Source organism: Saccoglossus kowalevskii, chromosome 14, assembly GCF_978046115.1.
Source record: "Saccoglossus kowalevskii chromosome 14, keSacKowa6.1, whole genome shotgun sequence".
Taxonomy (NCBI): Eukaryota; Metazoa; Hemichordata; class Enteropneusta; family Harrimaniidae; genus Saccoglossus; species Saccoglossus kowalevskii.
This window is the reverse complement of record NC_140654.1, coordinates 28,553,276-28,697,454: the sequence shown is the minus strand read 5'-3', so window position 1 is coordinate 28,697,454 and position 144,179 is coordinate 28,553,276. Positions and strand designations below refer to the sequence as shown.

Here is a 144,179-nt window from a genome sequence, read left to right as displayed (position 1 = left end):
CGTCGCTGACTCGTGAGCTGCACACTACAACCTCGTTTGTGATGTTGCTTGCTGGTCGTGGATAGACTGAGTCTTGGTTACCGGTTAAATTTTGCTAATTTGGCGTTGGTAATCTTTATTTGGAACTGAGTAACGCCGCAACATCGCCAGCAGAAACATCATGGTATATCGATGTTGATGGTTGCGGCTCCATATTAATCGGAGATTTTACTGCGGGTCCAGGCAGCGAGTGGATCTTCCGAGAGCCCTTCAAGATTTATAAAACTCAGTTTCCAGGTGGTCAACAAACATTAAGTTCTCCCAATCCTAATATTCTATGTGATGTACATCTAACATGCCAAAAATGCTGGTGAACGATTTGAACCTGACAAAAATACTTACCAAATAGATACCAGGAAGGGGAGGGGGGTAAAAGAAAAGTTATATAACATTTTATTATTCAATAATTTATTAAAATACATAAGTTTGTACAACTCCCTGTGATACAACACCTTAGACATAGCTCATTGTACTCGGCTTGAGTGTGGGCAAAAAGTTACTATTTGAATTTTTGATATCTTTTTTCATTAATGAGAAAGTTGACCCCGAAGTTAGAGTAACTGTTCAGCAGGAATGGCTTTTTAACTCTTCTGTGATTTTTTTTTGGCTTGGCTAATTTTGTTCATACTTGACAGGCAGGTCGTACCATCACTCATTGGAAAAACAATCCTGACCCACCGCTACCATGGCAACAGCCAAAATCTGTTTTTTGAATACTTTCGCCAAATTTATTGCCTCCTACCAGTCTTGTAATAGCAGTGCCCAAATGATCATGCCTTTTATTTTGGCTACGTTGCACACTGGTAAGAAATCACCGGCGCCGACATTGTTACCACTGTCATGAATTTGTTTTTGCGTATCTGTTAACCGACTTAATAAGCTGATTACTAGCGAATTGCTGTGTTATGTCTGTCATCGTTTAGGCCTATTTGAAGTTTTGGACGGAACTTGGCTCAGTGATTTGGAACTAATTACCAGATAACCGCCGCTATTCAGACAACTCATTCTGACAGTTTATATTCATAGTTATTAATGTAGTGAACGATTAATCAAAAGATATGACGTATTCAGTACTTAGTGTGATTGGCTTTATGATTGAAGGTTACGCCCTAGAGTCTTTTTACTGCTTTGTAATTGGTTAGAGTTTTGAAAATGAATAAAGAGAGTTTGAGTTGGTCTTGGCAAGTACTCCTCGAAAGACGCAGTCCTGGAGAGTCCAGTGAGTCCTGGAGAGACTTGGGGCGAGCCTTGACGCAGTCTAAAAGAGTCTTGGTTCAGCCTTGCGATAGTCTTGGGGAATTTTTTCCCCAGGGCGCTGTGTCTGATAGAGTGCTCGATTGACCGACTAAGACGAGAGCTGAAACGTATTTCGTTGTGTGCGTCTTATTTGACTGTAAAGCTTAAGTGACTTTCCCGATCCCGTACCTCAAGGGGACGAGATATAGAGACGAGACGAGATTCCCCCCTGACAAGTGTGGAGAACCCGAGAGTAGAAGAATTTCCCCCTGATACGTTTTGGAGATCCCGGGCAGGTGTTTAACACACATTGACATCCTGAGAAGAAAAGTGAAATGGCGAAGGTGTGTCTTTCTTGCGAACCGAAATAACTGGCTCGATGGCAGAGACGAAACCGCGCTTGACGACTAACACCGTTAACAGTATGGTACCGATGAACGACGCTGAAGAGATGAAAACTTCTGAACCCCTTACGAAGGATGAGTACCGGATAGGACTGTATAATTAACAATTGAGCGACATTAAAGACAGGAAGAAGAGAAAGAACGACCCGGACTAACGCGATGAAAGAGAAGAGACGCTTATAGACTTTGACTTTAGCTATCTGTGTATTGCTTAGAGAACCGCTCGTTGCTTGGACACTGTAACTGACACTGTATAACTCAAGACGTTGAACTCTTTTCCACAATCCTAATCCTATTGCTCAGTAATGTAATGTCTTGCTGCTTTTCCTATCGTTTTCTTACCGTTTTTTTTTGTGATGTCGAATTGTATGTTATGTAAGCGCCCAGATCTTTGTTTTGAACTGATATTTGGTGACGTGCGAGGTCCTTTATAACGATTTAAGCGCGCCTCAGTGGATAAGTATTTGCAACACAGTGTTTTGAGTTTTGTAAAGTTTTATGGTGTTTTAATGAGTTTATGAGTACGGAATATGATGGGAGGAATGATGCCCCCACGTGTTTTTCAAGAGTTTTGAGGTTTGTCGATGTACAGAGATATCGACGTTTTAAGAGTTGTTTTTGTTTATGTGTTGTTTTCCGGAATACTTCTGACGCTTTTTTAGTTGAGAGCACTTTGTAACATTTTTTTTTATGTCTTTTTGAGATGAGAGTTTGGTGCGCTTATATACGGATTGTTTGATAACGCAAGCTTTTGTTCATGATTGACAGGATTATATGTAACTCAGTAGTGTATATCGTTTTACTTTTCTGTCTTTTTGCCAGAGGAGTAACGTGTTATGAAAGCGACATTGTCTTTGCATTCTGTTTCCACGCCGTATGACTTGTGTTTAGATTAACGACTGGTGAGTTCAGTTGAAGTTAATAAGCAGATGACAGGAGTTTGATTAATAGCTTTTTATTCATTGTTTATTAGTTACCGCTTTGCAGTGCTTTAACCGAGAGACGCATCCCTGGTAATCACGTGATCATGCTGTCGACTGCAGCGATTGGCTGATCGCTTGGTTTCGCCGCCACGCCTTAGTTTTTTTTGACCTTTTGATATAGATTGTAACCTTAGTAATGGAGAAAGGGCAGCGAAGGGTTATCTCAGCGAACCGTTTTGAGAAAAGTGAGTCGATTGGTAGCCTTTCCCTTGTTTTTTGATTTATAACCATGATATTTGAGACTTTATAACCATTGTATTTAGACTTTTTAATCATTGTACTTAATTAGTGTGTTTTACTCTTTTTTGATTTATACCTTTTATTAGTATTGTATTTAACCCTATGACGATGAGTAGAGGACGGTATCTTTGATTTATGAACGTGCAATGCCGGGAGGCATATCTCAGTTTGGGTGAAGGGATGTGTCATGAATTTGTTTTTGCGTATCTGTTAACCGACTTAATTAGCTGATTATTAGCGAATTGCTGTGTTATGTCTGTCATCGTTTAGGCCTATTTGAAGTTTTGGACGGAACTTGGCTCAGTGATTTGGAACTAATTACCAGATAACCGCCGCTATTCAGACAACTCATTCTGACAGTTTATATTCATAGTTATTAATGTAGTGAACGATTAATCAAAAGATATGACGTATTCAGTACTTAGTGTGATTGGCTTTATGATTGAAGGTTACGCCCTAGAGTCTTTTTACTGCTTTGTAATTGGTTAGAGTTTTGAAAATGAATAAAGAGAGTTTGAGTTGGTCTTGGCAAGTACTCCTCGAAAGACGCAGTCCTGGAGAGTCCAGTGAGTCCTGGAGAGACTTGGGGCGAGCCTTGACGCAGTCTAAAAGAGTCTTGGTTCAGCCTTGCGATAGTCTTGGGGAATTTTTTCCCCAGGGCGCTGTGTCTGATAGAGTGCTCGATTGACCGACTAAGACGAGAGCTGAAACGTATTTCGTTGTGTGCGTCTTATTTGACTGTAAAGCTCAAGTGACTTTCCCGATCACGTACCTCAAGGGGACGAGATATAGAGACGAGACGAGATTCCCCCCTGACAAGTGTGGAGAACCCGAGAGTAAAAGATTTCCCCCCTCACACCACTGTCAACGTAATCCCAACGCAGCTTTGAACTTTGAATAAAATGTAAATGCTGCCTCCAATCTAGAAAATACTATCGCAAAACGGTTAGAAATAATACATTTAACAGCTGAATACGTCCTAACAATAAAATAAAGTGACTTCTAATGACTGCCATGTTATTTTGCGAACCTCGTATAAGGTGCCCGGTTTTAGTTATAAACAGACGTTAGCTTCACGTTCATGTCCTTCCATGATAACAGCCGAAAACATATTGCTTGTTTTTTACCGGTTTTCATTGGCAACCGAAGTATTTTTATTTTGTAAACAAATTTTTGTCTGCTATTTTTATTCAGTTCAAATCGTTCAGCAACATTTTTGGCATATTAGGTGTACATTACATGGAATACTACGATTGAGAGAACTTGATGTATGTTGACTGATTTTTATCATAGTACGAAGTACCAGGAAGTTACTCAGTTCCAAATAAAGATTACCAACGTCAAATGAGCAACATTTGACTGGTAATCAAGATTCATGTAATCCATGGCTAACAAGCAACATCACAAGCGAAGTTGTAGCATGCAGTACTAGTAAGTCATCTCGTCAGTGGAGTACCACAGTAACACGGCATGTTTGCCATCAGCATTGTATTCAAACGAATCACGTGGTGTGCCGTTCTCGTTCAAACCCGGGATTCGATCAATAGGGGAGTCCCAGTAAAAAAAAACACATTGCAAATCATGCAAGTTCAACATTTTCAAACCAATATACTAAAACAGAAATGCTCAGAGATGCAAATGAAGGATAGATATTACTTTTCACTATACACATCTCTGTTGATACTATCCCTCACATATTCTACTCCCAATTACTCCTGCGTAAAATGGACTAGCCTCTTTTCATGTTGACATTCAGAGTAAAATCATGTGACAGGCTGTTAAAATTGGTTGTTGCATACTCTTTCGCCGGTCTGGAAAATGTGTTTAATTAGCTCACATTCAAGCAACAATGCAGATTTCCCAGTGGGAGTGAGACTATTCGACTCTGCCACTAAAAAATAGGGGTGTTTTCAGCAAAAAACGAATAACCCTGGAATACACACAATATACTGAATTTCGGAACAAATCGTGCATTACTTACAGCAGCAGAATACCACAGAAATATCAGACGAAACATGAAAACACTATATATTGTATTTCAGCCTGAACCCTCTATATTGCAATTCAAGGAATTAACCCCATATGTGCATCCATTTCCCACCTTGGTATCACCCACCCCTGAAAACAAACTATTAATACCACGCTGAAGCGTTTGGTAATAACCTCGCTCTCAGGAGCTGAGGAATAACCCTTGTGGTCATATGTCATACAATCTGTTCATTTGTGTTCCAGCAGTCCATTCCACTCAATACCATCCATAATATAAATTAATTGTAAGTTAACTCTTTTACAGTGTTTCCCCGTTCATATCAACATAAGAAGTCTTTAGACTTTCATCTATTATGGACTTCTTCATATTTTTAGTCCCCGTTCGGACGTAGTCCGAAAATGGGGACTTATGTTTTGCCCTGTGTGCGTCCGTGCGTCCGTGCATCTGTGCGTCCGTGATCACCTGTATCTCGAACATGCATGGACCGATTAAGTTCAAACTTCACTCATACATCACACATTATATGGGACATATGCACATGCATTTTTTTCATGATCCGATTAACGATAGTCGAATAGCGGCCATTTTAAGGCCGAAAATGCATCAAAATCGCCCATTTTCACCATTCCGGACCCGGATCTCAGTTATGCATGGACGGATTTTGTTCAAATTTGGTACATACATTAAACATAATAGAACCTTGATGCACGTCATTTTGGGGGGGGGGGGGGGTCGGGCTTGAAATGGCCGACTGGCGGCCATTTTGTTTTAAAGAATTCAGTTCTGGATCCGTATCTGAGACATGTCTGGATTGATCGAGTTCAAACTTCACACACATAAGGTACATCATGTCACAAATATGTATGTGCATTTGTTTCATGATCTCATTAACGATAGCCAAATGGCGACCGCTTTAAGGCCGAAAATGCATTGAAATCGCACATTTTCACCATTCCGGACCCGGATCTCAGTTATGCATGGGCGGATTTTGTTCAAATTTGGTACATACATTAAACATAATAGGACCTTGATGCACGTCATTTTTTTTCCGGATCAAGTTCAAAATGGCCGACTGGCGGCCATTTTGTTTTAAAGAATTCAGTTCTGGATCCGTATCTGAGACATGCCTGGATTGATCGAGTTCAAACTTCACACACATAAGGTACATCATGTCACAAATATGTATGTGCATTTGTTTCATGATCTCATTAACGATAGCCAAATGGCGACCGCTTTAAGGCCGAAAATGCATTGAAATCGCACATTTTCACCATTCCGGACCCGGATCTCAGTTATGCATGGACGGATTTTGTTCAAATTTGGTACATACATTAAACATAATAGGACCTTGATGCACGTCATTTTTTTTCCGGATCAAGTTCAAAATGGCCGACTGGCGGCCATTTTGTTTTAAAGAATTCAGTTCTGGATCCGTATCTGAGACATGCCTGGATTGATCGAGTTCAAACTTCACACACATAAGGTACATCATGTCACAAATATGTATGTGCATTTGTTTCATGATCTCATTAACGATAGCCAAATGGCGGCCGCTTTAAGGCCGAAAATGCATTGAAATCGCACATTTTCACCATTCCGGACCCGGATCTCAGTTATGCATGGACGGATTTTGTTCAAATTTGGTACATACATTAAACATAATAGGACCTTGATGCACGTCATTTTTTTTTCCGGATCAAGTTCGAAATGGCCGACTAGCGGCCATTTTGTTTTAAAGAATTCAGTTTTGGATCCGTATCTGAGACATGTCTGGATTGATCAAGTTCAAACTTCACACACACATGGTACATCATGTCACAAATAGATATGTGCATTTGTTTCATGATCCGCTTAACAATAGCTGAATGATGGCCATTTTAAGGCCAAAAATGCATCAAAATCACGTATTTTCACAATTCCAGAACCGGATCTCAGTCATGCATGGATGGATTTTGTTCAGATTTAGTGCATATATTAAACATAATATAAGCTTGATGCATACCAATTTTTCTTCGGATCAAGTTCAAAATGGCCAACTGGCGGCCATTTTGTTTTAAAGAATTTAGTTTTCGATCCATATCTCGGACATGTCTGGACAGATGAAGTTCAAACTTCACGTACACATCATACATTATATCATACATATGCCTGTGCATTTGGGCCAGTCCTTTTAAGGTCAAAAATTTACAAAAATTGCACATTTTCTCACCATACCGGAACTGAATCTTAGTCATGCATGGGCAAATTTAGTTTAAATTTTTTTTGGATTGTGTTGAAAATGGCTGACTGGTGGCTATTTTGTTTTACTGAATGCAGTTTAACATCCATATTGTTGCTGCTTTGAATGTATATGTCACTCAAATATGAACGGAACGGGGACGTGTCATTGACAATGACTTGTTAGTAAATGGCTTAACAAAACACACAAGCATCCAATATATACATAAGAAACTTAAACGTAGATTGTATTTTGGTGAAGTCAAGTGAATAGAGCAGACACTATTTACCAACATGTGATTAAAGATGCTATAAGAACAAAAACATACATTGTTTACAATTTTTGTTTGATACTGTATATACCAATTTCATTGCCTTGTGTCAATGAGGCTATACTTGCAATAAATCATTGGGAATTAAATATGTGCATAATTAATGAGGTCGTCAGACCAGCTTGTTCAGACCATCTATATGCAAAATACCCAATGAATAGTAAATGTATTTCTGTAATAGGTCTCTTGGAATTTATGCGGCCACAAGACCAGCAAATAGTTTATCTAAATCTCTTCACCCATGTGCACAATATCCAATTAGTAGTACATTTATATCTATAATAGTTCTCTGGGAAGTTGATATGCACATAATAAAGTCATATGACCAACTAAAAATTACCCAAAATACTTTGTCTATGTGCACGGAATGTACAGTTAGTGAGTAAATGCACAGTAAATATTATTAAAATAATATTAAAAAAATTACTTACGAAATTAAAATCAGTTGTTTAAACAAGATGTATGTAGGCTAATATATCTCTGCACTTTGAGATGCACAACATGAAAACAATCATGACCCACTGTATTGAAGTTTAAAATACAAACAGAAACAAGCAGCCTCTCGGCTGAGATAGCTCCGCTGTTAGCAATGCACATTTCAATTAAAGAACAGAAGATATCATTAGAAAATGAACAATATGCATAGTATCAATGCAATGGGACTTGCTGTTTTCAACAAGGATTCAAAAATATCATTTTTCACCATAAATGATTGTGGTTTTTAACAAGAAGTCAAATTATCACTTTTTACCAAAAATGATAAAAATATTCACCAAAATTAGAGAATTTAAGATACTAGTATCATGAAATGAACAAATCTGAGAGAGATCCACATGTAGTACCTATATATGTAATATCAAAGCAATTGGACTTAACAAGAAGTCGAAAATGTCACTTTTTACCAAAAATGATAAAAATATTCACCAAAATTAGAGAATTTAAGATACTAGTATCATGAAATGAACAAATCTGAAAGAGATCCACATGTAGTACCTATATATGTAATATCAAAGCAATTGGACTTAACAAGAAGTCGAAAATATCACTTTTTACCAAAAATGACAAAAATATTTACCAAAATTAGAGAATTGAAGATATGATCATGAAATGAACAAATCTGAGAGAGGCCTACCCACGGTACATATACACCAAGTATCAAAGCATTCAGGCTTGTAGTTTTCAAGAAGAAGTCGAAAAAGTAAAACATTGACAGGGACGACGACGACGGACAATCACTCATATGATAAGCTCTGCTCGACAAAGTCGACAGCGGAGCTAAAAAATCAATAATATTAGTAATTGTTTTATAAATTTCTTAAACTCGCAGGTACTATTTACCAATAATATAGTAATGTCGAATTTATGCAAATTAGGTAATTAGTACCCACAAAATTCAAACCCTAAACTAATTATCTATGTGGCTTATTCCAGAGTACCTATGCTTACACACCTAACTTGTTCCATTCATGTAACATTCTTGAGACATTCATAGTTACACTAAAATCTGATGAGGGGTTCTTGATATCGTTGGAATAGATGAACATTGGTATAAATAATTAATATGCAAATTTTTGTACTCAAAACTACCGTAGTCAAGTCTGTACATTGTCCCAGACCATCTATGTAACATACACATGTAAAAACACCTACAGCATGCACATTAAAGATATTACATACAGGGCGTATGTATCCTCTAAGGCATTGTGATTGGTCAAGTTGTTTTAGATATTTTATATAAAAAAACATTCAAGCATTGAAATAAAAATGAATTCATTGATATGTAAGAAGATTAAAATTTATTGTTTGAATAAAAATTAAGACAAAAATTAATGTGCAAACATAGACAGGCAGATATTTATTATACTTATATTAAAAATATTGAGAATGAAATGAATTGATAATACCCAGTAACTGTATTTGCTAGTGTTATGAGATGCACAAGACATGCACCATGCTGTGAGACTGTGTCACATACATATTATAAAAATAAGCCTCTCGACTGAGATAGCTTCGCTTTTAACAATGCACATTTCAATTAAAGAATCAGAGAAATTTAAACAATCGGCCTTGCCGAGAAGTGGAAAATATCACTTTTCCCCAAAAATTACAAAAAATTAGAGAATTAAAGATATTATCTTGAAATAAACAAAACTGAGAGAGATCTGCCAAAGGTACATATACACTCAGTATCAAAGAAATCAGGCTTGTAGATTTCACAACAAAATCGAAAAAGTAAAAAGTTGACACGAATGCCGGCGGACAATCAAGTCGACAGCAGAGCTAAAAATTTAATGAATTTTCCATTTGTCATCCAACATTTTATACGATTGACTGAAATAAATTGAAAAGAAATTGCATCTTCTATTGTTAGTTTGACGTCTCCTATTAAGGTTGACTTGACCTAACTTGTTCCATTCATGTAACATTCTTGAGACACTCATAGTGACTTAACTGGCAATGTTGCACACTAACTCCAAATGCTAAAATGATTTGGTAAAAATAATTTTATCCAATACCTTCCCACTTCACCTGTAGACAAAATGATGTAGACAAAATGAAAATTGCTTCAATCAGTCGCAAAACTATCCATTTGGAAAAAATCCTTGCCACATCTTCCAATGTGTGAGGTATGCAATATTTATATACTGAATTTATATTTGAATTTTTTATCATAATGTATCAATTGTTTGGTTCCAATTTCTCCTTGAAATTCAGGATTACATCATTTTTATAATGTTGATGATCAAAGATTATTGTACTGATTCCATGGCAACACAAATGGCAACAAATCCATTGTTATTACACCTTAGTCTTCTTTCATGATCATTATCACTACATTGAAAGGTGGGGTAGAGTATTGAGTCATCGTTTATCTCAGCACTTCTTTCATTTCTTTATCTTTGAGAGCAGCATCCAAAGCAAGCTTGGCCTCCTCAAAATGTGGATTTAGTTTTAGTGCTTGATTCATGTCTTTTATAGCTTCGTCAAAACGACCTAGAAATGTAAAATAAACCGTTGTACCCATCAATATTTGTACTACTGTAGAATACTTTATTTTCGCTTGGAATTAATTTTCGCTATTTTCGCTGAAGGAATGATTCAGTGAAAATAAACTCCAGCGGATATACCTTTTTTCCTGTACTTTACATTCAACTTGTCAAAAATCAGTGAAAATAAATTCTATACAAAGCACCAAAAATGTTATTTCAGCAAAAATAATGTACTTTACAGTAAATAGAATGTGACATATGATTGGTTGAATGTAGCCATGTGATCAAATGAATTATGCAGATTATCTCCCTGTAAGGCATTCACAAGGAGTTTTCAGTAAAGGTATCTCACAATTCAAATGCTGCTTGAATGGAAAACAAGTTTTAAACTAAATAAGTGTAAACTTACTGAGTCTGTAATGCACTTGTCCTCTGTTGTAGTAGGCTACTGCAAACTGTGGATTGTGTTTTAATGCATTGCTATAGTCATCTACCGCCATTACAAACTCTACTCTAAGATAGCGTAGCTGTCCTCTATTGTTATAAGCCAGTGCTAAGTCACATGATCTGTGGATAGAGATATAGAATACCTTCGTAATTTATTTGATAAATAAAGTGTTAAATTGTTGTATAGTTGATTATGTTCACCCCTATAAGTGAATATGTCAATATGTTTCTATTCAAACTATTTTGTGTTATTGTGGCTGATTTAATAATAATTACATGATTATTGACTCATTGGTTCTATGTGTAAATAAATGCCATATGGTGCATGGTGTAAAAACAACACAATTTATCATTCCCCCCCCCCCCCCCCGTTACTAATTCCATTCTGTCTGCTTTTGGTTGTTCTTTAAACTCTTAGCCATTGTAATTTGATTGTTATTCGTAATTTTCTTGTGTAACCTTTAAACTCCTCCAGCAGGCTGTTACAAGTTAATAAATATATGTTATGTTATAATAAATGCATACACAGCTCTAACGCATAATTGCAGGCACTGCAGATATACACACATAACAATGTTTAGCGCATCAGAAAGTTGTTTTTTAAGTGTACTGTTGCTGGCAGGTTTTTTTCAGCGACTAATATCCAGGTAGGTCTGTACCTTCTATTTTACTTTTTAAAAATATAGTTTCCATTGCATTGCTACGTCCAATACACTGCTTTCAAATTAACAAAGAAAGCACTGCTGTTTTTATGAGCACCCAAGACACAATCATCTTGAATTTCAAATAATCTGATTGATTGAAGTTTTACTGTTTGACTCACGTATTCACTTCACATCTGCATAAAGTAAACATAAAGAGAATGTCTTGTACACCAATAAGCAATCAATTCGCAAATTGCTTACATTGAATTTTGATCACTGTGGTCTCTGCTATTTTTTTATGTGTATAATTCAACTTTAGATGGTAAATATGCACTTGGGGAAATAGAAACATTAAAAGTTTTCTCAGCTTAATTTGGCCATGCTGTATTTTTCTTGTTTTCAATTTTGGACAATGTGATAAGTGCTCATATTAAACCTTTAATTCTTTCAAATAATGTTCTCCTATAGCTGCATATCTTGTTTTTGCAATTTATCCAGATAAATTTGTTTAGCAAATCTGAGTTTTAGTAAACTGACTCCATAAAACACACACATTTACTTACTACTTTTGATACAAAATTTAACCAATGCTTTCTGTTTATGTGTATTATCCCATCTTTTCAACGTCAAAGTAGCTAGTGAAATGTATCACATCACGGTTTTTTAGTAACAAGTGATCACACGTATTAAGGCTCAACCGACGTCCGGGGTGCAACCCGGAAGTTCGACCGAGGATAGAGTTACTTTTGGACCCCAACCCTAACTCTAACTTTACAATTTACAGATACAATTTAACTTTCCCCGACCGGTAAGATATCAACTTACATTTCATTGCGTTCAGCGTCGGTGATCGAAGACTCGGACAATTTTAGCTTCAGTGCCGTGTCGATCATTGTTGTGTACATGTCTTCCGCTTTGCTGGCCACTGAACTTCTGCTTGCTTTGTCAGCCTCCTCAAGTAACGTCTTAAGTGTTCGCACACTAGACATCGCCAAAGCTTACGAAATATATCAATAAACAGCTATAATTGCGGTTAGAAACTAAACAAAACAATAACTTCCGGTGTCCCAGGCAGTCAAAGGGAGCAAGGGTCACGCTCAATGTAGCCGTTGGTGGCGTTATTCTAGCTATGCTACTCGTGCCTGAAGTCACACAGGAGCAATTCGACGGGCAAAGTTCTGAATACGAGGAAAGAGGAAAGCTGGTGATGCGGTTGAAGCCTGAAATGTCTCATCAGAAAATAACCGACTTACTTCATATCGAAAGAAGGTTTTAAACATGTGCATGAGTCGAATTTCTACTATCAAAATTGTTTATAAGGAAGAAATTTTTCTACAAAAATAGTCTAAGTCCACAAGCTAAAACAACGGTACCCCCTAACAACCCCTAATCTGTATCAGACAAATGTCAACAAAAACGAAAATGGATTTTAAAAATGAAAATGGATTTTAAAAATTAAAAAAAAGGATTTAAAAAAAATGAATTTTAAAAACATAAATGGATTTTAAAAACAAACATTTGTTTTAAAAATGAAAACAGGTTTTAAAAACGAAAATGGATTTTAAAAATGAAAACAGGTTTTAAAAACGAAAATGGATTTTAAAAATGAAAATGGATTTAAGAACGAAAAAAGATTTTAAAAACAATTCAGAAACGAAAGTGTTTTTTAAAAATTGATTTCAGAACCGAAAATGGTTATTAAAAATGATTATAAAATAAAAATGAATTGTAAAAATGTAAATGAATTGTAAAAATGGTTTCATAAAATTTCATGTTGTGAGCCACCTCGGTTGAAGTACTCGTACCTTGTCATTAGGGTACGGTATTTGCAATGCCGCTGTGTTGTGTTTTATCTCTTGAAGAACGTGACGGAATCGATAGTCTACGTGGGTTTTGTCGTTGTTGCACTTGTATATTTCTCAAATCCACTTTGGTTACTCACTCGGGAAAGAATTTCGTAACCCCAACCCTGACACTCAAGCCCCCAATGTAATTAAATATGCCCCTCCAAATACCTATAATTGACCCTAAGAGAGGGATGTACAATTGAAATAGGGGAGGGACACTAACTTAACGCGAAGATTACATTATTATCTTGTTCAGTGCACTCGTACCTTGTCATCAACGCAAACACTGTGAGACAAGGTATGGTATTCACAATACAGCTGTGTTGAGTTTTGTCTCGTGAAGAACGTTGTATCTTAAAGGGCGGTGGTCGTCGCGACATTTGTGTTGATAAACATTGATTTTCCCACAATCCAAAGCGCTCTTTTAAAAAAGCGCGGCTTGCACTAATTACCGACGGTGACTCCTTCGATACCTTCCAATCCGCTTCTAATCACCAAAAATACCTTATTAAAGCTTGGTAACGTCTCACTTTGTACTCGTTGATCTGCGCAACAGCCAAAGTCGCCATCTTTGTTTATATGGGACCCACGACAATCCCTCTATCACAGAGGGACTGTGGACCCATATATCTCGCTTATGCGCGGCGCGACACTACCGCCCCTAACACGGGCGCTTGCAACAGGATTTATGGTTATACTAGTATATAACCCTACCCAAGCCATAATAAATCCTGTTGCAAGCGCCAGTGGCTCCTAAGGTCGTGATGGAATCGACAGTCAGCGTCAAATAAAAACATCATGCCTAACAGAAAACAAAATATGTCAACAATGACGTTGGGTCCTAGCAACGACGAGCTCATTAGATCTCTGTTGATATTTGACTGATATCCAACCATGCCAGTGTTTTGTTGTCGATACTGATGCGTGATCATATAACAATAACCATGGAAGGTACCTTCCATTCAATAACAAACAACGAAAATTGTAAATAGGAGCACTGACGAAAAGTTATGAAAACGGGAAATGTGGGCACGGGAGTTTGAATGTATTAGCGTAGAAAAGAGATTTTAGAAAGCGAACAGCTAATTTACGGGATTGGCCGATAATTATATTACTAGAAATCAGAAGAGTTGCCTTGGAAACCGTAATATTCACACTACGTTCGGTCCGTAGAAACAAATCACAATGAGTGTTGTCATACTTTTGGCCTGCATGGCGTGACACGATAACAGGTGTATTTCCGGTCACTGACCACAATAACGAAACAAGTACACAACACATGATTGGCAACGTCACTTCAGACGATTGCTAAACAGCGGGAAGGCAGTACTAGCATTTGTAATATTGTTGATTATTATTTTACATACCATGTACGCTTTCATGATTACCAGCACTTTAGAAAAACTACCAGCAAATAAATTAAATTACATTTGAAATAAAATAAAATATTTTAATAAAATAAATGATTAAATACATTTAAAAAATAAATAAAATATAAAAATAACAATAAAGCCCTAACTATTATCCTATTTTAATAAGATAGAGCTGGGGGTTATACTACAATCTAATTAAAATCCGATGTTCGTATACCGGGCTTCACGAAGGCGTGAATTGTTTAATATAAAATATTGATAAATGTTTATAAATTTAAAATGGCAATTGAAAACAAACAATCACAAAATAAACGAATAACGCCCATATAGAACTCCATTCTAACCAGTAAACCTATATTCTCTCTTTTTAAACTGGTTCGCTTTCGTAATTTAACATTCTGTGTCAAACGATAATGGCACTAGCTGTAATTTGAAGCATCTTAAACACATTTGATGGGATCTATTTTTTGCGTTCATGGCAGTAAATTGGCCAATAAGTGAAGAAACCCCGCAAAGACTCACGGGTAATGGAAGTTACCATGAGGTGTGAGGATCTTACAGATTAATAATAAGTATTTATAAATGTTCATAAAAATAATCACGCCTTCATGAAACCTGGTGTATAGATTCAGATATTTATTTTTTATTTTTATATTTTATTCATTGTTTTTACCGCTAGCGATAATGAGTATACTGCATAATGTGTATAGTTCAATATAGAATAGAATAGAATAGAATAGAATAGAATAGAATAGAATAGAATAGAATAGAATAGAATAGAATAGAATAGAGAATTATTGACACCGTAAAGAAAATATTGCATTACTTGTCGGTAAAAAAAGTATAATATAAATAACAAAATTAGACTATACTACTAGTATTTTGATTGTGAAATTAGTCTTTTCACACATACTTTGATAATAAGTTTTGACATTGTTAGTCAGTGTTTTTTTTTTTTTACATTGAAACAAATATTTACTTAGAGCATAAATAATTGTCCTATAAACATTGCCGATAGTGGCATGATGTGTTTGTCAATGCTGTCCAAAGTTTAATAACATCTGATCTAAATCTGTTATTTTATATCAGTATATAAACACATCTGCGCACGTACGTCACATTTCATACTGCGTGTACCGTTGACTACACAACACCTGTACCATCGGATATTTTCCTTACGTGAACCGAACAGCCTAACGAATTGTAACATGTCGTCGAATACAGAGAACGTAACGACATTGAAAATCTACAAAGAAGATTTCGACATGAAATTTCTGCATTGTGCGGTATGTAGAGCGCCGTATGTTGAACCGGTAACACTGCCGTGTTTACACACAGTCTGCAGACGTCCATGTTTGGAGGAGGTTATCAAGACGCACTGTAAGCGACAACGCCGATTTAAATGTCCTGTTTGTCGCCGAGACACTGACATACCGCGAAAGGGACTTGACGGTTTCCCGAAAAACTTTTACATTCTCAGTTTGAGAGAGTATATGGATAAACAAGAAGATTTCAAACAAAAAGTGCGAACAAACGAAGTTTCCAAGAAGACGAAGAATGTCGAACCGTCAGTCCTTTCAACATGGGGCGCCCATCTTGCTGCTTGCATGATGCACGAGTCGTTTCATCCCATGCCTCAACAAACTCACATTGTACGCTACTAGGCAATACGGAGCATGAGATGACTGTAAGTTTCCGCATCAGAACTTGCCATGTGACTTCATAGTTCAAACAATGTGAAACGTTCACAATGTATTCACAAACTTGTACATAGTATTCGTGTGCGTTATTGGTTTCGTTTTCACGATAACGGGTGATTTGAAAATATTTTACTAATTATTTGTTTCCGGTTGCCATACACCAACAAAATAGCGACGTCACAGAGACAAGTATCATTCAGACTTTGGATCTATACTCTGACATTTAAATAGACTATTAATTGTGCAAGTGTAAACATGTTCCTACAACCTTTGTGTTGTTATTAAAACTGCTGTCTGTGAAAACAAAATCACGAAATATTCGACCATGAGAGGGCGTACCGCTTTTCGATTGAAGTTTCAATGTACACTACACAAAGTAGCAATATAGACACACGCGAAATATTATCCAGCAGCTATATCATTACACCAGTGTTTGCATATGTGACTTTGTTTAAACCAGGAATAATCTACTGGCGAATAGTAGGATAATAACGGATTATTTGACAATCTTAAAATGTTATTCACCACGTTAACTTCGCATATTACTGATTGCATATATGCATTTAGAGTTAGTTCGTTTATATTATGTTTACGATAGTATATACTTCAAATACTATTAACTATGTATTGCTTTTCTTGTGAGTTGTTACATTATTATTATAAGTTAAAGCGGACGGGTCGTCACCTGCGCACGCGTGGGAATAGAGTTCCAAGCGACAATAACAACACACACTGAAACGACAAAGGCTCATGGGTAGACGCTTGTTTGTAAATAATGACACGTTATGGCCATCACGCATGCGCAGGTGACGACTCTCCCGCTTTAAAATATAACTATCAGCAAACTATAACCATGTATCTGAGATTTCTGAATGATAGTCTATGCATCAGTGACTTATCCATCTTCTGAAATCGCAATAAATTTGAGCATGTCTTCTGAGAAATGGTTGTAAACATATCATCACATTTGATGACAAATTAGCCGCCAATCGGCCATATTTTATCGATTCACGTAACAAAATGGCCACCCGTCCGCTACGTTTTTCACACATTTGTACTTGTAACATTCTTGTCACCTAGGTCACTCGGGATCGCGTGGTTCTCCGCATTGTCAATACTAAGAGCTCGCTCACTCCAATAAATAAATAGAATACCACAGTTACGCTCTTAATGTTGTCTGATGACTGAGACCAAATCACACGCCCGACCAACGCAAACTCTAATCCTTTATTTAACTATCAGCGAATGCATACAACCATGGAACTATAAACTATAGTTCCATGATACAACGTTATACTCTGACATAAACTGCGCCCTCTAAAGTTGCACTAACCAAAACATGGTAATGACTCATACAGAAACAAATAATATAATAAATTATAATCAAGCAGGTTTTAGGAAAGGATATCGTACCACTGATCAAATCTTTGTTTTAGAAACAATTGTTAATAAATATCTTAAACAAAATGGGAAACTATATACTTGCTTTGTTGACTTCCAAAAAGCATTTGATAGTGTTTGGAGGAACGGCTTATGTTATAAATTACTAACCAATGGTATTGATGGGAAAATATACAATTTAGTTAAGAACTTGTATGACAATACAAAAACATGCATTCGTTTCGAAAATAAAATTACACCTATATTTTAGACAAGTAAAGATGTAAGGCAGGGGTGTGTGATCAGTCCAATATTTTTTAATCTGTATATAAATGATTTAAATAGTACATTAGAAGATAATACTTCAGTAGACCAGGTTACATTAAATAATAATAAGATTAGTTCATTATTCTATGCAGATGATTTGGTATTAATTTCAAAAACAAATACAGGACTGCAAAACGCATTAAACAAGTTAAATGACTACTGCTATAAATGGAATCTCCATGTTAATCTCATAAAAACAAGTAATAATTTTCAGAAAAGGATCAATGAAGAGCAGAGATGCATTTTATTACCAAGGTCACAACATACCTGTTACCTATCCTCCAGATGCCTAATGGCACATAGGACAGAATGGAGACGTTCGGTGGAGGCCCTATCAGCTGCTGCAACTCTGGCTTCCGCCCATGACTTCCATCCAGCCTTGTTTCTTTCCTTCTCTACAGTGCGTCGCCACGTTGTTTTGGGTCTACCCCGTTTCCTTTTTCCTTCTGGTGCCCATGTCAATGCTGTGTTACAGATGCTTGTGGGTTCCTCCCTTAAGGTGTGCCCAATAAATTTCCATCTCCTCTTCATTACTGTAGTGCTCAATTTCTCCATCCCAGTCCTGGTTAGCAGTTCTTCATTCCTAACATTGTCTTGCCATTTTATCTTCATTATCCTCCTTAAACACTTTGTTTGAAAAGTATTGAGTTTTCTTTCGTCGCCTTTTGTCATCTTCTAGGTTTCAGATCCATATAACAGCACTGACAACACCAACGATTTGTACAACTTGAGTTTTGTTGCTCTCTTGATTTTGTTACTGTTCCATATTGTATTAAGCTGCCTCCTTCCTTTCTCCCCTTTGAAATTCTGTTTTCCATGTCTCCCATTCCTCCTCCTGATTTTGTTAAGGTTGCACCCAGGTACACAAATTCGTTGACATCTTCAACAACTTCGCCATCGATGTAAATTCTGTCAACATTTCTTGCATTAATTCTCATTAATTTTTTCTTCTGGGAATTCACTTTTAGACCAACTCGTTGAGCTTCTGTAAAAAACCTGTCAGTTTTTTGTTGGATATGTTGTTTTGTGGATGCTATCAGCGCCAAATCATCTGCGAAATCCAAGTCATCCAACGTTGATGTAAACTTCCATCTAATTCCTGTTTCGTCATTTTGTACAGTCCTTCTCATTATCCAATCAATCACTATGAGAAACAAAAAACCTGACATATTGCAGCCTTGTTTTACTCCTGTTTTGATGTCAAACCATTCCGATGTTTCCCCTTGATGTATCACTGCACATTTGAAGTCATCATAAAAAGCTTTCACAAGACTGGTTAGCTTTTCTGGTTTTCCATGCATTCTCATTATTCTCCAAAGGCTGTCTTGCCATTCGTTGACCTGTTCAATAATATTACGTAAAATGAATATTTGTTCTGTTGTGCCTCTTCCCTTCCGAAATCCAGCCTGCTCATTTCTGAGACTTTTATCAACATAAGTTGTGTTAATACTTACACCTACACTGGTATCTCTATTCAATCTAATGGTGAATTTAATGATACCAGAAAATACCTATCAGATAAAGCTACTAGAGCTATGTATGTGTTATTGAAATCATTACCCAAAGAAGCTAACTGTAGAACATATCTACACTTATTTCAAGCATGTATAAAACCAATACTGTTCTATGGTTGTGACGTTTGGGGTGGTGACATTTTGGAAAACTCAAAATGGGACAAAACAAGTATTGAACAAATACATATAAAATTTTGCAAAAAGTTATTGGAGGTAAATAAGCTCTCTTCAAATGCAGCAAGTAGAGCTGAACTTGGTGAATTCCCACTGTTGATTGATATTAAGGGAAATCTTATAAAATACTGGTCTCGTATCACAGAGCTTCCAGAACACAATCTCACAAAACAAGCATTTCATGAACAGAAGAAGTTAAACTTGCCATGGATGAATTCTGTTCAAAAATTGATAAACCAGTCAGACTTACCACCTAGGAATATTAACCTTATTACCAACAACATCAAAGAACAAATTATGGATTGGTGGAAAGTAACCATAAGCAACCAAAATGGCAAACTCAGGACATATGCAAAACTAAAACAAACATACACCCTATAAACAGTATTTAGACACTCTTAATTTAAAACAAAGACATTGCATATCCAGATTTAGAATTAGCAACAATTCATTAGCAATAGAGAAAGGCAGACATACGCAACCAAAACACCTCTAGAAAACAGATTATGTATACATTGTTCAGAGAACAAAATAGAAAATGAGGTACATTTTTTCATAGAATGTCCAAAATATTACAATAACAGGCAAAAACTATTAAGGTAGAAACCTACTCATAAATTAAAAAAACCCAGAATTTATTCATTTTACAATAAATTGTACTCCAAGGCAATATAAGTGTCACACGCAACGTAATATTACCGTAATTGGTATAGTACAGGTGTGATGGTTCAAATACCAAAATGGCAACAGTAACAGAAGACTTCCCTGGCGGCGATGATAAAATACGGACACGGAGCCAACAGATGAGGTTTCAACTGGTACTGGTATTATTATACTCTGCAAACATCTAGTACAATAACGCGATAAAACTCCACTACTCCAATGACTAGATACTTAAACTCCAATACAATTCAACGAGATCTCCGATCTGATCTCAGTGCTGAACAACTATACTGATACCCACACTGTCTACAAATATACCATTACATCAGCATACATAATGAGTCTGGAACTTACTACAAATTTCTAGAATGTTCCATTACCTTCTATTGCCTCCTACAGTGTTCTATTACCTATTCAACCAGTTTCTAAAAATTCCACCCAGACACAGTACGGTTCTAGAACATTCTCAGTCACACGGAAGTGGTAAACAAGTCGTATGCGACAATAAGGATATTGACCTAAAAAAAGTTGGGGGTCACCAGCCTTTTTTTTCGAGAAATTGATGGTTGCATTTTAGTGGAAAGTCGCCATTTTGACGCTATTATAACACTTTTACCACATGCTTCTATGGCAGAGATATTATGCAATATCCCAAAATCTAGCCTGGTGACATGGGCTGAAAAAATCATATATTTTTAATGATGAAGTACTTTTTGTTGTTCTCAATTATTTGAGAAATCTGGGTTTAAAAAGTGTCAAAAAATGCAATTTTTCTTTAACATTGTGTTCTATGGAATTGTTCTAAAAATAACAGTTTTTAAGAAATATTAGGACACGTTTCTCAAAAAGCATAACTGTAACACACAAAATAATGGTATTTCCTTGTACCATGAGACATTAGCTTCATGATTATACATAATAAACTAATGAACATTGTCATGCAATTTATGACCAATTTTGTCATAAATTATGACTAGGCTTAAGAGATGTAATAATTCCAAACACAGCCCACAACATTAATCAGAAATTTAAATACCTGATGAGTTGCAATGATGTTGAAATTATAAGACAAGTGGGTGAATATGTATATGCTATATTTGACATTAGAACAGAACATCCAATTAAAAGATAATTCTTACTATTATCATTTCTTTTTCTTTTTCTTTTGTGCATTTTTCATTTTTTTATGCATTTCATTGTTATTGCTTTTAACTGATGAAAATTTATTTCAAGGATGCAATAAAAATTGATATTATTATTATTACAGATGTTAACATTTAACCAATTATATAAACATCCGTTGACATTATTAATAGCATATGATGTCATAGCCGGAACAAACTGACATGGTGAACGAGCGTGTTCATTTGAATATATCAACGGCGACTACGTGAGGTCACTTTCTGAATTCCATATGGCAAGATTACAGATATTAATGTCGGCCAGTTGCTCAAATAGCTATACGTCAATGCATTAGCATGGGGTCAATTACCAGCTTTAAATGGCAGTGGTCGTCGCACCGCGCATATGCGACGTTTGTGTTGATAAACATTGATTTTCCCATAATCTAATGCGCTCTTCCAATGGAAATCACGAGTGCGGGTTTTGATCTGGGCGCAACGTGCACTAATTACCGTCGTTGACTCCTTCGATACCTTCCAATCACCATAGTTGAAGCTTAGTGGTGTCTCAGTTTGTACTCGTTGATCTGCGCAACAGTCAAAGTCGCCATCTTTGTTAATATGAGTTCCATACCTCGCACATGCGTGTCACGACGACCACCGCCCTTTAAACTTCCATTTGGATACAATAAAAATGACAGTGCATATGCCAAACAATATTATCAATTCACGTAATGAATCAAAATAATCATCACATTTGTTACCAACCAACATAATACAGTACAATTAGTGTGTATATGAACCCCGTAAAGAATGATACTATATCACGTATACTTAGTGTGTATATGAACCCCGTAAAGAATGATAATGTATCACGTATAATTAGTGTGTATATGCACCCCGTAAAGAATGATAATATATCACGAATAATTAGTGTGTTTATGAACCCCGTAAAGAATGATACTATATCACGTATAATTAGTGTGTATATGAACCCCGTAAAGATTGATAATGTATCACGTATAATTAGTGTGTATATGAACCCCGTAAAGAATGATACTATATCACGTATAATTAGTGTGTATATGAACCCCGTAAAGAATGATAATATATCACGTATAATTAGTGTGTCTATGAACCCCATAAAGAACGATACTATATCACGTATAATTAGTGTGTATATGAACCCCGTAAAGAATGATACTATATCACGTATAATTAGTGTGTATATGAACCCCGTAAAGAATGATAATATATCACGTATAATTAGTGTGTCTATGAACCCCATAAAGAACGATACTATATCACGTATAATTAGTGTGTATATAAACCCAGTAAAGAATGATAATATATCACGTATAATTAGTGTGTATATGAACCCCGTAAAGAATGATAATATATCACGAATAATTAGTGTATATATGAACCCCGTAAAGAATAATATATCACGTATAATTAGTGTGTATATGAACCCCATAAAGAATGATATATCACGTATAATTAGTGTGTATATGAACGCCGTAAAGAAGCAGAATATATCACGTATAATTAGTTTGTATATGAACCCCTTAAAGATTGATAATATATCACGTACAATTAGTGTGTATATGAACCCAATAAAGAATGATAATATATCACGTATAATTAGTGTGTGCATATGCACCCTGTAAAGAATGATAATATATCACGTACAATTAGTGTGTATATGAACCCAATAAAGATTGATAATATATCACGTACAATTAGTGTGTATATGAACCCCGTAAAGAATGATAATATATCACGTATAATTAGTGTGTATATGAACCCCGTAAAGAATGATAATATATCACGTATAATTAGTGTGTATATGAACCCCGTAAAGAATGATAATATATCACGTATAATTAGTGTGTATATGCACCTCGTAAGGATTAATATATCACGTATAATTAGTGTGTATATGAACCCATTAAAGATTGATAATATATCACGTATAATTAGTGTGTATATGAACCCCTTAAAGATTGATAATATATCACGTATAATTTGTGTGTATATGCACCCCGTAAAGAATAATATATCACGTATAATTAGTGTGTATATGCACCCCGTAAAGATTGATAATATATCACGTATAATTTGTGTGTATATGCACTCCGTAAAGAATAATATATCACGTAGAATTAGTGTGTATATGAACCCCGTAAAGAATAATATATCACGTATAATTAGTGTGTATATGCACCCCGTAAAGATTGATACTATATCACGTATAATAAGTGTGTATATGAACCCCGTAAGGAATAATATATCACGTATAATTAGTGTGTATATGAACCCCGTAAAGAATGATAATATATCACGTATAATTAGTGTGTATATGAACCCCGTAAGGAATAATATATCACGTATAATTAGTGTGTATATGAACCCCTTAAAGATTGATAATATATCACGTATAATTAGTGTGTACATGAACGCCGTAAAGCAGAATATATTACGTATAATTAGGGTGTACATGAACGCCGTAAAGAAGCAGATATATATCACGTATAATTAGTGTGTATATGAACCCCGTAAAGAATGATACTATATCACGTATAATTAGTTTGTATATGAACCCCGGAAAGAATGATAATATATCACGTATAATTAGTGTGTATATGAACCCCGGAAAGAATGATAATATATCACGTATAATTAGTGTGTATATTAACCCCGTAAAGATGATAATATATCACGTATAATTAGTGTGTATATGAACCCCGTAAAGAATGATACTATATCACGTATAATTAGTTTGTATATGAACCCCGGAAAGAATGATAATATATCACGTATAATTAGTGTGTATATGAACCCCGGAAAGAATAATATAACACGTATAATTAGTGTATATATGAACCCAGTAAGGAATGATAATACAACACGTATAATTAGTGTGTATATGAACCCCGCAAAGAATGATAATATATCACGTATAATTAGTGTGTATATAAACCCAGTAAGGAATGATAATATAACACTTATAATTAGTGTGTATATGAACCCAGTAAAGATGATAATATATCACGTACAATTAGTGTGTATATGAACCCAGTAAGGAATGATAATATAACACGTATAATTAGTGTGTATATGAACCCCGTAAAGAATGATAATATATCACGTATAATTAGTGTGTATATAAACCCCGTAAAGATGATAATATATCGTGTACAATTAGTGTGTATATGAACCCCGTAAAGAATGATAATATATCACGTACAATTAGTGTGTATATGAACCCTGTAAAGAATAATGTATCACGTATAATTAGTGTGTATATGCACCCCGCAAGGAATGATAATATATCACGTATAATTAGTGTGTATATGAACCCCGTAAAGAATAATATATCACGTATAATTAGTGTGTATATGAACCCCGTAAAGAATGATAATATATCACGTATAATTAGTGTGTATATGAACTCCGTAAAGAATGATACTATATCACGTATAATTAGTGTGTATATGAACCCCGTAAAGAATGATAATATATCACGTATAATTAGTGTGTATATGAACCCCGTAAAGAATGATAATATATCACGTATAATTCGTGTGTATATGAACCCCGTAAGGAATGATAATATATCACGTATAATTAGTGTGTATATGAACCCCGTAAAGAATGATAATATATCACGTATAATTAGTGTGTATATGAACCCCGTAAAGAATGATAATATATCACGTATAATTCGTGTGTATATGAACCCCGTAAGGAATGATAATATATCACGTATAATTAGTGTGTATATGAACCCCGTAAAGAATGATACTATATCACGTATAATTCGTGTGTATATGAACCCCGTAAGGAATGATAATATATCACGTATAATTAGTGTGTATATGAACCCAGGAAAGAATGATAATATATCACGTATAATTCGTGTGTATATGAACCCCGTAAAGAATGATAATATATCACGTATAATTAGTGTGTATATGAACCCAGTAAGGAATGATAATATATCACGTATAATTAGTGTGTATATGAACCCCGTAAGGAATGATAATATATCACGTATAATTAGTGTGTATATGAACCCAGTAAGGAATGATAATATATCACGTATAATTAGTGTGTATATGAACCCGTAAAGAATGATAATATAACACGTATAATTAGTGTGTATATGAACCCAGTAAGGAATGATAATATATCACGTATAATTAGTGTGTATATGCACCCCGTAAAGAATGATAATATATCACGTATAATTAGTGTGTATATGAACCCCGTAAAGAATGATAATATATCACGTATAATTAGTGTGTATATGAACCCCGTAAAGATTGATAATATATCACGTATAATTAGTGTGTATATGAACCCTGTAAAGATTGATAATATATCACGTATAATTAGTGTGTATATGAACCCCGTAAAGAATAATATATCACGTATAATTAGTGTGTATATGAACCCCATAAGGAATGATAATATATCACGTATAATTAGTGTGTATATGAACCCCGTAAAGAATGATAATATATCACGTATAATTAGTGTGTATATGAACCCCATAAGGAATGATATTATATCACGTATAATTAGTGTTTATATGAACCATCATATTAAAGTGGAGGGGTTGCCGCGAGCGTGTCTTTGAAACTTGAGTTCCAAGTGGCGTATACAACAGATTGTTTATTTACATCAAAACACGTGTTCAGTGTAGTAGTAATATGGCCAAAAATAAAAACCGCCGTTATTCGGCCGTCTTTGATCTGATTATGAAACACACTGCTATGTACGATGTATGTGCCAAATACGAATGAAAATGGTACATAAATATAGTAGTAAAGCCAAAAAGTCAGATGGCTGTCAATCGGCCATCCTTGACCAGATTTTGAAACAAATTGTCATGGACATGCATCCTAACATGTATAAAGTACATGCATGTGCCAAATTTGAATGAAAACTGACAGAGCACGTCCAAGATACCGCATTAAAAAAAAAGATGCCTGCCAGTCTACCATCTTTGATACAATTGCGAAATAAGTCGTCACGGACATGTATCCTAACATGTATAATCTATGTACCAAGTTTGAATGACAACTGACAAAGCATGTCCAAACTACAACATTTTCAAAAAACAAGATGGCTGCCAGTCGGCCATTTTGAATCGAATCGCTAAACCACTGCATGTGCATATGTCCCACATAAAGTACTAGGTACATGCAAAGAATGAACGAAAACGGTCCAAGGGATTCTGAGATATGACTCTGGACGGACGCACAGACGGAGACCGAATTATAAGTCCCCGTTTTCAGACAAATAATTAGTGTGTATATGAACAGGTTGTACAGGTGTCTGTCAAAAATTAATGATTCACAGAGACAAATATGAACTGCCTTATTATATTCATTGTGCGACTGCTGTATTATTTGATAAGTAAAAAAAAAAATGCCTTCTATGAATAACCATCATGTTGCAAGCTCTGCTTTGTATACAAATCAATTTAAATAGTTGGTGTCAAGTGAAGAGAGACGTCAACAGTTATGATACCTCCTGAAAATCTACATCTTCGAACACTGTAATCTTTGTTTTTGAAGTGCATTTTTAAATTAGTATTATAAAAACTGAAACAAATTCCTGTGAATTGTCATTTGTCGAATGAACTGTTTGTCAAATACAGAATACATATTTTTGAGTACAATTTTCTTATTGTGCACACAATAACAATTATTAACAACGACGATGACGACCAGAAAATTTTCTCCTTAAAATATTGGACAAGATGATTTCATCCAAGATAGTGTACAGACTACAGGCACTATTTCAAGGGACAAGATAAACACACAATACATTTTCAAAATGCTGTATTTAATTTGTAATTAGTAATCACACTATATTGTACATAGTCTAATAATATTTAGTAAATGTATGCAATATTTCTACATTATTATGTAAATGAAATAGTAAGTGGCAGTAAGAAGTTATGTACATGTTTAGTTGATTCCATTCAGTCTGCATAATTTGGGGTCTACAGAATTTCAGTGGCTGCCAATAGCTATAACCATTTTATTTTTGTGGCAATTCATTTTTATAATTCCATAATTTGAGGAAGGAAAAAAAGTTTTGAAAGTTACCGACTCCAGTGGAAATCATCGAGACTCCCTAGAAACCAGACTCCCTAGATGTACAGTAGTCACCATGACTCCCGAGATGTAGTCAGTGTGACTCCCTAGGATCACAGTGATAAGCACTGTCACGAATTTTGTTTATAAAATGTGAATTTCATTTTACCAAAATTACATATTCAATAACTATAGTAAAATGTTTTTCAAGATCACTACATCAATCTATCATTTTCTGTTTCATCAATGATGCATAAGTGGTATCAACAGCATGTCAGATCGGCTTAGAAGGCACACTGGCAACACTTTCCTGTCATTCACTTTCTTTCCCAATGAATTGTACAGATTTGTGACATACAATACAAACGTTAACATCTACCTTTTGTGAAAGCAATTTTTTTATACGATAATCCACACCTGGCTTTTTTAAAAATATAAATAGCAGTGTACATTAAAACATGTCAAGTCATACAATGAGTACAAATACATGACATTAAACTTTCATTTTAAAGTGGCATTATAGATAAATTTCAATATTTTGAGATTTAAATTGGATGTTTGTTTCGTTTAACATTGTATGTTGCCCATAACTCAAAGTTTGTTAATTTGTTAAAATAATAATATGGAAAATTTTTTTTTGCCCGCAACTCAAGTTCCATTATAGATAACGTAGAATTACAGATGTTGATGGACAGCTCACTATAAGTCCCTGTTTTCATGCTACTCAAAATGGGATCTAACAAAGCTGCAATAAAGATGTGTATAAGTCTTTATCACAAAACATGATACTGTAAAGGGGGTAATTATTCACTGGGTTTTAATTTAGCTTATTTCGCTGACTGGAAAAATGCGCTAAATTAAAACACAGTGAATATGTAATATTTAGCATAGAACACATTATCCAAATAACGAAACCGTGAATTTAAAACCCACTGAATATGCCTGAAATGGTAAATCAGTGAAATTTAAACCCAGTGAAAATTAGTCATTTTACAGTAATCAACATAATAAACTATATTAAAACAAACATAAATATAGACAGTAATACAAGTCAACTTTTTCACCACCAGACTTTCTCAACTGAATTTTTTGGTACATTTCCCTCATATTCTTCAATATTTCTGGACATGAACCCTAATTTTGTAGCCAACAGAGTTTGAGTCGTTTTTTACTCGAAAAATTTGGTTATTTTTGTCCCAATCTTCTACAGTAAAGTGCCAACTATAAACTGGACTATTTTGTGAATTTGTGATGAAAAGAGGAAACTGGTGGTGAGAAGGTTTACTCTACTGATCTTTATCTTCTTACATAACTTGTTTATATTTGTCAAAGCCTACCTCAGATTGTCCACTTTACATTTCTAACCATGTTTTTTCAGCCACAGGTGAAATAAATCTGATGAGTACCGACAATAAAATGGTTACAAATCTGTAGAAATGGTTGCAAAGTAAAACATCCCACCATCATCAAATCAAAGGTAAAACGAGATGTCATGACAGGTTATCAGCTAGCAAATACACAAATTTCCTTGCACAGTGAGGGAACCAATCAAAATTCATCAGTATTTATGTAATGGCAGAGATAAAGTAAATTGAATTTCAATTGAATAGAGCCCAAGAGCAAAGCAATTTGAGGTTAAAAGACTGAGAAAAATATTTCCTTAAAGAAATCTTTCTCTCCTATTTTTTCCATCTTAAGAGGTTTACTGGATATTTAAATCATACTTTTGAAACACAGGTTTTTTCACAGTATTTAGCAGTAATTTGGAAAAGAACTAATATAATAATAATGGCCAACAATGCCCATCATTTAGTCCATGATTCTGCCTAACTCAGCTGACATATCTGCCTAACTCAGCTGACATATCTGCCTAACTCAGCTAACATATCTGCCTAACACATCTGCCTAACTCAGCTAACACATCTGCCTAACTCAGCTAACATATCTGCCTAACTCAGCTACATATCTGCCTAACACATCTGCCTAACTCAGCTAACACATCTGCCTAACTCAGCTAACACATCTGCCTAACTCAGCTAACACATCTGCCTAACTCAGCTAACACATCTGCCTAACTCAGCTAACACATCTGCCTAACTCAGCTAACACATCTGCCTAACTCAGCTAACATATCTGCCTAACTCAGCTAACATATCTGCCTAACACATCTGCCTAACTCAGCTAACATATCTGCCTAACTCAGCTAACACATCTGCCTAACTCAGCTAACATATCTGCCTAACTCAGCTACATATCTGCCTAACACATCTGCCTAACTCAGCTAACATCTGCCTAACTCAGCTAACACATCTGCCTAACTCAGCTAACACATCTGCCTAACTCAGCTAACATATCTGCCTAACTCAGCTAACATATCTGACGAACACATCTGCCTAACTCAGCTACCATATCTGCCTAACTCAGCTAACATATCTGCCTAACACCAAGTCTCTCAATTCCCATGGAAAAAGTATTCATTCTAATACTTCCGTGTCCTAACTGGTTATTATGCATGATTCAATGTGAGCAAATAAACCACAAAGTAATTCTGTTATTATATTCTCGGAAGAACACGTCTTCTACAAAAAGAAAGATCTTAAGTGCTTGCGTTTGCAGTAGAAACGATGAAAGTAGAAGCTACTTCCTTAGCTTGTGGCTTCTTCTGTGAGTCCTGTGGAGATTTACTAACTTGTTCGCTTGTACCACTGTTATCTGAAACCACAGAATGCTCTGAGTTAACCTTCTTAGCGGGAGGTCCAGATTCGCTCGTGTTCGCCTTTCTCTTTCTGACTGGAATGAGGGATTTCACCAAATTCTTGGCATAGCTAAACTTTAATTGTTCAGAAGTAGAAGTAGAAGCAGAGCTGCGCAAGTCATTCTGGAAACTCTCATGAACAGCAACCTTTTCTGAGTCAGCGAACATACCAATGCCATGCCATTGCTTGAGAAATTCTGGAACATGGAACACAAGGATGTGGAACTCCAAAGTAACGCTCTGTTTAAACTTTAATGGATACCAAGATCCGAGACGCCAACATGCACGCGATAAACTATCTATCTCTGAATCACTCAGAAAGCGTGTCAAACCAAGTATCTTGTGAATAGCGGCAAACTCTTCAAACAGCTTCATGAATGTAGATTTCAGATCATGATGAAGATATAGAACACTCACTAGTTTTTCATAACTAGACATAATCTTCTTCAAGCCATCCCATGTTAGTTCTTTAGACAGGAAAGTAGACATGGGTATCTTTAATTCTTCAGTGACTATGTTTGAAAGCTTCTGCTCCAGAGTACCAACCACTGCATGCTTAGATGCAACCATTGTTCTATTAACCTCTGCCACCTGCAGCTTTTCTTTCAAACTATCTACCTTGGTATTTTCTTCTGATTTCTTTTGAAGCACTAAGGTGAGAAGGTGGGGTAGATCAAGTACAGTCTTCTCACAAACTGGGCATGTGTAAGGTCTGTTATTCAAATTCTTGTAATCCTGTATTACACTAACACACGACTTGTGAAACCACTTACAACATGACTGGCACTCCAACTTTGTAGTTTTTATTTGTCCTTCTTCTGTACATTTCAGGAAATCACATCTGTTAACAGCTTCTCCTTCTACTGCTTTGTTGTTTTGTTTAGTAATCAAAGAAACAACATCATTACTAATAGACTGGTCATGAACAGCAGCCAGCAACTTTGATGTGCAGCTTTGGACCTCCGTTTCAAATTCAACGAGCTCATAGCACTTCTTGCAATCTTTGAATCGTGAAATATGGTCCAACTTCTTGCACTTCTGGAACAAAAGGTTAAAGAACAACAAACCTAAGCGAGTAAGAATGCGTCTTGGACACGGGACGAGCTGATCTCGTGGAATGTCAATAATTGGATCATCAACCATTCCATTCGCCTCAGATCTTGATTCTAAGTCGAACGAGCGTTGCTTATATGCACAATGAGAATAACGCTTCAGCTTATTTTTGTCTAACAGGAATGGAGTATGTGGATGACCTTTCATGTCTCTCAGTCCCTTCTGTGGTACCAGACACCAGAGACAAGGATGTGACGAGCTTCGCCCTTCATGACCAACTAGGTTGCACATGGAATCATACTCGCAGACAGAGAACATCTTAACCGGTACGTTCTTTGGGAAACCAAGCCCTTGTTTACCGATACAAATGCCAGATGCAGCTAACTTCTCAGTTTGCACTCTTAGGTTAGGACTAAACAAGGTTTTCAAATTGAGATAGGTATCAGCAGCATTAAAGACTCCTACCAGCTTTGGCAGCAACTTGTTGCTTTTCTTAACATTAACAATCTGCAGTATAACTTTGGTTGACTTTCCATCAGAGGCAACACCCAACTTGACCCATATATTCTCACTGAAGTGGCCTCCCATTAGCAACCGTTTCTTACTAGCATGATATTTCACCATCTTAGTCACCTCTTGTTTGACATTCTTCATTTTCAAGTATGTGACTTTGGATAATTTCACTCCAACCTTCTCAGTACATAGCATTTCAGCTCCTACCTCAATGGCTTTTGGAGAAATGTCCACATCACCTGTGAAAACAAACAAACAAGGAATTGTTAACACAATATAGACCATGGCGTTGGGTGCTAAGTAAAATGCTGTAGGACAAATCTAAAATATCTGCAACAGTTATAACTAAGTATTTCAAGATGTCTGTAAGAGAGAGGTCATTGCAAATCAAGTCGCTGTCAATAAATGTCTTGACATTTTGATAACATATACAGGCAGCCTCTCGGATGAGTTAGCTCAGCTAATAGAAATGCACAATTCAATTAGAGAATTGAAGACGTCATCACGAAATGAACAAATCTGAGAGGTTAACCTGAAGTAACTATATGTATAGTATCAAAACAATCGGACTTGGTTATTTTTTAACAAGAAGTCAAAATTACCAGAATCTGTCGTAAATTGGCCCATCCAAAAAATCGCCCAGGGCAATGTCACAGCTAGTGGGCCCTTATTTGGTGTTCCAAATTTTAAAAAATGATCATCAAATATTTGTTGGGTACTTCAATTTTCATTGAAAAATCCACCCACAGTACAGTTCTCGCGAAAGCTTTGGCTTCACTTCAGGGTCAACTTCGCTTCAGCATCGCATTATTATGGCATTGATATGGCTTCAGCATCGCATCAATGCCGCGACATTAAAAAGTTAGGCGGTTATTGCTTCGCTTCATTGTGGCATCGCCTCATCAAACAAAGAAGTACAGTACTCATTTTGCCCAAACTCTCGCCTGCTTCCACTTTTCAATCGCTGGCTTTTGCGACCGCTTGTTGAATTTGACAGGACAATTTTCGATTTATTTTTGATCGTGCAAAAATTCAGACTACTAAAAATTTACTGGTTTTCATATATCATGGTTACTAGTTTAGTAACCGTGCATAGATGTTGAACAACCGTCGAAAGTTCAAAAACTTTGTGTTTTAACTATCTATAATTATATGCATGCAATTTGACCCTTTGACCTAGATTTGGCTGGGATTGAATATTTTATTTTAGACAATATTCTGACGTGACACACTGCTACAAAATGTATTTCAACAGTATGTCTGGGTTTCTTTTCCTGATTGTGTTGAGTTTACGATTTGTATAATTATTGTTGTTTCCCCCCCCCCCCCCCAAGGAGAAGACAAGCAGAAGGACCATGAAGCTAAATAGAAGTCCCAGGCATGGACTGAGTGAAAGAAATATTTCTAAGGCTAAAATAAAACCTAATATTACACCTCTTTGTGTATTTGTCAATTTTGCATATATTTGGTATGACTGTATGTTCGTAAATATCTAGAAAAATCTTTTCTTTCGTTAATAATTTCATTTGTTTGAAAATGTCTATCGACCGTGTCCCAATAATTTGTTTGGAATATCGATCCCCGTTGGTTTCTCCAAACGGTCCCGACGTCCGTCATTCAACACAATCAGCATTTATTTATCGTAATTCATGGGGATCATGTCTCGTAATTTGCGGGCTGTAAAACCAAATAATTAAACAAGTTCTATTTATTATATATATTTTTTTTACCTAGCGAAACTATAACCATCTTTTTACCTCCATGCTATAACAGAGCGTAGAGTTGTCGCGGTGAAAGTCATCTTGAAATTGATGGAACTTCAACTATCCAATTCCCACCTTGAAATAAAAAAAATTCGAAGAGCATTGGGGGATATATTATTAACCAGTCTTAGTCTTACCAATCGCTAACTTTATTTTATTAGAATCCATAAAAGTTTCTCGACATTTGTTGGCAACTTCCGCGCTAAAAAGGGTTGAAAATGTGGGTGTGGTTCTCTCGCAAAGTCCTGTCGATAATACGGACAAATATGGTTATGTGACCTAGGTCGTGCTCCGATCAGGTGACTCTCAGCCAATCAATAATGTTGCATATTTGACACAAATTGAAGGGTTGTCAAATCATCCAATCTCCGGCGTTTATTCACATAGTTTTTTGTGCTGTGACAGGCTTCACAATTATTCACTGAAAAACATCGGTATATTTTGACAAACAGCTGGGATTTGACCTCAGTTCAAAAAAAAAAAAAAAAAAACTGGGCTGAGATACAAGGTAAACCAGACTGGGGTTGATGATTTTCAGTATCGAAGAACTTCCGTGTGAATCATAATTTTCAAATTGTTCGACTGATCACCAAATATTTACAGCTACAACTAAATGGACACGTTTTTTTCTGAAGCCCAATAAATTATTTCTGCATGTCAAGCTCTATTTGATTTTTTACAGGGCATGTGGCTCGTTTTTATTCGAAAATATTTTTTGTGAGAATGCTTTTAAAGTATGTATAGATCGAGCTCAGGTCACCGATCGTGACTTAATTTTGAAAATTAGATGTCAAATTTTACCAGACAGACGCCACCACAATCATCCAATCATAGTTGGAAATGTACACACTTGTTTTGGAACTTTGTATCAAGGTGAATGGCAACAACACAGACGCACCAGGCGGCGTACGTGTGTTTGGCATGTATTAGTAGTACAGGCATGGGATCGGACTTGACTAAAACCAAATGAAAAATACCACCAAAATGAGAAATCTGAATCTGTTCTCTTACCAGCAAATAGAATGAAATGAAAATAAGATAATTTTATAACAAGTTTCATTTCGTATACAGCAAATTGTGTTGTATCCGAACGACGATTGCATCATGTGAATTAAATTTATCACGATATTCCTTGCAGTCAATATGATACTCGTCACCTTGCCGATTGTACTTCACAAAGTTTTTGGTGCCCAATACTCGCAACACTAAAATAACAAGTCATTGAAAATGACACAGTTCCCATTCAAACTGTACAAATAAATCCTCGTGTACCAAACTTGGTCTTGACAATATTCAAGAAATATATTTACATGGTGAAATACCAAAACAGTGTACATTCTGAGTATGACAAATAAGAATAAACAAAAGAAAATGGTTTACAGTGCACTGATCAAGTATGAGTACTTTCAAAACATTTTTCAATGCAGTGTCTAATGTCTGAAATGCAGTGACAAGGTCAAAGTCAACTTCAGAAAGGCACCTAGAATGATTTGGTCCGAATGAAATGCAGCTATTTAAATCAGCAAGCAACCTGTAAATACATACTGGAATGACTTGTTAAGTTTTAAATACAATATGTCCCATATCTAGTATGTTATCAATAGTCATACTGCTAGCAGTACTGACATATTAGCAGTATCCATAATCATTGAATATACCAAGGTTACAAGACTCCAGAGGAGATACCTGAATATTTAAGTGAACCTTAATGAGCATAACCTGCAATCACTAATTTATCTTGACCCGTTATTTCAGTTTGAAGTAGGACGGACCAGCACTGCCTTCTACATCATCACTTAGCAACAAAATCATTCTCTTACTAAACAATAAATTTGCATAAATTCACACAGAAAAAAAGTTGTTAGTGTTTTTATTACAAACTTCATTTGGTGTACAATAAAATTCGAAGTTTAAATACATAGTTCTATATTTATATTTTTTATAATAAAATAAACGTGTCATAAATGAAGATTTTTAATTGAAGTTAGCAAATCTTCTGTAATAGATTTGTGTATATTGCAGAACTATGTGGTATTGTTGCATGATATAAGCCATCAAAATTGTCTTTCAAATCCAGATCCTGTGAAAAAAATAAAAATTTTTTTTTACAAACAATATACAGTTCACATAAATCCACCAAAACCTTGCAACAATAATTCAGTTCTCTCAAATGCACATTTAAACAAATGGATTCAAACAAGTGACCTTGGACGTAGATGGCGCTGTGATAAGAAGGCCTACTGTATATTGAAAGATGGCGGCCCGCCGTGTTTGGTCGCAAATTATGAAAGATCGTCACGATATTAACGTAGCTAGTTCACGTCATTTAAAAATTGCAGCTAGATAAACATCGAGTTACACAAAATTATTATTTTTGTAAACAATAACTGGTAAAAAAAAGATACAAACGAGAGCGCCAGTGATCAAATACAATTGCACTAATACATAGACGGTGCCGACCACGGGCATCAAACAAATTACCTTCGTAGATTCGCAACGATACAATTCCCGAAATTTCATATATCGTTGCTTACAAATATATCATCTTATATTTTAGTCCTGCATACACGGACTGTATCCGGGGTGGGGGGGGTGGTGGTGGGGGGTTAGACCATAACACGAACCGACGATCGCCCGACTCAGTCATTTTGGAGGTGGATAGCAAAAATTAACTTTTAGCGTCTTCACAATAAAAAGACTGAGATCAATCGACATAAACTTCTATTTTACCGTTTAAATGACTATTCCATGTTGTCACGAGGCAATATTTCGTTTACAAATGATATTCTACACTACTGATGACGTAAAATTCTGGCTAATCTCTCAAAATGGCGGACGTACCTCCTCAGACAGGGCATTTTGAATGAAGTTATTCAGTTTTCTCTCGTAATGGCACTCAAAATCGTAATCACTTGATACTGTTCTGTGTTGGATCAATGATTTTTTTATTGTAATAATCAAACCAGAACGATTAGCTTGAATACGTTCAAAAACAGTCATTTTCCAATGCATGGTCGCTATTGTGACGATCGAATACAAAACAACCGTGACTGCATGCGTAGGGCAGTGCGAAGATGCATTGTCCAATAGTTAGCCCTGATCAACATAGCATTATACGTAGGGCTACTTATATTTCAGTTAAACGCAAGAAAATATTTTTTTAGCGAACACAAATTGAAATAGATAACTGGCTTGAAGGAGCTTGAATGATAAACGAGCAGGCAAACATATCATTGCAGGAAGCATTAATTAAATAACGTAAAAACCCACACTCAGTAGAAAAAAACAAATTACTCCACTGTACTTACCAAATAATTTAGTGATCTTCAGACTATTCAGTCTTAATTATCGCGAAGTGACAACAGGCATCCATAAACATGGACCTGAATACGAGGTGTGTTACAATTTGCCTCACTTAAGCGATCTTCTCCCAAGATGCAACACTGGAACACATTGCCTGAACGATAATACAATGTAGGGGCAGGGTCCAGGTACGTAGTAAAAATATTGATAATCTTTATTGCAATCATTTTCAAATCAAGATATCAAACAAAAAACAAATAAAGGTAACATTCTGACAAATCAACATAATAATAAAACTATTTTGACATTAGTTTAACAACATAAAAACAACTTTGTATTAGATGCATGTAATCTTAATCAGAATCTGCACATTTTTGGGGTCTAAAATAGCTGCCAAACGGTCAAAAATGATCTAATCACAAAACAAATTCATGTGCATATGCATACCTTCATGACATGTATGTCTGAAATATGACCGCACACTCACTCACGCACACGCGCACGCACACAACCAAAAACACTACTTCCCGTTTTGGACTACCGTCCGAACGGGGACTAATTAAACAATGTCATTTTAGAGAGTTCCACATGTAGTACTTATATATGTAATATCAAAGAAATCGAACTTACGGTTTTTAACAAGAAGTCGAAAATACCACTTTTTACCAAAAATATTAATCAAAATTAGAGAATTGAAGATATCATGAAATGAACAAATCTGATCTTGAAATCAACACAGCTGGACAGTGATAATAAAGACAAGGCAATGTCATGATGATAATAATGTACACTTACAATAGAAGAAAGGAGATAGTTTCTTCATTGTTGGAAGTATATCAATCTTGTATAGTTTTAGAAACTTCTTAATAGATTTCATGGTCTTGGCTGACATACCAGTAGTCATCTTCTTTTCAGTCATTGCTTTACGTGTTATTTCTGTGAAATGATTAGACAGGGCATTCAAAAATGTGCAAACAGTTATGAACACTAAATATATTTAATTTTTATTTTATCATGACATCAACAGTTATATCCATGATTTCCTTTTGATTTAGTTGCAGTAATATTTTGTGGTATTCGATTCACACCACAAGATAACTTGACTATTGTTCCCCACCCTATTGTTCTTTGATCCAGGGTTAAAACAAATAATGGCACATAGAGATAACATAATTTTCCTGCTTTACAGTGTTTGTCCAGTGTATGAAACAGGCCTTAGATTATTGCCAGACATCAGGACAGTAACTTTCAAAATTTGCCTGTCCTGGTAACAAGTTAACAGTCCTGTTTTATTATTCACGATCGAATGTCCTACAGACTGTTATAGCAGACACAGATTTGGAAGTTAGGATTTTATCCCACTTGAGTAAAAAGTTACTTATTAGGTATGGGTTGACAGGCAGTTATTATGGTTCATCAGTACTCGGTAGGTGATCACTGTAAATTTTCGGTATTTTCACCAAAAAAACAATGTTAAAAAAGAATTTATAGCAACAAAGTGATTCCATTCCCAAATGTGGATATTCTAGTTATGTACACATCCATTCAAATCTACAGAAAATCGTGTCCTGAAGTATATCAGTGTTCTCCCCAGAAATTTTTCATCGAGTCGCGGCTAATTTGCATGACAATTAGCATATAATTAGCATAAATTAACATATTGTTTGTCATATGGGGGAATAAAACAAAACCAGTTTTTTTCCTTTTTTTCTATTTATTTTTATGTACAATCTGTATACAATTATTGCACTGCATGTTTAGTATTGCAAATGTCCTGCAGAAATACTGAGTTTTCTGTTTCTTTGCTTGGCCCAGCAATCAGTAAATTAAACATGGGGTTGATTATTCTCATTGCTTGTCTTCCGTTTCTGTTGTTTTCCGGTTAAGTACAACAACTGTTACGAGTCACGATACTTACGCTACTATGTTCGAGCAATAATAGTTTTTTCTGGCTGAAATTATCCATCTTTATGTATTTTTTTTAATCATCGATGTTGTCTGTTCAACACAATTGTGAACAATTCGAGACAACGGAGGTCTGAATTACGAATTGTCGCCATTGTTATACCACGTAAAATTGAGGCTTTTCTTCCAAGAAATAACACAAGTGTCACTCCAATTTCCACACGTTTCTTGATTAGAATTCCCGATTTCTTGATAAATATATTTTTTTCAATTATGCTTCACTTAATTCATCCGAATCTGAGCACGATATGCGATCCGAGTGGGAAGTTCACGCTCGCTGGATCTTACGTGGGTGACGCCATCTTGGATTCACAATCACGAGGTCAAAATTGTTTACATCATAAATATATATTTTTTCACATTTTGATCTCAAAAAACAAATACAATATCAAAAATACTGACAAAAATCAAAACTTAGAATAATAGTACGACTACATTTCTAAAAATAATAATGAAAATACGTTTCGTACACACCGGAAACATGTGGCTTTTGACGCCAAGTGTGACTATATCATTTGCATATGAATATACGTCTGCCAAAGAGCGTTTGACACCGGGGCTTACGGCTTTGTCTTTATAGAACTGCTTTGTTTTTTTAAAACGATATCCAACCAATGAGAAACAACAGGGGATTATCCCGGGAAATTGGCGTTAATACAATGCATTTGTAGATTTAACTAGTTAGCCAGGAAACTTTACAGTCTGTGAGAGACTGAAGAAATCAGATCACGGGATAAATAATAGCATCGCGGGGGAAACACATAGCGTCGCGGGCAAATCCGATCACGTCGGGGCCCGCGACGCTGTTTTGGCCTGGGGAGAACACTGTATATGCAGGAGGTGATGCGACGTATCCGGCTGTACTTTCACTCACTTCGCTTGTGAAAGTATATGGCCGCAGGATACACCACATCACTCGAGAAAATAATTTCCATATGCAACGAAAGCCATGGGGAGGGTGTGAAGTTCTGTCATAAAAATGTACAATAATATAAGGGACAACATCAAAAGTTCAATGTAGGATAAAAAACTTAATTCCTTTAGTTCCCCCCCTGAAACTTAATTGATAAATATTGATCATGGCGTCAGACTACATTCATCATTAAATACAAATTGATAATCGGACAGTAGTATGGCATAGTAGTCCATGCCCTGAAATTGACCTCATTTGACGCACACTCAAAGCAAACCATTTTCTCATCTTGGATGTTTTTTTGTCCATGATTGATATAAAAAAAAACGAACTACAAATAACGGTACTCCAAAATTGTTTTGACTTTATTAAAAAATAAAATCGTTTTTGTAGGATGGAAACTTTTTGAGGTCAAAACCCCCCCACCCCCAAACTAAAGCAAATAAGTTTTTTATCAGACATCGATATTTTGACGCCGTCCCCAAGGTTATCGCAAGTGTTTGAATATGTTGTTCGGCAGTACAGAATACAGCGACCTTTGCAATGTGACATCAATATAATCACTGAATCGTACCATCTTTGCCATTTTCTTGCAATATGTATCCAGTATTGCGCAGCCAAAGAAAATTTGTTATACTAAACAAAAGTCATAGCATCATAATGTGAAAACATCACATGGGATCCAACAAACATGAACGTACTTTTTTTTCCCATTCTCAATAATGTGCTATACACAGAATATGAGGGTCAATTTTAAAGAAGGAGATCTCAATGCCAAATTTCTTTCTGAAAGATCAGCATTTCAACATAGAACTATAAAAATAAAGAATTTCAAGTTCAAAATCGAATTGTTTGACTTTTGAGGCAGATTCACACATTATGGGAGACAGAAAATATCTATTCGTAACTATTAACACATACTTTTTGGTAAAGCCAGTGGTGTTCCTGCTATAGCTATTCTAGCCACTGCTTCTTGTTTCAACAGGAACATTCTCAGTGAATCAATTAACTGTTTCAGACTTGGATGCCTGGGTGACGAGATTAAATTCCACATCTGAAAATACAAAATAAAGAAGCCATGCATAGCATATATAGTTTTGTTTATAGAAATATAGCTGGAATATAACCATGTCAGGAATATGATTATGATGATTGTTTAACCCTTTTCCGGTCAAGTCGGTGAAAAACCGCCGTCAATATGGGTATGCTAGAATTTACCACTCCAGCTAGCTAACTGGTTAAGTCGTTGAAAAACGGCCTGCTATTTAGGTTGCTCGACGGTCAAGCGTTTATAATACGTTGTACGGAACCTGATATTTTACACTTGCGAAATTATGGAGGGAGAGAATTTGTTTTCGATTCCGTCAAGTCAAATAAATTAACCAAGTAATAAAGAATGTAATTCTATACTCTTGTCTGCTCATTTCACTATTTTACCGTCACAACGCGACGTTTGCGACGACGTAAAAAAAAACGCCTTGACCACATTGCAAACTGCAGCATTACAATCGTTTTTGAACGACACGATTCACGATTATAATGGTAGTAACGTATTTTGACCAGCTTGGCAAATAGAAAAGCAGGGGTCTGAACATATCGACCAAGCGAGTACGCAACAAAACGTCGATGTCACCAAAGAAATGGTACAAGAAAATGTATGCGATACAGAACAATCAACACTTGCAAGTTTCCCCGAAAAACAAACTATAAAAAAACGTGTTGTGTATGCACATGCATCGCCAATGGACACGCGTGATGATGAACTTGTATTGGACGAAAAAACAGGTGAACTACGACACAAAATACCTAATGACTTCATAGCTGCAAATGACGACGATACAGATTCAGAAATCGATGAAGATCGTGCTGAGAATGACGATTTTTCAGAGCAACGTTACCCACCTGTACTCGATAGCGACATTGAAATTGAATCAGACACAGAAATTGGTGCTACATTCGATTATGTTACCTCCAGCACTGGTGAATGGAGAATGGCCACGGAGGAAGACAGCGATATATTTACCATTCCAGTTTTTGAACACGAACCTGGACCAACTTTCGAACTGCCTTCTTATGCTCGTGAGGTGGAATATTTTCCATCGAGACTAATAAATACGCCAAATATCATCAAAAATGCATTGCAAAAAAATTAAATGCCCGCTGGTGTAATAGAAATTTCAGTGAAATGCAAGCATTCTTTGGTGTGATGATATGTATGGGTGTTGATCACAAATCAGCAATTGACGATTATTGGTCGAGTGACCCCTTTCTGCAGAATATGGGAATTGCGTCAGTAATGACTCGGGCCAGATTTCAAATGCTAATGCGTTATTTTCATTTAGCTGATCCAGTAAATGACCCACGGCGGGATCCTGACATTGAACGTTGTCGTCAACGATCAGAGGCCGACCCGTTGTATAAAATCAACCCGTGGCTGAAACCCGTACTCGAAAATTGTCGGCGATACTACCAGATGGGACAGGAAATTTCGATTGATGAGGGTATGATTAGATTCAAGGGACGGTCCAAGTTTAAGCAGAGATTGCCCCACAAACCCGACCGTGATGGCTTCAAAATATGGCAGGTGTGTGACTCGACAACGTCTTACATTGCAAACTTTGAACCATATTTGGGGGTGAAATATAAAACTACAATTGAGGGGAGAAAGAAAGAAACTGGGACAATCAAGAAGACAACACACCGGTTGCTACAGCCCTTCACAGAAAAAAACCATATTCTTTTCTGTGATTCGCTTTTTACGTCAGTTAACACAGCCCTTGAATTACAAGACAAGAAAGTGTAGATGGTCGGTAGTTTTAGCAGACGAAATCAGAAAACCATGCCGCTGCAATTAATTCCTGAGGGGAAAAGCAAGAAGCTGAAATTGAAAATTGGTGAAATGAAAGCAGCAACTAGGCCAGACGACACTATCAATATTACTGCATACCAGGATGACAGCGCGCAAATATTTATTTTAAATACAGTCTATCCCCCACTGGCTACTTCGGCAGAAGCAGTAGATGACGAGAGACACGTGCCTGTATCGTTACAATGTTACAGACATCACATGGGTGGCGTGGATCGTTCTAACCAAAGGCGAAAATACTATCACACGGGCAGAAAAAACAATCGTTGGTGGATCTACATGGCCTGTTACCTCATAGATGTTGCATTGGTCAATGCTTATGAATGTTTCAAGGCATTGAATCGCACAACTAAAGTAACGCACAAATTCTTCAATATCCGCACAGGTAAACAACTGATTGGTGGACACTCGAGTAGAATTCAAAAATCCATAAGAGAAGTTGGCTCTCTTCCAAGTAACACGTCATTTATTCGTAGTGAAAACATGGATTCGCACGAAATATGCAGACTATCCGGGCGTCAAAAATCGTGTAAGCAGTGCAGCAAGGACGGGAGAAAAACAGCGAGTGGCCGATTATCAGAAACATCGAAAGGATGCCCAATTTGTAAAGTTCATCTTCACGCGGGCGAATGTTTCGCTGCTTTTCATCACAACATGGCACTGAGGGGAAAACGCACCGTGGGAACACAAACACGAAGTACGGAAGAGTAGCCCTCGACATCAGGCAGACGCATGGGAGCAGCCCGCCGGGGTGGACGACTAAGAAAGGCGTACAACAAATAAATTTGGGACTTATTACAGCGTCACGAACTGTACAATAGTTTGAGTTGGTGAAAATACATTATCGTTAATTTAGTTTCATGCTCACTCAGTATTTATACGTTTTAATGTCAGGATAGTTCATCGGGTCTAGTCGGTGGAAATACGTTTCTGCGTGAGTATATATACACGCCAAGTCCCTGCAGTTACGTTCTCGCTAGTTCGTTTTATTTCAAGTCGTTAAATATACGTTGAAATATTTAGTTGGTTAATCGGGTCATGTCGGTGAATATACGTTGCCGTTTGAAGGTAATCCCGATCAAGTCATTGCAGTTACGTTCTCGTTCGTTTTAGTCTCAGTTTGAGTCGTTAAATATACGTTCTAAGTGTGGACTTACTCGTACGGTCAAGTCGGTTAATATACGTTAGAGCTTGAATATAACATCAGTTAAGTCACGGAAAGTACGTTGTAATGTTACACATGTAGTTCAAGTCGTTGAATATACGTTGCAATTTGAAATGTACGCTGACGGGTCGAATACGTCAAACACGTTTTCCCCCGTACATGTCCCAAATATCCCCATACTCACGCATTTTTTTTCTTCTTACTTCGAACTTGCATTCATGTAGTGACCTTGTACTTGCTTGTAATGTGTTTTCAATTAAGCAATATTTATTTCAATGTTTAACACGTGTTTATTGAGACTGCACAAAGGGCAAAACACTTACTTAACAACAGTAAAAAATGTGTATTGAAATAAAACGGTGATTTTTTTTATACGAGAAATTGTTGTCCATGGTGGTAATGAAGTGTGTATGCGAACAGATTGCAAAAAATGTGAAAACTATGGTCGATACAGTCTGTTAACTATGGCCTATTTTTGCAAAAATGTCTGGCAGGATAGAATGCACAGATGCTGGCTACTAGAGTGCATTGAATCATGACCGTTTTTCACCGACTTAACCTGATAGCGTGTTGTAGCCACGCCCACCTATCCTGAAACGGTCGACTGTTTCCGGATTTCCGACTCTCGCCGAAAGTGCGCCACCAAATGACAAAAATGTGAGAGGAAGTCATACCCTCGAGCCATAATAACACTGGTCATTCAGTATAGTTTTAAACGATATACATTTTTCGGTCGGCGTTTTTTCTTTTTTTTTTTTGTCTATTTTTTCTTTTTTGAGAGAGAGCTTTTAGTTGTTGTGTTGTGTTGTGGGCAGTTGCAGTGAAACGTATAGTCATAGTGTATGTATTCACAACGTTTCTAATCGATCCGAAGGTGCGACATCAGTGGACGAAAGCCACTTAACGTAAACCTGGCGCAACACTTTTGAAAGAAGTAGATTCCGGACCAGCCCATGATCACTGAGGCGGATTTTAGAATAGAGACCCGACGCGTTCACCTATTTCAATAAAAAGTCAATTTATTTCCACGCGGCTGTCATTTATTTAGTAACTGTGATTTGTCGTTTTTTTAATTATTTTATAGTGATCACTATAGTCTAATGTTTAGAATGTCAGAATATGTTCTCTTTTATTTTAATTTTGAAAGTTTTACTCAGACGATCGATGAAATAAAACAGTGTAGTGACGTGCCTAGTAACATGCTAAATAACGAGATAATTCCGACGTCAAATTCTATTTTGTTCAGCGACAGTATACAAACGTGCGCCGGTGTCGGTGACGATCACGGTGACCAGCTACACCAGAACGGACATATTTCGCATCTAACTCAACCCCATGCAACAAAAATTGATACTATGTGTTCATTATGGTCCATTCTTCCTCGACGAACAAGTACATAAGTGACAATTTAGTCAAAGACGAGAAAACTGCAGAATTTGCCTTATTTACACGTATCGGCAATGCAAGCTGCCATGCGACTTCCCCTTCCGACGTCACAAGGGGAATTTATGTATGCAAATGAGAAGCTAATGAGGAGCCTCGTTTTAAAATACACAAAAATAAAGTTGCCGTAGACTGAGTTTAAAACACATTTTTTCACTTAAAAAAAATAATTCATGCTTAGAAACATAAAAATTAATAATATTTATGTATCAAATGATAATTTTAGGCTTGAAAATAGCAGCCATTTCACAGACACTTTAACATTAAAATGATTGACATTTGTATCTGATCGTCAAACAAGTAGTTGTCCATAATGGGAGATATTGTTTTGGAACAGCATTAATTAAAACAAAATAAGCCATTTTGAATAATGTATATATCTATAACGTGATGTATAACGAATATATAAAATTATTTGCATCAAGGTCCCATAATGTCTAATGTATATACCAAGTTTGAACAAAATCCATCTGTAAATAGCCGAGAAATGGTTGATTTTTAGGATTTTTTAGCACAAAAATGGCCACCATTTGGCCATCTTGAATCAGATCGTAAAACAAAATGATGTTCCTCAAGGACCTATAATGTCTAACATATATACCAATTTTGAACAAAATCCATCTGTAAATAGCCGAGAAATGCTTGATTCTGATGATTTTTAGCACAAAAATGGCCGCCATTCGGCCATCTTGAATCAGATCGTGAAACAAATTGACGTGCATATGTATAATATCATGTATGATGTATGTGTGAAGTTTGATTGTGATTGGTCCAGGCATTTCCAAGATACATGTCCGGACGCACGCACACACAGAGGTCAAAACACAAGTCCCCGTTTTCGGTCTGCGTCTGAACGGGGACTAAATATGACGTGCATCAGCAACCCGTTATGTCTAATGTATTTACCAAGTTTGAACGAAATCCATCCATAAATGCCAGAAATGCTTGATATTTGATGATTTTTTAGAACTAAAATGACCACCATTCGGCCATTTTGAATAGGATCGTCAAACCAATATATCTATGACATGATGTATAATGAATATTTAAAATTTGAACATAATCAGTGAAAGCAAGTCGGAGATATGGGTCTAGAAGCCCATTCTTTAAAACAAAATGGCCGCCAGACAGCCATTTTGAATCCGATATGAAAAATAAATGATGTGCATCAGGAACCTGTTGTGTCTAATATATGTACCAAGTTTGAACGAAATCCATCTATAAATGCCTGATATTTGATGATTTTTTAGCACAAAAATGGTCATTTTTGGCCATTTTGAATAGGATCATCAAACCAATATATCTATGACATGATGTATAATGAATATTTAAAATTTGAACATAATCAGTGAAAGCAAGTCAGAGATATGGCACGAGAACCACATTCATTAAAACAAAATGGCCACCAATTGGCCATTTTGAATCTTATCTGACTTTTAATGCCAACCAGGAAAGAGAACTTTTTTTTTACCGATGTTGAATACATTTTGGAAGAATGCAAATACAACTGTTTATGTAATGGTAAATTTGTAGGCCAATTGTATATGTATAATAATGTCACATACCCTTTCCATAGCATTCATTCTTTCATCATCTATTTTAAGAGGTGCGTCATAGGCAAAGGTAGGATACTTCACCCAATTAGTTCGAGGCTTCTCCAGACGAGAGACTCCAAATTGTTTGAGCTGCAGAGTACCACTCAGTACCGAACCCCCGACGATCTCCATTAACTTTCCAGAAAATTCATTGTCCGCTCGCTTCAAGTTGTTAACTCTGATATACTCATCTTTCTGCTGAAGCTGAAGAGAAAATAACAGAAAGTGTGTATCATTCCCCTTGGTGCATTAGTCTGCGTACTGAACCTTTACACCCCCAGTTAGTGCATTCATTGGTTATACCCTCTTAGTGAGTGCATTGGTTATACTCTCTCAGTGAGTGCATTGGTTATACCTTCTTAGTGAATACATGTCAAAGACAATTCTCTAAAAACTCACCTGTAGCGAAAGCCATGAGACATGTTTCTCTGCAGCTGTGAGGGTCTGGGAAACCATTTTCTCATAGCCTTCATTAATATTGATAGCCTTGTCTTTCTTTAAGAATTGTAACTTATCTAGATGTGCTCGCAGCGTATCACGGGCTCCTGCCGACAGCCGACATTTTTCTTTCATCTGTTGTTGCAACTCCTTCACTTGTTTGTACAGACTGGCAGCATGTCGGTTTTTTGTTTCCTCTAATGACGTTAGGGCTTCTTTCTTCTCCTTTTTGAAATCTCTAACTAAATCAGAATTTGTGACTTTCAATTCAGAGATTTCACACTGTAAATCTGTGATCTCTGCTCTCATCTCGCGCATCATTGCCTGTTGACTGCTAGATGTCTCAGTCATCTGCTCTATCTTCTGCTCCAATTTCCCCACATTTTGTTCAATTTTTTCAATCTCTGGAGAGATATTATTGTAAATTACTGCTAACTCTTTGGAGTTGGTGTTGCTTCCTTTGATCTTCGAGATAGATGCACCCAACTCATCAAATTTCTTTTTCAATATTTCTAAATCGATTACCTCCACTATGTTCTCATCTTCCTCTCTGGCATCCACCGATGATCCATCATCGCTTTTTGTTTCATCTCTTGAAACTTTTGTATTTTTCTTCAAATCAACTAAACTAATTTCTCGTCTAAGTCGATCTGTTAACTGCTTCAGATTTGCATTCTCCTCTTCCAAGTCTTTTATTTTATCTTTGAATACATTGCACTCTTTGCAGACGACGATGGAGACATTCACCTTGTATGGCGGAGTATCTTGTACAACCACCACCTGAAATAGCAAAACGTCAATGATTTAATTTCAGAAAAAAAAGTTGTATTTTGATCAGAAAGAACCTTATTCAACAAGCCAAGCATGGCACAGTTTGGTATTACCACCAGTCCATCTTAATGTTCATTATAAGTCAAATACAGATATACATGTTTATGGGCTCCATGCATCCTGCCTGCCTGCCTGGAATCCAGCCATACAGGGTGCCGTTCCCAATGCTCTTAATAATGGTCTGGTGAATTACTATATAAATACATGTATATGTAGATGGCACAATTTTGTGTGTCATCACTGATTGGTTATCTCCACAACTTCAGTATACTACCATGGGAACTTGCATGCCCAGAGTGACCCATACGTAAAGCCTGCCCATTCATACAATGTAGATAATAGACGGATTCTCAGTACACCTGTAACTCAGTGTACAAGATCAGAATAAAAAGTATGACCGAGCTCACCCTGTCCACCCTGTTGGGAAATGATTCTCATATGTTTACAATTTTATGATTTCATCTATTCAACAAATTTGATGAAGTCTCTAAACAACACAATCTATGATAATATTGTAAAAACATTTTGTACTTAATCTTAAAAACAACAAGCACATAGAAATGTGTTATAAAGTGAGTAAACATATAGAAAATATGAGCAGAGTGAAAAGCTGTATCTCATGATATTTTTCACTATGGAGAAACACACATTATTCATGTGATATGAATGATATCACGTTTATAGCAAAAAAACAAATGTCAACTTCATATTAAACAGAAATTATTAGAAAAAAGGTTCCTATTCATAATTGTCATGACTCATAAAATACTCAACACACATACTATATTTGTGTTTAATCTCAAACTAAATGTATCAACACTTAAGGATTATTTAGCTCCTTGTACTTCACAATTTTTTACATTGCTATTTACATTGCTACATTGCTATTAGCTTCAAGAATTGTGCATCTGCAAAAAGCATACAAGTATGCAGTACTTGAGTAACCTGATAGATGGATTGAGTCAGCCATCTTGAATAGACTTTACAAATCAAAGTTACATGCATCAACTTACATTGTACAGTAATGGTTACTCCTGCAAAGTTAAAAAAATCATCTGGTTCTGGACAAATCGAAATACCTGATTTTAGTGTTTTTTAACAACGGAATGTCTAAACTAGAATTGTCAAAAACAAAATGGCTGCCAGACGGCTATTTTGAGTTGAATTTACAAATCAAAGTGGCATGCATCAACAACCCATAAGTTTAAAGTAAATCATTTGAAGTAATACACATGAAAGAGATCTGGTTTTCGACATGTCAAAATACTTGATTTTTTTTTGTATTTTTACAACCAAATGACTGCCAGTCAGCAATCTTTGATTAAATCACAAAATCACTGCAAATGCATATTTATCAGATAAGGTATTAAGTATGTGTGAGGTTTGAGGTTTGAAAAGAATTGCTGCAGGGTTGTTTGAGTTACGACTCTGGACGCACAGACACACACAAACAGATTGGTGAAGAATTGGTTAGTGCTTCGTCAAGTGCTAGAAACTTAGGTGTCTTGTTTGATTCGCAGCTATCTATGGAAACACACATTTCTACTATTTGTAGATCTGGATATTCCCATCTAAGAAATATTAATCGTATTCGTAAATCATTATCCCAATCTGATACTGAAAAGTTGGTACATGCATTCATATCTTCTCGCTTAGACAGCTGTAATTCATTATTGTCTGGTCTCCCTGTAACTAAGATAAAACCTCTTATTCGTGTACAAAATGCAGCAGCCCGCCTTGTCACTCGTGCTCGAAAATATGACCACATTACAGACATTTTTATTAAACTTCATTGGTTACCAGTTGTACAAAGAATCAATTTCAAATTACTTTTACTAGTGTATAAATCTTTGTATGGTTTTGCCCCAAATTATCTATGTGAATTAATCGAATTTTATGTACCTAGTCGTAGTTTAAGATCTGAATCAAAGTTTCTTATTAAAACTCGTCAGGTGTGTAGTAAAAAGTCCAAGGTGTTATACAAAGACCGTGCTTTTGAAAATTTAGGTCCTAAACTTTTTAATGAATTACCTCTGTCTGTTCGTTCTAGTCCTTCAGTAGACATTTTTAAATCCAGACTGAAAACGCACTTATTTAAATGTGCTTTTAATATTTGACTGATTGTTTATTGTATCAGCGCCTTTGATCTTCATATGTTGGAATTGTTGCGCTTAATTAAATAAAGTTATTATTATTATTAAACTACAAGTCCCTGTTTCAGACTTAATTGGAACAAGGTCTAAAAACTAATTACCGTTAAAATCCTATTATAAACCGCAGTTTATATTACAATGTATCAAATAAAAAATTGGGATCAACAGCTCAAGTTTGGGTGCGGTTTCTATTACGTACATATTGCAATCACTAAATGGGCGTGGTCATTTTTCCCCACATCACTTGCACAAAACAAACAATACACCGTACAATCTTTTGAATATAAGCGTAACGTAAATTAGATGTCAGGGAAGAGTGATAAGAGTCACGTCACAAAAAAACTGTTCACATACAAAAAATACTCAGTATATTTAATGTATGTAATATGCATTTATTTTTTTTAATTTTCTTCGTAACGGAAAGTATATTCAGACAGGAGTTTCAAATAAAAACAAACATTAATGCATTGCTTAGTAGAAAATGATCATGGTACGGCACTAAAAAAGTATGGTACTGTGTGTACGGTAACGCAATCCGGCCATGCTTCGGCTCACAAGTGAATAACTTACTTGTTTTCGAAGTGTTGAAATTGTTGATTATTACTCAGTAGTGATTATAATAACGCACGAAAAATAAATTCGTTGAACTGTTATCAAATGCAAGTAAAATTCAACTTAGTTTCACCGTTAGCGAATTATTTCGGTCACATGTAAACGGTAGATGCGATACAACATCCGCCATGTAGTTTGAATGCACACGAGACGTTACTTGACCGGATAGGTCAAGTCGCTAATTAACCAATCAAAATGCTGGATGGTGCCCACGTGTTCAAATTACTTTAGTCATTTAAATATGTTAATGATAGGTCACCGACTTCATGGTGAACGAAACACGGAAGCGATTTACCGATAATGTAGTGCGATCTTTTGGCTTTGATTTCCATGGGAAAACGACATGACTTCTTTTTTAAATCAAGAAATTAGTTGTTTTCTAAAGATAAACTGAGCATTGAAAAAGAATTTAACAGTTTTTCGGTGATAACAGCTCATTGTCGAAAACTTGCGACATACGACACACAAGGTAGGAAAGTGTTGACACCATGACATCAAAACTTATATTTCAAATTATATTTCGATCCGCTTCACACAACTCAAGCATGATATCGGTAGAAACTATTGACCGACTTACATTACCTTTATTCGAACTAAAACGGGTTAAATCCTGTGAAAATCGAAACACCAGAGCAATATGAATCAACCCGTCTACGCGGATATTTTGAAGCAGAGGCCCGAGTATGCGCAGTTCCAAACATGCGCAGTTCCAAACACATGCATATTATATGAGTACAGTATAGTACAGTAGGGGAATGTACCTGCGACTGACTGACTATGCCGATCCCACTTTAGGTCATTTTTTATTAGCCAAGAAACGTTCCGAGCACCTGTGGTATTCATCAGGAATATTGACAAAAGTTGTCGCAAGAACAAAAGCAGTTTCACTGCGTGTTTGACATCCTAACACGACTGAACAATAAATAGGTGTGAATATTTTTAGGCACGTTGTTGAAACAAATGAATAGGATTAGGAACAATGTACCAGCTCGTTGAAACAAAGTCGGTCACGGTCTTGTTGAATTGGGGGTGCGGTTAGTAATAGGTACTTTTCATGTTTTCAATTTTTGTTGAGAACTCTTTAACACTGAAGCCGAAATCGGGGGTGCGGTTACTATTAGGTATGCGGTTTATAATAGTATTTTAATGGTAGGTAATGAGGAGTCATTAGTTCAATCAATGCAAATGTAATTAACTCTAATAGCCCTCTTTCGAGATAAACGGCCGCTGGCGGCTTCACCCTATCACGTGACCACAAATTTTCCCACGGTGGGGCCAGTGTATGTATTTATGTTACCTCATTAATCTATCCAACGTACAGTACTCATTTCGCCCGACCCTTTTTTCGCTCACTTTTGCGACTGCTTGGTGAATTCGACCGGACAATTTCCACTTTATTTTCGACCACACAAACCCGGAAATATCACCGACCGCTCGCTCACTCGCATTTAAAATTCGGACTAACAAAAAAATTCTGAGGTTCACATTGTCTTATAATTGTCTTTCTGGTTTTCATAGATGTTGAACAGCCGACAAAAGTTCAAATACTTTTTGTTTTATCTATCTATAATTATATGCACGCAATCTGACCCTTTGACCTCGATTTTGCTGGGATTGAATATTTTATTTTAAACAATTTTCTGACGTATTTCAACACAAGTACGTCATGGTTGTCTAGGTTTTCTTTCCTGATTGTTGAGTCTTCACAATGTGTTTAGGATTTGTATAATTATTGTTGTTTTCCCCACAAGGCGAAGACAAGCTGAAGGACCATGAAGCTAAATGGCAGTTCCATGCACGGACTGAGTGAAAGAAAATATTTATAAGCCTAAAATAAAACCTAATATTACACGTCTTTGTGTATTTGTTAATTTTAAATACATTGTATGTTTGTCTAGAAAAATCTCGTCTTTCGTTAATAATTTTGATTGTTTGGAATGACTGTCGATTGTGTCCCGATAATTTGTTTGGAATATCGATCCCTGTTGGTTTCTCCATACTGAGTTTAGGACGGACGTCGGTCCTGTAATTTGTGGGCTGACAAGTATTATTATTATTATTATTATTATTATTATATATTTTATTTTACATCGCGCAACTACAACAGAGCTAGAAGTTGATGCAATGTTGGTGGTCGTTATACAAAGGTTAAAGTGTGAATAGGTCTACAATAAGGTGGTCGGTGGTCGCGAAGGGACTGTACTAAGATGGTCGTTATGAGAAGGTGGCCGCTCTGCACAGGTGGTCGTTAACACAGGTTTGACTGTATAACTAAATTTGACACGTTTTTTCTGAAAACCAATAAATAATCCATACATGTCAAGTTCTGTTTGATTTTTCAGGGCTTGTGGCTGTTTTTATTCGAAAATATTTTTGTGGAAATAGTTTTACGATACATATAGATCGAGCTCATTAACTGATCGCGACTTAATTTGGAAAATTGGATGTCAAATTTTACCAGTGCTTGTGGAGCAACGAGGTTTTGGTATTATTAATTTTTTTTATTTAATCATTAATATTCTCCTCGTTTCTCCGCTCTGTCAAAAGGAGTTAGCTATGCTTTTTTCACATAACTGTCTCATTAGAATAAAATAAAATGAAATATTACATTTAGAACAAGCACCCAAATCACGTAACGAGAGGTCCCAGTTCAGTTGCTTTCGCGAACGATACAAATACAACTAAAATTTGAAGTGTCGTTCAGAATGTAATAATAGTTAATACTGATTGTGTTTTCACACTTTACTATCAAAACCACCATTTCGACCACTCATGTGTCAGCAATCAGTGTTTGGGCGTGCGGTCAGTGTTTTCAATGAGCGAGCGAAAAAAAAAATTAAAATGCGGTTTCTGGTCAGACAAGACTGCGTGGTTGGAAATTAAGCGATAAGCGGCCAATTAAAACGTGGTAAAAGCGGAAGGTTCGGCGAAATGTTTTTTTCTGTTTTTGGCGATTTTCTGTTCAATATTTACTGTCACAGACTGGGGTGACCTTTTGAACTTACGAAGTGGTGCCAGTGCATGTTGCGTTGTCTTGTTCTGTTTTCCGATTAAAATGATACCTTTAGCGTTGGATAGATTGACAAGGTCGTAACGTAAATACATACACAGGATAGGCTGACTTCAATATAGCCCCACCATGGGAAAGTTTTTGGTCATGTGACAGGATGGCGCCGCCAGCGGCCGTTTATCTCGAAAGTGGGCTATTATACCAGTCGTATAGAGTTTTTTAGTATTTGGTAAAATCAGGGTTATTAATGTAAAAACAAATATACTTTCACTTATGTGTCTAATTTTCAGTCAGTTTACCTTTTGATGAAGACCTATATACATTGCTAAACTTGAGATCTGCAGCTTGGTTCCAACACATTTATATTTATATAATATTTACTGTCACTGCCATATTGTTACGATCACCAAAACATGGACATTGCCAGCTGAGTTCCAGGTCAGGTTGTTTTGTGCGTCTCGAGATCCTTACATGATTAGAATGGGTCAGTTCAAACCACTTTAACAAGGGTGTGTTGTTCGACTCAATGCGCTCCTTTATGATCGTTAAGACACACTCCAGACACACAAATGACTATGTCCCAATAAATCAAACTGTTTCAGTACATAGATTTTGTTTGGATAACTTCGCCATTTATTATATACAAATTTATACGATTGAATGAAATCAATCATGATCTCCTATTTACCGTATTTATCAGGGTATAAGCCCAGGGTCTTGAACATGGAAAATTGACAAAAAGAAGGGGTGGAGTTTGCCAGGAGATCCCCGGCAAAAAAACACGAAAATTAACGAAAATTGACAACACGCAGTTCGAACTGCGGCAGGGAATAGAACGGCAAATGAAAACATGCAATGGAAATAAATGAACAATATGCAACACTAGAAGTAGAACAAAAATAATGTATTTCTTATAATGTGACAAATAAACCAGAAATAATAAAAATCGACAGTGAGGAATCATTTGAATTAGGATTTTCCCGCCGACAAACACGCCCAATATGCATGAACTTAAAATGAATTAAAATGTCAGGGGTTAAACTACGTAAAATGATTTCCGGTCTCGATAAATTACGAATCAACCGTCATACAAGATCAATAATAATTTACAAATTTAAACAGTAAAATTTATAAAAATTCATAGCTGTTTGAAAAAACTTCTCAGATCTTTATTTGTACGTTCATTGCCATCTTCGTCAAACTCAAAACCCTCAAAGTCCAAGTCGGCGTCACTGTAGCTGTCGAACAAAATCCCTACAACTTATTCCTGCAGTTCGTCAATATCATCCCACACAATTTGGACTTAGCACTTTTAATCCACGGATTTCGCAGTCTGACAGCTTGGCACTTTTCATTCATGTCTAATCGTAATAAAGAGACAAGTAAAATGGGGTCGCTCTGCTGCGATGGCACAAGATGCTTTTGTTTACAGTCTAGCAATCATCTTTGACCTTTATGCATCTGCTTTACTGATTGGCTAAGAATGACATCACTACTAGTATTTCATCATAAAGGTCAAATCGTGACATTGCTTATTAATCACAATGAAAGTTATCATTCAGCAAGTATCGGCGGTTGAAATGTCTCACTATATGGATATCACGGTGGACTTGAAATAGGAAGTTTTTTTTTATCCAACGACAGAAGAATAGTTTTCATGACAGAAATGCAATAGCGGTGATGAAAGATGTTAAAAAAGTTGGCAGTCTTCGGCGTGACATTGCAAAATTGTTGACCCCACTTATGGATTCGCAAGCTGCTACAAAATATTTTATAAAGCCAAAATAACGTGATTTCAACCATTCTCCCAGGTACGGGTTGCTACAATATTGCAACATTGGTTTCATTGTCGACGGCACTAAAGCCAACAAGTGCGACACTTGCTTAGCGGCTCTCCTTATACGATTTGCCGGAACCGTTTCTAAAGAAGCACAAACCAAACGGCCGGCCATTTTTAGGGCCATGACATTTCAAAAAGGGAACTACCGACTTGCTGACTGTTATGATTCAGAACGCGCTGCCCTGAAGGCAGAAAGCTGTCACAGCTATTTTGCGTTCACCCCTTGTTTTATGCAATGAACAATTTCTATAAGTATCACCCGGATAAGTACGGTATACAGTGTATTCAACATGACTGAGCACCCCTTCCCCACATTATTAGTTTGACATTGGTTTGACCCAACCTGTTCTAAACAATCTGCAAGCGTGACAACTTTGCTGGCAATGTTGCCATTTTGGTGTTCGGAACAAGAAGGCATTAACAGTAAGGATATTGTTGCAGTCATGAAGACAAAAATTTGCTGAAGTCATTCATACTTTGTGTTGTAGAGAAATATCCTTTTTTTATTCCAGGCACAACTTATGCCATCTCCACGACTTCTTTTACCAAGAACATGAAAAATGTTTTTGAATACTCATTTACATAAGAGATCAAGTGAATAGTTCCTGGTACTACAAAAAATTTACTTGAGACAAGTTCTAAGATACCTTTTAAAATCGTAGCTAGACATTGTATCATAACAAATTATGTCTGATGACTGATTTTTGTTTCATTGTACAGCCTTGGGCACATACTATTCTGAATGGTTTATGTTACACAACTTGGTCATCTCATCAGAAAAGTACAATCAAATGTTTCATAAACAAAACAAAAATAACAATATTGTTGTGTCTCTTACTTTATATCTCCATACTCAATGCAAGGAATTTTTAAGATGGGTGGAGTATGGGAACTAAAAAAATCCAATACTTTATTTTTGCTTGCGGAATTTTGAAGCAAAACTTAGGTTGTGGAAAACAAGAAATTGGTGAGCAAACATAACACTGCTCCATCTCTTTTTATCTTGTGGTAATATATTGTACCATGTCTACAGGAAAGCATACAAGTGCCTGTCATTACAAGAACTTTTTACTGATTTTGTGTATATCTCCCCACACCATGAGAAGGTACCCAAAATAGTATTATTTAAATTAATTAACATTCCTGTTCGTGTGATTGTGTTGTGAAATGAGATACATTGTATAATGAATCTCCACAGGTACATGTCGCAGTAAAAACCTTTCATCTGTACCACTAAGATTTAAATAAACAGAGTTTGAGTTTCAGAGTTGAGAGTTAACCTGTTTCCAAGGACAAAGTTTATAAAATGACCTTAGTATTGGAATAACATAGGGAGTATCAAAGAGCACTAATGCGCACTCATTCTGCATCAAGGCAAATGTCTTTCATGCCTTCATGAAGTGCAAAGGCTGAATAAATATGTAAAATAAATTAAAGAAATATATTGATGATAATAATGTAAAATTTCTGCCCAAAAATGTTTAGCTCATGTCATATTTAAACTGTAGAGGGCGTTTTTCACGTGTACGATATGACATCCTCAATGATGAAGGACGTTTGCAACTGAATATGCCTTCTTTTGGATTGTTTCCTGGCTCGAATGGTACCAATGTTATTTTCAATGGGGTCTTATATAATCCATGATATCCTCAATACAAATCGTGTGAATGTAGTCTATTGAAATGAGATATTAAACGACCGTAATATCGACTGAACGGGGCATTGAAAAACTTTGTAACGCATAACGGCGTGCAAAATAAACGCCGTCAAAGAACCGAGTGGTCCCTCACTCGTAGCCCTTCCACTCCTGTCAAAATACGGAATGATCCATCGACTTACCCAGCCTGGACGTTCGTCTGGGTTTCTTGGTAGCTCCAGTTGTAATTCTTTCATGGCAGATTTTGATAAAATCGCTGAAACAGGATTGGAAAAACTTCAGGTCACACGCTCATACTAAAAAAAGACAGCTTCCTTCCCAGCGTGCATTGTGACAGCGATACTGCGCAGTCGCAGTAACTCGGTCCACGAGCTTTGCAATTCACTGTGGGAATTTAGTCGATGAGGTTGAAATATCACCTCGATTGTCGGTGATTTTAAACTTGAAAGTGCAGTATACCGTTGCGTATATATAGCCAGACATTCTAAGGACCGGTCTGTGCAGAATTTTGCGAAATGGCGTCTGTTTCTTACCATATCTCCAATCTTTTGGAGAAGGTACGTAAGTTTGACATGATGTTATGTAGGCTGCCATTTTGTTTTCGTTTCATTGATAGGCTATTTACAATGTCGTATACACTAGTTTTAAAATATATGAAGTTTGCACGTCAGATTTTCAACAAACGCGATTGTTTCGTAGTTCGTTTAAAGTGATATCCTATGATGTTTTGAAAGAATGACAGCACCGGGAATGATTGCAAAATGAAAATTTAATAATATAATGAGTCTGAGGTGTCAGTTCTTGAACGAACGAGTCAAAAGTTCATATTTTTGCGCGAATGATTTCTTCCCGTTCTCAGCACCTCACGAATTTCAATTTCAAAACAATTTACTAGTATCTCTCATTCACACGAAATCTGCATCTTTCTATTCTAATATTAATCTTCATTTGTTGATTTGATTTCTAAAAATAAAAGAATATTTCTCAGAAACGTAATGATACAGATAACTCCAGTCTGTGTTTCCCATAATTTTCTAATTAATATTATTACCAAAATACTACAAAGTATACACGAAGGCAGTATGGTGATCGTATTTACCACCACGTAGCGAAGATGGTTGAGTTAACATACTGCCTGATTGCATACTTTGAGATATTCCTGTAATAACTTTATTATTATATATCTTTTCTTTGGTTGTAGTAATAAATTGCAATGAAGAAAGTTTTGTGCTATACAAATATTTGCATCACTGACAGGATTCTATTTCCATCACGCGCTGATAAAGCTTCCATGTCTGAAGTAAACAAAAGAAATTATTTAAATTTGACATAAACATAAAGTTAAAAATAAATTTACCAATATTGGACCTTTTTTTTTTAACTTGCTCTTGTTTCAGATGACATCCAGTGATAAGGATTTTCGTTTCATGGCTACCAATGATTTGATGTGCGAGTTACAAAAAGATTCAATTAAACTTGATGATGACAGTGAAAGAAAGGTAAAGTGCTCACTCTAGTTCAAGAATTTCAAATAATATAACATTTTCTTAGTGGGGTTATCTTTTTATGATACACTGAAGTGAAATACAATGCCACATATAATATAATATGAATTTTTTTTTCTTGAATTTAATCATAAAAGTAGGTGGTTTTTCTCACACATAAGCGTTTACCACTGCCAGACTTAGGCTGAGCTCCTATACTTTTGTTAAGGTCCATAATAAGTCAACATATGCCTTTAATTAAAGTACTGCTCCTCAATCCCTGGAATTGCACCATGGAATCGTGGGATACTATTGTTCTTGTTGTTTAAACAAGTAATTCGGCTTTTATTTCCCATTGTCATTTCAATTTCAGTAAAAGAAATTAACGGAAAATTAATCCTATTAACAATCCAGTGCTTTAACAAATTTGGACTTAATAAAAAAAATAGGATTGACCTTTTGTCCATTACTTGCTGCTGTTCTTGTCTTCAAACAGATATCTCCTGGTGAGGGTTCCTTAAGGCCCCCTCACCCATAATGCTAATCCTGACCTTGCCCCCTCAGTGCCCCTCCTTAATTGCATATATGCTCCTCTTCAGGACACCTGTACAAAATGTAGTTATCTGAAGGGGCATATATAACTTCATTGGAGGATTTGAAGTGTTAAGTTTAGAGTTTAGGTTAAGGGTCTTTCCACTTATACAAAACTTTTGGAAGTAGGTGGAGTGTTAGGATTCAGGTGAGGGATAGGAGGAACTTTTTCCAACTTCCAAATATTGCGACCTAATTTAAATATTGTATAAACAAGATATATTTTTCACCTGAAACTTTTTTTTGAACTATTACCATATGAGTGATTGTCTGTCGGCGTTCGTCATTCGTCGTCCGTGTCAACTTTATACTTTTTCGACTTCTTCTTGAAAACTACAATTCTTATTGCTTTGATCCTTGGTGTACATGTACCTTGAACAGACCTCTCTCAGATTTGTTCATTTCGTGATGATATCTTCAATTCTCTAATTTTGATTAATATTTTTGTCATTTTTGGTAAAAAGTGGTGTTTTCAAATTCTTGTTAAAAAACTGATTGTAGATACCCCAGATTCACCTCTCTCAGATTTGTTTATTGTATTAATGATATCTTCAGTTCTATAATTGAAATGTGCATTGCTAACAGCGAGAGGCTGCTTGTTTTACTGTGATACAAACTGATTGCCTTTACTGGTATTAGAGTATGCAGAATGCAATTTTTCCATAATGAATCTTTCAATTAGTTTTGCTTGATATACTTGCAGCAGCATAGACCAGCATTAGTGCACTGTGAATGGCTGTGAAGATAGGCTCTTTCAATTTACACAAAGAATACTTCTTTTAAATTGTACAGGTGGTTAAGATGTTGCTGAAGTTGCTTGAAGATAAGAATGGTGAAGTACAAAATCTAGCTGTCAAATGGTATGAAAAATAACAGTAATAATGTAAAGTACCTCTATATAAAGATCTGCATATAGTGACCACTTTTAGGTAGTCCCAAGGTGTAATGTATAAGCAACCTTTGTTTACATTTGGTCTTATGTAACCACCTTTACAGCAATATTTTTGAAAATGTTGCCTTTGTTAAAAAACCAAAATATTAATTAGCATTTCGTTTATAAAACAATTTTAAATTTTTCCCCAAGTCAAACTTATTTAATTTTGATCAGCTCTAATAAATGTGTTTTTGCACCATCTCGTTATTTCCTGAACAAATATAATAATATAACAGCTTGACTGTATTACCTTTCTAAAGTTCACTGGAATATTGAGATATCAATTTAATATTTGTTTTCTGTGAATTTTAGACAATTGTCACAGCAAAGTTTAAAGCAGTGCAGCCATTTAAAACTTTACTGTACTCACACCTTATGTCAAGACAATGTTCTTTGAGATAAATAAGTACTTCTGACATCCAATTCTAATCCTCGTTTCCCACCATTCTTCATATTGAAAATTGTTTACAACTTTGTGAGTTACATGCTAGTTAAAAGTTAACAATGTAACACATCCAACGTGTATAGCATGTGTCTTCATAATATTTGAACACAAATTTTCTTTTCGCTTGCATTGTATAAGTCCCATGAAAACCATATTGAACATGACTCTATGACATCTGTGGGGGTTTTTAACTTTTTCATTGTTATTACTTTTCTCTGTAGCCTTGGACCTCTGGTGAGCAAAGTCAAGGAATACCAGGTTGAAACCATAGTTGATACATTATGTAGTAATATGTTGTCAGATAAAGAACAACTTAGAGATATTTCCAGCATAGGTAAGTTATTTTTAGCCATTCAAATTAATACAGTGTCATGCTAGGGAACAATTGCTGTTCAGTTCAAGGAGGTCAAAGGGTCAAATCAGTATCAGCTTAATTTTCCATGAATATATTGTTAACTATGGAGTTATGGTTGCAACACCTTTTCTGATTATTCCCTGGGCACACATCCAGGCATTTTTATTGCCTGGCAACCATCACGGTAAAAACAAAGGCCAAAAACTTTCAGAAAACTGTACTTGTTGAGGCTCCCCTGAAAAGTGTAACAAGATTACCTCTACATGTGCAACATTATATAAATTTGGTTGATCAGGATTACCAACATTCTAATCAGTGTTGTATATTCTTCTAGGTTTGAAGACTGTTATTAATGAACTTCCACCGGCCTCGTCTCCCTTGGCTGGTAACATATGCAAACGTATTACTGGAAGATTGACCAGTGCTATAGCTAAGGTAATGTAATGATGTCATCAGGTCCTGTGTGTGGCCTTGAAACATAAATGTCATCATTTTTTTGTGCATGCTTATACATATATTCGTTTATTGATAGAAAGGCATGACACATGTATGTCAGTTTATTATTTGATCTGTTGTTTTCTGACTGACTAGTACCGTACTTATCCGGGTAAGAGCCCATGCCTGGACAAACACCCACCCCCCACTTTTGACACAATAAAGGAGTTGAGGTCACGCCCAGGGGTCTTTTTCTACACAAAACAAAAAACTGATAAATATTCGTTGACTGTGGTTGTATTAACAGTTGACTTTCTTGAAGTCTGTTGTGATACTTATAAAAATTGTTAATTGCGTAAAACAAGGGGTGAAAGCAAAATAGCTGTGACAGCTTTCTGCCTTCAGGGCAGCGCGTTCACCGCTGTTTTTTTTCAGAATCATAACAGTCAGCAAGTCTATAAAAATAAATATTAAAGCAGAAACGGTAGTTCTCTTTTTGAAATATATCGTGGCCCTAAAAAGGGCCGGCCGTTTGGTTGGTACGTCCATGGTTTGTGCTTCCTTAGAAACGATTCAAGCAAATCGCATAAGGAGAGCCGCTAAGCAAGTGTCGCACTTGTTCGGCTTTATAGTGTCGTCGACAATGAAAACAATGTTGCAATATTGTAGCAACCCGTACCTGGGAGAATGATTGAAATCGCGTTATTTTGGCTTTATAAATATTTTGTAGCAGCTTGCGAATCCATAACTGGGGCCAGCAATTTTGAATGTCACACAGAAGACTGCCAACTTTTTTACCATCTTTTATCACCGCTATTGCATTTCTGTCATGAAAACTATTCTTCTGTCATTGGATAAAAAAAAACTTGCTATTTCAAGTCCACCGCGATATCCATATAGTGAGACATTCCAACCGCCGGAACTTGCTGAATGATAACTTTCATCGTGATTAATAAGCAATGTCACGATTTGACCTTTATGATGAAATACTAGTAGTGATGTCATTCTTAGCCAATCAGTAAAGCAGATGCATAAAGGTCAAAGATGATTGCTAGACTGTAAACAAAAGCATCTTGTGCCATCGCAGCAGAGCGACCCCATTTTTCTTGTCTCTTTATTATGATTAGACATGAATGAAAAGTGCCAAGCTGACAGACTGCGAAATCCGTGGATTAAAAGTGCTAAGTCCAAATTGTGTGAGACGATATCGACGAACTGCAGGAATAAGTTGTCGGGGTTTTGTTTGACGGCTACAGTGACGCCGACTTGGACTTTGAGGGTTTTGAGTTTGACGAAGATGGCAATGAACGTACAAATAAAGATCTGAGAAGTTTTTTCAAACAGCTATGAATTTTTATACTTTTTACTGTGTAAATTTGTAAATTATTATTGATCTTGTATGACGGTTGATTCGTAATTTGTCGAGACCGGAAATCATTTTACGCAGTTTAACCCCTGACATTTTAATTCATTTTGAGTTCACGCGTATCGGGCGTATTTGTTGGTGGGAAAATCCTAATTCAAATGATTCCTCACTGTCGGTTTTTATTATTTCTGGTTTATTTGTCACATTATAAGCAATACATTATTTTTGTTTTACTTCTAGTGTTGCATATTTTTCATTTATTTCTGTTGCATGTTTTCTTTTGCCGTTCTATTCCTTGTCGCAGTTCAATCTGCGTGTTGTCAATTTTTGCGAATTTTCGTTTTTTTTGCCGGGGATCTCCTGGCAAACGCCCACCCCTTCTTTTTGGCAATTTTCCATGTTCAGGACCCAGGGCTTATACCCGGATAAATACGGTAGTTATTTTGGTCCACAATATTTAAACTTTGTTAGACACACATCATTCTGGCCTACAGTTAATTACTGCTTTATTCTGGGTCAATTTTTACAATTTGGTAGTTTAAGAGAATTCAAAAAGTTAAAATTCTGTAAAAGTCACTGCTTCTCCCAGTGAACGTCACGGTGACTCCCTAGGATCCCACTGAAAGTCACGGTGACTTCCTAGGATCCCAGTGAAAGTCACGGTGACTCCCTAGGATCCCACTGAAAGTCACGGTGACTTCCTAGGATCCCAGTGAAAGTCGCGGTGACTTCCTAGGATCCCAGTGAAAGTCACGGTGACTCCCTAGGATCCCAGTGAAAGTCACGGTGACTTCCTAGGATCCCAGTGAAAGTCACGGTGACTTCCTAGGATCCCAGTGAAAGTCACGGTGACTCCCTATGATCCCAGTGAAAGTCACGGTGACTTCCTAGGATCCCAATGAAAGTCACGGTGACTCCCTAGGATCCCAGTGAAAGTCACAGTGACTTCCTAGGATCCCAGTGAAAGTCACGGTGACTTCCTAGGATCCCAGTGAAAGTCACGGTGACTCCCTAGGATCCCAGTGAAAGTCACGGTGACTTCCTAGGATCCCAGTGAAAGTCACGGTGACTTCCTAGGATCCCAGTGAAAGTCACGGTGACTCCCTAGGATCCCAGTGAAAGTCACGGTGACTTCCTAGGATCCCAGTGAAAGTCACGGTGACTCCCTAGGATCCCAGTGAAAGTCACGGTGACTTCCTAGGATCCCAGTGAAAGTCACGGTGACTTCCTAGGATCCCAGTGAAAGTCACGGTGACTCCCTAGGATCCCAGTGAAAGTCACGGTGACTTCCTAGGATCCCAGTGAAAGTCACGGTGACTTCCTAGGATCCCAGTGAAAGTCACGGTGACTTCCTAGGATCCCAGTGAAAGTCACGGTGACTTCCTAGGATCCCAGTGAAAGTCACGGTGACTCCCTAGGATCCCAGTAAAAGTGAAAGTCACGGTGACTTCCTAGGATCCCAGTGAAAGTCACGGTGACTTCCTAGGATCCCAGTAAAAGTCACGGTGACTTCCTAGGATCCCAGTGAAAGTCACGGTGACTTCCTAGGATCCCAGTGAAAGTCACGGTGACTTCCTAGGATCCCAGTGAAAGTCACGGTGACTCCCTAGGATCCCAGTAAAAGTCACGGTGACTTCTTAGGATCCCAGTGAAAGTCACGGTGACTCCCTAGGATCCCAGTGAAAGTCACGGTGACTCCCTAGGATCCCAGTGAAAGTCACGGTGACTTCCTAGGATCCCAGTGAAAGTCACGGTGACTTCCTAGGATCCCAGTGAAAGTCACGGTGACTCCCTAGGATCCCAGTGAAAGTCACGGTGACTCCCTAGGATCCCAGTGAAAGTCACGGTGACTCATTGTCTTAACGTTGCATGCACCTGCCACTGTTTATTGTGATCACTTCACTGCTACAAAACTCACTATGACTCACTGTCTAGAAACTGACTATGGTATAGTACATGTTAAGTAGTCAGTGATGACTAACATGTACATATATATATATATTTGTATTTGACAGCAAGAAGATGTATCAGTACAGTTAGAAGCTCTAGACATCCTTGGTGACTTACTCAGCAGATTTGGAGGTAATCCTTCCACAGCCATATTTTCTTTCCCTCAATAATTTTCATACTGAACCAAAAATGCAGAATTTATTCATTCACTGAATATGATTTGATCCAAATATTGGGAAGGGTCACTATATTTTATAAGTTAAAGTGAAACAGTTTGAGATTGGTCGTCAGCAATGTTTCAAGTTTAAACTCAGTCTAAGTGAATCAGCCCTTACAGTACTCCTAACCCAAAGTAATTATGTATGTTCAGTGTACATGTATATCAATATACTTGTACACATACTATGGAATAATGTTTGTGTTTATTGTGTTTAATATTGGACCCAAACTGCATAGTAACCACTTCTAACACTTGATGATGGTGGCTCAGCTCAATAAATCTATGTATGTGATATCCCATCGTCCGAATCGCACAGTTTCGCTAAAGCCGGCCATTCATAACCGGCCCACGAACCCGTGCGTGATCCTGTTAGGAAAAGCTGTATTTCACTGCAGCTAAATTGAGTCATTTGATTGGGTCCCCAAGGAGTTCATCACAATGATGGCGTGTAGGCTTTGCACTGATTCAGCCGGAGTAAAGAACAGAAAGTCTATATTCGTTGACACGTTTCCAAAATTTTTTTGTGGTTAAGTAAATGAGGACGATGGAATGTCTAAATATTTGTGCAAACTGTTTTAGTAAACTGACAGAACTGTCAAAACTGATAACATATCGACCCGATTCGGTCTTCGTTGCAACACGGTTGATGGACTGTGTTTGCAACAAACACGTCATTTTCCTCAGATACAGCACTAAGCGCTATCTTTTGATGATAAGTAAGCTTGTTCAGAGAAAAAGCTAGCAACACGTTTATTTGATTCCGCCATTTTAATTTTACCAAGTAATATGTAGTTTCTTTCGTTAGTTCTGATTGGGTGATGCAAATGGACTAAGTGAACTTTATAATAGTTTGAGGGCGTGTGACATATACAGTAAATTGTGGTGAAATCTGCCAAGGATTAATGTTGAGGCTTCGGCCGAATAAATGGTCCTTGGCTGGTGAAGATGGTGATATCCCCATGTGTAACACTTTTACCAGTGATCATTTTGGTGCAAAAACATAAGATAATTTTATTTTTGGTTTTGTAGGTTTGTTGGTGAGTTTCCACCCATCTATCCAGGCTAGTTTATTACCTCAACTGACCAGTCCAAGGCTTGCTGTGCGAAAAAGGTCTATTATTGCCATAGGTAAGTAGGTTCTCAAGGGGTTCCATACATTTATATACTGTGAATGTCTGGATTCTTATCACTTACCAGAACATTTGCTCATCGATAACATTGAACTAGCATGATAAAAATAAGTATTTTTAATGACAAGCTAATGTTACAAGGAAATGTAAACTTTATGGTGACCAGTATGTAATTAATTTGTGAAAGCTCATTGTATCAGTTTCTTATCCCAGCTTATTTGTCTGTCTTTCAGGTCATTTAGTTGTAAGTTGTAATAATGCCCTATTTGTTGAATTAATGGATAATTTACTATGTGAACTCAGTCAGAATGCAAGTGTTTCTACTACAAGAACATACATACAGTGTATTGGTGCTATCAGGTAAGAACATTTTGTAAACTTGACCAGTATAGGACTGTATTTGGTATTTTGTTCAATGACCATAAAAGTGTATTGATTGCTGCAAAGTATCACCTGTCTATGTGTATAGCCATTATTAAATACATGACTGGACAAGATCCCAAATCTCCATGTGACATTAGAAAATGTTTGTTGTGCTTAATGGTGACATGTCCACCCAGCATCAAGAAGAGCATTGATTCCCATGTTTGGCTGCACAGTTAGCAGTACCTTGTCATAATTAGTAGCAGGTCACCACATGGTAACTGGAACTTGCCCTAAAAAGAGGGCCTTTCGCCTAACACGCTACCCTCTGTAAATAAAAATCAAATCAAATTAAATCCATTGATCAAAATACTGTGTTCTTATTTTCATAGTCGTCAAGCTGGCCATCGTATTGGAGAGCATTTAGAAAGAATTATTCCACTTATCATCAAATTTTGTAAAGAAGAAGAGGATGATGAACTCAGAGAATATTGTATACAGGTGTGTAGACAAAATATTTGCACAAACAAGTATTATTTGTGCAAGATATAAAATCTGTATTGGAAGTATACTTGTTGTTTGTGACAGAAGTTTTGTGTAATAAATGGTCATTATAGGTTCAAATCTAAAATCTTACCTAAGTTTGGAGCCATTCTGAAAATTATTCGAATACCGTAAAAGCTCAATCAATTCGGCCACTCAAATAGTTCGGCCACCTATTTTTTGCGTCATGGTTAATTTTAAAATGTATCCGTTTAGTTTGGCCGTCTGTCCAGTCAGTCTATTGTTTGTATTCAATGAGTTCGCCCGGTGATGACACCGCGCAATTTTACGTCACTCTCTCAACAAAGGTATATTTTCACACATCTATCACGTAAATACAATGTACATGTATAAGCATTTACATCCATGGTATAAGCAATCGGGATATCCGCCAGATGTGCAGTCATGGTGTCAACCGTGGTTGTACAAAAGACGTGTGAAATCTCTAGTACGTCCCTGGTAAAATATACTCTGTTAATTTGTCATTACAAATTACCCAGTACATCAGTTGTAAATAATCGCTAAGGAAATTCTCATCACGACGCCAAAAATATCGACAACGAACAAATATTTTAAGTCATTGCTAGCAATCACTGACGAAACGAAGCTCCATGGTTTAGGGACAACAAAATTCAGGCCGACACTTGACTCTCGTCTTTGGAATTTCAAGCAAGTCATACAAAGTCGCAAATGTGTTACGTGAAAGCGTCATTATTATTGGACGTAGTTTTGTTTACACAGTCGCGCAGCACGTCAAAATATCTTCTTTTTTTTTGGTTGACCCAAATAAAATTATCTGCTGGATTGTTTCAGCACAGTCGTTTTAGTAATGTTCGAAACGTTGTCCTGCAGAGTTGTTTGTTTAAAAGTCAAGTAGATTATTAATGTTAACGGGGTAAAAAATTAATTAATGCCGACTTGCAAATTGTATCGTCTTCGGCATTTCCAGTAAGTCGATACAAAGTCGCCAATGTGTAGCGTGAAAGCGTCATTTTTATTGAACATGGTTTTGTTTACACAGTCACGCAGCACGTCAAAATATCTTCTTTTTTTTTTTGGTTGACCCAAATAAAATTACCGGCTGGATTGTTTCGACACAGTCGTCCCAGTTATGTTCTAAACTTCCTCTTGCAACGTTGTTCGTTTAAAAGTCGGGTGGATTTTTTGTTTTGTTTTAACTGTGGGTAAAAAAATATGACCGTGAGGTGAAGACTGCGCTCTCATAGAAGCGGTTTCAGTAGCGGTGCGTGGTTACGGTAAAGTGGCAGACGAGACGACGTGAGGTGTGAATCCTGGGCCTATCATTTCGACATTGTACGTCAGACTGAGTACTGACTGATGTACATCCTTTAATTTCAAAAGAATATGTGATAATGTTGTGGCTGGTCAGAGTATCATGCTATAAAAGTGGCGATTTCTCTGGGGAAAGACACTCACTTTTAGTTTTCCGACAAGCTATTACCGTTAAAGTCCTAATATAAACCGCATACGTAATAGTAACCGCACCCCCAATTCCGGCTTCGGGGTTAAAGAGTTCTTAACAAAAATTGAAAACTTGAAAAGTACCTATTACTAACCGCACCCCCAATTCAACAAGACCGTGACTAACTTCATTGTTTCAACCAGCTGTTCCAAAACGGCATTGTTCCTAATCCTATTCTTTGTTTCGACAACATGCCTAAAAATATTCACACCTATTTATTGTTCAGCGGTGATAAGATGTCAGACAGGCAATGAAACTGCTTTTGTTCTGGCGGCGACCTCTGTCAATACTCTTTCTGAATACGTCTGTGTTTCGCAAGTTTTAGACAATGAGCTTTTATCACCGTAAAAGTGTTAAACTGAGCATTGAAGAACAATTTATCTTTCGAAAACAAATAATTTCTTGATTTAAAAAAAAAAATCATGCCGTTTTCCCATGGAAATCAAAGGCAAAAGATCGCACTACATTATCGGTAAATCTCTTCCGTGTTGCGTTCACCATGAGGTCGCTGAACTGTCATTAACATATTTAAATGAGCTATGTAATTTAGACACGTGGGCACCATCCAGCATTTTGATTGGTTAATTAGCGACTTGACCCATCCGGTCAATAATACGTCACGTGAGCATTCAAAAGCATGGCGGATATCGTATCGGCTGTTTACATGTGACTGAAATCATTCGCTTACGGGAAAACTAAGTTGAATTTTACTTGCATTTTATAACAATTCAACGAACTTATTTTTCGTGCGTTATTGTAATCACTACTAAATAATAATCACCAATATCAACACTTCGAAAACAAGTAAGTTATTCACGCATGGCCGGATCGAGCTACCGTTATGTGATCATTTGCTACTAAGCAGTGCAGTGCATTCGTGTTTTTATTTGAAACTTCTGTTAGAATATACTTTTCGTTACCAAGAAAATTAAAAAAAATAAATGCATATTACGTTAAAAATACTGAGTATTTTTTGTATCATATAGAATTTTTTTTTGATTGACTGTAATTTTTCAACATTTCGTAACGCCTATTTTAGAACCAAAATAAGGCCTTTCACTCTTCCCCGACGCCTATTCAAGAGATTGTACGGTGTATTGTTTGTTTTGTGCATGTGTTGTGGACAAAAAATGACCACGCCCATTTAGTGATTGCAATATGTACGTAATAGAAACCGCACCCCGAACTTGAGCTTTTGATCCCAATTTTTAAATTGATACATTGTAATATAAACCGCGGTTTATAATAGGACTTTAACGGTAGTACTTATTTTGTCGCTCGCTAGCCATGTCTCGAATCGATTCATTTTTTACTAAGGCAACTGCCGAGGTCCCAGCTGTACCTGCTTCTATGTACCCGACAACACCACCCGCCCCGCCCCGCCACCACATCCTCCAAAAAGAGATACCGTAACAAAATATCAGTGTGTCGTCTCGTATTATGTTTTTCAGTGTTATTTATTGTAGTTTATTTAAAATATATTATTGTATTAAATTGTATGTATTAAATTGTATGTATAGTTTAATTGTAGATAATTTCAAAAAAATAGTACAGCAATTAGCAATAAAGCATAATTCTATTCTACTCTATTCCAGTGAGTTTTTCACGTTACTATGTTTGTTTACATTTATGGGAGCGTGACATAAAACTGTCGTCTCCATGGCAACAAAACAGCAGGTGGCCTGGTTGCGTCAGATTTCTTGAACGCGCTTGTAGTTTGTTTTAAAATTGGGTCAAGTCTCAGACTAGTACTACACCTTTACTCTAATCTCGGGAAAACGATATATTTATTCAGTTACCGGTGATACACACTTCGAACCCAGTTTTAAAACGTTGAAAATTTATTCAGACAAATTGACCACTTCGGAAACATATTTTCTATATTTATTCAGTCAATTAGCCCACCCCCAAAAATATTTATTTTTACATGGCCGAATTGATTGAGTTTTTACGGTAGTGAGCAACTTCAGTTTTTGTCCAATCGTGGCTTTATGGTGCTGTTACATGGATACATGCACAGTTTAGATCATGTCATTATCATTTTGAATAGTGAATCTTGCACAACACGCCATCTGTCAAAGCGAACAATAAAGTGTTTTGCAAAGTTGCAAGCCATCCTTCTAAATGGTTCTAAGAATCGCTGTAATTATCAAACAAGGTTTGTTCCCTACTCATTGTGTGCTGCAGACTTGGAGGTTGAGTCATCTCGGATGCAACTGGGGGAACCTTGGATATAGTCCAATGCTTGCTTGATTTGACTGGTTGATGCTGGGGTAGAATGCTGTTGTTTTTGTGATTACAATGTGATGTCAGTAACAGTATTTTTGTAAAAAGCAAAGAATATTTGCATATTATGTTTGTGAGTTGATGCAAGCTGTACATATGTTTTTCTAAAATTTAATTTCATTCAGAATTAATGGCTTTTGAATAAACTAATACTGTGGAATACTTTATTTTCGCTGGAATTAATTTTCGCTGAAAAGGCATTTTGGGCGTTTTGCTTTGAATTTATTTTCACTGATTTTTCATGAGTTTAATGTGGAATATAGGAAAAAAAGTATATTCGCTGGATTTTATTTTCACGAAATCATCCCTTCAGCGAAAATAGCGAAAATAAATTCCAAGCGAAAATAAAGTATTCTACAGTAAATCTAGTTCCTCTATGCGCTTACGTAAATGGCAGAGGTGTGTCTGGGGTGTAAAGGCATATTTTTATGATCAAGCGTACAATAAATGCAACTGTTAATTTGCATAAACTTCAATTCAAAATATGCTTTCAACATAGCATATACCCCCGGTATGGTAATTATTTAGCAAGTGACTAGTGTAATGACCATCCGATAATTTTGTCTATATTTCCAAATATTTTCTTTGCAGGCTTTTGAATCGTTTGTTAGAAGATGTCCCAAAGAAGTGGCTCCACATGTGTCTACAGTAAGCTGATAATTTTTGCTTATTTTCACATCACATATTTGATTAGGGTACGTTCATTATTGATACAACTACCATATTTGTAGCACCTACCTAAATTACATGGCAAAATAAACGTGTATTTTAATGAACAAGTATACAGTAAATGAGTTTTGGTTTTTGTGTACTTCATATATCAGTATTTTAGAGAAAATATGGTTATTGTATTAAACTTTCACACAGGAACTGTGTCACACTCTGCGTGTACACATTTAGTAATAGCATTTAGTGATTTACTTTTTTTAAAAACATCCTGTGTGATTTGTTATCTTAGATCATTGAGTTGTGTCTGGAGTATATTTGCTATGATCCAAATTATAATTATGAGAGCGATGAAGATGAAGACACAATGGATGCAGATGATGAAGAAGAAGAAGGGTATGTTGTCATGGCAATGTTCCATTTCTTCATAATTTTTCATGAATTACCCTTTTCTAAACACATCTTTCTAATCATCCAGTAAATTTCTATTTGAGAAAAAAAACATTAAACTCTGTGTATGCAAAGAATTTATCTTGTTTCAATATAGCTCTCAGTTTTGTTAGCAAATACTGCCACCTCATCTAAACTAATCTCTACTCATAGATGAGCAGGGATTAGTCTTTTCATTCTTGATATTTGTTAACTTTTTAGTGAAAGTGATGACGAGTACAGTGATGATGACGATATGAGTTGGAAAGTACGGCGTGCCTCAGCTAAATGTTTGGATGCTATCTTTGCCTGTCGAGCTGAGATGCTGCCAGAATTCTATAAAGTAGTATCACCAGCCTTGATCACAAGGTTCAAAGGTCAGTAAAAAATATTGAAACTCACTTTTGTATTTATTGTCATAATCATATTTGTTTGCACTTTACTATGAACACATGTTGAGTGACGGTTTTTTGCATTGTGTCAATTTCAATAGACCATTTTCTAGTCACTGCAAGATCCCACGTTATGCATGAAATTGAATGTAAAAACAGGCCAAACAAAGGTCAGACTGTCGTAGTGGCGACAAACATTATGTGGGATTGCGACAAACGTAAAAGTATTTTGGAGCATATTTCCATGCCTAATACACATTGTGCTATACACATTTGATGATGGTCAATTTCACTGAAGTAAAGGTATTCAAACACAATATTTCCCTGTCAAAGATTGGCTATTCAATGCGTTCTACGAAATAAAAGAAATTCAAGTTCAAAACCAAATCGTTCTATTTTTGCGGCAAACGGTCGGCGCGCATCTTTCACGCAACTCACAAGATCTTGCAGTCACCTGTTGTAATTGAGTTTAATGTACTTATGCTGTGTCCTTCGTAAGATGCTCTGCTGGAGCTAAAACTGATTTGTACATATATTGTACACTTTTCTCTACTCGGTAGTTCCTGATATGATCCAAACACATCGTTTTGCATGCATGTTGTTAATATGCATAGACGATATACAAGACATAATGATTTACATAAAAATACTAGACTTTCTGGTCACTGCAACATCTTGCATATTGCCTAGAAGGCACAAGCCAAATCGAATAGTTAAATGTGAATTTATAAGATTTTATTCAGACAAAAAATGAATTTTATTGTTACAGCTCAAATCAAAATGCTGATCTATGTCACCAGTCCATGGCATAATATCCCTGCCATAGAAACCTGTGATAAAAGGATTAAAATACTGACAAAATGACCACAACTTTTTAGCTCCGCTGTTGACTTGGTCGAGCCTTGTTAAAAACTGCAAATCCAATTGCTTTGATATTATATAGGTACTACATGTAGACCTCTCTCAGATTTGTTCATTTTGTAATGATATCTTTGTAATTTTTGGTAAAAAGTGATATTTTTGACTTCTTGTTAAAAAACCGCAAGTCCAATTGCTTTGATATTACATATATAGGTACTACCGTAAAATCTGTATTAGAAGCCGCATCTCTAAGTCGCACCTATTCTTTTTAAACATTTGAGAACCAAAAATTCATTGTTTCTCGTACGTGTCTAATAGAAGCCTCATCATATCCTGTTGCATTGTACCATTTTAATAGAAGCCGCGGCTTGTAATGCAGGTTTTACAGTACATGTGGACCTCTCTCAGATTTGTTCATTTTATGATCAAATCTTCAATTCTCTAATTTGGGTTAATATTTTTGGTAAAAAGTGATATTTTTGACTTCTTGTTAAAAACCGCAAGTCCAATTGCTTTGATATTACATATATAGGTACTGCATGTGGTTCTCTCAGATTTGTTAGCCTTCGCAGACGAAGTCTGCCGAAGGCTTATAGATTGGGTTCTGTCCGTCCTTCCGTATGTTCGTCCGTCTTTTGCCTCCTATAACTTTGATATGCTCTGTCCAATTTTTTTCCAAATTGGTGCAAATGTATATCTCAATGCCATACATATGCACGCCAAGTATTTTTTTGATTCGCCAAAGTTTCATTGTGTTTTTCTGTGATTTTCAACATTTTACTAGTACAAATGCCGAAATTTGCCAGAAAAGTCCGAGTTTTAACGACATCTCGCAAGAGAACTGGCATACCGTATTGCGCATGCGCCAGTCCAACCGCTGAGGAAATCGTCGGCGATTTCGTCTGAGGATATTTTATTCCGGACTGTATCTTTCTTTGCACAAGGCTTACATAGATTAAATTCTATCTCAAAGGTAAGAAACTGTGCCAATGGTATTTATTATGAACTTTGATTTATCCTTTTGTGTCCTGACTTTAGTGAGAAACTAGCGATCGCACAGTGTCACATTTTGCCAGAAAAACAGTCCTGCTATTAGTTCAAGAACTGGTTATGAAACGTGTAAATCGAAAGTCTATCTCGTCATTTAGGAGGCTTGGGAATAACGTTTGGCATATAAAATACTGGAATAATAAAAACGTAAAAGTTTAGAACACGCTGATCGTGATTCTGTTATGTACGATTGCTATTTCCGTTGTTCATTGGCAACTGTAGCAGATTGAAACTTGGTTTCGTGACGACACATTAGACTAGAATTATCGAGAAAACACAAGTCACGTTCAGCCAACCGTGACTGCTTGAAAGCAATGATGAAATTGAAAAGTACTTTAATTCAATATCAATGAATCTATCATTACTTTTAAATTACCTTTGAAGTAAATATGATACCCGAGTGCGTTATTGCATTCGTGACCGGGACTTCCATGCTCCATGCGGTGTTGGAAGTTTATCGGTAAATCGAACCTCTGTCAACAGAGACACATTTTCCCAATCAGCTATTTATTTCGGTACAGAAGTCAGGGTGGCAATTTCAATGTTTAGCTACCATAATTTATCTCCATTTTGAGCAGGAAAATAAATTACGGACCTCGATTGAGATGGATTTAACGGCGGCCATGTTTTTAAGGGATATGTGAAATAATATTAGGGAGGGGGTCAAATTCACGTACGGTAATCCTCAATTTTAATGATGTTGACTTAATATTAAAATTTTTTTATTTCAAAACTTCGGATATTATTTTATATAATATTTTAATACAACTACAATATGTTAATTAGTATGCAAATTAATATGCAAATTAGCAGCCAATCTGAGACAATGCAATCCAGTTCAAAGGAAATTTGACATACACTTAGGTTACATGATCACTAGCTCTGCTGATTAGTTTTTTATGCACTTCTATCTGCTTTTATATAAATGTATTTTTTTGTATTTTTCTCAATAGTTTTTTTTTTATTACTTTTGATAGCTTGGCATCCATTTGGTTCAGCTCAAGTGAAATTTTCGGCACAAGTACTCTGGCTTTTTGCACATTCTTAATATTTTATTTTTGCAGAATCCTGTGAATATTAATTTTACAACTTTGTAGAGTGGAAACTATTGAATTAGTTCATCCCAGACTTTGGTAGAACATGTTTAAAATAGTACATTGTGAACTGCAATTTCTTTCTGGCTGGTATAAATTTATTAAGTAATATTTTTTCGTACTAAAAAGACTCAAATATCTTTTTTAATTAAATCTTACAGCCAATGGGAGCACATATGCTACAACCTCTGCTTACTTTGGACTAAATGTTTTTTTTTTTTTTTTTTTAGGTGCAGAGCCAGATTTTTTTCTCAGAAAGCAAAGGCACTGGAACTACATGTATTACATAAACATACCGGTGCTATTCACTGCGTGTCTGACAATTGTATAAAGTTTCGCAGGTCCTTTTTTTTTTTTACTTTGAGAAGTTCTGTCAACCAAAGCATAAATATGTGTTTTTTCTCTGCACATAAAATTTCACACGATTTGTTAATATTAATGTATGATAATAAAAACTTGATAATATTCTTCTGGATTTTTGTACTTTATTTGTATCATTGTCATATGAGAAGTAATCTTGTCCTTATTAGAGATATTGAAACTGATCCAGGGCCACAAACTAGTTTATCCAAACAGACACAACACTGACTACATATTTGCAGATCTGATTTGTATACTTCCTTGTCATTTTACCTGTTGTACTGGTTTGGTGCTATCTGGTTTCCTTGCTGAGAATAATGCTGACCTGGATGGAGAGTGCTATAAACTTGAAAATGCCATAGAAATCATGTTTGCCAATTTATGTCCATGCAACTTTAGAATGACAACTAGCGAAGGCAGTGTCATTCATGACTTGTAAATAATAAACCTTACTATATTAATAACAAATTGTATTTGACAACATGAGAATGATTCTGATGCCCAGTGGTGATGTTGAAACAAACCCAGGTCCTGGTAATATACTAAGACCTGATTAACAAAGAAGTCAAGGTTCACTCAGATTTATGAATGCAGTTTCTTGAGCAAGTATACATGTATGACAAATAGTTTTGTTGCACTTGTATACTCTGAGATTCTGAACATGGGTCAGTGGAAGTTTTTAGTTGTCAGTACAAAACTAGATCATTGGAAATCACTTTATGATGAGTTGTAACTACAAAGAGTACATATTTATTCACCTGTTTGCAGATGTTCCTTGTACTACTTTATAATCAAATAACGGGGACTGTGACATTTCATGTCTTGTTTTCTAATGATATCTTCAGTTCTTTAATTGAAATGTGTATTGCTAACAGCGGAGCTATCTCAGCCGACAGGCTGCTTGTTTTAAGTCAATATTCTAATATTGCCCGAATTTATTAAAAAATGGATAAATTCTGGGTATATGAATTCTTGAGTGGGCTTACACCTTAACTTGGAATCCCACATAAATGAAAATTTATCGTATCAGTCAAATTGTACAGTAGTATTCTATGGTTTCATTTTGTTCTGTTTTTAGTAAATTCTAACATTGGCAATGACTTGTTTTATTGTAGAACGTGAGGAGAATGTGAAGTCTGATATTTTTCATGCCTATATAACATTACTCAAACACACCAAACCAATGCAGAGTGGTTATATTGATCCTGATGCAATGGAACAAGAAGATGCGTAAGTTAACCTATAACTCTACTTTGGCACGCTGTAAATTATAATTATGAGACTTAATAAAAAAGAAAATATGGAAAAATTCTGCTGGTTTATTGTATGCAAGGAGAAAAAGTTGACTCAGTCATTCAAAATGTTAAATAAGTTAGCAAAGGACACATTCTAATACTATAGTGACTAATTTATAGAACACTTTTCTGCTCAAGAAAATAGTGTTAATTTTTAGCTCCGCTGTCGACTTTGTCGAGCGGAGCTTATCATATGACTGATCGTCCGTGTCAGTGTTTTACTTTTTCGACTTCTTCTTGAAAACTACAAGCCTGAATGCTTTGATACTTGGTGTATATGTACCTTGGGTAGACCTCTCTCAGATTTGTTCATTTTGTAATGATATCTTTAATTCTCTAATTTTGGCGAATATTTTTGTCATTTTTGGTAAAAAGTGATATTTTCGACTTCTTGTTAAAAACCGCAAGTCCAATTGCTTTGATACTACATATATAGGTACTACATGTGGACCTCTCTCAGATTTGTTTATTTCGTGATGATATCTTCAATTCTCTATTTTTGGTGAATATTTTTGTCATTTTTGGTAAAAAGTGATATTTTCGACTTCTTGTTGAAAACCGCAAGTCCAATTGCTTTGATATTACATATATAGGTACTACATGTCGACCTCTCTCAGATTTGTTCATTTCGTGATGATATCTTCAATTCTCTAATTTTGGTGAATATTTTTGTCATTTTTGGTAAAAAGTGATATTTTCGACTTCTTGTTGAAAACCGCAAGTCCAATTGCTTTGATATTACATATATAGGTACTACATGTCGACCTCTCTCAGATTTGTTCATTTTGTAATGATATCTTCAATTCTCTAATTTTGGCGAATATTTTTGTCATTTTTGGTAAAAAGTGATATTTTCGACTTCTTGTTGAAAACCGCAAGTCCAATTGCTTTGATATTACATATATAGGTACTACATGTGGACCTCTCTCAGATTTGTTCATTTTGTAATGATATCTTTAATTCTCTAATTTTGGTGAATTTTTTTGTAATTTTTGGTAAAAAGTGATATTTTCGACTTCTTGTTGAAAGCCGCAAGTCCAATTGCTTTGATATTACATATATAGGTACTACATGTGGACCTCTCTCAGATTTGTTCATTTTGTAATGATATCTTCTGTTCTTTAATTGCCATGTGCATTGCTAACAGCGGAGCTATCTCAGCCGACAGGCTGCTTGTTTTTGTTTTGTTTAAAATAACTAGTCTGCTGTGCAGGGTGTTTATTTTTGTTTTACTTGTTAAACGAAATGAATAAAATCTAAATGATTTTGTATGTAATTTTTCAAATATCTTTAGACCTGTTGTGATGCTTCGCCAACAAGTGCCAGCAATTGTCAAAGCATTACATAAACAGCTGAAAGAAAAGAGCATAAAGACAAGACAAGGTTGTTTTTCATTGCTGACAGAGCTAGTTACTGTATTGCCTGGTGTTTTATCTGACCATATTGGTGTGTTAGTACCTGGTATACAGTTTTCACTTGGGTAAGTCTAAGCTGGTGACCTATAGGTGTTCCAACAGTATATGAATTTTACAGTACATGCAGGAATTGAGTCTTTAATGACAATAACAACACAAAGAAAACAAAGAGGCTCATGGTTAGACGTTTATTTGTAAACAACTACATGCTATGCTGCACAGTCTGCAGCATGCACTTGTGAATATTCCCTGTTAAGACTTCGCAAATGTACCCTACCTCTAATCCTACTATTTATTTTCGCTTGTAATTAATTAATTAATTTTCGATGAAGTAATGATTCAGTGAAAAGAAAATCCAGCGAATATACCTTTTTAGTCTCATGTTTTGACCTCTGTGCGTCTGTGCATCCGGACCTATATCTTAGAAATGCCTGGACCAATCAAAATCAAACTTCACACATACATCATACATGATATTATACATATTCATGTCAATTTGTTTCACGATCTGATTCAAGATGGCCAAATGGCAGATATTTTTGTGCTGAAAATCATCAAAATCAAGCATTTTTCGGCTGTTTACAGATGGATTTTGTTCAAACATGGTATAAACATTAGACATTATAGGACCTTGATGCACATATTTTGTTTTACGATCTGATTCAAGATGGCCGAATGGCGGCCATTTTTGTGCTAAAAATTTCTAAAAATCAAGCATTTCTCTGCTGTTTACAGATGGATTTTATATACATTAGACATTACGGGTTCCTGATGCACGTCATTTTATTTTTCAGATCAGATTCAAAATGACTGTCTGGTGGCTATTTTGTTTTGACTGATTATGTTCAAATTTTAAATATTCATTATACATCATGTCATGGATAAACAGATATATTGGTTTGACGATCCTATTCAATATGGCCGAATGGTGATCATTTTTGTGCTAAAAAATCATCAAATATCAAGCATTTATGGATGGATTTCGTTCAAACTTGGTACATACTTTATACATTACTGGTTCCTGATGCACGTCATTTTATTTTTCAGATTGGATTCAAAATGGCTGACTGGCGGCCATTTTGTTTTAATGATTGGGCTTCTAGAGCCATATCTCTTAAATGCTTTGACTGGTTATATTCAAATTTTATATATTCGTTATACATCATATGTATACATGTATATATCTTAAATTTGATAACTAACTGTGACTGTGCCATGCATGGCTTGTTTCCTATATTTTACTTTCAACTTGCCAAAAATCAGTGAAAATAAATTCCATACAAAACACCCAAAAATGATTTTCAGCGAAAATTAATTCCAGCGAAAATAAAATATTTCACAGTAGTTGTACAGAGGGGCATATACAACTGAATTGGGGAGCTGGAGGGGTAAGGGGAAGGGAAGGGGTACATTGGAAATTCTTCCCAAATACATATCAAAACAGTTTGTATGCAGTATTTGGAAACACAAGTACTTATTTAATATTACTAATATGAATATTACTAAAATAGTAAATATGTTTGTATTACAGTGATAAGAATACCAGTTCCAATATGAAGATAGATACGTTATCATTCTTACATTGTTTGATGTCAAGTCATTCTCCACAAGTATTTCATCCTCATATAGATCAGCTTGTACCAGTAAGTATTACAATCACACTTGTAGTAGCACCCTCTATCAGTTGTCTGCAGATATTAGCCAAGTGCTTCCTGTAGATGACGTATTTGCTGGATTTGTATTTCACATGATTCCTTAAAACTGAGGTGGTCCACTTTAGAAAATGTTGTGAATGATCCAATGAAACACAATTTACACCCTAAAGGTTACTGGCTGTCTTCATATATTGGAGATAACTTGCAATCAGAAACTCCTAACATTATTTTTTAAATATCTTTGTTTTCAGTGAACAGTGCCCTCTGTTTATGAATTGATTGAAGATGTAAAATTTTTGCACCATCAAACACTTTAGCAAAAACTGCTACTCACTGCCTCATTTTTTGAAAAACAGTTTTGTCAGAAACTTTTTTTTACAAGGCTTTAGCTTTTGAATAACAGTTGTATGATTGTTGTATTTTAGCCTGTTGTTAATTCGGTTGGTGATCCGTTTTATAAGATAACATCAGAGGCCCTATTGGTGACACAAACCATGATAAAAGTGATCAGACCACTTGGTAAGTAATTATATTTAATCCTGCAATGCATTTTGGGATTGCTGATTTGAACTCTGTTCTTCACAGCAACAAAGTACACCAGGTTTCTGTGTCACATGTACATAAAATATGTATGTCATCCAAATACCATATTTGCTCTATTAGAAGCACATATTTTATAATAGTACATGCGAAGCAAAAATGTCACTAGCTGTATCATGAATTAGTAAAAATATTTTGACCATAAAAACCTTTTTTATTAACTCTTTGTGCACTAAAGTCAATTTTTCTCACCATTCTCGAAATTAAACCTGCAAAATTGTTTTCATTTTTTATCTGAAATCTTGATCAAGTTTTGTAGTCTTGGATATTTTGGAATATTTTTGCTAGAGCGATACATAAAAAAATGAAAAATGTGGCACCATAATTATTGGCAGGGAAAATAACACAAGGGTTAACATATTAAGTGCATGTGTTGCAAATAAAGTGTGTATTAAACACAACCACACTTGGTAGGTGTCTGGGTTATTATAAATGACAATAATGAGTTAGTATGGCAAAGTGGTGTACCATTAGTGCACAAGTATTGGTAGTTTTGATGATCAGAAATCATGAAATACCTAATATATGTTTAGTAGATGGGCAAGATTTGGGCAGGATTATCAAAATGACTGTCAATCATCAGTTTTATTCAATTCAAAGTGTTACTCCAAACTGTTAGTGATGATGCTCTCCTTCAAGGCAGACAATTGTGTAGTGAGATGTGTTTTGCACACAGGATTGCCACCACTGGTAATGTTTGTATGCATAGTAAATAATGGGCAGGCTGTTACATTCTCAAATGACATTTCCCATGTGACTGACTCACTGGTGTGATTTTTCAATGAGTTTACCTCACATCATGAAATCTATGGTTTTGGCCCCTCAGCCATCTGCTTTCAGCATTCTATCCCCAAACATACAGTATTAGTTTATTTAAGAACACATAACATCCCTGGAGGGGATGAAAAGGGTTACGAATCAGATATTAGTAAAAGGAAAATAACTACATGAAAAGTAAATACAGTATTGCTTAATATCCAGCAATTCATTGTGAAAATTTCTCTCTTATATTATCAACTTATATATTTATAATAGAGCGCTTAGTTTTGATATTACTTACAGATTTCAAGTGTACGTTTGATTTCACTCTGTATGTGTTGGATTTATATGGATGCACCTACACCAGACTGAAAGCTGCTGACATAGACCAGGAAGTTAAAGAAAGGGCAATCTCATGCATGTGAGTATATTTGTATTCTACATATAAAGATTAGATTTATACGATATATTTATATCACTGTGGGATTGGCTCAACTGCTATCAAGTACAGTATTTGTTCTATTAGTAGTGCATGTGTATACAGCGGAATTGTGTCTAACCTTTTCACCACTGAACGTTCTTGCCCAAATTTTTCTGCACCGTTTTCTCTTGTATTCTTCAATATTTCTATAAATAAACCTTAATTTGGAAATAACCAAAATTTGAATCAATTTTTCATTTTTTACTCAAAAAATTTGGCTATTTTTGTTCCAATCTTCTGAAGGAAAGTGCAGACTATAAACAGGACTATTTTGAGAATTTGTGATGAAAAGAGGAATCCTGTGGTTAAACGGCTAAAACCAAAATAAGTTTTATTTTAATTATTTTAATGAACTGTATTATACAATTTTTGGTTCATGAGTGTGCATCTATGAGGGATACACTTCGTATGTGAATATGAGAGATATTTAAATATTGTTTTTGTTTTTTTCCCCATTATGAATATTGGATTATTAAGTAAGTAGAGCTCTTTTTGATTGTCATGTATCATGTTGTACATGTATGAAACTAAAATATCATCATTTATTTGTTCAAGGGGTCGTATTATCTGCAATCTAGGTGATCAACTAACGAATGAGTTGAAAACGTGCCTACCAATATTTTTAGATCGACTGAAAAATGAAATTACTAGATTAACCACAGTGAAGGCATTAACGCTGATAGCAGGCTCACCGCTAAAGATAGATATAAGACCTATCTTGGTAAGTTTACTTAAAGCGAAGGGATTGTCACCTGCACACATGTGGGAATTGAGTTCCAAGCGACAATAACAACGTATGGGGAGACGCTTGTTTATTTACAGAAACACACTGAGCTGACTGCCGCATGCACAGGTGACAACTACGCTGCTTTAATGTTAATTCACCTCAAATAGATTAGACCAATCTAAATCTCAATAACAAGTATTGACAAAAATGTTCGATAGGGCTGTGTCACATGTTGAAAAAAATGATGATTCTAACAATGTAGGAATCCATGTTGATTTAACTTTATGATACATCATGACTTGTGCAAACACATCACTTTTTAGCTATGCATTGATGTTTAACTCTCTGAATGCCAAATTTTTATCCTACTCAATTGGGGTAAATTTTTTCAGTCTCTGTATTTTTCACTGAATTCAATCTTAATTTTGAACAAAACACACAAAAAGTGACATTACCTCAAGCTTTTGATCACAAAAGTTAACATTTTCTGTAGAAAAGAGCAGACTATAAATAAACTATTTTGTGGATGGTGACTGAAGTTGGCTTTTGTGCTCAAAGGGCACCTTTTCGTAACTAATGTTTTTCTGTTTCTAATTTTTTGCTTGCAGTGCAGTTTATAATATTCCTGCTATAATGTTGTATTCTGTTTGTTTTCCGTGCAGAAAGAAGGTGTTCCTATATTGGCATCTTTTCTACGCAAGAATCACCGTGCTTTGAAGCTAAGTACACTACTATGTTTAGATGTACTTGTCAAGAATTATGGTAAGACATGTAGATAAACAAAGTAATCTGATGATATGGCCACTGGAGGCCGATCCATAAACTAATTACTGTAAAGGGGGTAATTATTCACAGGGTTTTAATTTAGCTTATTTCGCTGACTGGAAAATGCGCTAAATTAAAACCCAGTGAGTATGTAAAATTTAGCATAGAACACATTATCTAAATGACGAAACCGTGAATTTAAAACCCACTGAATATGCCTGAAATGGTAAATCAGTGAAATTTAAACCCAGTGAAAATTAATCATTTTACAGTACTCAGTGAGTTCTAATAACGCTGATATGACAATATAATTAAAACAGAACTCATTATTTCATTTTTCAGCAGTAAGTTAAAAAAAAAATTCTTACCAAATTAATGATAATGCATGTGTGGTTATTATATTGATACTATATAAATCATATCCATTATTTATAGATATGATTTATTATTTATTACTGTACAAGGTGTTAACCACAGTTGTCACTAAAAAAAGACAATTAGCGAGTCTGTATGACAAGCTTTCCCATGCTCATGTACGGTAGCATTCATGACAAATGTTACTACAGGTAGTTTGTACATAAGATTATGTCAACCCCTGGTATGCTAGCAAGACAAGTGTTTCTACAGGTAGTCTGTACGAAAAAACGGTAATGTAGCATTGCCCCATTCATTTAGCTTTTGGTACGCGTGCAGGACAAACGTTTCTACAGTCAGTTCATACAAGAAATGGTCATGTACCATGCTTATTTTCACTTCACTTTGTACATAATAACAACATGTAGAGTGCTTGGTATGCATGTAGAACAAACGTTTCTACACTGATTTCCTACAATGAACAGTCACACTATTCTGTCCTCTGTTGTATTCCTATTCTACATCATTTTCCCATAATTGTTGTTTCAGGTCCTGCTTTGTCAAGTTCAATGATAGATGGCGTAGTGGAAGAGTGTCCGCCATTGATCAATGAAAGTGATTTACATGTCTCGCAGGTAATGTGCCCGCCATTGATTAATGACAGTGATTTACATGTTTCTCAGATAACATGCCCACTATTGATAAATGAAAGTGAGATTTACACATCTCAGGTCAGATGCCCGTCATTGATCAATGAAATGATTTACACGTCTCTCAGATAACTTGGTCATTACAATGTTGCGAGGTATCATATACAATCTTAGAAGCAGTCCTCCAATGACAACATTATACATGTTATTATTGCATTGTTCTCTGTGTTAATCTTGGTAGTACTAAGTATAATTAGCTCGACATCTGCTTCTCTCTTCTAACTGCTTGAAGTTCAAATTGGGGTTATAATACTTTCTTTTTATTCAGTTGACAATGAACTTGTTGACATCCATATCAAAAATGCACAGTAGCTGCATGTCAAGGATCGACAAAACTATATTACCAGAAGTGTTTATTCTCGTCAGGTCTCCTCTGCTGCAAGGTAAGTCATCTCAGTAATACTATATTTATTTAATAAACTTCAAATCAGGAAAGATTGCAGGTGGCCATCTGTATAGTCAGATTTAGGCTTCACGAAATACAGGATAAGTTTTAAGCTAATTTTGTATGTATGCATATTGGATAGACAAATGAATTGATGCACAGAGAAAACTTTGGTTAGCATGGCTAAGGATCTAGACTGTGTCTTGAACCAGGCCGGATTTAGCTTGCAGTTTCTTAGCATGGGCTCAGGAGTCTAAAACATTGTGTGCAAATGTGACAATGGCCAAGTACTTGAGTTGTCAAATACAAACTTGTTAAGATTAGTGTGGAATTTATTAGCAGTGGCACTCAGTCGAAAGACTAATTTAAAAATCCATGCATAAAATATTCTGTTGAAGTATGACTGCCTGAATGTTTCACTATGAAATTTAGTAGTCTAGTAATCACCACAAATACAAACATTGATTTAAGACAAAACAAGTGTGATTTGTTTAATTGGTAATTTGCCAATTGTTTTGAATTGAATATAAAGAGTACATGCATCTCATGTTATTGTTATCATAATACAGGGTTTAAAATTATGCCTCCTGGACCCACTGATAGTAGAGAGGGCCACTATTCAGTGTTCTGTTCATGATAAAGATATAATTTTTCACTTTCTCATCAAAACATGCTGTGTAAAAATAAAAAAAATATTGAAGTGATATATTTTCTGGTAACAACTAACCTCATTCTTATAATTACTGTGCAGGCAGTGCATTGAATGCAATGTTGGAGTTTTTTGAAGCACTCGTCATAACTGGATCTCCCAACACTGGGTTTAGAGAGCTCTTACAGGTAAATGCAGGTGTTTGCATGTAATACTGTAAAATACTTTATTTTCACTTGGGATTTATTTTTGCTGAATTGATCATTCAGTAAAAATAATATAATCCAGCGAATATACCTTTTCTCTATAGTTTACATGCAAATCAGTGAAAATCAAATCCATACGAAACACCAAAGGTTTTTCAGCAAAAGTTAATTCTAGCTGGAATAAAGTGTTTTACAGTATTGGGTTATGAAACAAGACTGGTACCGCTTTTGCATTATTAGTAGTGCATACATTTAAATAAATTTTGAGCTCTTTTTATTGCCAAAATAAGTAGTATTTTCAGGATTCAGAATACAACTAAAGTTGATTATTTTGTTCACAAATACATGTATATGTGCTTCTATCAGTGATGTACTTCTAATAGAGCAAATATGGTATTAGTTGTTATTAGGGCATTTATCCATGTGATGTTTGAAACGTCAACATTCAGTACCACATTCATGACATAATGGATATAAATTTAGTTTCCGCTGATTTTACAAAAATGAAAAGCTAGTAATTGTTTATGTACCACGGTGTGAAATTCTTTTAACAATTTATTCAGGGATATCCGCAGTATTGATACAGTTTTCTGTTTGTTTTGTTTTCTTTTGGAAATTTGTATTGAATTGAATAAAATTTCTTTGTGTTTAGATGCTAATTAATCCTGTGTACAATCCAACACCGGCAACACAACCGATAAATTCACCATTTGCTGTGCATAAACAGGTAAGAAAGTTCATATTATTTACCGTAATCAGTTCTACTGGCAATCTTTCCAATTCATGTGTCAGGCATCATATAACACACATTAGAATTAATTGTAAATAATGTACATGCATTTAACATGCAATGTTGCATTAGCTTTTGAACATCTCCACACTTGCCATAGATTTTAATATGTTATCTGTGTTGTATTCAAATGCTACATTTCTTTAGGCGTTCTCTACACTTGCCATTACTATTATCTCACCTTGTCATACATCATAGTAGGGTATATCAACTGTTATAATTAAATGCTACATTTCTTTAGGCGTTCTCTACACTTGCCATTACTATTATCTCAACTTGTCATACATCATAGTAGGGTATATCAACTGTTATAATTAAATGCTGTATTTCTTTAGGCGTTCTCTACACTTGCCATTACTATTATCTCAACTTGTCATACATCATAGTAGGGTATATCAACTGTTATAATTAAATGCTATATTTCTTTAGGTGTTCTCTACACTTGCCATTACTATTATCTCACCTTGTCATACATCATAGTAGGGTATATCAACTGTTATAATTAAATGCTATATTTCTTTAGGCGTTCTCTACACTTGCCATTACTATTATCTCACCTTGTCTTACATCATAGTAGGGTATATCAACTGTTATAATTAAATGCTTTAATTTTTTAGGCGTTCTCTACACTTGCCATTACTATTATCTCACCTTGTCATACATCATAGTAGGGTATATCAACTGTTATAATTAAATGCTATATTTTTTTAGGCGTTCTCTACACTTGCCATTACTATTATCTCACCTTGTCATACATCATAGTAGGGTATATCAACTGTTATAATTAAATGCTATATTTGTTTAGGTGTTCTCTACACTTGCCATTACTATTATCTCACCTTGTCATACATCATAGTAGGGTATATCAACTGTTATAATTAAATGCTATATTTCTTTAGGTGGTTCTCTACATTTGCCATTACTATTATCTCACCTTGTCATACATCATAGTAGGGTATATCAACTGTTATAATTAAATGCTATATTTCTTTAGGTGTTCTCTACACTTGCCATTACTATTATCTCACCTTGTCATACATCATAGTAGGGTATATCAACTGTTATAATTAAATGCTATATTTCTTTAGGCGTTCTCTACACTTGCCATTACTATTATCTCACCTTGTCTTACATCATAGTAGGGTATATCAACTGTTATAATTAAATGCTATATTTTTTTAGGTGGTTCTCTACACTTGCCATTACTATTATCTCACCTTGTCTTACATCATAGTAGGGTATATCAACTGTTATAATTAAATGCTATATTTCTTTAGGTGGTTCTCTACATTTGCCATTACTATTATCTCACCTTGTCATACATGATAGTAGGGTATATCAACTGTTATAATCAAATGCTATATTTCTTTAGGTGTTCTCTACACTTGCCATTACTATTATCTCACCTTGTCATACATCATAGTAGGGTATATCAACTGTTATAATTAAATGCTATATTTCTTTAGGCGTTCTCTACACTTGCCATTACTATTATCTCACCTTGTCTTACATCATAGTAGGGTATATCAACTGTTATAATTAAATGCTATATTTTTTTAGGTGGTTTTCTACACTTGCCATTACTATTATCTCACCTTGTCTTACATCATAGTAGGGTATATCAACTGTTATAATTAAATGCTATATTTCTTCAGGCTTTTCATTCAATTGCAAAGTGTGTAGCAGCATTGACGATTACTTGTTCCAGAGAAGGATCTGCTGTTGTGCTACAGTTTGTCAGTGATGTCAAGGTAGGAACCAACACTTTGTATTGCAAAACCGAGCACCATATATGTATATATAATATGTTATGACCTGAGTTTCTGGCAAAAATTGGATAAGTTTGTTATTTATTCAATTATTTGTTCATTACTTCTATTTTCTTCACAAATTCACAAAACAGTCAGGTTTATAGTCTGCACTTTCCTTTAGAAGATTGGCACAAAAATTAGCATATTTAAAATAAAATCATTAAAATTAGCGGAAATTTTGTCTGTTGGCTCCAAAATTAGGGTTCATTTCCAAAAATATTGAAGAATATAAGAAAAAAAAGGCAGACAAATTTGGGCGAGAAAGCCTGGTGGTGAAAAGGCTAGAGTATATTAAAATATCTCTAAAACATCATCTTTATTGATGTACAATTGTTCAAAACAATAACTATACTTTGAATGGCCATGTTGTCACCCATTTATATCATAGATGGGCTTCACCACTAGAGGGCGCTACTTATAGAAAAAAGTATCTTGAAAGTGTATGGCGTTCCATGAAGTGTGTCCCATTGCATGCTATGTACTCCCAACTCACCATATAGTTTGTACAGATTTACACTTTTCAGTCCCCGTTTGGACGAAGTCCGAAAACGGGGACTTATGTTTTGACCTCTGTGTGTCCGTGTGTGCGTGCGTGCGTCCGGACCTGTATCTTAGAAATGCCTGGACCAATCACAATCAAACTTCACATATACATCATACATGGTATCATACATATGCACGTCAATTTGTTTCAAGATCTGATTCAAGATGGCCGAATGGCGGCCATTTTCGTGCTAAAAATCATCAAAATCAAGCATTCCCCGGCTGTTTACAGATGGATTTTGTTCAAACCTTGTATATGCGTTGGACATTATAGGACCTTGATGAACATCATTTTGTTTTATGATCTGATTCAGGATGGCCGAATGGCGGCCATTTTTGTGCTAAAAAATCATAAAAATCAAGCATTTCTCAGCTGTTTACAGATGGATTTTGTTCAAACTTGATATATACATTAGACATTATGGGACCTTGATGCAAATAATTTTGTTTTTCAGATAACATTCAAAATGGCCGACTGGCAGCCATTTTGTTTTAATGAATGGGCTTCTAGACCCATATTTCCAACTTGTTTTGACTGATTATGTTCAAATTTTAAATATTCATTATACATCATGTCATAGATAGACAGATATATTGGTTTGACGATCCTATTCAAAATGGCCGAATGAATGTCATTTTTGTGCTAAAAAACCATCAAATATCAAGCATTTATGGATGGTTTTCATTCAAACTTGGTACATACATTAGACATTACGGGTTCCTGATGCACGTCATTTTATTTTTCAGATCAGACTCAAAATGGCTGTCCGGTGGCCATTTTGTTTTAATGAATGGGTTTCCAGACCCTATGTCTGACTTGTTTTGACTGATTATGTTCAAATTTTTAATATTCATTATACATCATGTCACAGATATACGGATAGATTGGTTTGACGATCCTTTTCAAAGTGGCCTAATGGTGGCTATTTTTGTGCTAAAAAACTTGTTTTATTTTTTAGATCGGATTCTGAATGGCTGACTAGTGGCCATTTTGTTTTAATGACCGGGCTTCTGAGCCATATCTCTGACATGCTTTGACTGACCATATTCAAATTTCATATATTCATTATACATATATTCATAATGGCTGATTTTGTTTTTATTAATGCTGTTCCAGAGCAATATCTCTCAATACTCATTTGACGATCAGACACAAATGTCAATCATTTAAATGTTAAACAATCATCATATTCCTGACATGTTTATATTCCAGCTATATTACTATAAACAAAACTTTATATCTTAAATTTGATAACTAACGGGGACTGTGCCATGCATGGCTTTTATTCTATGTTTCTGCTTATATCTATTTTCTTAGAATCCTAAGTCAACTGATTCTATTCGTCTGTTTGCGTTACTGGCACTAGGGGAAATTGGCAAGCATGTGTAAGTACATATTTATGTATTGGTTAGAAGTTACTTGTAGTTCTCTCACTATAGTTGATACCAAAATAATTAACAACTATACTAATGTCTATACTCGTATATAAAAATACCCAGCATTTGTTCATTCAATAATGTACTCCTACGCAATATAAAAAGTTAGGGGTTGTCCACCTAATTTTTGAGATAATGGTGGCTGTATTTTAGAAAATGGCGCCCATATTTTCAGTAACACGATTTCACCATAGGTTCTTTTAATGGTAATGGAGATATTGTGTCATATCTCAAATTGTAAATGTAGTTAATAAAATTTACTAAAAAAAAATTTCTCAAGAATTATTAAAAATTACATTAATAATGTATATGGGAAAATATTTTCTATTAAATGTTTTCTGTTCACAATTATACATTTACTAACACTCAAAAATATCCAGAAAGTTCCCAGGTATGCCAAGAATGATGGGGGTATTCTGTTATTCTGAATTATTAAGAAAATCAGAGTTTAAAAATGCCAAAAAAATTTCATTGGAATTGTACTAAAATTAGCGATTAAGAAAAACATTTGGATAAGTTTCTCAAAACAGATCACTGTAACACACAAAATAATGGTATTTCATGGTGCCATGGGACAATAGCTTCATGATTTTTACATAAAATACCAATAAACATTCAGGGATCTGCCCACGCTGGTCGGCGCCAGTCGCTAGCGATGGGCACTCAGAATTTCTGACCAGGACAAAAAATTGGCGACCAGCACTATTCTATTTGTTTATGATACACACAGGATGTCGGCCACTGGACCATCATTCTATTGTCCTTGTTGGTTTTAACACACAACAACACAATGCAAAAAATTAACACACAACAAAACTTGAAAGAAGACATTGCTGTTCAAAATCAACGGGCACATGCAGAGGTCATCTGCCTAATGTGGTTTTGTTTTAACCTCCGATTGACATTCTGTTTTAACAAACAAAACCAGATCGGAATAAGTCGTACATCAAGATAATGGAAGGGAAGACAACGATAAATAAACAGAAGGAAGGATTACCATTGCAAGTTTAGTTGTGTGTAGGATTTGTTGAGTTGAACAATAACTTGCTCACTTCACCGGCAGCGATGCGTCAAGCTGTCATTAGTTTAATCTGCACTTGCACTCAAGTGTAGTAAACTCCATTGATGTTTTTGTTTCCACTTTGGCTGTAACAAACGGACGACATGCTTTGGCAACTAAAATGGCTGCCAGGCCAGAGGTCAATGTCTCAAAATATGTATTTTAGACGTGATTGCGAAAATAAAGTGTATATATTTTTTTCACTTTTCACTTTCATCAAAGCAGATTAATTTAATATTGAAATATTTAAAATAAAAGTTAAAATAATTAAAGTAGTTAAATCCTAGCTAGAAGAATGGAAAAATGAATATTAATTAGCTCATGAATATTAATGAACTCGTGAATATTAATTAGCGATCAGCACTCAAATCAGGTTTGCAGAACCCTGAACATTGTCATGTGATTTATGACAACTACCTCAAAAAAAATACCTCAAAGGCAATTTTTTTGCTGCCACTTATGGTTGTTTCTGTCACAATTGAATACAAGTAAGTTGATACAACAATCCAATTCATAGTGGCATTGTCTTAATATTGTTTATATTTGTTTACAGTGATCTCAGTAGCCAAGCTGATTTACAGTCTGTTATAATCAACGCTTTCTCATCACCAAATGAAGAGGTAAAATCAGCCGCGTCATATGCATTAGGTATGTATGTCACCTTGATGTGTCCTCATCATTTTTCAGTACCCATCTCTCACAAAGTATGTGTGTGTGTCTTCATCCTGCTGTGGACTTGCCGATCCATGATTTCAGCTCATAGTCGGTCTTCTCGGTGGTTGTCAGCCTTGAGGTAAACAATTCTCTTATTTCATGGATCCTATCCATCTTCTGGAAATGTTGCCTTAATTTTGCTCATTAAACATTTAAATTTATTCCAACGTTACAAAGCTATTAGTTAATTTTGTACATACAACACGAGAACATACAACCGTTCTTCATTTTTCGGATTAGGAGCATACTATATTTATCAGCAAGCAACATCAGTCGCCTACTGACCACAGAGGCAAAATTTAAATTACTAGATGAAAGTTAGCTACCAGTATTACATCTAGCTCTATGAATACATCAAATTCCCCATGTAGCTAGTGTTGTAAGTGCATGATTGCCATGCAGGACCCTTGACATGATTAATTTGAGAGCTATCTTATGCAACTTCTCTTATAACAGAAATCTGAATTTTTACAAAAATATATTTGATCATGACAAAACTTCACGACTTCTTCAATAATAATGTATTTATAATGTTTCTTTTATTCAGGTAATGTTAGTGTTGGAAATTTGTCTCTGTATTTACCCTTTGTGTTGAATGAAATAGAAACACAGCCAAAGAGACAATATCTATTATTACACTCACTGAAAGAGGTAAGCCACTCATTCAATTCCTAGTATTTGACATAAAAATATTTGCCACTTTGGTCATCTGTGGGTCAATTAGTTGGCCGAGTTTAACCTTTTCACCACCAGTTCCCGCTTTTCAACACAAATTCACAAAATATTCCTGTTTATAGTCTGCACTTTCCTGCAGGAGATTGGGACAAAAGTAGACAAATTTTTTGAGTAAAAACTGAAAATTGGCTAAAAAAAATTCTGTTGGCTCCAAAATTAGAGTTGCAAAAATATTAAACAAATGTGCTAACAAATTTAGATGAGAATGTCTAGTGGTGAAAAGGTTATTTGAATTTGTGTTGAAAAATCACGAGACAAAGATGTGATAGCCTGGTTAATGACACGTTGAGATACTCATCTATGTCAGTGCAGAACACAAAACTGGAGAAAATACTGTTTTTTATTCTGGAAATTGTCTACATCCATATAGAGATATTTCTAACTAAAATAAATTGTTTTTCAGATTATTGCATGTCAGTCAGTCAACCGCACATCAGTGGACATTCTCAAACCATTCGTTGGGAATATTTGGTAAGTTACTAAACTAACCTCTACAAACTTGAAAATAGACATCTGCAATACCATATAGTAACAAACCATTTCCCATATTTGGACATGATAAAATACAACTGTATTGCATTGCATAATATTTTAACGTAATTTGATAATAATGATGCAACTATTCTTGTGTTGTGAGGTTTGACATAAAAAATAAAAGGATAGTATGCAAATTAACTGAAACAAAATAATTTATATATCAAATTCAAACACCTGGTTCAATTGACTTGGTGTTTTGTGTGTTTGTTACAATACAACACAAGGCTCATTCATGTTCCAGGGCCACTACATTCTTTGCTACTGTAAATGCATTAAATATTCATTGAGGTTTTAATTTCACTATTTTTGGTGATGAATTAAAATCTTCTGAATTAAATCTACATGAACATGTAAAATAAAATAAAACTTGTTACCTTGACAAATTTGTAAAATTAACCCACAGTGAATAAGCTCAAAATAGTGAAAATAAAAGGTTTTACATTATGCACCAGCTGGCATACTAGCATGTGCTAACACCAAGCCCTGTTATATCACTGTGGATTAAACACCTCACATATGCAGATAGTATATGATATATCCATCATTACAATCAATGAAATCATCCTTGGTGCCATACTGGATGAGGAGGTTATTCTATGCGAGTGTGACGTCTTTGGGACTATACTTTATTGTATGCATCAGAATACTTACTTTTGTAATGGTGATATGTCCCTTGATCACCTGAGTGTATTGATATGTAAAAAGTAGTGCCGGTGTAACTGAAAATAGCGGGATAAACAAAAAGTTAAACTTAAAAGCTCTCTGGTTTCTTTGATGTTTTGTGTGTTCCTGAGTCAACACATCACAGTGAGATAGTGTGCTAGCCACTAAGTTAGCCCACTATCAGGCATAGTCAACTTATTACTCTGTATGCATGTAATGTGATCTTTGTTTTTCAGGGATTTACTTTTTAATCATTGTGAATGTGCAGAGGAAGGTACACGGAATGTTGTGGCAGAATGCCTTGGTAAACTTACTCTTATAGATCCTGCTTCATTACTACCTAAACTAAAGGTCTGTATACTTTCTTTTCCTGTCAACAAAAGTACTAAAAAGTTCTAGTATCTTGTCACTCTAATCAAACCAGTTATTAGTTTCATAATTATGCTAACAGTTTATGGTTATATCTTAGTGAGCATTTGTGCCACTGCATGAGATGTTAGCAGGACACATGTTCCCCTTGTCTTTCACTGATATAGGTGTAGTTTATACTCTCCATACATCAGTCAAGCCCTCCATCTTGAACAAGTTATGTAACAATCTTCAATACAAGTGAAGGACAAAATACCGTAAATTGCTGAACATGTATTAACTTTTTCACCATGAATTCTGTTTTTCAAAAACTTTTGTCATCCTTGAATTACCATATAATCATTCCATAGTTAGCATTTACATTTCCTTATATGGAAGGATGCTCATATCCTGTGCGAAACCACAAAATTACGGTAATTTGCAGCAATGCTGTGACAAATGTATTATAATGTCTATTATTAGTCCCCGTTCGGATGAAGTCTGAAAACGGGGACTTATAATTTGGTCTCTGTCCGTCCATGTGTCCGTCCGGAGTCGTATCTCAGAATCCCTTGGACCGTTTCTGTTCATTCTTTGCATGTACCTAGTACTTTATGTGGGACATATGCACATGCAGTGGTTTAGCGATTCGATTCAAAATGGCCGACTGGCAGCCATCTTGTTTTTTGAAAATGTTGTATTTTGGACATGCTTTGTCAGTTGTCATTCAAACTTGGTACATAGATTATACATGTTAGGATACATGTCCATGACGATTTATTTCGCAATTGGATCAAAGATGGTCGACTGGCAGGCATTTTTTTTTTTTTTTTTTTTTTTGTTATGCGGTATCTTGGACGTGCTCTGTCAGTTTTCATTCAAATTTGGCACATACATGTACTTTATATATGTTAGGATGCATGTCCATGACAATTTGTTTCAAAATCTGGTTGAGGATGGCTGATTGACAGCCATCTGACTTTTTGGCCTTACTACTATATTTCCACAATTTATGTACCATTTTCATTCGTATTTGGCACATACATCATACATATCAGTGTGTTTCATAATCAGATCAAAGATGGCCGAATAACGTCTGTTTTTATTTTTGGCCATAAACAATCTGTTGTATACGCCACTTGGAACTCAAGTTTCAAGGACACACTCGCGACAACACCTCCGCTTTAATATGACGAGCACAAAGAGAACTTTCTGTGTCATTTTCAATGACTTGTTATTATACATCTTTCATCGTAACGTCATAAGTTACAGCGTCCCGTTATTTTGTGGTATTTTACGGGGTATTTCCATCCTACCATATTAGGAAATACGAATACCAAATATGGAGTGATTACACACATAAGCATCCTCTAATAATAAAAACAAACATGGCTGTCACCAGAGTTTGACCGGACTCCACACAAAGAAGTTCGCTGATTCTGTTCTAAACCTTTTGGATTTCCGCATTACCCGGGTGTATCCTTGGAAGAAAAAGATGTATAATAATAAGCTTATTACGTGGATACCTCAAAGTCCGCACTCAGACAGTACGTCGCGCATCGACCTCTGTTGCACGTCTGTCAATACTCCAGCTGTACTGTCTTTGTGCATACTTTGAGGTATCCTTGTAATAACCTTATATTATACATCAGTAAATAATCCCTGAAAACAATAACATTTTCCATTTTGTAAAAAGCTGTATCTGTAAATGTATCTACACTTGTCTGAACATTCAAATTTTTTTTGTATTGGATAAATACTAACACCAACATTCACATACTAATCAAATTTCAATCAAACTCATCCACCTCTGCTATGTTTCAGTCAAAACATGCCTACGTAGTGCTACTTGCATACTTAGCAGTATTCTAGTGATAACCTTATATGAATAGCTTAGGTGAGGATGAACATTGTGCTGGAATCTTGTTGTGATTCTACAAAAATCACCAGAGAAAGCAAGCTTCCCCAGACTTGAGTGAACAATGTGTCACCTTGTTCTGCATTTAATCTTGTATATTCTATTTTTTTCAGCAAAATTTGTCCTCACCTTCACCGTATACTAGAAGTACAGTAGTTACAGCAGTTAAATTCACAATTTCAGACCATGTAAGTATAGTGTGTTTATCTACACTTGTGTTCAGTCTAAACCATGTACATGACCAAATTATATCTTAGGAATGACCACAGTTGGATACTGGAATGCCTTGTAACAATGTTACGTTCATGAGCCCATAGACTGCTGTTGTAGTGGATTTAAATAAAGTTGTGCATGATACAATAACCTGAGAACGGATGAAAAAAGTTGGAGTGATGCTTACCCTTTTGTTTTTGGAATAACTTGCTGCAAACTCTGAACATAAGGCCAGCTCAACAGTGAACTCAGGCTCATTAGTTCACTAGTAAAAAAAGAACTTAAGGAACATCTCTTTTAAATGTTATAATACCTATGTAGTGCAGTGTATACATTGTGTGGCTTGTAGAATAATACGTTTTTGATATGCATCTCACATGCTGATCTGTGGCATACTTGTGTACTTGTGAATGCTGATGTGAATGTTATTTGATTTCAGCCACAACCAGTGGATTCATTGCTGAAAGTCTGCATCGGTGATTTTCTGAACACAATGCAGGATCCTGATCTGAATGTCCGTCGTGTTGCCTTGGTAACATTTAACTCAGCTGCACATAATAAACCATCATTAATTCGAGACCTGTTAGATGACATACTTACACATTTGTACAATGAAACAAAAATAAGGGTAAGATGAATGTGTTTATCTGAATATTTTTTTTCTACCCACAATCTCCGCTATAAAATACTAGTAGCCATTGTTAACACTAGACTCCCTTAGATGCTACTGGCAACTCTTTCTGACAATGGCCAGAGATTACTATACAATAAAATGTTTTGGGTTAGCTCTTTTAATTTTATAGTAAAAGGACAATATGCATATTTTCTATATTCACATGGGACCTTTGCAGAGTTTAACTTTGATCACAATCCTGGAGTAACAAAGTTCTTACTCAGATTGTCCTTTCTATTTTGAGGAATATGTACACTACTTTTATTGTCAACTAAACTTGTGTGTTGTGTGTTCCAGTCTGGATAACATGTCTTATTAATGGTTTTCTCATCAATTTATAGAAAGATCTGATTCGTGAAGTTGAGATGGGTCCTTTTAAGCATACTGTGGATGATGGTTTGGATATCCGAAAGGTAAGCTTACATGTACAAGGCACACTTGAATTGTGTTTCAATGCATGCTAATTCTTCTGCATTCAGTTTGAGGCATCTTTCTCGTTCTCACATGGATGGGCCATTTTCACCAATCAGACCTCAGCAAGCCCATACGTTTAGAAATGGGCTTCGAAATGAATATAATTGCTGAAACTTTGTTTATTGATTAGTAGCCAATGACGTGTTGATTATACGCCAAATTAGCTATCTGAATCTATGCAAATGTAAAAAATAACAGTGCCTAGACCGATGCTGAAATAAACATGTGATAAACAAAATTCACTTGGATAAAATTTACTGTGATTGCAGCCATGTTAGAAGCCAGTTATAGAATGACAAGTGCCCTATACAAGTTTATGACGTTGTTCTGCTAATCTCAAAACCTGTGAAAGATTGCTTGTCATTCAATGACCTATACCAATACATCAATAAATCTTTTTTTTGTGTAGTTACCATGGTGAGTAATTATTTCTTTACTAGGCTGCCTTTGAATGTATGTATACACTACTAGATTCTTGCCTGAACAGGATAGATATCTTTGAATTTTTGAACCACGTGGAGGATGGACTTAAAGACCATTATGATATCAAAGTAAGTAGAAACATATGTATTTTATGTATAGTAACCTGTTTTCTCAGCAGTGACAAAAACATTTTGCTTGCTTGCACACAGGCCTGACAGTTATTGCATGATACCCTTCTATTAGCAATTCCAAAAGAGAGAATGGAATCCTCTCTAAGGGAACTGATCATTACCACCCAGCCGGTTTCCTGTGAGTTTGACTCGGTTTACCGTACCGATCGTTGCTTTACCGTACCGGTCATTGCTTTACCGTACCGGTCATTGCTTTACCGTACCGGCCGGTGCTTTACTGTACCGGCCGGTGCTTTACTGTACCGGCTGGACAATTACCGTACTGATAGGACCAATACCGACTATTTATCACCTTCGATTAATGAATGCATGGTAAGCAAAGCCCCGGTAACTGATCGGCGCCCTGCCGGTAACCGTGAGTCATGCATGAATTAATTGGGCATTTTGCAAACAATAAGAATTTTTTTTTACGACTTGTACAACAGTGTTACGTCCCAGTCGACTAGAGGACTCGATGGTTTAATTATTTGTTTATATTTGTCAGTAGCTCACACAGTGGAAAGAAAGTCGGACAACCGTCGAAATACAAATAAATAAATTAAATAAAAAAGTCTTTCTGAAATTCTTCGCATGTGTTTTTTTCAATATATGTGTGTTATTCACATATTCATGATCGCCTGTAACGCTATAAAACGACAGTCCTACATCGTAGCTTACCCACGACGTTGAATAAAACGTCTCAACCTGTCGCATGAATTCGATGATACTTGCATAATGTGTCAGCGTGACTCGCTTGGCCGAGCTCACATGTATTTAAATTCGGGCTTGGGCGTTCGAAAATCTGTTTTGATACTTTGTTGACAATAAAACGCGCAACGCGTGCACGTAGTCCAGATAAAATTCAAGTGCGTAAAACGGAATTTGACCTTTCTCTAGGTCAACATTTTTCCATTGCTTTTCGACCTCATTTTGTGATTTTGCTTATGGAATTGACCAAACATATTTACACACCCCCTCCAACAATCCCCAATGTAACTTTATTATAACAAAACAGAGTGTGCAAGTGTGCCGGTATATCTCTTTTTGGAACATGTGATTGGCCCTGAAAAGGGCTGTTTGGTTTGGGGCAGAATACGTTTTAGACTGGAAAGGTTGGGACTTTTTTTTGTTTTACAAAAAAAAAATATAATTACAGCCAATACAAAGTCAGCTTGGACATTCAGTTGTGAGACATAACAAAATAAACGGTGCCAGCGATAGATTTTGCGAATGAAAGAACAAACTAAACGCAATCAAAGGCGCCGACCACTCGCGTTGGAAATAAACTAATAAAATGCGTTGCGACGAGAAATCTCGTCTGCATCTATCATTCACGCAAACGCACACACATGCTATTTTCGTATGTTGAATACGTTGGCAACGTCGTCAAATATTTAGCCCAATCACTGAATAAAAAAACATCCAAGCACACGTGCACTGGCGCCAGATAAAGTGAAAAAATGAAAACAAAATTACGTCTGCACTGTGCATTTGTAACAATAACCAAAACCATTAGGTTACATGCCAAAACTACCGACTCAGGATTCATCATACACAAATATAGCCACTTTCATGGAACTGTTATTTTTGTAATCCACTTTGTCGGCTCAGTTGATTTGGGAGCACTGATCCCAATTTTAAAAAAATAAAAATATCGTATAAAATAAAGACGCAGTTCCGTCTGTAGTCATATCCAACAGTTCACATGGACGTACTGGGAGCTCCATGGTCTCACAAAAATCATGTGTAGCATTATCACGCGCAACTTGAATGTAAATATTATGCAATAATAATGGTAAAGTTTAATCTCTGACAAATAAAAAGACGCAACAAATTGCCCTGGTGGTGTATTTGACCTCGAAAGCTACCGCATAGCTAACATGAACAAAATGATATATAAACAGACTATAACTACAAACTAAACAAATTCTACTCAAATTAATTCTACAGTTTTGCTTTCTCTGGCGATCCTGTGCATAAAACTGAAATTTAAACAGGTCGGCATTTTACCGGTAAACCGGAAAATCAATGCATAAATTAACTTGTCAGAAGTGTGAATTGCCTCCTGCCAGTAGGGTAACGGCCTTGCCGGTACGGCTAATGACCTTCGGGTACGGTAAAGAAACGCATGCCGCAGAAGACTCACAGGAAACCGGCTTGGTGGTAATGATCAGTTCCCTATGGGTATGTAAAAACTGTCACCCTGTATGCTGTCTGTCTTCAGTGCATGTAAAAAAAACAGCAACCTTGTTGTAAATTGTTGTGCTTTCTTGGGCTTTCTCATTGGTGCTATATGAAAACAGCATTAGGAAAAATCAAACAAGATTGCTGCAAAATGTTTTGTATGTGAACAGCATTAGGTTGACCTACAGTACAGTACTCATTTTGCCCAACCTCCCGCCTGCTTCCGGATTTCAATCGCTTTTTTTTCGCTCGCTTTGTTCAATTCGACCGGACAATTTCCGCTTTAATTTCGACCGCGCAAATCCGGAAGTGTCTGCTCGCGCGCTCGCTCGCTTGCTTGCTTGTCTGACAGCGCAACTGCCCGCATTTACAGTTCATTACCTATTGTCTTGTGTACAAGTGTATCATTTTTGTTTATATGATGTTAAAAGAAGAATAAATACAATCAGAAATTTATAGAATGACTGTTGAAAAAATACGGTGGATCACACTGCCATATAAAATTGGTAATAATACATATGCGTAGTAATAAAAATGTCCACCATAAACAAGATCAAACCAAATATGTGAAATCAAATACAACACTGACACAGACACAACTAATATGAAATAAAACCATCTATTTTTGGTGGAGAACGAAAAATGTCTACTGTAGAGTACTGTATTTGTTGATTAACCGTGTGTAGAATGACGGTTATACCGGTATGTGCAGTTTTGTTTTGCGCACCCAGACACTAGCAAAAGTTAACCCGATAGATTTCCTTAACTACAGCATTCATATTACTTATGCAAATTGAGTAAGGGTCATAGTGTGAGTTGTGTTCGCAAATAACTAAGTGTCAAATTATTTTGAGCGCCGTTCGGAATAAATTTAGTCAAAATCACACACAGAAACACACACACAACACACAAATACTAGTACTCAATACAAATCACGATTGATTGACCAGTTATATAGCTGCTTGAACTACGCACACAAGGACGTAAATATGTAAATACAGGTCACAGTTTGACTTGTGTAGCAAACGTTACTATGTGTCAAGTGATTTGAAGGAGTCTTTGTCCCCCTTCCCAATACACAGAAGCAATACGCATTGTATTTTGAATCGTCATTAAAACCTAAATTTATTACGAATAAAAACATAAGTTTATAGATACAATGTATGATCATCGTTACTCCAGCGGTCAGTTGGCAAGCGGACGATGTTTCTGAAGCCAGCCATAGCAAGTGCGAGCGAACAAATGCTAGCTAGCAAACAAGAGCGAGCGAAAAAAAAAACGGTTGGTTTCCTGTCGGAAAGCAGCGAGCGGTTGGAAATTAAGCGATAAGCGGTCGGAGAAAAAGCGATAAAAGCGGGAGGTTGGGCGGAATGAGTATTGTAGGAATTATAATTCAGCTAACCCATGTAACTTGTTTTTCATCACCATTGTAAATTCCCATTCAACCACTGATGTGGTCATATTTGCTGTAATGGGGTCATGTTCTGCGTAATAATGGTATTATTAAAAACTGTTAGCTGAAATAAATCTGAGAATCGCCTCGCCAGAATCAATCATCCTTAAGTATGAGTGTACGAGAAGTAAAAATTCTGGAAATAACCACCAGTTTAAAGCGCGGTAGTCGTTGTGCTGCGCATGTGCAAGATATATGGATTTCATATAAACAAAGATGATGACTTTGACTGTTGCGCAGATCAACGAGTACGTTTCCAAGCTGTAATTAGATAATTTTCATGTGATTGGACGGTATCTAAGGAGTCACCAGCGGTAATCAGTGCAAGTCGCGCCCAGGTCAAACCTCAAACCTCAAACATAATTTCCATTTGAATAGTGCATTGGATTGTGATTTCCATTTGAATAGTGCATTGGATTGTGATTTCCATTTGAATAGTGCATTGGATTGTGATTTCCATTTGAATAATGCATTGGATTGTGATTTCCATTTGAATAGTGCATTGGATTGTGATTGCCATTTGAATAGTGCATTGGATTGTGATTGCCATTTGAATAGTGCATTGGATTGTGATTTCCATTTGAATAGTGCATTGGATTGTGATTTCCATTTGAATAGTGCATTGGATTGTGATTTCCATTTGAATAGTGCATTATATTGTGATTTCCATTTGAATAGTGCATTGGATTGTGATTGCCATTTGAATAGTGCATTGGATTGTGATTTCCATTTGAATAGTGCATTGGATTGTGATTGCCATTTGAATAGTGCATTATATTGTGATTTCCATTTGAATAGTGCATTATATTGTGATTTCCATTTGAATAGTGCATTGGATTGTGATTTCCATTTGAATAGTGCATTGGATTGTGATTGCCATTTGAATAGTGCATTATATTGTGATTTCCATTTGAATAGTGCATTATATTGTGATTTCCATTTGAATAGTGCATTGGATTGTGGGAAAATCAATGTTTATCATCAAAAATGTGGAACATGCGCAGCGCGACGATTACCACGCTTTAATTTCACATTTGTTTTACTTTCAGATGCTTACATACCTAATGTTAGCCAGGTTATCATATCTATGTCCTAGCGCTATTTTGCAACGTAAGTACTTAAAACGTGTTTTTTTTATTCTGATGTAGGGTATTACAGAAAAAATATAATCTCAATGCACTTTACATAAAAATAGTTATAAAAATACATTACTTAGAAAAATAAGACTACATCAAAAATCAGATAAAAACATATTGTACTGATGTACTATGGTAAGCTATATGGTGAAGATTAGTTTTTATGGGAGTTCTAGGAAGTGTGTTCCAGAGCTTTGGGTGCAACAACCGAAAATGCCCTTTTTTATAACAGGGTTCCAAATAACCTTATAGTGGACATGTGGAGTTATATGCTCATGTTTATGTAAAATGGTAATCGATCAAGGTGCTGACAATATTTTTCCTATTCATTTTAGCTTCTTGTGTAGGTGTTACATCTGTTTTATGTATATTCCATCCAGTTATTTCATTGCTGAGGTTTATCCATCTTTGTGTTTCTATTTACAGGTTTAGACAGATTGATTGAACCATTGAGAGCCACATGTACTACCAAAGTAAAAGCTAACTCTGTCAAGCAAGAGTTTGAAAAACAAGACGAATTGAAAAGGTCTGCAATGCGAGCTGTAGCAGCATTAATGGCTATACCAGATAGTGGTAAGTTGGCCATTCTTCCACCTGATTAGTTCTGGAGAGCATCCTAGGGTGTCATCAAGTCACTATGAGTTTTCAGCATCTTAGGGTGTCATCAAACAACTGAGTTTTCAGCATCTTAGGGTGTCATCAAACAACTGAGTTTTCAGCATCTTAGGATGTCATCAAGTCAATATGAGTTTTCAGCATCTTAAGATGTCATCAAGTCAATATGAGTTTTCAGCATCTTAGGATGTCATCAAGTCAATATCAGTTTTCAGCATCTTAGGATGTCATCAAGTCAATATGAGTTTTCAGCATCTTAGGATGTCATCAAGTCAATATCAGTTTTCAGCATCTTAGGATGTCATCAAGTCAATATGAGTTTTCAGCATCTTAGGATGTCATCAAGTCAATATGAGTTTTCAGCGTCTTAGGATGTCATCAAGTCAATATGAGTTTTCAGCATCTTAGGATGTCATCAAGTTATCAAATTTCATGCAAGATAGATTGATGGTCCTTGTAGGTATTTTTCCTTACAAGTAGTTATATTTTGCACACTCATGTAACAGAGTTCCAACATTAATGTGTGGAGTAGAGATTCTTTTAGTATGCTTCTGAGTTTACATTTGTAACATTAGTTTAAAGTCTTTTCTTATGTGTCATTGTTAACAAGCAAAATTCTACCCATGAGGATTTGTGCTTTTAGCTTGCTTGGAACTCAATTCCTACACATACGCAGATGATGACCTCTCGGCGTTAACACATAAAATAACACTTCTAAGACTACTGTATTTTTTGTTATTTCCAGATAAAAATCCTCTGATGAATGAATTTGTCTCTCAGATCCGCTCCAGTCCTGAAATGTCTACTATGTTTGACAGTATTCAGAAAGATGCAGCTGCCAGTGTCAGTTCAGATTCACTCATGGATACAAGCTAAATATCCAACTATCCGCTGTTTGTTTCATGCCCCTACAATAATCATATTTCAATAAATACAAACTATAGTGAGGTGCAGTTGACATAACATTGTCCGTTTAGTTGGTAGTATTTTTATTCAGTTGTCAGTATATATGTACATGTATGTATAAACCGCAGTTATTAATCCAAGCGCCGCTTGAAAACCCTGGGCCATGTTATGACTATTTAATTTTGAACTGCCAATCAAACTTTAGATCACCCAATTGTGTTGCCATGACAGCACATATGAGCATGGATGCGATAAAAATGCCTCAATTAGTTGTAATTGGATCATAGCGCAATTCAATCAAGTTTAGTATGTCTAGTATGTAAATTATCACAAGATGACTTGTTGGACATGTGTCCTTGTGTTTCCACTAACCCAACCTTGCTCACATATGTATGCCAATCCTGTGACTATTAATAGCACCTAGAGGGTGCTCACTTCCTGTTTCTCGCTGCAACATAATACATTGTTTTGTATGATTGCATATGTACTATTATTGAATCAAACAGTGTACCACCAGATAGGGCTCTGTGCTACCACTATTCATAGCACACCATATTAACTTTTTGGGGCAAAGACAATCTAAGATGAATGCTTGATAGTCCGAATAAAGTAAATAGTGTTTTTTTGTAAAGTAATAATTTCTATAAATAAATTTAGCATAAATGGAATTAATGCACTAAAAACAATATTTTGACTTTTCTGCTTGAACCACAAGACAGTATTGTGTTCATTTGAAATATATTTTGATTAATTGTGCAAGGTATCACTGATTTATTAACACACCACCTGCTCAAAGGCCTCCATGTATAGCCAAAAAAATAGTGTCGGCATGCAATGCGTTAAAGGGGAACCGATATTATAAATAGGGGCAAGATGGCCACCGCAATTAGTATGTTAATCCGAACCAAGCCGCTCACATCATGGCAGGAGCTCCTGGAAATGTGCTATTTACAATGTTTAGAGATCAAGCTTTGATTCCAAATAGATTTCTACTGGGGCATGAATATGTACGCTACTGATTACATTCATCTGGCTGGGCTTTTGATGCATAAATGTTGTTTTCGGTCAAAACATGCCACGACGAGTAAAAATCCTGAGTTTAAAATGGTGGCTAATGCATGCAAAATGCATGTCAATCACGGTTTGATTAGGTGAGCATAATAAGCATTCATTTACTTAGTGGACAGAGGCGGAGTTAATTACCCATGAGCATGTGGTGCAATCCATGGGATTGAGCAATTCCCCTTTAAGGTGATTGCACTCAACATGCAAGTTCAGTATGACCATGTGATCATCTACAATACAATGCAGTGCCACAATACAAGTTATATTGTGTAAACATATCCTAATAACACAGCTTACACTCGCAGCATTATGTGTGGCATTCACTGTACTGTGCAAAGAAAACACCTCACTAGTCATGTTGTTCACCATTAAATAGTTTTTGTATTGTACAATGAAACTCATTGTACACGTATGTTATTTTCAGTTTGGTTATCATAGTAAACAGTGTTGGTGCTCTGGCTAAAGCATTTCTCGGTCAACTTTCTCACTATAAATACTTTTTTAAACTTGGTGTACTTTGAAATCTCTAATGTGATTTGTTTGGTGCATACCACACAGCAACATGCACATATTGTGTGTGGCTTTCATAATGTAAATCCAGTTGAAAACATTTTCATAAGTTTCACGATCATTACCAAAATTAAAACAACATTTTTGCATGGTTGCAAATATTTCAAATAAGTTAATTTATTTTGATTCACAGCTGAAATAGTTTATCTTGTTACTACCACAGAATTTATTATGAATTTAGAACCGCTTCAAAAAATGTTTCCTTGTCATGAATAAAGCATTGTTTTGTGATAGGATGGTGAGGGGGGTCCAAAAGTATTTCAGTTTACGGTGTACTTTATGTTGCCTCAATAATTCACTTGGTTTTACTTCATGAAGTTATACAGTCGCTATCGGGACAGAATAATGTGGCCATTGTATGCTGCAAGTTATAAATACTATCTCTGTATTTTGTTATTTACCGCTATGTCTTTAGGTGGCCACACTTTGTGTAAAAGCTGGCACCGACACATGTTAACATGGCATCCTTGACACATCTGTATGACATGCATTCCTGCAGTTATCAAATACTAAAAATTGTCACACTATTCTGTCCTTAGTTGTTTGTAGAGAACCGCTTCTGAATTATGTATTGTACATTATAGTAAATGCACAAGAAACTTTGCAGAAGTTAAACTCGTACACATTTGCCATGGGATGCCTCTTATAAAGCTGCTCAGTAAGGACCTTTGCTGGGACATCAGCCGGTTCAATGCAAATTACAAGCTGTTTTTATTTGTTTTGATTTTTGAAACAGTTAGAAATGTTAAGATGGAGTTGTAAAGAGAAATTTTGTTGGCTGAAAGCAACATTTTGAATGTTCAAAATAAGCAGAATGATGTTAATAAATTGTGTGGCTTCACACTGAACTTCTAAAAATGAGTTTTATTTGCCTTGCAAAGGGCTAGTGAATGGGTTTGTGTGTGTGGTCGTGGTGCAAATGTTGTGACTACTTCAATTTAACTTTACAGCGACTTGTAACAACCCTCACTATTTTCTTAATTTATAGGAAAGATCACCTTTTTCAACTGAAAATCCACGTTTCTCTTGTCTTAAATATTTCTTCTTGCTGCCCTCGTTTGTAACCACCCACACTCACTTCGCTATCTTTAAAAAAAAAACTGTTTAACCGGGTTGTATGTCTACCGGTGTCCTTTTCACTTTTCATATTGTTGTCCTATGCCTCCTATCCTCGCCCGTTGCTTGGTAGGTTACGCATGCGCAAATGCGTCTGGCGGAAATTCGGGAATCTGCCCCATTCTCGTCTAAACAGATCTCTGGTCGCTATTAAATGCTGGTAACCATCGCGCCGCTGCTTACTTGCTCATTTTGTTGTGGAAACGACAACGAGCTGAACGGAATACTACCTGGGTTTAGATAAGAGTCTGGGGTTGAACAGCAGGAAATTGGGAGACCGTTTTCTAGCTCTGTTTGCACTGTGCCCTTGACACACTTACGTTGCGTACAGGTATGTGATTGTGTTCACCATGGAACGGGGTTTGTAGTTCTATGGTTTCACCCACAGTTTCTTGTTACCTATAACAAGTCTTTTATAACGATCGGAGGTCCGTACCTCCTCCACGACACATTTTGTATTTTATATGTGTCGTGGAGGTGTATAGGTGTCAAGTGACTGTGGTCTTTGCCGGGGGTCTTTGGGACAGGTCTTTGAATGTGTAGTTATTTGTTTCACCACAAGGAACCCAGGAACTATAATCAACTGTACGCAGTCTCTATGAGCTCGGCGGGGTTGTATTGGATGGTATCTAGTGTAAGAAATGGACAAGGGATCAAGGATCCAGCCGGCTCACCGACGAAAAGAATGACAAATAAAATATATAAAAAAGTACAAGCCTGAAGAATATTAGCTGCTCTTTCAAAGTTCTTCAAAGCTTAACCTATATTTTACCACAGTCCCTGTGATAGAGGAACTGTGATTTTACCGATATCTGCAGAATGAGTCAAAAAAACTACACAAATTGACATTTACGAACAATGAACGGTTACACAGAAATCGTGACACAGTTAAAGGCGTGATCTGTTTAGAATTTGTCAAGAACCGATCACAAGACGGGTTACGAACCAGTTGAGCGAGGCTGACCGTGTCATGAACTCGTAGTTGATACCAACCACCACCACCACCACCATCGCTCATAGAAACTGCGCTCTCTGTGGTTTCACAGTGCGTCTCTGCGTACATGTCTGTGAATGTGGAGATTCTCGTTTTAACCTCGGAGAGGAATTTGGCCAAAACAATCTACAGGAAACAATATATTGTATACCAATATCCCAGCCACACTTACATTGATTTAATAGTGTCATTGAAAAATATAATAAAATTACGCTGCAACTCGTAATAACGACTTAATAACGTGTGTTAATTTAAGTCACAATAAACGCCACACGTATTTAATTGTAAGGAAAACAATATACATGTACCAACATGTCACAATATTGTGTTACTAGTATTTACGTACTGGTATGTACGTAGTGACTAAATTACTACTGTAACAATAAATACCAAGCACAGTATGTATTTTTAGAATCGCCGGGTCCGAACTTAAAAATGTGTTTTCCATTGTTCTGTACGATGATTGGTGTTTGGATCTTTCTCTAAATGACGAATATCACAAATTCTTGCGTCGAATAGAAATGCAGATTGAACAAACATGGAACTCGAGTCGGCGTGTTACATCCCGTCTATAATTATTGGGTGTAGATGATATTTGCTCATTCTTTCCCTGATATTTGTTTGAACCATACACGCGATGAAATACAGGAAAATATTTACTACTGTTAGCAAAACAGCTATTATATGGCACTCGCTGTAATAAAAAACGTGCATTGCCATATTAGTTTCGAGTACAAAATTGTAACTAGTGTTATTTGCACACTCTGTGGTAATCCTTTTATATGCAAATGACATATTACAAACAACATGTTTTACCACACTATGCCTATCTAACAATATTATTTAGCGGACGAGAAATAAAAAAAAAACACACTACATATTCACAACTTCAAAAATGTCAAACATTAAGGTAAACAGCAACCAATGGACAAGTAGAACACCCGCTAACAGTAACTCATTCTCAACCATGCTTGTCTTATACCAGCTAACCACGAAAGTCAAATTATTTGCAATCATATTACCATTTTACGGCACCCATGTTCTTTAACCTTGGATACTTCCATTAACAAAGATAGTTTATTTATGATTACGCTGTTGTTGCGTTAGTTCATGGAAAAGTGGTTATTACGACCACCATGTCCATTTAATATATGTCCTATACTACAACGCAGCAACGTACATGCATGCCAGTAAAATGCTTTCTTTATATTTACCTACCATTCGAGCGTTTAAACTTTACTCAAATATTATATATTCATTTTTGCTCAGTATTAAAGGGCGATGGTCGTCGCGCCACGCATGCGCGATATATTAGTCTCATATGAACAAAAATGGCGACTTTGATTCTTGAGCAAAATACAACCTTTTAATAGGTTATTTCTTTGGTTATTGGATGGTATCGAAGGAGTCACCAGCGGCAATTACTGCATGTTGCGCCCAGGTCAAAACTCACACCCGTGATTTTCACGAGAAGAACGCATTGGATTATGAGAAAAGCAATGTATACATGCGCGGCGCGACGACTACCACCCATTAACTACGTGAACGTATGGTTTGAATTGCGAATGTTTTCATAAATACACCCAACACTGTGGTTCCGTTACAGTGAAGTTATTCGGCATTGCGTACGTATAAGTAACGACTTACTACCAGAGACATGCCGTACAACATTATGTCCAAGAAGGTGTTATTCCGCTGTACTGCTCTTATAGGAGTCATCGTTATTCTGGTCTTTGTCTATGGAACCATGGACCCTATTTGGTATGTTGGTGAAGTGTACGGATATCAAAATTCTAGGTGAGTATAAATGAGTGTGAATGCATTTTATATAACACGGCATGTTCTTAGTGCAATGTGGAAGTTGAAGATTATTAACCATAGGAACTACTATGATTAATAAAGTAATTGTAATACAAAAATAAAACAGTTGTGGGTAACCTGAATCTGATATAACAGATAAAAGCTATTCGAGACAGATCCTTTAAATGACATTGACATAAAAATATTAACACAATATTATTTACATAATATAAGAAATAATACATAATTTACCAATAATAAATCAGGTTATATAAATTAAATTTAACTTTCATCAAGAAAAAGAACTGCTCTGAGATTTTTTCTGAATGTTGCTTCAATTTCTATTGAGACAATTACTATAATTTAGCGCGAGACACATTGACCAACTGGTGCATTCATCCGTGGGACAATAAGGTCATCACATAGGTAGTTTATAACATGGAACTATAAGGTAGTTTATAACATGGAACTATAAGGGGTTTATAGTTCCATGTTTATAACAAGTACAAGCAGTGTCTGGCACTATGGCGACTCTTATTTTCCGTGCACTACCAATGGGTTCGCTGATGACCTCTCAAGCTTTCATTATGATGTTTAATGAATTGACTTCAATAACACAATTTAAAACTTTTCTGAGTACATTTATGAGAGTATTCTTGTAGTGTTTGAATTTAGTAAAATCTTCTGCACTATAATTTGTTTTATCAAAAGTTTATGTTGTGTTTTAATTGACCTTTGGATAGCTGATGTAATCCATGGTTTTGTATTCATGTTTATACAATGTAATTACATGTTGAGTGCATACGTCATTAAACAAAGTATAACACTGGTCATATACTTTTTTAACATCGTAACACCACACCTTTTCAAACAAATCTGATTTGCAATTTCAGGCTTATAATTCTTGTAACTTCTATATTGAGTGAGAATTCGTTTTAGTTAGCACATTTTCGAACACTGCATAGGTAGGGAAATGACCTCTGTATTTGTACTGCATGGAATTATATTTAAAATAATTGAGGTATATTGTACTCGTAGTACTTTGGAACATTAATGAGTTGGTGTAGATAAAGACTTGAGTTACAACAAGATCACCAGTGTGATTGAAATGTCGCACTGATACACAGTATTTTTTTCAAACTCAGCATTGCTAGAGTTTGCTTTCCTATACACAGCGATATATTCTTTTTCTCATTAAATATCTCAGCCAGAGACTCTCGGCATAAACATATATGTTTATATGATTGTTAATTTTATATACGAGGGAGGAATGAACGCAACTATTCACCAACACCGACCGATCCAGTTCTGCCATTGTATTCTGCCATAATTTTGAAATAATAATGCATGCAATTCTCATACAACATGTTCATGAGTCAAATAATTACTTGTATTGTGTTTTTATCAACGGTCATCGAGTAAGGAGTAAAACAGTTTTTGTTTTGTTTTTTGAACGATACAATTCATGAATATATTCTTTTTTTGACAGAAATTATACTGGTATGTACAACGAATATGTTACCTGCAATCCACAGCAACAAATAGTGTTCATCAAGACACACAAAACTGCGAGTTCAACCACTGCAACTATCATACAAAGATACGGATATACGAGAGGACTATTATATGCGATACCAAAATCAATCTATAAAACTCATTTATTTTCTACTACAAAATTGTTCAATGTCGATATGGTATACAAATATTCAAAATCAAAACCATTTAACATTATCGCAGGCCACCTTCGTCACAATCACAATGAACTTGAAAAACTCATACATGGTGCAAAGTTCGTCACCATATTACGAGAACCTGTCGCTAAATTCGAATCCACTTTCGGTTATTACGAAGTAGCGAAGCATTTGAATCTAGACAAGTATGCGAATCCACTACAAGAGTTCATGTCGAACCCCGATTCCTACTATAATGAGAACAAGTTCCTAATGAAGGAACAACTTCGTAATGGCATGGCATTCAGTCTGGGGTTGCCACAAAATATATATAAAAATAACACTCAATATATTCAACAGAATATCCATCGTTTAGATGCAGAACTTGACCTAGTATTGCTGGCGGAATATTATGACGAATCACTATTACTCCTCAAGAAGTTATTTTGCTGGCAATTGCATGATATATATTCGGAAAGGACAACGCAGCAGCAGCCATAGACACAATATTACTAGCTCAATGGTAACTCGTATAAAAGAATGGAACATTGTGGATGTCATGTTATACGACCATTTTAATAGGACATTTTGGCGGAAGATCAGCGAATATGGACCTCATTTTCAGAGCGATTTGGCCGAATTTCGTAAACAACAGGGGCAGTTTTACGATGATTGTGTAAGCTCCTCAATGTCGTATTCCGATAGAAGGGCAGTAAAGCCAACAATGAAAAGAGGTGCTTCCAAATATTGTGAAGTTACATTTTATTCAAGTTCCAAGTTCACATTTAAATTCTTCGTTCAGCAGACACTGGGATTTGTTCACATATAATCGGTGTACCTTCCACTGGTCACAGGTTTACATGACATTTCATGTACACACCCACACTTTCCAAACTGTTCAGACAATAGAACAGCATAAACAGTACATAAATCATCGTGGTCACATACTCGCATGGTGTCATATTTTGTGTATCAAATCGTAGACCTTAGAAAACAAGGACATGCAAATGGCGACAGTACATACACTTCTGGAGTCAGTGCCTGGGTCCTCTGTCCGAATATATATTTGAATGTATTTTTCTTCATATTTTTGATAATATTATTGTAAGGATGTCGTTTATAACAAAATAATAATAAAATAAGTAAAATCGAGTTGTCGCCACACTTCCCAGCCGCAGTCGGCTGTTTCCGTGAAACTGTGCCACCAAACGCCAGACAAAATAAGAAGACATGCACTGTTATTGCGACAATAGTGTTTTTGTTTGTTTAAATATAACCACATAAAAATGACCAAATATTACCTAAGTAGTGTTTTAGACACAACTGTATCGGCAAAGTGCCCATGCACAAGGCTAATGATCATTTGACACACAATGCATATTATTATTATGGAAAATACCACATAAAATCATCAGTGAGAGACTTAGAGGAAGGCTCAGCCTCTTAAGATATGTAAGCAGAGTAGTGCGCACTTTTGGTATTCGATGACAGAATATAACAACAGTCAAAATGTGGATGCAATGTATGGTTTATTGTTTAACTAACTGACACATTAACAACTTACACATGAAAAAGGAGTCGCGAATCTCTGAAACTAGCACGTTATTCATGTGCTTTATGAATGTGGGAGAAAACATGTAGGCGGCGAATGAGAAAATTGTGCGGCCATTGGCTGAAACACAGGACTGTGGCTGAAATTATATAATTCTCATTGGTCAAGAGTTATTCAGATGAATTTTTCATACGAATAGATAAACAAATTAACTATTATAAAGAAATGACATACAAATGAGAATAATAGTTATAATTATTAGTAATATTAAATGAATACAAATATATATTACGAATCTCCGACAAGATTGCTACATATTTAACATTTCTGCCAGAGCCCTGGTATCTTGTGTCGTAACGTAACTGAGGTTCACTTGACAAGACTTGATTTTAATAGATGACGCCCTCTGCAGACCGTGGACATCTTTTTTCACTTGCAAGTGATTAAATGTACAATGTCGGTATGTAGCGTATATGCTACTTTAAGTGTTCACATTTCGGCAATGGCCGTTTTGAGTTGGCACTAATGACACATGAAATGATTTGAAAAATAATCAATGGTTACAGCTAATGCTGCTTTAAACTATTCCTTCAAAGGTGGGTATAGCCACCGTGCTGATATAATACAATGTATGTTAGTTCAAATGAATATGAAACCATTTTATGGTTTCCTTAGTGCAAAAATATTATCAAAAACATTTTTTGCGGCTTTATATTGCACACCTAAACACAGTCAGTATCCAAATGAGCGATATGTTCAGAAGTTCCAATGTTGAGAAGGTTCTATGTTCAGAAGGTTCTATGTTTAGGATGTCCGATGGGCAGAATTGCTTTCACTAGTAAGGGAGGGCTTTGTCCAGAATTATAACACCTTGATCAAAAGGTTATTATTCCGAAATAGTATAACGGCTACGCACAGATATCATCTCCAAAACCAATCTGGAAAGTGTGGTACAACTCACTGGCTACTGTGCTTTCCCCCTGTGTGGCGAGTAAATCTATGAACCTGAGTACACTGAACCCCAGTGTTCACTCGCACACACAGGGTCTGCTGCCCACTCTCCTTGTCGGTTTCATACATGGGGTGCATTGCATATAGGGGAAGGTGGTTTGTTAGATCTCAGTTCTTAGTCCTAATGAGATGGGGCCTGAAAGACTGCTAAATTATCAATGAAGGGAAGCTCGTACATCTTATGCCTGAATTCAAGGCGACCAGAAATCTCCGAATAGACCTAGCTCGAGCCATTCCGTTAGAGCGCGTCCGTTCCATTACAGAGCGTTTAAGATTTATTCTGAACTTTAGTGAAAATCGCACTAGATCAGAAGTTTACAAGTTCAATTTGTCTTTAGGGTCTTTCTTGACCAATGGCAAATGACGCAGTATATTACGTTTTAAAAGTTCAAAATTTCGTACCCTTTTCACTGTTTCACTTTTCACAGCTAAAAGATCACGCACCTTGAACTCGCCCCTGATCCCACGATATTTGAGCTTTCTAACCCTCAGTGTAAGCACGGGTTGGCCATATGCCGTAATCGCCCGTGATCGGGGGTTTTCTTTGTTTTGGCGATCATTGAATTCCTTAAAGCAATAAAAAAAAACGATAATTTTATCTAACACATTTGTGGCTTCATAGATTTCTGAGACTTTTACTGTAAATCATGTTAGTTATTAGCTAGTTAATATAGTTAATCTGTAATTTCGCTAATTGGAGATGTAGCTAATTTAAAAGTTTAAGGTATATCTCACAAGGAGATAGTTGATAAATCACTAGCCTTATCTTCCTTGTGATTACGCTTGCCTTTAGAGACCGAGGCTGGTGAGCTGGCGACACACTATCAGAGCAAATACGCTAACCTTGAGTCTTGCAACATCAAACTAAATCTATCAAAATTTAAGGTAGGACATCTGACAACTCCCATCAGTTGGAATTGGCAACCGACGAAGTAAACAGGTAAAAAATATCCTTACAAACTTTGTCACTGATGAAACTTGCAAATGAAGGCATAACTTCACAGCTCTCCGACAGCTGAATTAATTATCTAATTTAATTGCATCTCCCAAATGTCATTGTCTTCTGTCGGAAAGGTGAGAAACTGGAGATTTGCCAGGTATAGTGGTAGTATTTGGTGTGACGCGATAACTACTTTATTTCATACATAGAAGCGTATGCACTACTAACAGAGCAAATACGGTATCCAACATGTCAGTGGTTATTTTGTGCCGTGAAACTTGACCATTGGGACATGTCATATACGTTGTTGTCATACACAGTTCGGGATTACATTAATTGTCGTCTAAAAATCAGAATTTGTAAACCTGTGAACAGTGGAAGGTGAGAGGTACACCGATTATATGTGAAAAAATCCCAGTGTCTGCTGAACAAAGAATTTAAATGTGAACTTGGAACTTGAATAAAATGTAACTTCACAATATTTGGAAGCACCTCTTTTCATTGTTGGGTTTACTGCCCTTCTATCGGAATACGACATTGACGAGCTTACACAATCATCGTAAAACTGTCCCTGTCGTTTACGAAATTCGGCCAAATCGTTCTGAAAATGAGGTCCATATTCGCTGATCTTCCGCCAAAATGTCCTATTAAAATGGTCGTATAACATGACATCCACAATGTTCCATTCTTGTATACGAGTTACCATTGAGCTAGTAATAATGTGTCTATGGCTGCTGCTGCGTTGTCCTTTCCGAATATATAGTATATCATGCCATTGCCAGCAAAATGACTTCTTGAGGAGTAATAGTGATTCGTCATAATATTCCGACAGCAATACTAGATCAAGTTCTGCATCTAAACGATGGATATTCTGTTGAATATATTGAGTGTTATTTTTATATATATTTTGTGGCAACCCCAGACTGAATGCCATACCATTACGAAGTTGTTCCTTCATTAGGAACTTGTTTTCATTATAGTAGGAATCGGGGTTCGACATGAACTCTTGTAGTGGATTCGCATACTTGTCTAAATTCAAATGCTTCGCTACCTCGTAATAACCGAAAGTGGATTCGAATTTAGCGACAGGTTCTCGTAATATGGTGACGAACTTTGCACCATGTACGAGTTTTTCAAGTTCATTGTGATTGTGACGAAGGTGGCCTGCGATAATGTTAAATGATTTTGATTTTGAATATTTGTATACCATATCGACATTGAACAATTTTGTAGTGGAAAATAAATGAGTTTTATAGAATGATTTTGGTATCGCATATAATAGTCCTCTCGTATATCCGTATCTTTGTATGATAGTTGCAGTGGATGAACTCGCAGTTTTGTGTGTCTTGATGAACACTATTTGTTGCTGTGGATTGCAGGTATCTTTTTCGTTATTCACATCAGTATAGTTTCTGTCAAAAAAGTAAAATGTACGATTTGAAACAACTGAATGCAAGTAATTATTTAACATTTAACACCGGGGACTAGCCGATACACGTTCTACGACAGACCTGCTGTTTTCGAAATGGCGTGTAGAGAACACCGTTATAGAAAAGTCAAGGTTAACAACATAGTACTCCCCGATAAAAGAGCTCGGTTAATGTAAAGACATGTAATTTACAGTTTATTTATAACACTTTTCATTCTCTATATATTCAACTTTTCACCAGTATTTAAATAGTCCACCATATTTGTTCTTCAGCAAAGGATTATGGGTAAAGTATATCATCTCCACTGTTGCCAGAAATTGTGAAAATGATTTCATCTATAACTTCAAAAGTTGAACTTCAAATGGGATGAAAGTTTAGAACATGGTAGCATATATGTACCGGTTCCAAACATGGTTATACAATAGTAGTAATAGTTCATTTCAGTTCATTTCATTTCGTCATTAAACTGTTTTATTTCAACATTTCACACCACTACCACGTCGAAAAATATCGGTGGCGAGGATAATATCAAGTGTAGATGAGGTACGAGAACGTGTCAAGTGAATTATTTTGTAATTCATACTTTTCAGTGTCGCAATACTCTACGGGCAATCGTCCTGTATATTATATTTAGACCACCAATCCATGTACAGCCCAATAAATTAACTTATTATTAAGAAAATTACTACTACATTGTTTATTTACAAAAGAGATTTCACAGCATTTTACAATTTTTGTCATTACATTGAATATTTTCAACAAATGTGTACACTTCCTGGTGCATCTTCGCCAACCAGGGCTCGTTTATTCAGTCATCGCTTCAACATTACACCAAACACTGAACACAATTATATAGAATGAAAACAACAAATAAGTAAATCATAATAATTAGAACAATGTAAACAGCTATAGAAAACAATGCAAACTAATTTTAAATTAATTGTATAACGGTCACCGGCGCACGGCGTCCACGCCGAATATTGGAGCAAAAAATATTTCCTTATTAATTGCGATGTGTTCCAAATAAAAAATATTTTATTCCAGTGCAAATCAGCTCAATTACTTTAATAACGAGTTATTATACAAAATGTTGATACATTTTGATGAATATTTATAGCTACGGCTTCAATACCGTAGACGATTTTGACACGATCGTCAACAAAACATCACCCGTCTCTAGGGTAAGTGACTGGAAAAAGAACCGGTGTTCGGTCGAACCAGTGGGAAAGAAATCGTCACTCCCGGAATAACTACGCAAAATAACGACATAAACAATTTAATCCACAATATAAACACAAAAATCATAGATGACTATGGTTGCATTTGACAATGATAAACTTACCGAAAAGCCGTGTTTTCCTGATCGTTCATTGCTAACATCAATATAAATAAAGTTTCCCGCGGTTCGCCAGTATAGCGGGAAACTATTGTCTTCACATGATGATAACAGCCAATCGTTGGCTTTATGTTAATCACGTGATTTGTACGTATAAAAAGCAGAAGTCTGCGGTGAGCAATTATTCTATGCTGGACTAGCCACAGTTCAGTCGTGCATAAATATATTTTTTATCATGGCGTTCCAACAAACCGTGAATATTGCCGCGCTAATCCAGGACCAGGTTGCCAAGTCAGTTGGCGAAAGCAGTGCCAAGCTTTTGAAAGATATGGAAGCAATGATGTCCACCCGTTTGGATGACTTAACTACAAATATCACAGCAACCCAGCAAGTTTTCACTCAGGAGCAGCGGGCATCTTGGAAGGAGTTGAAATGTTCTCAATTTCCTACGTTTCAAAAGAAATCTTGCGAGGAACAATTCAATGACGAAAAGCGAATTTGGAAAGCGGTTTCGAGGGCCAGCCGTAAGCAAAAGGAGCAAGTGTCGAAAAAAAAGGAAGAAAAGTTGGTACAGTCAACGGTTCAATCCATACAACGCATGCGCATCAAACCAAGACGGACAGGCCTCTCAACACCGTGGTATCCCATCCCGTACAAATACACCTAGTAATGGCAGTGCGCTGAAGCCGGGATCATGCGGAAAATTGGGCCATTGGAGGAATGAGTGTACATCGATTCAGTCGCAAGGGGAGTGGTCAGAGAATGACAGCACGCAAATAAGATAAGTGACATTCCATACTGTAATTATGCAGTGCAATCTGGGTCAGTGTTTTGTAGTGATGTTGGCCGTTTTTCAGGTTGGGGTTTTAGTGCACCGAGTTTGAATTTAGCTTCGTTTATTGATGGCGAGTACGTCACTGTATCCGATACGTCAGAATATGTATCAGATAATTTGGTCTCTCCGGTTGGTAGGCTCAAGGGGGCAATAACATTTTGGAGGCTAACAGGGGCTAATTCCTATGTTTTGGATGTTATTAGTAATGGGTACAGGTTACCCTTTATTACGACTCCGCCAACAGCGAATTTGCCCAACAATAAATCAGCAGTTAATAATTCTGAGTTTGTAGTGAATGAGATTCACAAGTTGCTCAGTAAGGGTTGTATAAGGGAAGTTTCACTCCCTCCACATGTTATCAATCCTTTAACAGTAGCATGTAATCGAGACGGTAAGCGCAGACTGGTTTTGGACTGCAGGCACATAAATTTGCATTTGTTCAAGTATAAATTCTGTTGTGAGGATATTTCAATAGCAAGGAGGTTATTTGTCTGTAACGATTATTTATTCACATTTGACTTGAAATCTGCGTACCATCATATCGAGATTTATCAGGGTCATCATGGGTATCTTGGATTTTCTTGGAAGTTTGGTAGCGTGAGTAAATATTTTGTATTTTCCGTGCTGGCTTTTGGTATTTCCACGGCGCCGTATCTATTCACTAAAATTGGTAGGGTTATGGTCGCCTGGTGGCGCTCCCAAGGCATCAAAGTTGTCATGTTTCTTGATGATGGCATAGGTGGCGCCCCTGGCCTCGGGAAGGCCTGTATTGTGAGTAAGCAGGTGCGTTTGGATCTGGTTAAATATGGATTTTTGTTAGCAACTGATAAGTGTAAATGGTCGCCTAGCTTAACAGTAGCTTGGTTAGGTCATCAATTAGAGATGAAGGAGGGTACGATTTATGTATCCGCTGACAGAGTAACGAGGCTGAAATGTGTATTGTGTGAGATTATTAATGCATGTTTATCGGGGAAATGTACATGCAACGCGAAAGCACTGGCAGCAGTTATTGGCCATATTGTCTCTATGCATGCCGGTGTGGGCTCGACTGTGCGATTACGCACACGATTTTGGTTTGCTTGTTTAGCAAAACGTGCGAGTTGGAATTCTGTGGTTGAAATTGACAATTTGGCATTAAGGGAGCGGTGGTTTTGGTTGAACAATATAGAAATAGTTATTGGCACGTCGCTAGTTGACGTTAGACGATGTACTAGTATTATGTATACTGATGCATCCGCCAGTGGTTATGGTGGATATATTGTTGGCCTGGATGGGCATGAAACCATTGGTAGATGGTCTGATGCTGAAAGCATCAAGAGCTCCACGTGGAGAGAACTCGAGGCAGTTCGTCGCATGTTACTGGGTAACAGTGCAGGCCTTGTCGGGCTTAATGTGCTGGTGCGCACAGATAACCAGAATGTGGTTAGAATACTGCAAGGCGGCAGTAAGATACCCGAGCTGCAAGAGGTAGCATTGAGTATTGCTGACGTTTGCGAACAAATGGGTCGCATGTAGTTCCGGAATGGGTGCCAAGGGGGCAGAATGTTAAAGCAGATAGGCTTACTAAAACTATTGATAGTGATGATTGCAGTATCAATGTAAGTATATATAATGAACTGGATTCCATGTGGGGTCCTCATTCTATTGATAGATTTGCTTCCAACTTCAGTAAGAAATGTGTAAGGTTTAATTCTAAGTGGTGGTGTCCAGGCACTGAAGCTATTGATGCATTTTCGCAAACATGGAAAGGTGAAAATAACTGGCTGGTTCCCCCTCCAAAGCTTGTAACACAAGTAATAAAGAAAATGGAAAATTATACTGCTATTGGTACATTGCTGATACCGTGTTGGCACTCTGCTGCATTTTGGCCAATTATTTGTCCCAGTGGGGGCGATTTTCGCGTATTTTGTACGTGCCAGTAAGGTACTTCCACGTTTTAATGTGGTACATGGTTCGAAGCGCCATATGGGTATTTTTAGTGGCGGGACGCTACATTTTGATTTGGTAGCTCTACGTATACACTTTGAGTAATCAATGTAAACCATGATGCAATGGTATGAGTTGAAACTCATTTGACTGTGTTTTTTTGCAGGTTTAAATTTATCCACATCTGTAACACGGGAAATTGGTGCAAGCTCGTCAACAATGCATTCGGAGCTGACCCGGTTATCTTCACAGTTACCCAGTTATTTTTTGATGTCCCGCAGTGACAATACAACGAAGAAGTATTTTTTCTACTTTCAAAAGTGGCGGACTTTTATCGAGGATAAGGATGAGTTGGCATTGCCAGCGAACGCTGTTCATGTTTCTTTATTCATCACACACCTTTTAGAAAGTAATGCCTCTGCCGGGGTTATTTTGGGCTGTATTTATGCAATTAAGTGGGCCCATGTTACAGGTGGGCATGCTGATCCTACGATTCATCCTTTTGTAGTCAGCCTTATTGAAACAACTAAGCGTAACCAACGTATGGATAGGGTGAGAAAGGATCCGGTGTCTGCGGACTTATTACGTAAGCTTTGTATTAAGTGGGTAGGGTGTTCAGATATGCTAATATTACGTGATTTAACTATGATTTTATTATGCTTTTCTGCCTTTCTCAGGTTTGACGAAGTAAGTTCGTTGCGTTGTTGCGATGTCAGTTTTTGACAGCCACATTGCTATAAATATTACTCGCAGTAAAACTGACCAGTATCGTGAGGGCAATTCTGTAGTTGTTGCAACAATTGATTCGGTAGCATGCCCAGTGTCGATGTTACGGAGATACGTAAAAGCAGCATCGATTGATTTGAGTAATTCATTGTTTTTGTTTAGGCCCATGGTTAGGTCAGGAGTTAAATGTGCATTTGTTAAACACAATAAAAAGCTTAGTTACACCAGGGCTAGAGAAACTATAGTGTGTCGTCTTAAAGAGGTTGGAGGGGCGAATTTGTCCTTTGTGTTGCACTCCTTGCGATCGGGAGGTGCTACAGCTGCCGCCAATGCGGGGGTTGGTGATAGGTGCTGGAAGCGCCTTGGCCGTTGGAGGTCAGAGTCAGCTTTGGATGGGTATATGATGGACTCGCTCACCAGCCGTTTGGCAGTGTCGAAGAATTTGGGATTGTAAATCTGTTACAAACTCCCCTTTTCCCGTTCTTTTATTATTCTATGTGGCTAAATCCTGCAACCTTACCTTATTGATACCGTGTATTGCGTATTATTGAGTGGATGTGCAGTCTAGTGAAGACATAAAGTTTCCCGCGGTTCGCCAGTATAGCGGGAAACTATTGTCTTCACATGATGATAACAGCCAATCGTTGGCTTTTATGTTAATCACGTGATTTGTACGTATAAAAAGCAGAAGTCTGCGGTGAGTAATTATTCTATGCTGGACTAGCCACAGTTCAGTCGTGCATAAATATATTTTTTTTATTTATTAAGTCTAATTTAGCATATTGGATGAAACCCGACATCCACCCTCTGGCACACATGACAAGGCTACGGGTACAGGTTTCCAGCTGTATTTTTCCTCAATAAGGGGTTTTTATCTCTGGTTTTTTCTGGGCGGCTGTGTGCCAAACAAAGGGGGAATATGCATTTTGTTTCAGTTAATTTTCATTTTCAAGTTTATTACTAACTTTTCAGTAATGCGAACTTAAGTAGTTTCCTTATGGCGTTTTTGTAGAGTACAAATAAATGGTTGGTCGGACTGTCTATGTGGCTAAATCCTGCAACCTTACCTTATTGATACCGTGTATTGCGTATTATTGAGTGGATGTGCAGTCTAGTGAAGACCTCGCATTTTATTTGAGTGTGTTCTCTGACCGGTGACGTCATTAGGTGTGTCATAGAAGGAGTCTGTGATTCGTTGACTAAACCAGTCAGAGGAGGTCTCGTTGAAATCTCGTTACATAGGCATTGGTTCAGATGTACGTGGCGATAGTTAAAAATATACCGAATCACAAGTACGTAACAAAAACCACAAAAAAATACAAAATATTTTTTAAAAAATAGTAAAAGTGAAATAAATATGTAAAATAAAATACACGTCGTACAATTCATCCGATTTTAATCAGATTGATATATAACCTGTTGACCACAAAAAAGGGACTAAAAAGTGTCATTCTATTTTTAACGACTACAATAATGATTTTTATTTTTTTACGTTTGTGGCAATATCTTCACTTTATGTGTATCTGTAACATTATATTAATTTATATTAATATAATGATATGCATGAGTCATACGCACACCGAAAATTCGCATCAGTATTTCTCACGTAATAGATGAAACCATTTTTCAGTGGATATGATGTCACACTTTACCCATATTCCTTTGCTGGAGAATCAATTCAAGGTGGCGGACTACATAATATTGGCGAAAAGTCGAATATCTAGAGAATAAAAAGTGATATCCAAAAACTCTAAATTGCATTCTCCTACATTTGTGGAGCTATTTCCTTGGGAAGCATTATGTTGTTTGGCTTGACTTCCTCTTTAATATATGGAAATGAACAAGCTGACTCCTGGTAAACAAAAACAACATGTAAAGCAATGTATAATAAAAACTGTTGTTAAAAAAAGAAATATTGGGATATACATACATTTTCCCATCATACCAAATAGGATCTATGCATTTACAGATAAGAAACAGGGAAACGATAACACCCAGTGAAACAATACAGCGAGATAAATTCAATTTTCGGACCCGCACCATAGTGGAACTTCGAGCGTGCTGACAAAATTTACCATAAAAATAAATATTTCAGGCGCCTCTCTGCAACGAAACAAGAACTATGGTATTAAGTATGCAGTATTATTTTAACTACACTTTATAAATAGGCTGAAAACTAGCTGTAATAATTCCTGTCTGCACGGTGACCACATCCGCATCTCTCAAATATACTATGGATTTGTCCTTGTTTGAAGGCGCCCCCATAACTGAAAATTTCATGACAACTCTTTGTTAACTGTTTTAATTAAGTTGAAGAATTCCTCTAACAAATCTTGTTTCCTGGTAGCCATTATTAGATATCTCAAAAAATATATCATTCATCTCAAGGACAATCCCCTCAAAAATTTATGAAAAATCGTTCATAACTTTTTCTAGTAACCTGACAATCACAGAGATGACTTATAAAATGACTGTTTCCATGACATCTAATGTGTTGGTAATTTACTCAAGGGCAGCCCCTCGTAAATATTTCATAAAAATGCACCACTTTCTGACAGACAGACATACAGACAAATAAATGAGAATGAGCTACTAGTAGTTGTTGAACAAAGAACATGTGAAATACCGTGAAATCATTTATTTTCACTATTTAAATTCACTATTTAGATGTTTGAGCCTTTTAACTAGGTTGTAATTTCACGAATTTGGAAGAGAAACAATGAGTTCTATTTATATTTTACATGTTTTCGTAGATTGTACTTATCGGTGACAATAGCGAAATTACCTCGACTGTGAAACAGAGGCATCTGTAGTCGGAAGATACAATAATACCACCACAATGCATTTGGCCCACCATTCATACCCATGAATTGGTTGAAATCCATCAACATGCAAATTGAACCAATTCAATTCAATATACACACACAGTGTTCATAAATGTATTTTGTCAAATTTTAGGGCAACATTTAACTAGTCGGCAGTTTGGTTTACCGCTGTATAAATATATTCATCACTGTCTATATTTACCTTTCAGACAAATTTCGCCGTATTCAGCTGTTGAACGACCCGTCTCCGAAGATGACGATCGTCCCGCAAGATTAAACGCTATATAAATGCTCCCCATTGGCGTTTATTTTGACGGATTGTTCACTTTCAGTTTTCAACAAAATTCGTTGAGCCAACTGATCGTCGGAGTCCCTTTGTGAGCGATGTAGAACTGTGTTGTACGTCATTTCCATAAATAAAAACATAATCTTTAGCCCATTCATCCGTATTAGTTGCCTGGTAACCGGGATCAAAAATCCCATTTATTTACGGGTACCTCAAAAGCGTATCTGCAGTTGAGTTTTGCGGGCACGGATACATGATGCTTTGTTATAGTTAAGGTTTTAATACAGATCCCAAGAAGAAACAATTCTCGGGTGGACATCCGGGCATTTTCATCGCCTGGCAACCATCAATGGTGAAAACACGGTTACTAAAAAGAAAATTTTGTTAGTAATCGTGGTGAAAACAAAGGCCGAAAATTCCCAGAAAACTGTACTTCAGGCTAGTTGTTGAGACTCTCCTGGCTCATCCGATAGGTAATAATATAAAGTAAGTAAGTAAAGTTTATTAAAAGTGTCGAAAATAAAATTCAATTACACCATCATTACTAAAAGAAAACACAGTCCTAGCTTTTACTTATAGGACCATGCCTAGGCACAAGATAGTGTGCCATTACTACCACCTAGACAATACCATTTCTACAACACGTCAGGAACTCGTAACACATGTGTGTCTTTTCCGGTCCGTAAATACAGTTGCATCTGGAATCGTTCACACGTGCACCTATTTCATCCCTTTGTATGAATTAGTCGTCAAAATACGGAATGACTGTTAGTGTTAGTCACACATAGTTTCAACGTTACGCGTCAAGGTAATTCTTCGAAAACAATAGCATATATGTCTGTCATTGGAACGTCGCCATATGGTTACATTCTTTCTCTAACGGGTGTGAAAAGGTCCTCTATGGTAGAATCTGTCTGGGTAGTTCCATGATTATGTAAACGATAAAGGAACTGTGACATACGGTAGAGAATATCGTTGTTATTGTCAATATACGCCCTCTAGTGACAATTCAGTGGTCGTCGTACAGACATAAATTTGCAACCGTCGCTATGCACACATAATCGATGTCACTATTTCAAGCCAATGACAGATTTTCGTTGTTACACGTGACACATGTTGTCCAATGGCAATACAAACACAATTTTACAATTACGATTCTAACACATTTGGAAGTCATAATGGGTGACTTTAAACAACTATCTGATAGAGGGTATGTGAACTATCTGACATATCAACAAGTTATTTTCTCACGATTAATTTGACTCAGTAGATGTTACTGATACGAGTGACACTGCTTATTGTTACACCATTCCATTCATCCATTTTAATAGTGCTAATCACACACTTGAACAAACTATCTCAACCCAGAACGTCGTGGATGACGGGTGGTGTGTTTTCCTTCCCCCACCGTTTGTGGCGCACTACTCTAAAGTAAAGTAAGGTAGAACATAGTGCGCCACCAGCGATGGAACTCGGCAGGAAACAAGAATAACGTATTTTCCGAGACAGATAAAAATCTGTGATTGTTTTCTCGACTTATAAATGACTTTTTCCTTATGATGTTCGACGGTACCGGTAGTAGATTCTCCGAATTGATAATCCCATAATATCTAAGCTCGTGAAAAATGCTATCGGACGGCTAAATATATAAACAACGGTCGCGGTGTGATTGGTCATGAATCTACATAGTGAGCCGTGATTGGTTGTTTATCGATTACCCATAATTCCTATTCTCGGGATGGCATAAATACGAGACCCTTGCCTTTAATCATTCACTTTTGGCTGACAGTAATCGAAAGCGAAGACAATTTTAATCCTGTATTTGTAGTCACATTTTGTAATCACAACGAACGAGACAACAACAATCTCAGTGTCTGAGAAAAGTAAGTATCCTTCACTTTTTATGTGTGTTTTATGTATATCAATCAACCATATTTCGTGATGTTGTTAACTGGTGGCAACACGAATGTCTTGTACGTGCGTTGGATAAGTCTAAAAATATCCCGGACAGACAACACTAACCACAGACTCCAGTCCAGTACTCTGTTCTATACTATCTCCATGCCAACAGAAATGAATATTCCACTGTTATTATTTCTTTTCAGTGCCGAAGTTTGTGCTTGTCGTTTTTGACATTGACCGTAAGACATGGGTGTGCAGAAGAACAAAGGTTGTCAATGGTGACATCAAGAAGGGAGGAAAGGCATTGGTACGCTGGGGAAAACGTGTTGCACTTCCTGCCAAAGTATTAATGATGTCTGGTGAGTAAATTGAATGTCTGTCTCCAGTCACAGTCCTTCTAGAGGGACTGTGCTCCAGTGTAAGAGTTAGTAGGCGCTGGCGCGCAACGCTCAAACCACAATCCCTCGAACAATCTATTGAGGGACTGTGCTCACACAGGAATGGTTTATCGCGTCACTGAATCGCAGAATTTTGCCTTGTTTAATGGAGTTAGTAAAATTGCATATTGAGTTGAGCAAAGAGCACAGTCCTCCGACGAATAATGTTTATACATCTATGGTTAGATAAACACGCGTTATATCGTCAACCATATAATTTATCATGTTAGTCGTATCAAAGATGAACTATAAAATATCCACGAAACTGCAGTTGAGGTTATTTGTGTTAGTGCAGCGTCTTTCCGAAATTTCGATCCTTTGAACAAAGCTGGAATTATGTATAAAGTTCTAGAGTAATCGATTTATGAGAAATCAGAGAAAAACATGTTCCTTCTGAAGTTCTCGGTACAAATATAAATACTGTTACCGTGACAATCCCCAACAATACAAATAACAATTGCACGCAATTATTTATCATCATTGGTTTACAATGACATCGAACGAAATGTTGGTAAAAGCGTCATACGATTCACATGTGTCGTTCATTCACGCACAATTCATTCACGTATTCGACGGTATAGTTTAAAGCGGGAGGGTCGTCATCTGCGCACGCGCGGGAATTGAGTCCCAATCGACCATAACAACACACACTAAAACACACATGCTTGTGGGTAGACGCTTGTTTGTAAACAATGACACGCTATGGCCATCTGACGCATGCGCAGGTGACGACTCCCCCGCTTCAACACATTACAAAGTTGAGTTGTGATTACGTATTGGTATATTGATATTTATTATTGATTTTCAGATGATATGCAGTTATTGAAAAGAAAACAACAACAAATGTGCCATGCGGTCAAAAGGAGAGCAGACAATGACTTCGCCACAAATGAGAATAAAAAACAAAAGCAACTGGTAAGTATGTTGATACGATTTTGACTATTAACAGTTTGATAGGACCGGGTAATATCGTATCGTCCGATACACGCCCTCATAATGTATCGTCCGATACACATAATACATATAATACACATAATACATAATGTTTTGAACGACGGGCCATGTTGTCGGGCGAACGCTGGATTCAAAACATGGCACATTTTTTAATCACCATTTTAATCCATTATAGCCTAAATACAATAATCATAACAGGGCTGAATGGATTGCGTCATATGTTTAACCTTTTAATATTCAGTTGTACCACAGTCATCACAAAACATGATTCCCCATGTAATGCAATGATTGATTAGAAACGTCACATATCAGAACTGTATTTAGACCAGCCAACAAACATTTTGTATTATTTCAGTTTGAACTAACTCACAATATTTACAAACCTTTATGTACTAAGTTGTATCATTGTAACACAATTGCGGTTAATAGGATGCTATTAATATAAGTGTAGAGAGTGAAAGTGAAGTACAAACACGTTATTTTTTCAAAATGGTACTATTTTGTCCATGTTAATTTCATTTATGCACGAAATGTGTGATAATGTAGTATTGTGATGATAATATAACAGGAAAACGTACTATCGTGGGATATGCATTATCACACATTTCGTGCACAAATGAAATAAACATGGACAAAATAATTCCATTTTGAAAAAAATATGTGTAATACCATTCATTGTTACATAGGAGCCGCCAAGATCACAACTGACACGTTCCGTAATAGCTACAAAAACGCAAGAGGGGCACCTGCTGACGGGCAAGAATCCGCCACGAAGCAAAACATCTGCCTCATCTATTGCCTACCAACCACTCACATCGAATTCAGTGATGGTCTACTCAACGCAGCCAAGTACCCAATCAACGCAGTTAACACACAAGCCAAGTACCCAATCAACCCAGCCAACACAGAAGCCAAGTACCCAATCAACCCAGCCAACACAGAAGCCAAGTACCCAATCAAGGCAGCTAAAACAGAAGCCAAGTACCCAATCAACTCAGCCAACACAGAAGCCAAGTACCCAATCAACGCAGCCAACACAGGAGCCAAGTATCCAATCAACGCAGCCAACACAGAAGCCAAGTATCCAATCAACGCAGCCAACACAGAAGCGAAGTACCCAATCAACGCAGCCAAAACAGAAGCCAAGTACCCAATCAACTCAGCCAACACAGAAGCCAAGTACCCAATCAACGCAGCCAAAACAGAAACCAAGTATCCAATCAACGCAGCCAACACAGAAGCCAAGTATCCAATCAACGCAGCCAACACAGAAGTCAAGTACCCAATCAACGCAGCCAACACAGAAGCCAAGTACCCAATCAACGCACCCAACACAGAAGCCAAGTACCTATTCAACGCAGCCAACACAGAAGCCAAGTACCTATTCAACGCAGCCAACACAGAAGCCATATTCCCAATCAAGCTTGGCAATTCCTCAACAACCACGTCTTCATCAACCACCTTTACGGGGTTCACGACCAGTGAAAAGTTCGCCAATTGCTCAACCGCGCCAGCTAAGCTCAGCTACATTCGTCACTACCATTGCACAGTCAAACGCGACGGGAAAACGTCCATTTGACTGGTATAAGGCGCCGCCGACAACAACGAGTTTTGCAAACTCAACATCCGCATTGATGTCCAACATTAAGGCATACATTGACGAGAAAATTAACATTTTGCAAAATGACTTATTTAAAATGATTGACAACGAAGTTTCTACTGCAATTTTGGCATCGCGTCTTGGTTCGGTACCAACTTCAGAAATTGAAGCGCCATCTACGGCGAAACCTCTCAGCACAGAAGATGTGGACTACGTTTTCAATGAGTCCCGCAATCTCGGCCAGTTCGCCAAAAAGTTGGTATTTCAATTGTATACTCCAGAAGACCGCGTTGGCAGAAATTGCCGTGGAGTCGTTTTCACTAAAGGATTGACTAGAAAGCCACTATCACCAAGACGCCTACACTTCATCAAGAAGAGATGCTGCGAAAAAAGTTCTGCGAAATGCCAATTAGAATTTGAGAAGATATGGAAAGAGCAGTGTGTGAAAAGCATAGACAGAGGACTCCGGGGTGAACGCACTGTGAATAAACGCAAAGAAGAACGTATAAAACCTGAAACCATCACTATCGAATAATTCTGTATCAATGTAATCATTCATCAATTTATGATGATATTATCTAATCACTTATTTTTGTATTTAATAAATGCCAGTTGTGACCACTTGACTATGTTTACTTGTGTAAATTACTCGCGTCATGGTATCCATAATAACGTCAGTGACTCATAGAAGGCGCTGGACGTCGAGCAGCACAGGATAAAATTACGTGAAATGTATTTTACACGCGTTGTTTACGTCTCCATGGGACCCATATCGGACGCGGCGCAACGACCAGAGCCCCAACCATTATAGTATTGTCACGTTCTCTCCGAATTGGAGCTTTATTCATCGACTCATTTTCTCAAAATATTAGTGTCAATAATGATCAAGACCAAATATATTATATAAACACAATCAGAAGCCACCGGCCAGCGTAATAAAATGTCGCAAACCCTGGTGTATTGTATTGGGCTCTATTGAATTCACGTTGTGAAAACATACCTTGGTGGCGCTATTGATAATTGCAGGTACGCTCATAACAAACGATATACAAATTACTGTGGAAAACGTTGAAATAGCTTCATGTTTTTTTTAGCAAATTCGACTATACATGAATTAAAAATATCTTTCTAACAATTAGCAAAATTACAGATCAGCTAAAATAACATGCTATCCAAAAATACATGTATTACAGTACTCAGTACACAATTTCACTGTAAACAATTGAAAGTTACGACATGATACGACATGTCATACATTGCCAGTAATATAACCAATAATCCAATGACAACTGCGCAAGATCACACAGAAATGATTATACCCAACTTCATATCAAAAGACACGCACAAATAACAGTCACTAAAATAAGCGTCAATTTATGTTACGATTTATATTGTAACACATAAATTAAGATGTTGCTATAACAAAAAAATTACATAATGGAACGATCTGACCAGCCTGAGATCAATCAGGGTCGCCCTCTGGAGGCATGTTCTTTTGACGCATTTTACTCAAGTGAAAAATTATCTAAATACTAGCGAAGAAAGACGTTACACATCTGCGTGTTTCGGCAATGTATTCTCACGTCTCTCCCAGAAGTCATTCTTTAAAAATTTGCTTCCAGGGCCTGAAAAACAAAACAAAGCAACCTGTGTTGAGAATGACGCCATTTAGATTACGCCACAGTGCATTGGAGCTGCGATTTCTCTCGAATTAGATACGTACTAGACCGTGGCGCGATTTTGACTACGTTACAGTGAAGGTGTGATAAGTCCTATTTCGGTTACGCGACATAGACTGGCGGTGTGATAACGAAACAGTGTGTGATGATGTGATTTCGACCACGTCACGTAACGATATAATTTCTGAGATTATTGAATAAAACAAACTGTAAAAAGTTGAGAGAAGGATGGCATTTTCCAAGAATATTATGTCAAGAACTGGCATTATTGAAAAAACAAAAACAATCGGTTGATCTTTAGATAACATGCATGTATAAATAACTCATATATTGATCGGATATGCTATTTACCGTCTTTATCGCCAGGATTCTCCCTAGATTGTTGTTCGTTATTATTCCGAGTGCTACAAAAATATAAACAGTGATTCGATTATGAGGTGTACCAGGAAATGCTTGTGATTATGCAATTATTCAAACGATTATTCATGCATCATGACTCCCTCTACGGCCAAACTCCCTCTATTTATTTTAATAGTTACTGGTATCTCCTTCACTCAATGAAGCCCGCCCTCCATCGCAAAAATGACAGCCGCATTTTAAAAAGTAATACAGTAGATTGAGGTTACTGACACTGTTTTCCTTTAAAATCTAATATAATTATAAATTACACAATCGTGTCAATAATTTAATGTCTTTGACATTCAAAATCTTACACAATTAATTTTCACTAAAAAAAGGAAAATGGCCACCATCCAAACATTTGGAATAGAACGGACAGAGGACAGATGTACACTTACAACCCAGAATAAGTGACGTCAATACCAAATCGGTCGATGACATTCATTACTGTCACAAGACGTTTTTTAGGACAGTAATGGCAAGCAGACTATTAAGGGTCAACGAAATAAAACAACTAATCGACGCACATATATACTAGTGCGCCTTGTCTTTGCATGGAAGGTACTAACGGTAGTACCTTCCATGGTCTGTGTAACAATTTTGAACAAAGTCAATTCAGGAAAATTACATCGGACGCACGAATACACGAACAGACAGACGGTGACTTACTCAGGTAAAATTTATAATTAAATTTATTGAAGTCAGTCATTTCCGCAAAATGCATCGCAACAGAAACAGTATAAAAGTCGCAATGATACCACTTTACCACTTATACTTTACAACTCACAAAATTTAGGGAAATTTAGCAAATAGCAAACAAGTCAGTAACTTAGTTGGCAATTTTGCTGTTTTGGTTTTCGAAACAATATTGCTATAAAAGTAAAGGGCGGTGGTCGCAGCGCAGCGCTTTTCGAATTTCACGTAAACAAACAATGTATTTCACACGCGCTGTGTACGTCGCTATGAGTCCTATGTCGAACAGGACTCGACGCGACGACCACCGCCCTTTAAGCGTAACATAAATGTTTCGTGCATCAACATTCCATGTACCGATGCCACATCTGGAGAGTACGACGACTGATTATTTTGTTATACTTGACACCCTAATCGGAATGAATATCTCTCCTTGTCTCGAGGGTCAACTCTGTATAAATTTATCATTATTGATTATTGAACTCTCACATAATTGATGTCCAGTCATCATCTGTGAATTGCCGAGGGATGGAGGGAATGTCAAACGTTAATGCCGTCTTCTATTGATATACGAACACTGGCTTGGTAGTGAAAACAGACTTGCTACGTCACAACTGTTTATAATTGTGAGTTTACTATAATAGTTTATTATACGCAAATTGTCATGAGACTACGTATGGTGTCTAGTGTATCATTACTGTCATATCAGATAGGATATATATCTAGTTATGGCACTTAAATGGGATATATGCTTTGCAAATTGCTTTGTTGATGTAAGTCATTGTAGAAAACTGACGGATATTTCCGTCATAAATTAGTATGTTCATAGTAATTATTGATGCATATCTTGCCAATCACTTTCGATTTTTTCAACGGATTAACTAATTAAGAACATATACGTGTGCGTGTATGGTCTAACGGGGTTGGTTGGCACGCTATATTTTATTATAGCGTGCAAATTATTTTCCTGTTCGGATAGTCGTAGCATATTCGTATATTACAGATTAGTTTTATTATTATTACAGCATTTGGGTGTTTAATGACGGCAATAAGTCGTTTTATACAATACAATCAATAAAAAATAAATCCTTACATTATATCACTATCAGGTATTGTATGTATTGTCTGTTTATTGTCTTCAAGGAGGGCTGAAAATGAGATAAAATTGTGTGAGAATTGGTCTCGTGTTTCGACATGGTGATTAATTTGTTTGATTTCAAAGTAAAGTACCTTTAATCATTCTTTTGAAATAGTTGTTGTCATGGTCACCATCGTAACTTCGTTCTGTTTGAAAAACAAAGTTTAAACCTGTAAGAGCCGGGTACGGGCACGGACATAGTAATTATTTACTGCGATCATGCAAAATGAATAAATAATTCATCACAGATGAACAGCAATGCACTGTTGGTATTAAATCGTAAAATAAACATAGTTGTTGGAAAATACGGGCGCATGTCAAACAACGAATGTTTTCCAATTCATGTTCGACTACCTTCAAAGTAAATTCTACAATACACCATTACTGTAAGTAGCGCCCTCTATCGCCCCTGTGACGTCAATGGGTTTGGGGGGATCTCACACTGAAGTGCTATATGTATATGTGCCGCCAAAAAATGTCCCAAATTCACCACTTCTGTCTGAAAAGGGGTATGTTATTTTACGCTGTCTGTCTGAAAAGAGGTATCCTTTTTTCATTATTTTTCTGTCTGAAAAGGGGTCCAAAGACTGTCTCTAGAGCTTGAATGATCCCACAATCAGGAGAATGAAGCTGATTTTTTCTTTCTTTAACTTCATTTCGATCGTTAAAGTCCATCCCCGGGAATCCACCTGTTTTTCCCTTGGTACCATTTATGCTTACTGTCTGGAAAGGGGTGTCGAATAACCACAGTTTGTCTGAAAAAAGGTAGGCAATTTGAGTTTATTTCTGTCTGATAAGGGGTAGGGGTTTCAAACAACCAGCTACACACCCCTGTCAGTATTTTTTGCAAGTGTCCCCCGGGCAATGGGTGTATAGGACGCCGTCGCGACCGTTCATATTGTTTTGATTTGTAGTTGTTTGTCATTACGAAGTGCTGTTTTTAATAAATTAAGAACAATAATCTTCGTCTGAACGAGATTGCTTACACCGATCTCCGTCATTTTGTAGTCAGAGAACTGTCGTGATGCACGATATTGTTTACACAAATCAACGTACTTTTGACGTCACAGAAGCGCATGCGTCTTGCAAAAGTTGAGCAGCTATGAAGAGAAGTAATTAAAAAATGTATGTTTCCCGCATCATTAGATGGACAACATGGCTTGAAAATTATATCAAATGTCTTTTTCACCATGAAATTTTAACCAAGTTCATTTCTAGTTGTGCAAATTATAAAGCCAGTTACTGAAGGACCTTATAAATTTAAAACATTATTTTGTATGCCTTACCGGAATGTCTTTCTTCACTGCCCGTTATTTTACCCACCAACGGATGCTTTGCATAACTCTTGCGAATTCTACACGAATGGAGATTGAAATGTGAGTAATATTTTGCAATCAAAATTACGCCCACCAAATTAAATAAATAATGAGAAATGAGAAATATTTTCTCTGAAAACGAAACGGATTAAGGGTTGGCCAATTGAAATTGAGGGGGAGGGATTCTTCCACACACGTATCCAGAAAATGAGAACATTTTGCACACCATTTATGTTCCCCATAAATACTTAAAGAAGGAGTAAATTTATATAAAACACAAAACTCGGTCACATACACCGTGCATATGGAAATCACGGTTTGTATTAGCTTGATTATTGTTATGATGCCAATTAAACTGCCCATTAACTGTATTGTGATCCATCCACCATGTTATGATAGTGAATTATGCGCATTCACGGTGTCGTATATACGAAGGTAAAATCCACGAATTACCAATGCTTTAGAGACGAATTGCGCAAGCGCGGATCAAATATCTCGAAGTGTGCAGCCAGAGTACGCAAGCAAACTCGCGGCAAGTTTGACTAAAATCAAGATAAATCGCAACAAATAATAGATAGTCATTTAGTGAAGGCATGCATGACAAACAAGTCATTTTACAAAGATTGCCGCGGCCGCGTAGGGCGTTCCCCTGAAAAGTGATTGGAGTAAATCCCGGACGAAAGTTCCCGGATGAATGCACTAATCTGATTGGCTGTCATGGTAATGAGGTATAATACCATGTTATGGTGAATTTACATAAGGTGAAGAACATAACGATTCAATAGACATCAGAACTTGTTAAATGGGCTTCACACTAATGTAAACTGTTATATACGACATTCACGGCTTTCAATATGTCATGGTAAATATGATAAATCAGTTAAATTTGCTTTACCGACAAAAATAAATGACTCAATACTATTAAAATTAATCTATTCTTACATCATTAGAGTGTCCGGCACTGTTCTTCGTGGTTGCCTTGTATTGTCCTTTTCCGAATCTGAAAACACATGTAATATAATAAAGGAATTCATTATTGTATCAATCTCCAAATACAAACTATATATATATAAATCGTCGCTACGGTTGCATCTCCTGTAGTTTTCATCGACTGAGGTTTCTTGTATATTAGATACTTGAGGTGAGATAAGTAAAAAATGTTCGTCTAATTTAATGTACTAGATCTAATTCGATAAACGCTACTGATAACATTAAAACAAGATGTTCTGCGGAAATGTTTAATTTGTAATTTGTGTTGTAACACGTAACCGTGACGCAATACAAGACGATACTTCATAATTTCATAGTGAGTGCAGGGGAGGATACAGGATTTTTTATGGGGGGGGGGGGGTTAATGATTTTGTTTATATTATACAAAAACAAATTGAATACATTTTTCAACGGGGAGGGGGGCCCCGGACCCCAAGAATCCCCCCTAGATCCGCCACTGGAGTGTAACGTTTAAGGGCGGCGGTCGTCGCACCACGTCTTGTTCCATATCTGACTCACGACGACGTACATAGCGAACTGCGCGACGACCTCCGCCCTTTAAACTTTTGGATGACTCAGTTGAAGAGTAGTCGTCATCTAAACACCCATTTAGTAATTTGAACAATTAACTTTTACTAGACTGGTAAATAATATTTGTAGGTTTTTAACGTTTTTAGCCTTCAGCGATCTGGCGAAATTTTCCGGTTAGGCCACACTGATTTAATTTTATGGATGACATCCTCTGGAGACCCCAGAACTAATGCGAGAGGGCGAAAAAAATATCCTGCCAAAAAAAAAAAATCCTGCTAAAACCACAGGACTACGGAGCTGCTATTACGAATTGGACCACAGAACACAATGTATCAAAAAACAACAAGAAGTCTTTATTTGTAGGAGGCACATGTTGATATACACATCTCGTACTGTATTACTGTCACAGGTATAACCATTTCAGACAAGCTCTAGTACATGTAGTCATGATGAAGTACCTTCAGTCAAAAACACTGCATTCAAGGTACAACATGGACATCATTTTCAGTACAAGTCAAGGCGGAATGCACATATCACTACTTTATGACAATAACTAACAAAACATTGCAATGATACAGAAATGTCCTTGCTTGCTCCTCTCTACACAGTAGGGGTTAGCTTTAACCAATCTCTCGTATAGCTTGTAAACTACACATCTCCCTGGATGACGTCAATTGCGTACCAGTCTACAACAATCCCTCAGTTTTTCCTCTGAACTGTTATGCTCACGTATTCCCGGCAACGCAATACGCATGTGCAGAAGATCATTTACGACAAAATTGGCACGTTTTTAGATAGTCCAAAAAGAGTTTTACGACAAGCCGGCGCTTTGCGACAATATGAGTCGGCAAGTTCCGGACAGAAAACCGATCTGTAGAGACTCGTCGGAGATTTTTTTTTTTTTTTTTTTTTTGGAGAAAAAGCGAAAACTAATGCGCGCGTGGATGTCATCCATACAATTTAGTCGGTGTGGCCTTACGCTAAAAGATTGAAAAACACAAATTTATTTTAGATAAAACAAAAGAAGTTCTGACTTAAGTTTGTCAGTCAGATTTTCACATCCGGTTAGTTACATGTGTTGGTTGTACAGCGTTGATACGTACCTGTCGAATCGGCAAATAAAGAATGTCCAGCTGTCTCCGTTGCTGAAGTCCTCACAAGTAACGCGACAACTGTGATCAGAAATACCAGTTCTGTTCCATGCTTCATTAACTGGCTCATCTTAAAGCTTTCTCTACAATACAGAATCAAATTGACATCAGACATGATGGACACGTTTTAGCCAATCATTGTACTTGTATGGTGAACCTCTGGTTTTCGTCTCAGTGAAAAAGTACCTGGGCTATATGGTGTCATCGGATGGCAAGGATGAAGCTGATATGAAGCGACAATTGCGGTGTATTTATGCTAGGGCAAATTTTATTTTACGAAAATTTATAAAAAGTTCAGAGTACGTTAAGTATTTGTTATTTAGAACGTATTTATACAGTATATATTGTCTGAATGTTTGGTGTGATTATCGTACACAAATTGTGAATACTGTGCGAGTGGCTTATAATAACGCTATAAGATTGATCTTTAGCCTTAAACGGGCTAGCAGCGCCAGTGGTAATTGCGTGAGTAGAAATATTTTCAACTTTGAGTCTCTTCAGCGCAAGGCATTATATAACTTCAGTCAGCGTCTACTTACGAGCGATAATGCTTTAATTCGTACTTGTGTCAACTTTGACAGTTTTTTCTTATCCAAATTTTGGACTAATCTTAGACGTTGTATTTATTAGTGTTCGTGTTTGTTATGTATTTAATATGGGACTTTTTTGGCCTGAAATAAAGGATTAATAATAATAATAATTAGGCAGGTGCAGCCATCAGAACTGTTGTGCGAAGAAGAGCGGGGGGGGGGGGCTTTCAAATTGAGACATTTGTAAAGCTTGAGGCTGTTTGAGGGGAGGGCGTCGTAAAACTTGAGGTTGGCGTATCTTTCTATATTTTTTTGGACACTCGGTTTACGGTGACCATTTTGTCAGACGAAATTGTGTAGTGTGTGTTTCTGTATTCGAAATAATATAATTATATACAAATTTTCTGGGCAGAAGGAAAACAATTTGCAGAAATACTCCGCCATCAGGGAGGAAATTAGCACAGAAATGTGGCAGGGGACCAGAACTCTCAAAAGATGTGGCGAGTGAGCAAAACAAATTATTCTGGAAAAGAATTGGGAAATTCTCTAGCCGGGAACTAGCTTTCAGGTTTTACACTAAATTGGTCAGGCTAAGTTTGGAGACCTGTGAAATGTATTTCCTAATGACCATTTTAAGATACACCAATCGTTGGCTGCATCCAAGTAAAATGCGTTACACATCTCCATCTCCATCGCACTTGTTTATTCGATATTAACAAACATCACTTCCGGTCTTAAATTAAAGTCAGCGACCTTCGTGTATTGATGTTCTGCTTGTTATCAATTTCGTTGCATGGGCGTATTTTAGCCAATCAGAGGATAAATTGCTAAAATAGTCATCATATGACTATGAATATAAAACATACATAATTAATATTTAAAATACTTTTTTTACTTAAAAATGCATTACTGTCATTAGTACTCCCGGTTCATAATAGTGTGAATGCAAAGTGGTTGGCACACCGACTATCAATATATCTCATGGGTATGCATTATATATACCATGATATACATCAAACATGTCGTGTGTGTAGAGATGTGTACGACTTTATGCTTTCACGACAATACTATCCCTGAGTCTCCCAAAAAAGAGATTATCCCCTATTATTATTCCTTAGTGTCCCCGACATCAAGGGGGTAATATCATCCCTGAGTGGTCCCAGTAACAGCGATAGAGATACGAGTTATGTAGTAGTGATTTTTAAAATGTTGGTAATTTTAGGTTAAATTACGCTGTTTTGATTATTTTTGCATGTTATGCCGGTGAAGTGAATTATTCCTAGTCATATTAATTCCATGTTGCGAGAAAGTACTGTTTACAATGCCTGGATGCAAATTAGGTTTCAACGTGATGACAATAACAGCAACGGACACCTGTGAAAAATCCACAGTTTTACTCATATTAGTTTTAGTGTGTTTTTAGTTAGGGCAAAGTCAATACAAATAGAGGGGTGAACATCTACGCTAAACATCAAATAAGATCGAATGATGTTCCGTGTGACGTGTGTCACTTTCTTTTAGGCGTCACGAGGCTTGCAACAAGTTCCCAAACTGCCCACAGTACCATACCGTTTCCAGTATTTATCATGTTACCCTTTATAAAAACGCGCTGTCTCAATTATGTTCATAAGAGACTAGATCAAGTACTAGACTTATGTACATATACTGTAACGTGAACTTGTGTGTGTCTGAATACTAGTATCAACGAATTATCGTTTTTTAATCGAGTCACGAAGAAAATATTCCGTCTGCTGCCAACTCCATTTGTAACCTATTTTAAATAACAGCTGCATGTTTTGAATGATTAAATGTTTTAATTAGTTTCATGTAAAAACATTAATTTGTTAACACATTTTGAAAAACGCCTACCCATAAATAAAAAATTCTAGCCTTTAAGCATTTTGGATTTGGAATTCAATATAAGGGCACTGACTGACTGACTATCACGACAGTTATTACACATGGCATATACGTTATATGCCATCATTTATATGTCATCAATCACATGCGGATATGACATATCCGTTACATATGACAAATACATGCAACTATGACATATGGAATGTCATCATTTACTCATCCGGTAATGTGACATATATGATATATTTGACATACTATCTGCTCCATACGACGACATGGACACGTTTCATGTAACACACCAACCGTTACACATGACATACTGTCCGTTATGACATACAATCCCGTTCAAACTCAATACAAGCATCATTACATTTACATCATGTCATATACAAGCACATGATCCAGCGCAAGATGGCCGACTAGCGGACATATTTCATTAAAGTTTGGTACATACATTGAACATCATAAGACGTTGATCCAATGCAATTTTGTTTTTCAGATAGCATTTGCAATGGCCGACTGGTGGCCACTTTGTTCAATAGAATGCTGTTTTATTGCAATCAAACTTTACACATACCATGTACTGCATTTACATATGCATTCAAGTTCTGGTCCTACATGGCTGATTGTAATGCACCAAAGACATGGCTTTATAAAACTATATGCAAGGCATACAAGAATGCGTTTTATTTGAATTTGGCAGTAAACTAGAAGATTTGCCAGAATATTGTTTAAAATATCAGACAGTCCATATTGACTGACTATTGTTCGTAAATTTAAATGTTCATTTATTTGTCATTAATTACACCGACGTTAATAAGTGTAAATATGATGTAAATATCGACCGTAATTACATCTAATGATATTAGATTTTAACCAAATTGTGAAGTAAATAATGACAATTACACTGAAATTCTTCATGTTTATTGTCAACATTATGGAAGCAACACGGGTCTAAGTACATACATTAGTCGCGTTTCAAACTTGGGACGATGGAAGTCGCTGTAATTGATTTTCATCATGGTTGAAAACAGTCGTCGTAAATGTAAGTACGACAAAAATAATTACCTGAATCGATCTGTAAATATTTGTTATGGCTATAGGAACCCAGTCATGATATCTCGCTTCAAGTATTCCGTTCACACACACAGTGTAACTCACTTTCTTACCAATTAGAACACGCCGCGGCGATGTGACTGTGACACATTGCGAATACTATTCAATAACTGGTACAACTATTCTCAGTTTCTTGCAAACATATTTCAATTTGTCATTTTGAAACGTAGATTAAGTATAGATCGCTGACACAAAACTGATTCATTAACTGACACTCAAGACAAATGTGATGGTGCGTTTTCAGGTTATGCTATACTTTTTCGCAATTTTCACTAAATTATATCTTTGTTTGGTGGAAGATAGGTTATGATATTTCTTTTCTCTTTGGCACAACATCTATATCTCTGTATTTTCACAAAAACACAATATCACAAATGAGGCGTTTATCTTTAAGTTTCGAAACATTCATCAAGCAGAACCTTAATTATAATAAACTTATACAAATTTTCAGAAATGCACTTAGTCATAGTTTGATATGACTCGAGTCATATAGAGTATAGAACTTACCTGCTGAGTACGTGAACACGTGAGATACAGTAGACGAATGGTTAGGTCAGACCATACTTTGATATTAGGTATGTATCTCCTAATTATTCTAAAATCCCAGAGGAATTCTGACGTTTTATTCGGATATTGGGAGTGTGTGTTCTCATTATTGCGATACAGTTGAATAATTAATAAAACCACTAAGGCGTTTGTCATTGTCGTTTGCAGTTAAAATCTCAACGGGACCGTTCATTATAAATCCACATGAAAAACGACATGCAATTGCGGGGTTGGTTAATGCGAGCAGGTGACTGGTTATTTTTATTATTTCAACCGTAATTGCTCATTAAGTAATACATTTGGGTAACATACAACGCCTACGATTGCTATAATCGTGATCCGTTGCATTAGAATAGATGAGAACTGAGGAATTTATAGATGAGAAGAATTTAACTACTTTGCAATGATTGGCTTTTATTTTTATAAAAATACATTTCCGTTATTCAGTTGATGTTCGAGTGAATATTCTGTCATCGGGAAGGAAACGATATGCCATTTATTTTATTTATTTCTAATGACTTCCGCAACCGTGGCCATTTTCGGAAAGAAAAAATGTATGAACTAGTTAAAGCGGAGGGGTAGTATCACCTGCAGTGATTGTAACGCACGCTAGAATCGCAAAGGTCGTCTAGGCGACGACGCTTCGCGGACACAAGAAAAAGTTCAATGGAGATAATGTGTCAGCTCTCATTAAAAAAAAACAAAAAACACACAACAAAAGTAAACATTCATGTGGCCGATTGTAATACTAGTACTCTGATAATTAACTTTCTCATCATTTGCACGCATTTCTCAACTTCCTAAATACAACTGGAACTATATACTAGTATTATGTCACATATGTGTAAAAAGTTACCGTGTTACACTTATTATCTAATCCATAAGTAGCTCTTCTGCATGGGGTATGAAGTCCGCGGGAGAAGTGTTTGTGTGTCTGACTTAAAGCAAAATATAATATAATTTGCGGAATTTATCATACTTTTGAAAGCCTTCAGCGAGTTATGTTACGACATTCGTAACAAAAAATGTCATATATTTCCAAATAGAATATGCTAAAAGCCCACAAACATTTGTTACCCAAAGCGTGAACCAGTACACGTGTGCGTGCGTGAGCGTTGATTTGTGGTCGTATTCAAACAATTTGCGTACTGAAACTAAACCAGGGGACCCTGTAACGTAAGATCTGCATAATGATCAATATATATTCATGATCTAACACGAAAAAACCATAAATTAAATAGACCAAAATCCAAGTTCCAGAAGGCTATATGAACAGTTTTTCTGACAGATCAATCGTTTAGGCCTAGTTGTATTGGGTTCGAACTCGAAATTATTGCGTTATTTTTTAGCTTAGTAACACTTGATCAGTGTTACATCGTTTATGTCACGTGATCTTTGCCAATTTATGAGAACAAAAGCTTAAAGTCTGGCAATGAAGCAGTCTGATAGGCCGAGAAGCATTGGGCTTGTTTTCAGTAACCACTATGTAAAATATTGAAGCAGCGTCCGTGTTTATTTTTATCATTCCGTGGCCATTGCTGATTAATCTGTGCCCGAACTTCGCGTTCAAGTCTACTGTAACACCAGCCTTCTAGGATATAATACGTAGATCCACTGCGAACACATACTATCATCGTGAAAGCGAGGCTGGGAACGTAAATAATCACCAATGGCCGCGACAATATGGCTTGCTATATCTGAACATGATCCATTTGTTAAGGTTTATTGAATCGATATATCATCTGTTATTGATGTTTGTAATAACGACATATGATTATGCGTCTCTATGGAATTTGACACATTAACGCTCTTGATTACACTAGTCCACTTTGTATATGTGGCGTGTTCGTTTCATTTATATTTCAAGTTGAGTGCATGATGTCTGTGTTATTGTTTAGGTGTCAGAATATTAAATGAAAAGACCATTTGTGACGTATGACGTATCATCTCAATTGCTAGCACCATACACATATTACATTCATATAAATCCCTATTGAACAGAAACTAAACTCACTGCAACCAACAAGAAAATTTTACACACTTTTATTCAAGCTAAAATTATAATTTATTTTTTGGCTGAGAAACTATAGTTAATATAAATCTATTTAACCATTGAACTGTCCTCTTTTCAGAGACACAGTCAAACTATCTGTTTATTAATATTGATTGAGAGATGCGAGAAGATTTGTTCCGGGATATTGATGCGATCATTAATAAAAGGCGCCGTTCGAATTCAAACCATAATCAGACGCCACGGTAACATGACATCATCAGGTCAGATCATACTTGTTACATCGTATTGTACTCGACACAATAATTCTCTGCATTTGGGCGATACTACTGTCGAATCTAAACAATCGTTTTCCAATTACTTCTTTGTAATTAACCTAGTACATTCAAAACAA

At 36.3% G+C, this 144,179-nt stretch overlaps 6 protein-coding genes, 2 long non-coding RNA genes and 1 pseudogene across 9 annotated transcripts; 4 read left to right on the top strand and 5 right to left on the bottom strand.

Moving 5' to 3' along the window:
- Positions 1-10,173: 10,173 nt before the first annotated feature.
- Positions 10,174-12,611, bottom strand: LOC100369804 (uncharacterized). The gene is made up of 3 exons (XM_002732308.4): positions 12,348-12,611; positions 10,841-10,998; positions 10,174-10,435 (listed from the first exon to the last, which is right to left on the bottom strand). The coding sequence occupies exons 1-3, from the start codon at positions 12,509-12,511 to the stop codon at positions 10,311-10,313; spliced, it is 447 nt and encodes a 148-aa protein (XP_002732354.1). The 5' UTR covers positions 12,512-12,611; the 3' UTR covers positions 10,174-10,310.
- Positions 12,612-18,419: 5,808 nt separating this feature from the next.
- On the bottom strand, positions 18,420-18,821 carry LOC144346444 (uncharacterized). The gene has a single exon (XM_078007197.1). It carries the CDS (start codon positions 18,819-18,821, stop codon positions 18,420-18,422), a length of 402 nt encoding a protein of 133 aa, XP_077863323.1.
- Positions 18,822-30,330: 11,509 nt separating this feature from the next.
- Positions 30,331-57,981, bottom strand: LOC102806846 (uncharacterized). The gene is made up of 6 exons (XM_085507586.1): positions 57,792-57,981; positions 47,468-48,286; positions 47,039-47,272; positions 40,921-41,053; positions 37,917-38,057; positions 30,331-32,294 (listed from the first exon to the last, which is right to left on the bottom strand). The coding sequence occupies exons 1-6, from the start codon at positions 57,843-57,845 to the stop codon at positions 30,331-30,333; spliced, it is 3,345 nt and encodes a 1,114-aa protein (XP_085363712.1). The 5' UTR covers positions 57,846-57,981.
- On the top strand, positions 57,962-107,343 carry LOC100372452 (cullin-associated NEDD8-dissociated protein 1-like). The gene is made up of 36 exons (XM_085508099.1): positions 57,962-58,166; positions 59,007-59,108; positions 60,477-60,544; positions 61,285-61,397; positions 61,753-61,853; positions 65,235-65,301; positions 66,419-66,517; positions 66,753-66,879; positions 67,275-67,383; positions 71,786-71,842; positions 72,153-72,256; positions 72,512-72,666; positions 77,162-77,276; positions 78,636-78,821; positions 80,288-80,399; positions 80,837-80,930; positions 82,074-82,191; positions 82,807-82,972; positions 83,641-83,740; positions 84,647-84,732; positions 85,076-85,190; positions 85,944-86,029; positions 86,700-86,774; positions 88,493-88,588; positions 90,510-90,577; positions 92,242-92,336; positions 92,950-93,053; positions 93,541-93,608; positions 94,574-94,688; positions 96,717-96,791; positions 97,256-97,444; positions 97,831-97,902; positions 98,404-98,514; positions 103,243-103,303; positions 103,756-103,902; positions 104,690-107,343. The coding sequence occupies exons 1-36, from the start codon at positions 58,125-58,127 to the stop codon at positions 104,818-104,820; spliced, it is 3,729 nt and encodes a 1,242-aa protein (XP_085364225.1). The 5' UTR covers positions 57,962-58,124; the 3' UTR covers positions 104,821-107,343.
- LOC146734662 (uncharacterized) lies at positions 74,372-76,161 on the top strand. The gene is made up of 2 exons (XR_014931563.1): positions 74,372-74,515; positions 75,917-76,161. It is a non-coding gene; the product is annotated as an uncharacterized LOC146734662 (long non-coding RNA).
- Positions 107,344-107,695: 352 nt separating the features above from the next.
- On the top strand, positions 107,696-125,085 carry LOC144355132 (uncharacterized). 2 transcript variants are annotated; one of them, XR_013421147.2, is made up of 3 exons: positions 107,696-107,932; positions 110,202-110,392; positions 124,856-125,085. It is a non-coding gene; the product is annotated as an uncharacterized LOC144355132 (long non-coding RNA). The 2 variants fall into 2 exon arrangements; XR_014931562.1 differs by lacking the exon at positions 107,696-107,932 and having other exon boundaries at positions 110,154-110,392.
- On the bottom strand, positions 115,740-125,021 carry LOC144355117 (galactosylceramide sulfotransferase-like). Its single transcript, XM_085507734.1, has 3 exons — positions 124,849-125,021; positions 123,752-123,924; positions 115,740-116,980 (listed from the first exon to the last, which is right to left on the bottom strand). Exons 2-3 carry the CDS (start codon positions 123,862-123,864, stop codon positions 115,966-115,968), a joined length of 1,128 nt encoding a protein of 375 aa, XP_085363860.1. The 5' UTR covers positions 123,865-123,924; positions 124,849-125,021; the 3' UTR covers positions 115,740-115,965.
- LOC146734661 (uncharacterized) lies at positions 118,524-122,892 on the top strand (annotated as a pseudogene).
- Positions 125,086-130,878: 5,793 nt separating the features above from the next.
- LOC144355129 (uncharacterized) lies at positions 130,879-137,823 on the bottom strand. The gene is made up of 7 exons (XM_078010544.2): positions 137,675-137,823; positions 135,993-136,050; positions 135,021-135,088; positions 133,827-133,880; positions 133,690-133,744; positions 131,856-131,908; positions 130,879-131,450 (listed from the first exon to the last, which is right to left on the bottom strand). Exons 1-7 carry the CDS (start codon positions 137,790-137,792, stop codon positions 131,374-131,376), a joined length of 483 nt encoding a protein of 160 aa, XP_077866670.2. The 5' UTR covers positions 137,793-137,823; the 3' UTR covers positions 130,879-131,373.
- Positions 137,824-144,179: the final 6,356 nt, after the last annotated feature.

Coding starts and splice junctions, on each gene's coding strand:
- LOC100369804 (XM_002732308.4), bottom strand. CDS start 12,511: ATGTCTAGTGTGCGAACACTTAAGACGTTACTTGAGGAGGCTGACAAA. Junction 10,999..12,347: donor GACGCTGAACGCAATGAAAT/GTAAGTTGATAT, acceptor CTCTATCCACAG/ATCATGTGACTTAGCACTGG. Junction 10,436..10,840: donor ACAAGTGCATTACAGACTCA/GTAAGTTTACAC, acceptor TTACATTTCTAG/GTCGTTTTGACGAAGCTATA.
- LOC144346444 (XM_078007197.1), bottom strand. CDS start 18,821: ATGACAAAAGGCGACGAAAGAAAACTCAATACTTTTCAAACAAAGTGT.
- LOC102806846 (XM_085507586.1), bottom strand. CDS start 57,845: ATGAAAGAATTACAACTGGAGCTACCAAGAAACCCAGACGAACGTCCA. Junction 47,273..47,467: donor TCTCATGGCTTTCGCTACAG/GTGAGTTTTTAG, acceptor TTTTCTCTTCAG/CTTCAGCAGAAAGATGAGTA. Junction 38,058..40,920: donor ACCACTGGCTTTACCAAAAA/GTATGTGTTAAT, acceptor ATCATTTCACAG/AAATAACACGTAAAGCAATG.
- LOC100372452 (XM_085508099.1), top strand. CDS start 58,125: ATGGCGTCTGTTTCTTACCATATCTCCAATCTTTTGGAGAAG. Junction 66,518..66,752: donor AAGGTCTATTATTGCCATAG/GTAAGTAGGTTC, acceptor TCTGTCTTTCAG/GTCATTTAGTTGTAAGTTGT. Junction 94,689..96,716: donor CATTACTACCTAAACTAAAG/GTCTGTATACTT, acceptor TATTTTTTTCAG/CAAAATTTGTCCTCACCTTC.
- LOC144355117 (XM_085507734.1), bottom strand. CDS start 123,864: ATGGTGCGGGTCCGAAAATTGAATTTATCTCGCTGTATTGTTTCACTG. Junction 116,981..123,751: donor ATTTGGTATGATGGGAAAAT/GTATGTATATCC, acceptor CTTTTTTGACAG/AAACTATACTGATGTGAATA.
- LOC144355129 (XM_078010544.2), bottom strand. CDS start 137,792: ATGAGCCAGTTAATGAAGCATGGAACAGAACTGGTATTTCTGATCACA. Junction 136,051..137,674: donor TTTATTTGCCGATTCGACAG/GTACGTATCAAC, acceptor ATGTGTTTTCAG/ATTCGGAAAAGGACAATACA. Junction 133,745..133,826: donor TTTCAAAAGAATGATTAAAG/GTACTTTACTTT, acceptor TCTCATTTTCAG/CCCTCCTTGAAGACAATAAA.